The 144179-nt window shown below is 36.9% G+C and overlaps 1 protein-coding gene across 2 annotated transcripts; it reads right to left on the bottom strand.

Annotated features, from left to right (window-relative positions):
• Window positions 1-46643: 46643 nt before the first annotated feature.
• Window positions 46644-124212, bottom strand: RTKN2 (rhotekin 2). 2 transcript variants are annotated; one of them, XM_046654477.1, is made up of 12 exons: window positions 123953-124212; window positions 117362-117558; window positions 106448-106506; window positions 100986-101039; window positions 99538-99655; window positions 96668-96862; window positions 76814-76908; window positions 67670-67776; window positions 66600-66731; window positions 54984-55149; window positions 50808-50915; window positions 46644-49542 (listed from the first exon to the last, which is right to left on the bottom strand). In XM_046654477.1, exons 1-12 carry the CDS (start codon window positions 124010-124012, stop codon window positions 49007-49009), a joined length of 1827 nt encoding a protein of 608 aa, XP_046510433.1. In that variant the 5' UTR covers window positions 124013-124212; the 3' UTR covers window positions 46644-49006. The 2 variants fall into 2 exon arrangements, with proteins under 2 accessions (XP_046510433.1, XP_046510434.1); XM_046654478.1 differs by lacking the exon at window positions 117362-117558.
• Window positions 124213-144179: the final 19967 nt, after the last annotated feature.

Raw genomic sequence — 144179 nt, 5'->3', positions numbered from 1 at the left:
GGTTCATCAAGCTGTGCTGTGGCGGTGTCCCACATACAAAATAAAGGAAGATTGTCACAGATGTTGACTCAGGGACAATCTTCCTCACCAAACAAAAAAAACGAAAGAAAATTCCAAGATATTTTTAAAGAGTATATAATGTCCTATAGCAAGGATATATCATAGTTTATTTAATGCTTCACTCATTGACATTTGACTTTATAAGTGGTATGATCAGCTTCACTAGCTTGGGCACAAATACACTCAGGTCTAATTTTTTTTCTTCTTTGTTAAAATTGAGGTAGAACTTAAATGCAGTACAGTGTACAAATCATAAGTGTACAAATTGATAAATTTTTGCATGTGTGTATGCACTTGAAATGCAACCCAAATATAGATACAGAACATTTTTATCACCTGAAATTTCCCTTGAATTCCTTTCCCAGTCATCTTCCCCCACCCAGAGGTAATCACTATTCTGACTTTTATTGATTAGTTTTGCCTGCTGTCAAATTTCATATAAGAAATCAAAGTGTATGTACCATTTTGTGTCTTACTTCTTTCATTCACACAATCTTTTGATATTCATCCATGTTGTCGTGTGTATCCATAGTTTGTTCTTTTCTTATTGCTGAAAATTCCATTGTGGGAATATACCACACTAGATTTATTCATTCTCCTTCAGATGGACAGTTAGTGGTTTCTAGGTTTGGGCTATGACGAATAAAGGTGCGCCAAACATTCTTGTCTACAACTATTTGTGGACATATTTACTCAGTTCTTTTTGAACTGAATTCCATCTAAGAGTGGAATTTCTAGGTCATATAGTAGATGTATATTTACCTTTAGTGGCTACTATTAAATTGTTTTACGAAGTGTTTAAATTAATTTACATTCCCATAAGCACTGTATAAAAGTTCCAGTTGCTTCATATCTTCAATAACACTTGATATTTCCAGTTTTTACAATTTTAGTCATTCTAATGAATATAGATTACTATTTTACTGTGGTTTTAATTTTCGTTTCCCTGATGAATAGTACTGTTTAGCACTTTTTCACGTGATTACTAATCACTTGGATATCCTCTTTTATGAATTGCTTGTTGAAGTCTTTTGCTAATTTTTATTTGTGAATTTTTTGTCTTTTTTATATTTACTTGTTGGAGTTCATTACATATGCTGGATTCAAATCCTTGCCTGTTTGCATTCTTGATGAAGACCTTTGATGAACAGAAGTTTTTAATTTTAATCAACTCCAATTTATTAATTTTTTACGATTAGTGCTTTTTGTGTCCTGTTTAAAAAATCTTTACCTGTTCCAAGATCATTAACATGGATACACATCACACATATTTTGTCTTCTAGAAAATTTCATCTTTGGGTCTATATCCATTTTGCATTAATTTTTGTACATGGTGTGAATAATGATTAAGGTTCTTTTTTAAAAAATGAATATGTGTTCCAGCATCATCTATTGAAAAGGCTATTCTCCACTGAATTAAAGAAAGAACTTTTCCAAAAATCAAATGACTGTATATGTGTGGGTCTATTTACAGCCTCTCTATTCTGCTCAGCAATTCATTTGTCTATCCTTGTGCCACTACGACATTATCTTAATTACTGTAACTTTATAGTAATATTCCAGGAAGTGAGGGGGCTAGAGATTGAGTTCAGTTGTGTGAATAATCATTCAACCATTCATGCCTTCTTAATGAAACCCAGATTAAAACTCTGGACACCAAGGCTTGGATGAGCTTCCCTGGCTGGCAATCACACGTCAACGTGCTGGGGGATGCGTCCTGAGGACGGGATGCTTCATCTTTGGGACTCTCCCAGACCTCACCATATGTATCTCTTCATCTGGCTGGTCCTGATTTGTATCATTTATAGTAAAAGGACAGCACTTCTCTGAGTTCTGTGTCATTCTAGCAAATTATCAAACCTAAGGGGATAGTGAATTTGTGGCCAGTTGGTCAGAAGTGTGGGCGGCCTGGGAACCCTGGAGCTTGCAGCTGGCGTCTGAAGTGAGGGGAGATTTGTGGAGAACAGAGCCCTTAATCTATGAAATCTGTACTAACTCCGGGTAGTCAACACCAGAACTGTGTTATAGGCACATGCACATTAAGGATCATTATGCCTTTTTAGAGAATTGACCCCTTTGTCATTATGCAATGCTCCTTTTCACCCCTGATAATTTTCCTTGTTCGGAAGTTGCTTTGTCTGAAATTGAGACAGCTACTCCACGCTTCTTTTGATCAACGTTAGCACGCTCTACCTTTCTCCCTTTACTTTTAATCTATCTGTGTCTGTGGGGTTTTCACTGACAAGATACAATTGTGGGTTGTTTTTCTGTTAAATCTCTCTGAGAATCTCTGTCTTTTTCATTGGTGTATTAGACCACTGACATTTAAACTGAGTATTGATGTAGCTGGATTGATATCTACCACATTTGTAACTGTTTTCTATCCATTGCTCTTTCTGTTTCGTTTGTTCATTTGTTTGTCTTCCACTCTTTTTCTGCCTTCTCTGGTTTTAATTGAGTTCTTCTTCTTTTTTTTTTTTTTTTGGTGAGGAAGATCAGCCCTGAGCTAACATTCATGCCAATCTTCCTCTATTTTGTATGTGAGTCACTGCCAGAGAATGGCTTGATGAGTGGCACCTGGGATCCAAACCTGTGAACCCGGGCTGCCAAAGCAGAGTGTGCCAGACTCAACTACCACGCCATAGGGCCAGCCCTTTAATTGAGCATTTTATACGAGTCTGCTTTCTCTCCTGTTTTAGCATATCAATTATGCTTCTTTTTAACATTTTTTTAGTGGTTGCACTAAAGTTTCTAATATACATTTCTAACTAAAGCAAGTCAACATGCAAATAACACTATACCACTTCATGGGTAGAATAAGTACCTTGAAACAGCTCTATTCCCAATTGCTTCCTCCTGTCACCTTTAATATTGCTGTCATTCATTCCACTTATCCATAAGCTATAATCACCCAATGTAGTGTTGCTATTACTATTTTGAGCAAACTGTTATCTGTTAGAACAATTAAGAATAAGAAAAATTGAAGATTTCATTTTACCTTCAGTTGTTCCTTCTCAAATGCTCTTCTTTTCTTTATGTAGATCTGATTTTCTGACTGAATCATTTTTCTTCTCTCTGCAGAACTTCTTTAACATTTCTTGTAGTGCAGGTCTACTGGCACGAAATTCTCTCAATTTTGGTTTGTCTGAGAAAGTCTTTATTTCTTCTTCACTTTTTTTTTTTTTTTAAAGAATAGCTAGTTTCTTTTTGCTGGGAAAGATTTGCCCTAAGCTAACATCTGTTGTCAATCTTCCTCTCTCTCTTTTTTTTTTTCCCTCCCCAAAGCCTTAGTACATAGTTGTATATTCTAGCTGTAGGTCCTTCTAGTTCTTCTATGTGAGCTGCCGCCACAGCATGGCTACCGACAGATGGGTGGTGTGGTTCTGCACCCAGGAACAGAACCCAGGCCACCAAAATGGAGCACACAAAACTTTAACCACTAGGCCATCAGGGCTGGCTCTCTTCTTCACTTTTGAAGGATAATTTCACTGGTTACAGAATTCTATGTTGGTGGGGGTTTTTTTCAACACTTTAAATATTTCACTCCACTCTCTTCTTGCTTGTAGGGTTTCTGAAGAGAAGTCTGATGTAATTTTTATCCTTATCCCTCTGTTGGTAAGTTGCTTTTTCTTCTCTGGCTTCTTTCAAGGTTTTCTCTTTGTCTTTGATTTCCTGCATTTTGAATATAATATGTTTGGGTATAGTGTTTTTGGATTTATCCTGCTTGGTATTATCTGAACTTCCTAGATCTGTGGTTCGGTGTCTGTCATTAATTTGGAAAATTATCAGCCACTATTACTTCAAATACTTCTGTCCTTTTCTCTCTTTTTTCTCCTTCTAGTATTCCCATTACGCATATGTTATACCTTTTGTGAAAGTTCCATAGTTCTTAGATTCTGTTCAATCTTTTTAATTCTTTTTTCTCCTTGCATTTCAGTTTTTGAAGTTTTTATTGACGTATCTTCAAACTCACTGATTCTTTCCTTGGCTGTGTCCAGTTTGCTGATGAGCCTGCCTTCATTTATTTTACAGAGTTCTTGATTCTCAGCATTTCCTTTTGATTCTTAGGGATTCCATATCTCTGCTTATATTACCCATCTGTTCTTAAATGTTGTCCCCTCTTCCACTAAAGCTCTTAGCATATTAATCATAGTTGTATTAATTCCAAAATCTCTGTCATGTCTGTGTCTGGTTCTGATGCTTGCTTTATCTCTTCAGACTGTGGGGTTTTTTCTTTTGCCTTTTAGCTGCCTTGTAATATGTTTGTTGAAAGCCAGACATGATGTATTGGGTAAAAGGAGCTGAGTTAGCTAGGTCTTTAGTGTGAAGTTTTGTGTTTATCTGACTAGGACTTAGGTGGTGGTTACTGTTTGCTATAGCTGTGGTGTCAGAGACTAAAATTTCCTCTAGTCTTCTTGTTTTGTCTCCCCTGTTGTTTTGGGTTTTCCTAGAAACTTCTTGAATAGAGTCTGAGGCCTGAAGTTCTTTTAGCTGTAGTCCTCTATTATTACACAGGAACTGGATTGATGTGGTAGTAAGGTGGGGGAGAAGGGAAATTTTCTACAGTCCTATAATTAGATTTCAGTCTTTCAGTGAACATGAGTTGGGTATTTCCCTTTCCCCAGGGTGGTTAGGCTTTGGTAAAACCTCAGTAGATTTGACTCTTGTAAATTAGTTTCCCTTGAGGGTTGGCCTTGTTGAGGAGAACAGAGAACTCTGGGTAGATTTGAAAATGGTTACTTTCCCCCTCCCTCTGCTGGAAGCAAGAGGGCATTTTTCTCCAATCTTCACAGTGACAAACTGGAAATAAAACTCACAAATATGTGGGGTCCCCCCAAAAACTGGAGCCCCATGAGAGTTTCCAACTCTCATGCTCGTCCACACTGAGCATCCAGCAATTTGTTAATTACAATTTAAAATATTTCTACCAATACTGGCTGCAGTAAAGGGTTTCTGTTCCTGAGTTTCTGCCCCATGTAAGCTGTGGTTCTCCATATTGGCTTGTCTGTCTCCCCAGTTTTCAGGGCTGCAGTTTGCCCTGGGACCCCAGTTCTCTGATGGATCTAAGAAGAGTTGCTGATTTCAGTTCTTTTCATGAGGACGGGAGTGGCGACTTCCAGGCTCTTTACGTGTTAGACCAGAATCCAGAATTTCACCAGATCTGTTTTTAAAACTTGAGTTAAGACAGTGAGCCAGAATATGTCCATGTTGGCAGGAAGTAGTATGTCTTTATCTTGGAACCCCTCGGCTGTATTGTCCTAGCATCCTAGCACTTACTCTAGTTAGTTGAGCTTTCAGATATCCCACAGGGAGGAACTGCAGAATCTGATCAGTGTACTAACAGATGTCTCTTTTTAACCCTTGTTTCTATCACTGCAATGACCATACTAGACTATGTCACAACTGGAAAGACGTGGCTCTCCCAGACCAATGCATCCCTACCTACTACTGCCACATTGTCACTCTGCCTTCAGTCTGTAGTATATTTTTGAGGGGGGAATGATCCTATTACTTCAGTGTCACACTTGTCTATGTGAGTGCTGCCCTCGGTCTCCTGAGGTTATAACTACCTCACTCACACATTCACCAATGTCCCATAGTGAACCCACTAGGCCAAGGTCGATAAGTTAATAGGGGCACCTACAAACCCATATTCCCTTGGGTTAATGGTGAATTCCCTCTCACTTGAGCTTCCTTTCCTATAAGTAGGCCTCACTCAGGACCACTTCAGTTCATCAGATCTTCAAAAGGGAAGGATTCTAGGTCTATGTCCATTTGATTCACCCACTTGCTATCCAGAGACTAGTTTTGTATTCTAAGAAGAATATAGAGAAGCAGCATAGTTTAGGCACCTGTGAATCTTCAGAGGACCACCCTGAGCCTGGGGCCACGTGGCTTGCATTTGAATACAGCTAGAAGTGTCTGGGAGTCTACGTCCAGCTTCCTGCATCGAGTGGCCCTTTACCGTATATAAAACTCAATTCCCTTGCCTCAAATTGGATTACAACTGTGAGGTGCAATTAATATTCCAAAGTTCCTCTGGGGGATCAGGGTGAAGCTGCGTGGACTCCTTGATTGGTTTCCTTCCTTCCATTGCCCTGCTTCCTCTCCATCCTTGCCCATCCTCCCTGGAAGTGCCTCCCTAATCAACCACTTCCTCAGGGCTCTCATCGCAGAGTCTGCTCCTGGGGAACTCAACTTAAGACACCATCCAAAGGGTTCAAGGTGGTAAATGCCTTCTGGGCTTACATTTTCATAGCTAAAAGGATCCCCTTAATCTATTTCAAAGTGATCTGCTTCCTCCAAGTGAAGTGGCTGAGACCATTTAAATGGCAGCTTCTCACACAAATAAACTTTTCTATTCCTGCCCAACCAAACTCTTGGTATTGGTTGTTTCCAATCTTTTTACTTAATATTTTTCTTGTGACTAGCCCTTAGAGGCCTGAAAAGTTCAGTACCCACAGTAGCTAAATAATTCGCTTGATTGATCACTGTATTCAAGGAAGTTGGCTTGAATATTTGCTCTGAAATCAGTTAAGTCTTTCTGACTCCTCTTTTCCCAGCCTATCTTTTTCTCTCTCAGTGCCTTCATTCAGGCAAAAATGCCACCCATATTTCTCCCTACTTTCCCAGTCAAAACCTGTTCATAAGAAATGATTAAACCAGACTGTGGCTGAAATGTACAGATTCTACTTTTCTCTCTCAGTCAGGGATGGAGAGGAGAAAGTGAGGGTATTTAAAATATTCTCTTTCCTTAAGTAATGAAAAGCTCTGGATGTTCTTCAAGATATTTCAGGGATCAGGGGGCCAGCCCCATGGCCGAGTGGTTAAGTTCACGCGCTCCACTTAGGTGGCCCAGGGTTTCGGCGGTTCGAATCCTGGGTGAGGACATGGCACCGCTCATCGGGCCATGCTGAGGTAGCATCCCACGTACCACAACTAGAAGGACCCACAACTAAAATATACAACTATGTACTGGGGGGCTTTGAGGAGAAAAAGGAAAAATAAAATCTTAAAAAAAAAGATATTTCAGGGATTGGACAATAGGTGTGAGGAGAAATTTGGAGGACACAGGTCCTGGAAGATACTGCCTGGCATCTGTCTCTAGTAAGTGAAAGCTGGTTGTAGGCAATTCCTTACTCACAGAGTTTGTAGATTAATCAAGTGGAAAGGGAAGTAGCTCTCTCTAGATGGACCTCCCTCTGCCCCATCTCTGTACCTCACCTGGTGCTGCTAAGAGGTTAGGAACAGCTCACTTTGGCATCAGCTCAGCACACTGGTGGCCAGGGGAAGTCCACATGGCATGGTGGACAAGGCTTTGGGTTCAGCAGAAGACAGCCTTGACTCAAATCCTGGCCTTGCATTTGCTAGCTGTGTGAACTTAAGAAAGTCACTTAAGCTTTCTGTGGCTCCATTTCTCTGGATATAAAAGAAGATAATGATACTGATCTCCGTGAATTGTTATGTACCATAGAAATGAGATCAAACATGTACAAAGTAAACTCCTGAGAAGTACCCATGCCTCCACTCTGCCTAGATTGGTTCAGTAACTCATGCTTGGCTTATCTGACTCATCGTTCTGCTTCCCTGGTTTAGAAACTGACCCACAATTAACTCCCAAAAATAACATTCCGGAACATCAAAATTAGAAGGCATTTTTCTATCGTCTTATTCAACCCATCCATTTTGCAGATGATGAAACTGAGGCCTAGAGGGTTCGGGGTCTTGTTCAAAAGCCTGCTGTTCTCTTTTGTTGCTCTTTGCTCTACATCTCATTAATTATCACCTTTTTGAAGTCTGTGTTCCAAATCTGGGCTAATGTTTAGCTGTTTGCATTTCCGCAATTATTTTGTGAGCTATTGCTGCATGGGGTTATTTCAGGTCTGTTGCACTGGTCTCCCAAAGGGGCAATGCTGTGGATCTTCACAGCTCTCCAGAGGTGCTGAGCTGGTGCATGGCCACTGGCCGCAGGTCCCAGATACTTACTTCCTGAGACAGGGCTGTTCTTTCCGGGCACATCTGTCCTCGGGTAGAAACGCATTCTTCCACGGCCACAGCAGTGAAGCTGGAGGAGAGAGTCTCACAGAGGCTGGAACAGTTCAGTCAGCTTCCTGGCCTTTAATGTGTGGCTTTGCCAGACAGCTGCGCTCTGGGGAGGCAGCCCTCCCTCTGTCCCAACCCCGGCGTCTGTCAGAGATCCAGAGGAGCATCGTCAAGGCCAGAGGCCTCAAGCAGCCTCAAGAGCTTCCTCGCCAGCCAGCTTGCTCATTTTTGCAAAGTAGCCCCACCAGTGCTCGAGGGCCCACAGGTGCCTCCTCAAGGATTAAAATTATGAAAAGAACCTGATCAGGACACAGTCAGGAGGCTCCAGCATCTTCTGAAAGAGTTGTCCTCACGGTGTCGAATGCAGTAGGTTCCACCAGAAAGAGAGGTCACTGAAACCCCCTTGAACCCTTGTCAAACCATAGCACCCCATGCTGCACGGCATCCCCATAATGCCACCCTTACCCCCCAGCTTCTGGGACAACTTGGGATTTCAAATCCCAAGGAAACCTTTCAGATTTCAAATTCTGAACGTTGGCAGTTGGTAGGCAGACACATGGGAATCTGGTTGTGGGTGGCGGACAGAGGACAAATTTGCAAAAGCTCCCCAGATGATTCTGCTGTGCTGCCCCCACCCTCCAGGGCTGCCAGAGTTAGCAAATAAAAACACAGGACACCCAGTTAAATTTGACTTTCAGATCAACAATGAGTACTTTTTAGTGTAAGTATGTCCTATGTGATATTGGGGACACACTTACACTAAAAAAATTTGTTGTTTATCTGAAATTCAAATCTAACCGGGCATCACGGATTGTATCTGGCAACTCTCCCACCCTCTCCACCCTCAACCAGGAAAGTGACATTTCCAAATGCCATTCTAAAATAACACACACTCACTGTCACAAATGCAGAAAAATATGAAAATAAAATTAAAACCAGTTGTAATTTTACTACCCTGAGTGTTCTTAATCAGTGTTAATATTTTGGCCTATTTCTTGTGTATATATTATATATACATATGTTATATATATACACACACACATCTTTGTATGTGATTTATTTTCAGTCATATATTTATAAAATTGGATTATACCAAATATCCAAATATTCTGTTTTATATGATGCTTTTTCTCTGTAACATTATGTGTAAGTATGTATATGTATTATATATAATGTTTTATTTCACATATCATTCTATATATTTACTATTATATATTTTCCTATGTCTTTAAATATCCTTCATTAGCAGGTCTTTTTTTCCTTAAGATTGGCACCTGAGCTAACATCTGTTGCCAATCTTTTTTTTTCCCTTCTTCTCCCCAAAGCCCCCCGGTATATAGTTGTATACTCTAGTTGTGAGTGTCTCTCGTTGTGCTATGTGGGATGCCACCTCAGCATGGCCTGATGAGTGGTGCCATGTCTGCACCCAGGATCCTAACCGTTGAAATCCTGGGCCGCATAAGCGGAGCGTGGGAACTTAACCACTCCGCCACAGGCTGTCCCCTAGCAGGTCTTTCAATGGCTGAAAAATGCTCACTCTAATTCCTTGCTCGGGCATGTAGAAGAGTGAAAGGAACCGATCTTCTCAGACCTCTCTATTTTTGCAGACAGCAATTAGCCATCAGATGCTTATGGCAAATACCCAGGAGCACGCCAGACCCTTAGGAGGGATTCCAGAAATGCTTGTTGATTGAATGAATAAATAAATGAATGAACTCCTTTAGACCCTGGGAGCACCTTAACCCAAACACAGTGCCCACATCTCCACTGGACGTACAGGTTCTGCTGAACAGAAGGGGAGCTGCTAAGACTCGAGCAAGGCGTTGATGACACCAAACTCAGCATTCTGGCCTCTGGTGTTGAACTCAGGCAAAGTCCTGCTTTTTCTTTACATTTCATAAAATAGTCAGCATCCATTTGTTGCCAGGCCCCATTGCAAGTACTATAGACGCAGAAGTGAGCAGGACAGAAGAATCACATTCATGGGGAGCTATATTTCTGTCTGTGGTGGTGGTGGGGAGACAGATACTAGAAGAGTACGTAAACATAACAATTCCATATAGTGATCAATGAGAACTGAAACCATTATAGCCATACAGCTTACTGTCCACGCTAACACGATGCGACTATTTGACTCTCAACATTAATAGGACTGCATTATTGCCGAAAAACAGCCCAAAAAGCTGAAGTTTCAAATAATGTTACTATTTGTTTCGGGAACTTCCTGAAAATCCATTTATCTGAACAACAGACGCTTCAACTAGCCTTCATCGAGGTAGTCGTCCCCTTCTCAGAACAACCCGACTCATCTACGTACTCTTCAAGGCCCCCTGCAAAGCCCTCACCTCACTGTATTCATCAGTCCTAAACTATTATCTCACAATCTTTGCACAATTCCAATCAGGGCTCCACACCGAAAGACCCGCCTTAAACTAGACCCTCAAAATCTTATCACTGTTCTACTCTTGACCTCCCCTTCCAAGAACCTTCTGTGATTCCATCAAAGTAATGGTATTCCTTACTGCACTAAGCAATAAATTTGGCTTTGTGCAATCAGCAGGCTGTTTCAGTAATCTATGTAGGAACCGGCAGTCCACGTGAGTGGTCTGAAATGAAAGAAGCAGGGCCATTCAATCCAAAGTGCTGGAGGTGGGGCTGTCAGCAGTGGTACTTTCATTTGGATGAAAGTCTTGCAAAGGTAGTAACATTTGAGCTGAGACCTGAAGGAAGAGAAGGATCTGGACTTGCCATATCCTGGGAGCAAGACCTGCCAGGTACTGGGAATAGTGAAAGAAGGAAGGTTGATAGTAGAGTAAAGGAGGTCAGAGAGGTGGGGGGTAGATGGATGCAGATAATGTAGCTCATTACAGGCCAGTGTAAGGAGCTGGGTTTTATGCTAAGTGTGACTTGAAGAACTGGAAGATTTTTTGTAAGCAAGAAAGCTATATTCCCTCATCATCCATCAGGTCAGTGAACACTACTTGTGACTCTTCTCTTGCCTGGCATTTGTGGGTATGAGCTATGCTGCAGATTTAGCATTCTAGAGGAAAGACAGACACAAATAGCCAGCGCGCAGGATACCAATTCCTATACATTGCAGGAAGTATGGGAGGGAAACGATGACCCATAAGCCACAGAACCAGAAGAGGCGGCTCTTCCTTGTTACGGTTCTGGCTCCCACATCCCCAGAGTTCAATGTAAGTGCAGTTTGCCTGGTGGCAGCTTCCAGGCTCCAGGTCCACAGGGGACTACACCAAGCCCGGGCTGTGGACTCCCCAGGAGCTGCTGGCTGTGTTTTTTGTATCTATGTGACTCAGGAACTAGCACAGTACATAGTATAGAGTAGGTGTTCAATAAATATTGGAATAGATGGTCTGCTTTTTAAGTATTTATACTCCATCCTATTCCAAAAAGTTTTGAAATTGTGTACAGAGCTACATACATTATTAAAAATAAATGAGGAAATCTGAGGAAGAGAACGTGAAGCTGGGAAAATAAGATAAAATCAGGGTTAAAGTGAATGGTTAAAAATCCTTAAAGGGTGGTTTTGAATAGAGGTGAATTACAAAGTCTTTCAGCAGCCAGTGAATAGAGAGCAAAGGTCAGTTGCTAGATTCACAGAAACAAAATTAAAAATAATAAAAAGAGGCCAGCAGCTCAGGAAAAGCCTAGCTCTTTCAGTATTGAGTCAAAGAAAAGTTTTTATAGGTCTTCAGAAAGTGATTTTCCCTGAGATAGTCTATAACAATATCCCTAAAACAATATAGTTCTGAGTTTCAAAGGGCTATTTCTCGAATACCCTCTGGGAGCATATTTAGGCAACACTGAGCATAATTCCATCAAGGTGACTTCGGCCAGGGAGGAGAAGGCAGAGTGTGCAATTCTGATCCGCTGCTTGCTGATGACTACAATGTGGAATAGTAGAGAGACCGGATGGAGGTTGGGGAGCAGTGGAGGATCACGCTGCCCGGGACCCCGTGGTGTTTGAGTTGGTGGAGCCAGGTGCATGCATACATCTTGCACACCTTTGGAAAGGAGCAACTGGGAATGCAGGAGATACCTTCCCCTCACACCCTGGGTGGAGCAATTTTCTGCCCTCCTGGAACAAAGTAAGGAGGAGGGAGCCTCCATAGCGGAGGGATTTCTGGAGGGGGTCTTCATGAAGTGCTATAGTAAACACCTCATATTTCAGCTCTGTGAGGAAAGCATCTCCTGGCAGACAAGCTCACAAATGTGCACAGTTAGTGGTGGGGTCATCCAGGGCCTGCCTGTGGCTCCATCAGGGTCTCCCATTTCCTGGGCCATAAAAATGTGCTCCTGACTGATGGCTGACATACGAGGTGACAGGCAAGGAGACAGTTTCCTTTGGCTGTGTGTAAGTGTCCCAATTTACAGCTCCCCTGGAATTCACCAGGGCAGATGCCTCCACTGCTATTGCATCAGTATAGACTCCCAATGGCTACTCCATGGAAGAGAACACTAGTTTGGGAAAGAAAATCATGGTGAATCCAGAACAGAAAAGTAACGTCTCTTTTTAAAATATTATTTTTGAATGATTGTAAGCACAGTTTAAATTCACTGGATTTTCTACCCAGATCTGTGTGTGCAGACATAACCTGTGCTGTGCTCTGATGATGTCAAGCACTTCAGAAGAAAGAGCTTCATCTTTTGCCAAGTGCACTGTCTTGTTGGATCCTGACGTTGCTCGTAGATAGGATAATGGAGGATTGGCGAAGGTTAAGTGATTTCGCCACAAAAAGTGGCTCCTAAATTCCCAGTTTCTTAACTCCTAGTTGAGCACTCTTTAAATGAGATGACGTTGATGGAGCTCCCAGCCCTATGCCTGGCACTAGCAGCAAGAGCCCAGGGATTATTCATTTCCCCGACTCGTACCTCCCTCTCCTCCAGTTCTCTCCTAAAGGGATACTTTCAGATTGAGGGTTAAAAGAGCAGCTGCTTTCCTGGTCCTACCCGCTATTTCCACTTTGCCAAGATACCTGCTTTTCCAGGAGTCCCAAGTGGAAATGCTCTAAACACGTGTGCTTCATAAAACGCCTCAGAAACCAATGAGGGTTGAGCCAGAAATCAACAAGGTAGGCATCAGAATCCCCTTCTAGCCTTCTGAGCCAGGCTTGTCACTGACTCTGTGACCCCAGACCTGTCACTGTGTCTCTCTTTTCCATACAGCATTACCAACACCACAAGAGCTTGGTGAGTGCTCACATCTAAACGGAGAAGCTGGGAGAAATATCAGTGCCACAGGCTGCCCATTCTGGTGAGGAATATGAGGCAAGAGAGACATCCGTAAATTCTTAGACAATTAGGTCGAGAAAATTAGTTTTTTGGATGACAATGAGGGGAGGGGGAGTGGAATTTATTAGCACGATTATAGTATTGGATTTGTACCGTTTTCAGCTTTGACTGGAAAGTCAACAACCATGCGATGTTTGGGGCACTCTGGGATCAAGCTCCCTCCATTAGGCATGTATTTTAGTGATTATTTCAGGCTTAGGAATGCATCCTGATTTCATATTAGGTACATACTGGTTTTCGGTCCCATTGCAGGGGAGGGAGGAGAGGGGATAGAGGGGGGAAGGGCAAAGACACAGTGTCAACCAGTGCTGACCCTAAAGAGGTTATTATCTAAGCAATTGTCCCCTGATGGTCCATCTGTTGCAAAAACAGACCTAGCTCATGAGGGTTGCCTGGTGATACAAAGGACTATGGAAGAAATATGTTTATGTCATTTTTTTAATAGCAGAAGAAGAACACAAATATCCATAGAGGACTCCAGATGAAGAGGAAGGGGACACATATGCAAATCGACCAGTGTCCCAAGTATAGGGAAAGAGACTAAGGTCCTTTCAAAGGATTTCAGCATCAAGAGTTGGAACAAAGGAGGTTTTGCCTTCTAGTCACCAGAACACTCTATTGACTAGATCGGGCCATTCCCTGACACTTGTCTCTTTGTAGACTCTGATCACTAAGTCTCTTTCAGCAAGCAAATTCTCCAACTATGATTACCTCCAAGATGTGAGCTCATTTCTCTGCACTCACTCCCAAACGGTCGACTTCAATTTGCAACGTTAATGAAGTAAGTACCCAGCTATCCTCGTTCATGAGCTATTACCTTGGTATTGATTGTAGCCTTAATTGACAATTACTTGAATGGGCTGGGCTACACTGAGCTTTTATTAATTTTCCATTGTGATGCTTATTACTAAACTTCATTGAAATTGTGTAACAATGTAAACTCCCCACTGTGGCTAACTGAACTGGAAAATTCCACTGGCCATTTCCCAAATTTGTTTATCCTGGAAAATAAAGAATTTGGTATTGTTAAATTTGATATCAGGATTCCAGGCCTCAATCCTGCGGGAAGAGGATTGTGACTTTGGCTGTGAAAATAAATAGCATTTGATAAATTATTTTTTCTTCACTGTTATTTCAGAGAACATGTGGTATCCAGAGATTGATTCTCTCCCTCGCTGCCTAGAGAAACAGTGAACTCCATGCTACTGTAAAATTATATTCATTCTTCTAGCTCCCTTTTTTTAAAAAAAATTAGGGGTGGGGAAGGGGCAGCGAGGTAGAGGAGATTATGCGGCTTTAAGAATTTTCATTTCCTTCAGCTGAGCCCTGTAAATAGATTTTGTTTTTTCTTTTGCCACTCTCTCAAACAAAATCTCTGATTTCAAACCTTCTTGAAATAATAAGCAAAATATATTAGAACTATCAGGACCCTGTAGGAAATGAAAGTCAGAGCTTTGAGGAGCTGTTAGGAAAAGGCAGGGCTTGCTCACCACTACACATTTAGATATCACTTCTCCCAAAGACGCATTTGGGTATCGCGTCCCTCTCAGAGCCAGACTCAGAAGTCAGAAACGACTCTGGCCTTTGCCTCTGAGAGTGCCTCACACTAGCCTCCTTTCATCACCCTGATATGCCCTTGACCCTCTCTAACCATGTTGGGATTATAAACGTGCATGTTAGGCTGAATTACAACCACATCTGGAAAATGGAAAAATGCAATTGTAGGGGCCACTCTTTCTAGTCCATGGCTGGGACCAGCGAGTTTGGGGCATATGATGGGAAAAGATGCAGGGGAGGAAAACCACTTTTCCTTCACCCTTTTAGGTTCAGTCCCTGAGGCCTGTGAATTAAGCTAACAAATGACAAATTAACAGCAGAAAATTCATACATATTTAATTTTAATTTGATGTGTATGAAGACCTCACAGAAAAGAAGCGAATATCTAAAGAAGCGGTTAGACTTGGAAGCTTATATACTGGTTTTTGGGAGGTTTTTCTTGAGGAGGATTAGCCTTGAGCTAACTACTGCCAATCCTCCTCTTTTTGCTGAGGAATGCTGGCCCTGAGCTAACATCCACACCCATCTTCCTCTACTTTATACATGGGACACCTGCCACTGCATGGCTTTTGCCCAGCGCTGCCCTGTCCGCACCCGGGATCAGAACCGGTGAACCCCGGGCCGCCGAGAAGTGGAACGTGTGAACTTAACTGCTGTGCCACCAGGCAGGCCCCAATATATACCGTTTTAACAAAGGGCAATAGACTGTGGAGAAGTGACTAGACAAAGGAAAGAGGAGTTTGGGCTTCTAGGGGTGGTAAATTGTGGGAAGGCAAATATCTGCAGAAAACTAACAGTAGATAAGGATTATTTAGTAAGGTTTGTTTATGCAGACCCGTGTCAATGCTGTCTGTTTCCAGAGATAAGGGCTGTTGTCCCCTTCCGGGTATGGGAGAGCAGAGGAGAACATCTTTACAAAGGAAAATTTATGCCCTGTTCTTAGGCAGATCGGGAGAGGAGAGAACTCCTCCTGTGCCCACCATTTCTCAATTGCCTTCAGCTCAAGGTAATCTTTATATCAAAGTGTCGTATTTTAGGGTGAAATAGTCTGATCTCCTTCAAAGGTGATTCAGAAATGTGACAGATGACGTCTGATTGAGCCAGAATAATGGATGTAACGTGATATAAAATGGACTAGAGTTGGAATTCACACTGTTACAAGATAATAAAACGGAGCCACTGCTGTGGTCTTTTGGGAGAATAACTAATATAGCAGAAAGGGAGGGGATTCAAAGGTTTATCCATAAAGAAACGATCTTGCTGCTCTAGAAATATGACCAGTGAATATCCACAAAAATTTCAGGAAGAATATTGATGGCATCCAATAAATTCAACTTTCAATGAGTCAGACTGGTGCAGTTTCTGTTCATTTTGTTTTGTTGACCATTACACACTCATGGGAAGTCAACGATAAGAAAACTAGCTCCTATTAGAGTGGATGTTTTGAAAGAAAAAAATTAACAGAGATGAGTTTGCTTTGAGTACAATCCTCTCTACCTTGTATGAAAGGCTGTGCAGTGTGGTGGAAAATGCCCTTCACTGGGAATGAAAATTCTTATGGCTTACTGTCTCTAGACCTCATGATGAAATGAAGAGTTTGGCCCACATAACCTCTGAGGGACTTTCTGTGCTCTTAAACGCCACGATTTTGGTCTTAAGACATTGAGCTGCATGAAGGTAAAATAGTGGGAAGAGCACTGTGCTGGGAGGCCAGAGCATGGCTTTGAGTTTTCGTTCCCCAGCCACCTGTGTGACCTTGGGCAAGTCACTTCACTTTCCGGGACCTCACTTTCCTCCTCTGTACCACGAGGAGCTATTGAGCCAGGTAGCCTGTATGATCCCTTCCACTTCTCAGGTTCTTCAATTCAACGTGGTAAGTAATGACTCCTCTTACGGTTACTTCTATGCGTGGACTTGGCGAGGCTATAGTACTCAGTTATTTAATTAAATACTAATCAGATGTCACTGTGAAGGTTCTTTTGCAGATGTGGTCAACATCTACAATCAGTTGACTTTAAGTCAAAGAGTAAAGGAGTAAAGAAGATTGCCCTCAGTAATGTGGGCAGGTCTTATCCAATCCATTAGAGGTTCTTAAAAGCAAAAACGGAGGTTTCCTGGAGAAGAAAAACTTCTGCCTCAGGCCTGCACCATTCATTCCTGCCTGATCTTCCAGCTTCCCACACTGCCCTATGGATTTCAGAATTCACAATCACATGAGCCAATTTCTTAAAATAAATCTCTTTATATATATGTGTATATAAAATTTCCTTACATATGTACATTGGTTCTGTTTCTCTGGAGAACCCTGACTGACACAGCTCTCCAGGTGAGATGGTAAATTCGTGGCCATCAAAGGAAGATGCACCAATACTTCTACTTATTATGGGATAGAATCATGAGCACAAGTTATTTCAGTGGCTATATTCAGCCCACAGACATTTTTTTCTTGGGCCTGCAGAATTTGTTTGTTTGTTTTGAATTGGTTGAATACATTTAAAAATGAAGAGATATTACTTAAAAGTATGTATTTCTCATTCTCTTAAATAATTGGAGATCTAGCAACCTAGGAAATAATCAGCTTGAACTAAACTCTCAAACTGGGTTTCTTGTCACCCTAGGGGCGCACGAAGGCTTTCCAAGGACCATCAATTTCCAGACACTCAACTTCCATACGTTCTCATTTCTAAAGCTGATCTACTTGGCAACCTGCTTGCCTTCTGAGCCTCACATCTGTCCTCTTTCTCTCAGTTCCACTTACTTCACAATCACCCTTCTCCCACTTGACACAATGTGGTAGAAACGGAGATATGCTGCTCAGCTACCCCTTCAGCAAAGGGCTTCCTGCCTGGACTGGGTTGAATGGTGACCTCCAAAAGGTATGTCCATGTGGAACCTCAGAATGTTACCTTATATGGAATAAAGGTCTTCGTAGATAAAATTAAGGTAAAGATCTTGAGATGGGATCATCCTGGATTACAAGTGGGCCCTAAATCCAGTCGTGAGTGTCCTTATAAGAGACTGAACAGTAGACAAGAGACACAGAAAGGAAGGCCATGTGAAGACAGAGGCAGAGATTTGAGTGAGGCATCCATGAGCCAAAGAACGCCAAGGAGCGCCAGGAGCCAGCAGAAGCTGGGAGGAGGCGTGGCACAGATTCTTCCTCGGAGCCTCCAGGAGGAACCAAGCCTATCGACACCTTGATTTCAGACTTCCGGCCTCCAGAACTGTGAGACAATAAATTTCTATTACTTTACGCCGCCAAGTTTGTGGTAATTGGTTACAGCAGCCCTAGGAACTAATACACTGTCCCTCTGTGGAGAACACCACCAGCTGACAGCCTCCAACGCTTAGCGTCTTCAGGGCCTGCCTCGGCTGCAGAGGGCCACCCTGCCTGAGGTCACACCCTTCCCAGGGTAGCCCCACATCTGGTGACTGAATGCGTAGGGGTATAAAGACCTGCCATCTCAGCTTGTCACCTAAACAACTCTAACGGGCGGCGTTCACTTCAGAGCTGCCTGCTGGGTTGGCCAAGGCTGCACCAATTTCTTTTGTCCAGGCTTCCTTCCTCCTCCTTCTCTTCACAGGTGTTGCTCTAAAACAAACATCTTGCCCCCACATTCTGTATCAGCATCTGCTTCCAGAGAACCCAACCTGCCATGCAAAATAAATGCATACCTTCTACCCATCTCAAATCTTACTATGGTGCATTTCCTCAGGTGTTACCAGTTTCTGGGTGACAATAAGACAATTCAAAATATCCATGCTGATGTCGCTATAACCAAAAGGTTCCTATTCCCATTTTCTTATTTTATAAACCAGGTTTCTCAGCCTTTGTATCTATAAACACCAAACATAGGAACTGATTTCGTGCTAAACCCTATCTCATTCTAGCATTAAGCAATATTCATCCATGCACACATAAACTAATTGGAAAAAATAAAACCCCATCCATCTCATATAGGTATGCATTTTACATAAAATTTTAATTTTATGTTTAATAATTATTCATAAAAAATTTACAAGTATATTTAGGTTGTTTTAATCGGTTTTTCCAGGAGAAAAAAATTTAACACCTATGGCCTTATGGTCACAGGAAATAAACTTTCAATTTGTAACTTTATTTATGTTGTAGAGAAAACAAAGTGTGATGAATAAAACACTTTAAACATTATATTCGAATAAAATTTTGTGGCAGAAGAGGAATTAAAATATTGGTTCCGGGATAAAAAGGAAGCAAAATTTCTGTTTTTCAAATAAGAACTTGTTTGTGTATTTTTTTATGGTTGATAGTGGTTATCAAACTGCTACGGAGCTGAAATTCTATTTGAGTGATGTAAATTTTTTATTTTAAAATGTCACCATTTACGGTACACTGCTAATTACCTTTTAAAAAATAACCATTAAGCTTATAATTAAAAATTGTAGATATTAACCTAAAAATCTGATAAGGAGTCCATGTTTTTCCAAAAAGTTTTTGGGGGGTTAATGAGCAAAAAGTTTGACTACCACTGATTTGCGTTGCCTGCTGGCACCTGCAGGCATTCCAGTCTATGGCTCCTGCTTTAGCTAAACAACGAAAGCCCGTGTTAATCCCCAAGTGCCGTTTCTGGAGTGTTATCTCCCCAGATCCCCGAGGATCCAACATAGCTGCTGGGGAGGAAGGGGCTGAAATACAGCGTTGGGCTAGCTTTTTCTAATTCCCACAAAAGTTGGTTAAAGGCAAGGGCCACAGAAGGATGCTCTGAGGGACAAGAGAGACTGACTTACAGATTCCCCCAAAGGAATTTCAGAGAAGCTGCTCCTTCAGCATCCTCCCCGGACCCGCGTGCCCCTCAGCTTCCTCTCTTTCCTTCTGTACATCAATTCCATTCCAGGTGGAGGAGAATGAGACTTCTGAGAGGAATGTACTAAGTTTTCACCATAGCTGTTCCTTCCAGAATAATAAGTATAACCATGATAATGGCTGTCACTTGTTAAGTGCTTACTAAGTGCCAAGGGGAAAAACAAATTGTCTTAACAGCTGGCATCAGAACTCCTCATAAGAAGGGAACTGTCTTTTGATCATCTCTTTTTTTTTTTTTTTTTTTTTTAGATTTTATTGTTTTCCTTTTTCTCCCCAAAGCCCCCCAGTACATAGTTGTATATTCTTCGTTGTGGGTCCTTCTAGTTGTGGCATGTGGGATGCTACCTCAGCGTGGTTTGATGAGCAGTGCCATGTCCGCGCCCAGGATTCGAACCAACGAAACACTGGGCCGCCTGCAGCGGAGCGTGCAAACTTAACCACTCGGCCACGGGGCCAGCCCTTGATCATCTCTTGATAAGCCCTCTTAGGGACTGGTTCTAAAAAATCTTCCAGAGGATGCATAAAGGCAGCAAGAAAATTTGGGGAAAAAGTTATGAGAAATAATAACAGCCAATGCCTTTATAAATGCTTACTATGGACCAGGTATTGTTTTAAGTACTTTAAATACAGAAATTCACAAAATCCTCACAATCACCCTGTTATCCTTGTTTTAAAGACGAGGAACTGAGGTACAGAGAGATTAAGCAACTTGTCTCAGTGCTAGTAAGCGGTAAAGTGTGCCCTGGCTCCGGAGTCTGCGCTCTGTTCTACTCTGCTCTTAACCACTGTGCTATGCTGTATCCGGACTTTCATAAAATGATAGTAACTAAACCAATATAGTGCCACTTCATCATAGAGTAAGGAAATAGAATAGAGATCAGAAACAGACCCATATATGGAAAATTAACACATGATAATTAGGCATTTCAAATCAGGGGAAAAATGAAAATAAATTTCTACTTCACACCTAGACCAAATTTTATTCCAGATGGATCAAATGTACAGAAATGTAAATGTATCAAAAATTTTAAGTTCTAGGGGAAAATATTGGAATATTTTTATAATGTTGGCATTTCCTTCTAGGCATTTGAAATCCAGTATCTATATTAAAAAAAATTGTACGTTTAGCTACATAAATAGTAAAAACTTCTATATGCAAAAAAATACACTATAATCCAATTTAGAAGAAAACAATATTCAGAAAATATATGATAAACAGAGAGAGAAACCATAATATATAAAGAGCTTCTATAAATCAACAACAAAAAACCAAACTACCCGTTAGGATAAAAAAAGAAATACAAACATGAATTCACAGAAAAATAAATGCAAATGGCCAGTAAATATATAAATAGATGGACAATCACATCAAAAGTCAAGGGTGCAAAATTTAAAAATATGGGAAATCATTTTTAAGAAAAAAATAGCAAATGTTAAAAGGTTTGAAAATATGGCAGATGGAAAACTCTAAGATCTATTGGCATATTGGCGGTAGTATAAATGGCAAGCCTTTCAGAGGGAACATTGGCAGTAATTGTTTTCACAGGAAATGCATATTCCGTTTGTCTCAGTAAATACAGGGAGAAATTATCATGTCTCCTATGTTCAAGAACATAGAATGAGTCCTCATTTTCCTCTTGGGTCAAGTTTCTGCATCTCTCCCTGGTTTGCAAGGCTCCCCATAATCTGGGTCCACCTACCCATTCAGTGCTACTCCCCCACACCAACCTGCACCCTGGGCCGGATAGGTCCCAAATAGCACCCCCTCCCCCATGCCTTTGCTCATGCTGTTTCATCTTCTCGAAGGACCCTCCCTCCTTGCTTCCACCTCTCCCCACTTGTTTCAAGGCCAAGCCCAAGCTCCAAATCCTTCATGAAGTCAGGTCCATAGTACAGCCCCTGACACCACGTAAGTGCTCAATAAATGCAAGCTTTTGTTACTTTAATATCATTAACACTTAAACATTTACTCTCTCAGGTGACAAAGGTAATTCTTTTGGGTGTGTTTTCTTACAATGAGTCTGAAAGTTTCTTGAAGACAAGACATACTTGGGCTTCCCATGTAAACACAGTATAGTTTACAGAGTTTTAACATCAGACAGACCTGATTTGGACCTTAATCAACCCTTTTCTATCTGTTTGAAGTTATTTCACTTGTATGCACTGGCCCATAATACAGGCTAAATCAATGGTTACTTTAATGATCGAGGTTGCTTACCTGCTCTCTGCATCATCCTTGCCCCATCCCATCAATGCCAAAATAGAATCAAACCCATGGAAAGTGGTCAGCAAACTCTTCTTGCTAGTTGATTAGCTAGAGTACCAAATTGTCATATGTCCTATCGAATACACTCTAAGGGACACTTTGTGTGTGTGTGTTTTCGTTCATTCATTCATGTATCTAATGAGAACTCTTAGTTTCAAGTGGCTTAGTAACTGTTCTCATTTTAGAACTAGCCAAAGAATCAATCTTGACCCGGTTGCTAGGAAACTGTCTTTGGAGCAGAAATTAAGAATCAATTTTCCCATGCTTTAAAGAACATATATTTAAGTAAATGACTTCCTCAGAAATATTGATTCATTCCAAAAGCATTTAAATAATATAGAAAACAAGAGGATTTTTACGAGGAAGCTGCATCTTGACAGTGAAGTAGACATGCTTAAGAAAAACATTTACACACATAATCTACATCTTGTTCAGAGAGAAAATAGACTTTAATGTAGTAATAGGACTATTTGTGTAATGAACTCTCATGGGCTGTTGCATAAATAATGATTCCTGAACTGTATGAATGTTTTTATGTGAAAACTGCCTGCCTTTGTGAACTTTCATAAGAATTCAGTTTTGTGATTACATCAAAGGCTGGATTTATATTAGCAAATGAAGCTTTGTGAAGACATGAAGACATTTTCTAACAAAAACATCATAATTAGAAGCACATTTTCTCAAAAGATGCATTTTGCAAATGTTTGCTCCTCTTCAGGGCCTCAAAGTCTTGCAAAGGATTCTCTTGGTCAGTAACTGGCTCCACAAATGTTCTCGGACCTCAGCAAGCCCTGCTCCAGGGAGGGATGCCAGCCAGCCTGTGAAATTTTTCTGCAAGAACTTTTGGCCGCCTTAACCGCCTAAAGCAAATGTTTGTTTGCTGCAGTACGTGAATCAAATGCTTTTGTGTGAAAACACTTGCTAGAGAAACAAATGTTTGTTTTGGTAATCGACATTTGGACTGTTGGAACATTACCACTTAAGATATTGGTTTGAGAAATATACATTTAATTTGGAAAGCACCAGTTAGGATCAAGCATGTGACACAAATCCAGGCTGTAAGGAAATGAGGTTGAAATTGGACCCAAATTTTTCACTTCCCCTTGTCAGATCTGAGTAGGAAAATGGTGCCTTGTTTCACATGTTACTGTATAATGTTACTGAGCAACAGCATAAAAGAAAAAAGTGATTTACTTCTTTCTAGAAGTGTATGACTTATAAATTATCCAAGATAGCAGCAAGAGTATATTTATCTAGTATTAATATTTAAATGCCATTTTCCTATTGAATGTATCACGTGCTCCATATTAATCTTTTAGATTGGTCTTAGTACAAATGGATGTTTCCTAAATGGAAGATTTCTCCTTACAATTCACTTTGATTATCGATGCTCACTGTTGGGAGGAAAGGTACAGATACTCCAAAACAGTAGGCGATACTGAAGTAAGCTTTGGCTTCACAGAGTGTTAAATTTTTTAGTAGCAGAAAGAAACTAATTACATTTTAAGAGCGAAAGATGTTCAGAAGGGACAAGACGGTCATTTTATTTTAAGTATATCATATTTGGTCATAGATAATCCATAAATAGAAAGCTGAACTATAGTAAACTGCAGTTGAGGCTGAATACTTTTTTAATTAAGTATTTGATTTCTTTTCTGTACATTTTAAAGCATATTTTTAGTTCGGATGAAAGCCAGGAATATATGTAAATGCATTTGATGTTTTTACCACTATGTTTGAGTTTTTCTCTTTTGTGAAAATAAACTGCAAGATCCAGGTTCATCTGAAAATTTATGAGCTGAAACCTATAATCAAATTGCTATGTACTTAATAATAAAATAAAATTATAGCCCAAATTCTTTGCTGCTGGCCTTAGTCCTATTTCATCTTTAGCTGAAAAGAAATATCATATTTTGAAGTAGAAAAGGAAGCCGGTATCAGTTCAGCATAGCCAAATAGAAGGATTATTCATCAGAACATCAAGAAACATGACTTTGTATCCTGAATCCACCCATTGCTGTTTCCATTTGTAAATTTCAATCTACTGTTGAGAAAGATAAGTGATATAATTCATGTATATTTGAAGTACTTTGAGCTCCCCAGAACTTAATAATTCAAAGTGTTACAGTAAATTCCCATTTATTCTCAATCCAAACTACCAGAAAGCTGAAATAATGAGAATTTCTTGTGCAATTTATAAAATGGTAATGTCCCTGGAGCATTAAAAGATTCCAAATTCTTTTGAATAGCCACAGAAAGATTAAATTTTGTTCAGCATAATTTTGTGGTAAGAATGTTTGATAGAGTTCTAAATCTTTGAAGACAGCAATTAATCTATGTGTAGCCTATGGTAATTCTTCTTTCTAACTTCAATACAGAAACAGTATCTTTGCATTTCCAGGAAACTTTGGCTTTGTGTTTCTAGCCTAATCATACTCTAAAATGTGTAGCACATCATAAACTTCACAAAGTTTGATAACGGATCACAAGTGTCCTACTTTATTAGCTATAAATGATTCATGTGGTTTCAAGTAAGAGATGCCCACTCAAGCTAGCTAAAGGAAAAGGTATTATTTATTACTATGATACAGAGCTTTTTCACAGAACCCAAGCCTGTACTCGGGCATAAACTGGAACCGAGGACTGGATATCAGTGGGAAACCCTGGGAAATTAATTTTCTTTCCGCCTCTCATCTCTACTTCTCTTTGCACATCTGCTTCATTCTCTTCTTGGTCTCTTATTCCCTCCACGAGGTGGAAAGTTGGGCTCATCTGGTAACTGACATCATGTATTATGGCATCAGGCACTGGAGGGACATCAACATGCTTTTGGCCCCACTTGAATTATAAAAGGAGAATAAGATAGGCCTGCTGGAGTCAGGCATCCACTCAGCCTCTCCACCTCCCTACTCTTCTGTCCCCAGGACACTGATGAGGAGGAGGGGAAGGAGCATAGCCTGGGTGAATGATAAAACCCCGAGGACAGAGGAAGGGGCAATTATCAGCGTGAGCTGGAAGGTCTACACCAACAGTTCTCAAACTTTTAGGTCTCAGAATCCCATTATAACCTTCAAAATTATTGAGGACCCCAAAGAGTGCTTGTATATGTGCGTTAGAGCTAGCAATACTTACCATGTTAGAAATTAAAACTGAGAAAATTTAAAATATTTAATTTTTAATTTATTTAAAAATGATAAACCCATTATATGTTAATATCAAGAACATTTTTGTTAAAAATAAAATAGTATCTTCCAAAATAAAAAGAAATCAGTGAGAAAAGCAGCATTTTTTTACATTTTGCCAATCTCTTTAATATCTGCCTTGATAAGAAACAGCCTAATTCTCATGTCTGTTTTTGCATTTAATCTGTTATGATATGTTATTTTGGCTGAAGTGTTTGTAGAAAATTGGCCTCAAAAAAAAAAAAAAAAAGAAAAGGAAATTGGCCTCCCACAGATATATATTCAGGAAAGGGAGGAGAGTTTTAGCAGCCTTTTCGTATAGTCATAGATAATCTTTTTTGATAATACACCAAAACCTGACAAGAGATATTTGCAATCTAGAATTGGAAATTGTATCAATGAATATTTTGTACTCTGTTACAAAATTATCTATTGGTTTATCCTGCACTTTTGCCCACGCAGGATTCTGTAACATCATGCATTGGGCATTTGGAAAATGTTGGTTGACTGAGTTATGCAGATTTTCCAAATGTTGAGGCATTTCATCATACAATACACAAAAATCACATTTCTTAATATCACTACAAATCTCATCAGAAAAGTTCTTAAGTATTGGGAAGCTGTCATACTCATGATGACAGACACAAGTTTTCAAAAATTCTAATTTTCACTTGAAAGCTTCAATTTTAGCATTGGCAACAAATACTGTCAATTGTATGACAGGCTGACTTCATTCATTTTAAAGAATATGTCTGCCAAATAATCAAATCTAAATAGCCATAATTTGTCTGTCAGTTGTTCTTTTAAGTAAAAATGTTACATTAAAAGAAGAAAATAAGAGGCTAGTCAAGCTCACAACTCAAGCAACCACAGAAGTGCTTTTCCTGGAGACAGCCGTCCACTTTGGTATGCAGTGATTTATACACACTTCCTAGTTCATCGACAGAATATTAAAAACACATGTAATCAAGAGTCAGTATTTAAGAAAATTAATAATTTTTAACTGACCCGTCAAGGACATTAAATGAAACTGTCTCTTTTTCCTCTACACGGCAGTTAAGAATATAACGACTACTGGTGTAGCCTGGTGTGTCTGCTAAGATGCCAGCAGTTTTATCCAGTATTGCTTTTTTACTATCAGTGCAAATGTCAACATAGTAAAGAAGGCAAATTATCTTTTTAGTGTTATTATGAAAATAGTTTTGCTTTCTCATTTTGCTGAAAGGGTCTTGGAGGTCCTCCCACTACCACCACTGCCAGGGATCTGTGGACCACACTTAGAGAACCACTGTTGTACACCTTCCTGCTAAACATACACTCGTATTAGCTGAAATCATTGAACAAACGAATCTTATTCTTTTGGTATAATATCTTCTTGTCAACAAGAAAATGTACATCCGTATTACATGGGAAAACATCACGTTTAAAAAATTATAAACAAATTATAACTTTTTAGTAATCAGTTCTGGAAAGAATTTTAAAACTCAGACTGGTTAAATTGGTAAAGAACTGCAGAAGTGATGGAATAACAACATAACATCCAGCAGAATAATATTTAAAACAATAAATGCTGTGGTTTCTGTTTGATGGATTACTTTGTAGGAACTGAGAGAGCCATGCATGGAGCCATGTGGTATGGCAATTTTCCAAATCACATAAAATTAAAAATGCAAGGAAATCCTTAATGCTTAAGCTACCACAAACGGGCTTGTGAGTTAAAATAATAAAAATAAAAACAATAACACAAAGCTTAATTTTAAAGGAGGCAGTTACCACATATAGTATTGATTTGAGATCACTACTGTGAATTTACTGAGACCCAGAGATACAAGGCTAAGGGAAGAGTGATTCAATCCGGGCTCAACAATCTACCAGCTGTGCGACCTTGAGTAAGTGTCACTGAACTTCTCAGGTCTGTTTTCACCTGTGTAAATGGGAGCAATAGTCCTTACCTCACAGTCTTGTTGTATTACATGAACTAATATCTTTAACATGCTGACCAGTGCTTGGCACATAGTAGAGATTGAAACATGTTATTTCTGTAAAAGTTTTAAGAGGCAGGCAGCGATATAGCAGAGAAATCTCATTGCTTATCTAATAAGATGGCCTTTATTATATGCTCTAAAAGAACCACTAAAACAACAGAAGTTATAGCTAATAAGCCAACAAAGTTGATAAAATAATAATAACAATATTCAGTTATTCTAAAAGAAGGCAAAAAAAAAAAAGGAAGAGGGGAACAATGAACTGATGAAGCAAATAGAAAACAAATAGCAAGATTATACGTTTAAAATTTATCACAACAATAATCACATTAAACATAAATGATCTAAATAAACAGCCCAAATAAAAAGCAGAGATTGTCAGATTTGATTAAAAAGCAAGATCTTAACCATATAATGCCTATGAGAAACTTGCTTTACAAATAAAGAAAAAAATGGGGTTAAATGTAAAAGGCTGTAAAAGACTGAAAAGAGATGTACCCTGCTAACGCTAATGAAAGGAAAGCTGCAGTGGCTATGTTAATATCAGATGAATTAGATTTCAGAGGAAAGACAGTGACAGGGAGACAGAAGGCCATTTCAGAAAGATAAACAGATCACTTCATCAGGAGGACATGAAAATTCTAAACTTTTATGAACCTAATAGCAGATTTTCAAAATACCTGAGCGAAAACTGATAAAACAGCAAGGAGAAATAAATAAATCCACAATTAGAGATTTCAACATCCCTCTCTCAATAATTGACTAAACAGGTCAATACCAGGTATATGGAAGACTTGAACAACACAATCAACCAACTGGACTCCACTGACATTTATAGAATACTCTACCCAATAAGAGCAGAGTGGACATTCTTTCCAAGTGCGCATACATGAAACACTTATCAAGAGAGACCACATTCTGGGCCATAAAACAAATCTCAATACGGAATTCAAGCTATACAGAGTATGTTCTCTGAAACAGTGGTATAAAATTAGAAATCAACACCAGAAAGATGTGTAGAAAATCTGCAAATGTTTAGAAATTAAATAACACTCTTCTAAATAACCATGATCAAAGAAGAAATCAAAAAGGAAGTTTAAAAGTATTTTGAACTGAATGAATGAAAACACAACATGTGAAAATTTTTAGGATGCTGCTAAAGCTGTACTTAGAGAGGAATTTGTGCACTAAATGCCCATAGTAGAAAAGAAGAGCAGTCTCAAATTAGTGACCTCAGTTTTCACCTTAAAAAACTAGAAAATAAAAAGCAAATGAAACTCAAATTAAGGAGCAAAAGAAAATAATATAGAAGTAAGTGATTTTGAAAACAAAGAAGCAATAAATAAAATCAATAAAATAAAAACTAATTTTTTTGAGATCAATAAATTTAATAAATTTCTAGCCAGACTGATCAGGAAAAAATAAGAGAAGAAACAAATTATCAATATCAAGAATGAGAGGAGACTCCACTATAGAGTCTGCAGCTATTAAAAAGATAATAAAGGATAAAGCTTCTAAACTCATTTTTGAGGCCCCAAATTAATCTATAGATTAAATTTAATCCCAATCAAAATGCCAGCATGAATTTTTTAGTTATCGACAACTTTTGTAGAAATTGACAAGCTGATTTTAAAATTCATATGGAAATGCAAAGGATCTCAAATAGCTAAAACAACTTTGAAAAAGAATTAAGTTGTAGGATTGACAACCTGATTTCAAGACTTATTATAAAACTGAAGTAATCAAGACAATGTGGTTTTGATAGAAAGACAGAAAAATAGATCAATGGAAAAAATAGAGAGTGTCCGAGTCCAAAAATGACTTACAACATTGAAATCACTGTACAGAGAATGGACAGCCCACAGATTGGGAGAAAATACTTGAAAATCGTACATTTGGTAAAGCTCTTGTATCCAAAATACGTAAAGAACTTTCAAAACACAAGAAGAAAACAAACAATCCAATTTTTTAAAGAAGCAAAAGATTTGAACAGATACATCACCAAAGAAGATATACTGATGGCAAATAAGCTCATGAAAGGATGTTCAACATCTTTAACCACTAGATGGAAATGGAAATTAAAACCTCCATGAGATACTACTAACTATCCATTAAAATGACGACAATGAAAAAGACTGGCCACTACTATACATGTACACTGGAACTGAAAAATTAAGTAGTTGGGTGGTGGAAGATGGGAGGCAGTTTCTATCTGAGTTAGAGGGTACAGATAGTCAAGGGGAGGAAACTAGACTGATCTATGTGGTAATGGTTTAGAGTTGGAGTTAAACTCACGTTTAGCTTAATATAAATACATGATTACCGACAGAAATATTTACAGATGTGGATACATATAAATATTAGCATATACACATATATTTTCGCATATATTATTTCTCATATATTTTCAGAGCTAGAAGCAAGGATGCCTCAGTAACAATGAGCACGATGAGCTACCAGATCTTCGTTTCTAATACCATTCCCCCATAAAAGGACCCAGGGCTCTTTGGAGAAATGGCTGATTCTAGGATTAGGGTAAGAAATACACAGATACGTCTGGAGAATTTTGTAGTACCAGAAAGTAAGGAAGCGCTTAAACAAAAACACAATGATTGAGGTATGTATGTCAAAGGAACACAGGGGCCAACCGAAGGAGCTCACTCGGCTGAGGTAGTGTTTGTCAGGTCTCACCACTCTGAAGTTACTCTTCTGTCCCCCCTTTGCATACTGGACTCTTTGGAAGGAAGTCACTATGTGTAGCCCCAGCTTAAGGAGCAGGGAGTTATACTTCACCTCCTTGAGAGGAGTATCGACATAAATTATATATGTATATATATTGTATGTATAACATATATATAAAGACATTGGAATTCTCTTCTCAGTTATTTATTCAATCATTTATTTATATCAGCATGGATTCATGAATAGTTATTTTCTACTTTTTCTTATAATCCCATATGACTTTATTCTTTCGCTCAAATGGTCCCAGCTTTGGCTATCGGGAGCCTTACTTTCTGATGCAACAAGATGTTCCAGACTCATCTTGCACTGCCCCTATCGCAGCAAATAGAATCAGTCATTTCTACAAGGCGCTCTGGTTCCTTTCAGTGGGGAATAGCATCGAGAACCAAGATCTGGGCACTAGGTACTCTCATTGCTAGTGGTATGTCATTATATCCAGGCCTTCTCCTGGATGGAGACAGGGTATAGATATATACGTAATAAAAGGAGTTCACGGTGACACTTCCAATTCCAATCCAACACGGCAGGGTATGTTCTACTCTTCCTGTTTCCATGCTTGTAACTCCCTCCCCCAACAGTGAGAAACCTGGCTCCCATTACCCTCAATGTGTTCACTCATTTGCTCAAGCCTAAAATGCGCAGAAAATAGTTTCAGAATTGCTAGCCTGGTTACTGTGCTGCAACGCAACCATGCAGCACTTACAGACAATGAGCGGGATCTCTGCGACAGAGGCAGCAGAGTTAAGCGTAGCTCTGGAGTCAGAGTCTGACTCTATCATTCCCGAAGTGTTTAACTGGGGACAAGTCATGTCACTTATTCAAGCCTCAATTTCCTCATCTATAAAATGGGAATAATGACGATATCTACCTCACTGGGCTGAGGTGAGGATCAAATGGGCTATTGTATGGTGGCTATAGTAAGTATTCAGTAAATGGAGGCTAAATGTTGTTTTAGATACATTTAGGGAACTCTAACGCACTATTTAGAGTGAAAAAAGTGAGGAACAGAATAGGATGAATCTTAAGGGCCTATTTGTGCCTAGACATTCTCTAGACTACTGCCAAAGGAACTGTTAACAGAGGGATGAAGATGAGACTTGCTTTTCATCATACAACTTCTGTGCTGTTTAGAAATTTTATTATGTGTCTGTGTTACTTTGATATTTAGAAAGACAAACTTCATCTTAAAAGATTATTTGGGGAGCCAGCCCCATGGCCTAGTGGTTAAGTTTGGCACACTTCACCTTGGTGGCCTGAGTTTGGTTCCCGGGTGTGGACCTACACCACTCGTTGGCAGCCATGCTGTGGTGGTGACCCACATACAACATAGAGGAGGATGGGCACAGATGTTAGCTCAGGGCGAATCTCCCTCAGCAAAAGAAAAGAAGAAAAGAAAAAAAAAAGATTATTTGGTTTACTAAAAGATTGATTTAATATTTCAAATAAAAGTTTGAAGACAGTGTCTGTGAAACTGGTTTTTCTGAGATGCAGTGCCAACCATCCTCTGAGCCCTGGCCAGCCTGGGAAGTTGGCCCTGCAGGCAGTACCACAGCCACTGATTTCTATTCTCGCTGCCATAGTTAGGATCCATGTCCCATTCTTTCACAGCATTAGAAAGAAACATGGAGCCACCAGCAATGTTCTCGTTATTATGTTCTCTCTCTCTCTCATTTATTTATCCGTTCACTCAGCAGACGTTTACCTTGTTCCAAGCACTACTGTAGGCACTGGGACATAGCAGTCAACAAAAACAACCCCAATCCTTGTCCTCATGGAGCTTACATTCTAGGATGGAATGTTTCGTGTATCTCTTGCTGTTTAATATACTACCTTAAACGTAGTGTCTTCAAACAACAACTTTTTATTTCCTCACAATTCTATGAGTCAGGAATTCAGGGCCTGGCTTAAGAGTTCTGTTCCATATACTGTCAGCTGGCTCATTCACTTGACTTTACTCGGCTGATGGCTATGATGGGCTAGAAAGTTCAAGAAGGCTTTACTCACATGTCTGGAGCCTTGGTACTTATCCACATGTGGCCTCTCTCCAATTTTTCTGGCTTGAGCTTCCTTGGAGCTTGGTGGTCTCAGGGTAGTTGGTTTTTTTTGAGGAAGATTAGCCCTGAGCTAACATCTGCTGCCAATCCTCCTCTTTTTGCTGAGGAAGACTGGCCCTGAGCTCACATCCATGCCCATCTTCCTCTACTTTTTTTTTTTTTATATGTGGGACGCCTACCACAGCATGGCTTGACAAGCGGTGCCATGTCTGCACCTGGGATCTGAATCAGCAAACCCCGGGCTGGGCCACCAAAGCAGAACGTGCACACTTAACCACTGCACCACCAGGCCGGCCCCAGGGTAGTTGGTTTTCTTACGTGGCTGTTGGCTTACAAGAGGAAACATTCCAAACATGGAAGGCAGAAGCCTAGATTCAAGTGGAGGGTAAACAGACTCTATTTCTTGATGGGGGAGTGGCAATGTCACAATAGAAAAGAACATACGAGATGGAAGCTAATGTAGTCACCTTTGGAAACTACCTCAGAGAAATATATAACTAAGACAAATAAGTAAAAATGATTTCTAAGGAGGAAATTAAATCAGGGAAGGGTGTAGAAAGTATGAGTTTGGGGATAGAGTTGCAATTTTAAGTAGGGTGTCTAGGGAAGGATTCCTTGAGAAAGTTATGTTTAAATTAAGACTAGAAGGAAGTGAGGATAAGTGAGGCAAGAAACATTCCAGGCAGAGGAAACAGTAAGTGCAAAGGCCCTGAGGCAGGAACATGCCTGGCACATTCAAGACAGCAAAAAGTTCAGTCTATCTGAAGCCAAGTGAGTGATGCGGTCTCAAGAATAGTGTGAGATAAAGTCAAAGAGGTAAGGGGTCAGCAGATCATGTAGTCTTGTGGGTCATTGTAAGAACTTTGGCTTTTAGTCTGAATTAAATGGGGAGCATTTTGGATGATCTTTGAGTATGGAGGAGATACAGTCTGACTTGTGTTTTCACAGGATACTTCTGTCTGCTCTGCTGAGTGTAGACAATAGGAAGCTAAATAGACGGAGGGAGACCAGTTGGAAGACTACTGTAATACTGCAGGCAAGAGATGATGCTGGCTTGGATTAGGGTGGAAACATCAGAGATGGTGAGAGGTAGTTGATTCTGGATATATTTTGAACATATATCCAACAAGATTTGCTGATGAATTGGACATAAAGTGCAGAGGAAGGAGAGAAGCCAAAGATGATTTCAAGATTTTTGAGCCGAGCAACTGGAATGACGGTGTTGGCACCCACCAGATGAAGAAACCTGAGAAGATTAGGATTGGGACAGAATAGTGGAAAGTCATGTTATGTTTGGAATGACTATTAGACTTCCAAGTGTAGCTATTGAATATGAAGTGGAACACATAACTGCACGTGTACGTGTGTGTATATGTATACATGCACACACTTTTAAATGCTTAGAAAATTTTTGGAAATACGCATTAAAAACTGTTAACAGTGGCTACCTTGGGATAATAGGAATCTTTGGAAGTGGCATTGGGATGTGAGAGGAGGGAGTAATACGTATCTTTTGTTTGCTTTTTAAATTTAATACTGTTCTATACCACGTATTATACATATATGTAAGTATTACCATGTCCTGAATTACTTCTATGACTGAAAAATTACATAAAATTCGTATGGTTGGTAAACTGAATCAAGTCACCACAAATAAGTTGTAACAGGAAAACCCACGTCGGACCAGGGTATCGACAATGTCCTTTCAAGCCCTGACGCTGATTTCTACCACTGGGAGAGAACTGCCCGCTCTTACTCTCACTTCCTCCTCAGGCTTCTGTGAAATTTGGAGTGCGTGAACAGCCTCTCTAATTCACCTGCCTCATCTCGAAAACAGTACCAAGAGCTCTCAGCGCTTACCTACCTCACAGGAAATTTGAGGTTGGATGCGATAAGGTGTTCAAATACTTTGAGTTACCACAAAGACAGGTGCTCGTGTAGGCAGGATATTATGAGTCCTGGAATATTAAAAGACACAGTAAAAAGAAGCTTTTCCTGCCTTTTGATCACACAGGCATGTTTATACTCTTGAACTATTACTCTTCATTTAGTCTGCCGTAGAATGAGTGTTTCTCCCCAAACAGTATTCATTTTAGCATTTTTGTTCATGCCTTCTGTCAAACAAGATTTCCTTAGCCTTTGATTTTTATCAAGATTTACTTGACTTTATTCTTCAAAGCATTTAATTCAAAGTTCACTCTATCAGTGGGTGGATTAGTTGAGTAACTGAAATACCAGTGTTGAATGCCATAACAGTTTGTTATAATATTTCTCTTCACAGGAGAAATACTTACCAAAGTCACGTACTAATGAACAATGAAGTGACTGTCTAAAGAGCAGACATTTTTAAAATAAAGTTACTGGTAAACGCTGAATGGAAAATAATAATGACAGCTCTACAGAACGTTCATTCAATGCCTCTGAAGTATGCTCCTAAGGCCATCATTATGTGTTGGGTACTGTATTCGGTGCTAAGAATACAAGAAGAAAACACATATCTTTTCCCTCATGAAGATTATATTCTTCCAGAGAAATGCCACACTGTATTTTAAATTCTGCATAACTGTTCTAATGAAGTACCAGAGATGCCATGGGAAGAGGAATTTGGAGGTGGCTGGAAGTATCCATTTCTGGAGATTATGAAATTTGCTATTATTACTTGGAAAAAAAATTACCTTTAGTTCGACAAAGGTGAGGAGAGAACCAGAAAGTCATCACCATTCAGAATCACAAAGGGCAGGCAATGGAAAAAGTTGCAAGTTTCAGAAAAGATGAGCCGTCTCAATGTGTAAGAAGATCTTTCTTAGAAATGGAACTTACGAGAAATCAGACTGAATGTTCTCAAAACAAACAGCCTTAAAAAAAAACAAAACAGCCAGATAAAAATTATGTCAAATAGAGGCTGGGTATTGATGGATATTATGGGTTGGGGAAGTGGGTCCTACCTCTGGAAGAAGGTTGAAGGAGATTTCCTTAGAGGTTCTTTTCTAGTCTAGGGAACTTAAAATAAGAACAGTAATTGTGAAGTTATATTTTCTCTAGAGAAAGATTTCTCAACAACCAAATGCACCCAAGATGCTAATATTCTATTTATATTTTATAATTATTTAAACAATGATCTCAAACCCGAGAGGAGTAAAGAAAACAAACAGGCCTTGTTAATTACTGAAGCGAGAATTAAAGTACAGCCTTTACCAGATATTCTTTTGTCTGCAGCTCAGTAGAAATCTTCCATTCACTGGTCAAATGTCTGTCAAATTTTGCAGGTAAGCCACTAAGTGATCAATGGTCAGGCCGGGGCCCCCGGTGCCACCACCATCCCCCTGTCCCCAGAAATCTTGCTAAAATCTTTCCCTTTGCTTTTGCCTCCCTGTTCTAATTAATTTGTCACCCACACTTCTGATTTCAGTGCCAACTTCAGATGACTCTTCCTTCATCTTATGATAATTTAACTTGCCACTCTTTGCTTCTATAATTTATCATAAATAAGACCTCCACAGTAAAAATAAAAACTTACATTTTTGATTGGCAGCCTCTCCAAGTTGACAGGCACTTAAGCACTGAGTCCTAAGCTAACGAGCGTTTGATTGCATCAGTTCCTCCAGCTCCGATTCAAAAAATGCTTCTGGCAAAGACATTGCCTCACCTTCAAATTGTGGTGAGACATCAAAGGAAGAGCTCTTGGTCTGGTTCCCTTCGGAAGAGTCCAGGTTAACCTAACATCAGAATTGGTGGTACAGTTACATGTGACCATGGCTTCTCACCTTACAGCCAGCCTAAGTTGGGTGGTTTCCTAAATAATGCAGGAGCACAATAGATGCCTCTTGCACTTAGAACAACTTCAGGGATTGGGATGATGATAACAGCCTTAGTAGCTAACATTTATTGGACACTGTTTTCTTGGAATTTTACACAGAGCTTTATATACAGTTCCTCATGAATCCTTGCAATGACTCTCTGAAGAAGGTCTTATTATTACCATTTTACAGGATCTGGGGCTTAGCAGAATTAGGTTGACTGGCCTAAGGCCAGTCTATAAGGGCAGCACCCCTGGGACTCGAACCCAGGGTGTGTGCTGTCAGCACTGCAATGGAGGGAGACTGTAAGATGTGACCGACCATGGGTGGGAGCTGGGCCATCACACCTTTGCTTTTCTCTACTCCATGCCGGACTCCCTTGCCTAAGGGATCTCACTCTCACCTATTCTTAGCATAGAAGCATTTATTTCGTGCTTGTTTTGTTTTACGTTAGGGAAATATTCTATACTTCAGCTAAAGTTTCTACTTAATGCATCCAGATATTGTGAAGTTCCGAAAAAAGTTCCCCTCCAAATATTTATACAAAGTTTTGATAAGGAAGGATGAGTTTAAATGAGCAATTTACTAGAAACAGGGTTGATGAGGGAATCTTCTCTTGGTTTGAAGGGCACCAATATGGAGACTTTGCAACCGAGGAAGAAGATAGAACACGGTGAACATCTTTGCATTCTTCTGTTTCTTAACCTGAATGGGTACTGGCATAATAGAGAATGTGGCTCTCAGCCCCATGAGAGAAGATGTGGGGTTTAAGGAGATACATTCTCTCCCAGATTCACGGTCCCAGGGATCAGTTGAGGGCTAACTATTGGGAAATTAAGCCTTTGGGAGACTCTAGCACTGAAGATTTTGGTGCCCTCTTCCCTCCACTCTATATAATTCAAAAGCAATACAATCCCAACTCATAAAATATAAATCTTATATATGAACTGGAATTAATACAGTTTTTTTTTCTTATTGAAAAATCTGGTCTCTTTCCAGTGTATAATGTGTGTGTTTTATTGGACCGAGCATTGCTTAATTTTGTTTAGTGAGTAATCCCGTACTGAGCAGGCAAAATGTAAAGTTCTAAGAGGCCAAAGGAAGAAGGAAAACAAGGAGTTAGTCTAAAGCTCATCAGCTTCTAAACTGAAGTCTAGCAGGACTTCACTAAGATTCAAGCAATGCAGTAGACCAGCGGTTGTCAAACTGTTCTGAGAACCTTCTGGGACTGCTAGCGAGTGGGATGCGGAAGGAAAAAGGATAGGGAGACCAAGAAGTCTTCACTCCCTTCCCACTCCAGAATAGGTCCACTTTGATCTGTTGTATGTATTAAAAGGTGTACATAAGATTTTGTTTGGAAATGGGTTTTGCTGCTAAAACAAAACAAAAGCACAGCATTGTACAATTGTCATTTTAATGCTGGTTACTGATCAGAAAAATATTTGTTTTTTTTCTGACACTGGAACTAAATCCCATGAATCAATCAAACTAATCTATAATCTCCATGAGGACAGAGACTTGCCTTCATCCTCATCTTCAAATGCCCAGGCAGCTAGCAGAATCCTACATATGATGGGGACTAGCAAAGTGTTCACTGAATATGTTTTTCCCCCCCAAACATTATATTAATAGTACAAGTTATTGACTGCTTCCCAGGAAGTTCATGGCAGAAAGTTAAACAACAGATTATTTTCACTGGTGTTGATAAGGCTTACACTACATTTAGTCCAACACTTTCTGGGTTCTCCACTCTAAGCATTTTATTTTAGTAATTGATTTAGGTTGAAATCAATCTAAAGTGGAACCATATCTCCAAATTTTTGTGGAATTTAATGACTTGGGATGCCTGGCTGCATAATATAGCAAAGGGGTTGAAGTGTACTGGGCATATTATTCTAATTTTCCAGAGAAATCTTGAGTGACTGATTTGGGGATGATGGAAGCTTTCCTCTCATAATTGACTACTTAAAAAACACTTTTGGTATCACAAATTACAAAAAAAAAAAAGCCAAAAAAAATGTACAGTTAAATTTCCCACATTGGAATCCTGGACTCCATTTAAAGACCTTGGTGAGGATGCATGTAAATGAGGTTTGCCCTGGGCCCCTGAATGCCTCCTCCCTTCAATCTGTTCGCCCCTCTGTGTCACTCCTCACAACCCTCAGGCCTCTCCTTTCCTCTGGCCCACTGAAAAGAGGATTTGATAAACTCAGTCACGTTAAGATGTCACAGGTGGAAGCAATTTAACGTGACACCCTCTCCTTGCAAAAAGGCTGGCAGTAAGAAAAATCAAGTCAATGGTGTCATATTGGTGACCTGAATACAAGTGAGAAGATTTTTCTCTTCTTAAAAAATTTGTATGAAGCCAGGGGAGGCTTGATCCTGTCAGCACCTTTATACTGACAAAGCATGGCTGAAATAATGGCCCCCGCCCTCCACGAACTTAATAGGTACTGGTTACTTTTCTTCCTTCTTCTAGAGACAATTGAACAATGAGCATGTTCCCCAATACTAATTATAGCTACTTCTGCCCTTACTACTCTAACAGAGAATAAGTCAGATGTGACCTGGACATACTGAGCCCATGTGGCAGATTCGTCAGCTACCAAATAAAAGGTAAACACTCTAGCTTGACATTCAAGGCCTTCCGTGATCTGACTCTGCCTGCCTAGTCAACCTCATTTCTCACTAATCCCCAACCACAGGCAATTAAACCACTTCAAGCCCTTGGCATCTCCTATATTTTCATGCTTTTTAAAGTTATCTATTGCTATGGAAACAAATTACCCCAAAACTTACTGGTTAAAACAATAAACATTTATTATCTTATTATCCGTTTCTATAGGTCAAGAATTTAGGAGGCGCTTGGCTGGTGGTTCTGGCTTGGAATTTCTCAGCACGTTGCAGTCATGCCTGGGCTTGAGGATCTGCTTCCGAAGTGGTTCCCTCAAAAGCCGGTGCTGGCTGGTGGGTGGTCTCAGCTCCTCTCCACATGTGCCTCTTCCAGGACTGTTTGAGTGTAGTTGCTGGCTTCCCTCAAAGTGAGTGATCCGAGAGAGTGCTTAGGGATAAGCTATCCTTTTTATGACCTAGCCTCACGAGTCATACAGCATCACTTCCACCATATTCTATTCATTAGGAGAGAATCACTAAGTCCATATTCAAGGGGAGGGGAAGTAGGCTCCACCTTTGAAGAGAAATGTCAAAGAATTTGTGAACATACTTTAAACCACCATAATGCTCCGGCCCCATTGTTCATTCTGTTTCCTCTGCTCAGAATGCTCTTTCCCATATCTTTATAGCCCAGTTCTGACTTTATATTTAGCAGCATGCCTAGTCTTTTCCCACCAGATTTGAGCAGCACCCAAAAACCCCAGTAATGGCAATCAAAAATGTCTCCAGACATTGTCAAATGTTCCACGGTGGACACAAATCACTCCTGATTTAGAACCACAATCCTAGATCTTAAGTTCTGTGATTCAATTCGTAACCCCGATATTAAATCGTTTTAATATGTTGATGTAGTCACTACTCTAAAAGACTATACTAACAAGCCAGGAGAGGAACAAGACGTTATTCTTTCAGTCTTTGTGTTGCTGAAGACCTAGACTTGTCCTGTCCAACCCTTCCTAGTCTTCCTTCACTCCTTGGGTGATTCCCATAGCCTTTCAATAAATACCGCACCCCCCTTTTTTTTTTTTGACTTATGTTAGCTTTTGTTGATTTCTACCCAAAGAAATGTAATTAATGAAAAGCAACTCATACTTCAAGTCCTGGCTCAAACAGCACTTCTTCCAGTTCTCCCAGATGTGTTCGGATGGAATTTATCTTTTCTTCTCCTTCATATTTCTATTACAATGCTTTCCACAGCCTGGAAGTAAAGTCAGGTTGACATATATTCAAAGTTCCCCTCCCAAACGCCTCTCAGGGCCAGACATCATGCCCAGAATAGTTTAGGTGGATATAATTGTAAATGAAATGGATTTCATTTGGGGCCTTATTACAAAGGGATACAGCAAGTGACCACATCAACTTGGGAAAACGAGTTTGGAGGCTAGTGTGGCAAAACTTACTCTCAGTGAGTCTTTTTATTAGAGACTATCAGTACAATGAAGAGGGTGGGCACTTACTTCAGACCATGACGGATTAGGTTCAAATCCTGTCTCACTCACCATGAGACCTTGGGCAAGTTACTTAATGGTTCTGTGCCTCAAACTGCTCATCTGTAAAATGATGATTGTTATACTACTACCTTATGGGTAGTATATATAAGGGTGAGAATATAAGGGGTGAAAACATAGAACAGATCAATCTGGAGCTGCTCTAAATGAATTAGGAGAACCAGAGGCTCACTCACTTGGCATCACTCTCACTGGTTGCCACCTCTAAAGGCAGTAACTCAGAAGCCTAGGGCTCTCTGGATTACCTTGCGACAAACACCAACAGCCATTCCAGTGGTTTTATGGAAAAGCAAGTTGAACAGATGAATAAATAGCTTGTCCAAGGCAACATGGCTAGTTAATGGTAAACCAAGGACTAGAATCCAATTCCCTCAACTCATAAGGTGAGTGCTCTTCCCATTAACTCTGCCAACTCTAGTCCTGATGCCAACTACTCCTTCTTAGTTTAACTCATCTTATTTTCTTGAACTGGCATTCAAGGTCCTGCACGTGGTCCAGCATATCCTACCTTTCTCCTATTGCCCATGTTTACTTCAGTCACGTCACCTGTTCATTTTACAACATGTTTTGTTGATTTTTACCTCAACAATAGGCTCACTGCCCTATCCAATCCATTCCTTTCCACAGCTTCCATGACTACTAATCTCTCTTAGATTTGGATGCTGTAAAATTAAACTCATCCAGGAAACTACTGGATAAGTTGACTTCTATTTTACTTATTTCTTCTGGATTTGAAAAATCTTCCTATTATGACTCCTTCTGAAGTCAATCCAAGATATTCATAGCATATAATTTTGCACTGTTTAGATCATTATTTTAGTAGTACAAAGATACAAGGCCTTTTGCACTTGTTGAAAAATTGCTTTGTAAAAGTTCTCACACTCCTCACTGCTCTGTCATAGCACTTAAAGTCAGATGCTTAATTGTGTTACACTGACTACACTTGTTTACTGCCCACTGTTGTTTCATGTATTATTTTATCTTTCAACTAATTTCTTAAGTTCGCTGATGATAGATAGGGATTGTTTTAAATGTCTCTATACAGATATACTTAGGTATATGGGAGACAAGTTGAAGCAGTAATTCATCTCAGCATTCTCCAGTATGGGTGATCCCACCAACCAGAATGTGAACTTCTCAAGAATAAGTATTCTTTCTAATTTTATAAACCCCAATAGTGTTTAATATAGGATTCTAATATATGGACAATAAGTATTTGGACACATTTTTAGGTATCAAATTCACTGTTAAGTCTAAAATGTTTACATCAAGCAAAAAATGAAAACAGGCCAGTGGCTATAAGTTCTTTTAAGATACATGTATGTATGTCTGTATATCTACACGTCATGTGTATATATATATATATCTCAGCTATATCTTCTCCTTCTCTTTCTACATTTCTTACATACTATATGCCACACTAGAGAAACAATGTAAGAACTTACATGCCAGGCTCTGGGCTACTTGTTACATGTGTCATCTTATTTAATAATCACAACTATCCTATGAGGTAAGTACTATTTTTATCTTAAAGATTAAAAAAAAAAACACCCCAAAAACTTAGATGAGGTTTAGAAAAACAATCAGTCCAAATCACACAACTAGGTCATGGCAGAGCTAGAATTTCATCCAGGTCTAATTCCAGAATTCATACTCTTAACTACATGCAGTGTGACCCAGGGCAGGTCTTCTACAGTTTAGTGGGGTTAGTAGGAGGGCTATGTAAGGATTAAATGAGTTAATTCATGTACTTAGCACAACAACTTACACATAATAAATAACCAATAATCAGTCCTCATTATCATTACATCCTGACAGGGTTAAAAGGTCAAATAAGACATGCTCCCTACTCCTGCTCTTGAACAATTTGTCTAACTTGTGGTAGGTGGAATTCTAAAACAGTACCCCAAGACTTCCTGCCCTATGATATGATGTTATGCCCATGGGTATGTTATATGTAAAAGGGATTTTTCCAGATGTAGGTAAGGTTACTAATCAGTGGACCTTGAATTAATCAAAAGGAAAACTATCTTGCTGGGCTATATCTAATCACACGAGCCCTGAAAAACAGTTTTCTCCAGTTGGTAGTGGATGGAAAAGTCAGCCAGATTCAAATCCTCCACATGGAAAATTCGATGTGCCAGATTTAATGAGCTGTTGCTGTCTCTGAAGACTGAGGGAGCCATGTGCAAGGACTGGAGAGCAGCCTCTAGGAGCTGAGAGTGACCCCTGGCCAAAACACAAGCTTGAGGAACTGAATTCTGCCCACAACCTGAATAGGCCTGGAAGCGGATTTTTACCAGAGCCTCCAGATTAGAGCCCAGCCTGGCGGACACCTTGATTTCAGCCTTGTGGGATCCTAAGCAGAGAATCCACTGGAGCTCATCCAGACTTCTGAGCTAAAGAAACATGAGATGAGGAATGGTGTCGTTTTCAGTTCATAAGTTTATGGTAATTTGTTATACAGGGGACAAATGCACAAAACTAATACACAGAGGAAGACAAAAATATGAACAAAGGCTTAGGCTATAAATAGAGGGATCTATGAGGCACAAAGGAAGGCATATAACTCTACCTAGGTGGAGAGGCTGAGGAGGGCACAAAGTGTGGGCCCATTTAGAGGTGCTACCATCCTGAAGAATGAAGAAAATTTGCTGACTGTGGGTTGAGGGGACATTGTATGAAGAAGAGAGGGAGGAAGGAATATTCTAGGCAAAGAAAGGATAGCATAAGAAAATGATGAGCAAGCAGAAACCACACAGATTGTTGAGGCAATGTCCAAAAGATGAGAGCCACGAGAGTGAAGGGCCGTGAAGGGTGTGGCAGGTCGGAGGCGGCTGTGACGCTTCCTGTGAGCTGTGGAAGGGGCCTGGACTTTTCAAGCATTGGCAGCACATTTTAAAGGAATCCTTTAAAACTAACTGAAAATATATGGATTGAAGACTTAAAAGTACATATATGTATATGTATGTATATATCCGTAGTTTTATATATAAAACATGTTTTAATACTTGAGGTACGTAGATGACTAACTCTTCTTAAAACTTTTTCTCATCTTTAATACAAAGTTAAAATAGCTACAACCAATTAAGTTAAAATATATGTTTATTAAGATGGCTAAATTCAACAAAAATGTATCCATTCGCAAAAACAAAAACAAAACTTTTCTTTTGAGTAAACAAACATAAAAAATAACTTGATACCACACTCAGAAAAGTATCCATTTGCAACAAAACAATCTATTTTGCTATCTTGAAATGTGTTTATGACACAGCATAATTATATATTTACAAGATCTTATCACTCTTTCTCTCCTTCAGTAGTTACATTAAGAGATTTACCATATTTCTCAAACTGTTGCAATTGAAAACACAATTTTCAGTAAGAGTTAGAATAATTTTGCCTAGCTTTCTAATTATCAAACATGCTGGGATTGGTATTTTTTCCTATATTTAAACAAATAAAAATGTTTGTTAACATTTCTGTAGTAGTTTATTTTTTGTTAATTGAACCTTAAGGTGCTTTGTTTATTTGCGCACATTGATTAGTAGGCTTCTCTCCTTAGACAAAGGCAAGTGTTTTTGAAAAGAAATGTGAAATATTTCTGGTCACACTCCAGATTTAGGAATAAAATGTTGAAATAATATAATTGAGCGAGGGTTCCTCTTTCTCTCCTCCTCCCCTGAGGTGCTCCATGGGAAAAAATTAAGTAGTGAGGGAGGTGCATTAAAATAAACAGTCTTCTTGTAGCTAACAGCAACAGAGTATCCTAGGGCCCTAATTTGTTATTAGAGCCACTTAAGCTCTGGAGAAATTCTGTATCAAACGTAAAACTAAGTTTACATGAATGGATTTTTAAAAGAGTACACTGTAATAAGGATTACATGCAAACATTTTAATAAATGTTAGTTATACCAAGGCTATCAAATATTAGTCTTATAATGACTGACACCAGTTCTTGGTTATGTCTTTCTTTCCCTGATTAAACTGATTTCACAACACTGTTTACTTCTATCAGAATGCCCAGAGGGGGTACCTAAGGAAAAAAGCTAAAAAATGTTCTTCATGAACTAGTTCTTTTAATGTGCAGAAGTTTTATCAAATGACCTTGGCTCCTTTACCAATCTTTGGTACTTTAAAAAATACATACATAATACTTTTCAATCTAGAGGCTTGACTCACATTTAATTAAAAAATAAAAATTACAAACAATGCCAATTATACAAGCATAGAAAGTAACACACCCTATTTTCAAACGAAATCTTGTGTTTTAAAAATTCAAAAGTGGGTCAGCCTGGTGGTGTAGTGGTTAAGTTCACACACTTCCTTTTGGCAGCCCGGGGTTTGGATCCCAGGTGAGGACCTACACAATGCTCATGAAGCCATACTGTGGCGGTGTCCCACAGACAAAATAGAGGAAGCTTGGCACAGATGGTTAGCTCAGGGCCATTCTTCTTCACAAAAAAATAAAAAATAAAAAAATAAATTCAAAAGTAACATCTTTTCTAGTGTTAACTAAGAATACGCATGATCCAGAATAAACCATTTTCACATAACTATTATTAAGAATGAAGCAGTTACAGGTAAACGTTTAAAAATAGTAATGTTTTTGAAAAGTAAGTGCAAAAATGTCAACTCTATCTATATTATAGATTAAGACTAATAGAACACTGAAGAAAACTACTAGAATATGAGTGGTCATCAGTTAAAGTCTACTTAGCATTCAATAATTCACTTTTTAAAAAGACAATGAGTTTTGATAAATTCTGACCACAGGGACAGATATTCTTCCTGCCAAAGCACTTCTCTTCTTGTTCCTGTGCAGCATTCCACCTCTGTCTAATACAGTTGTTCCTCATTCATGGTAACACAGGTGATTATATTCCAATGGCAGTTAACACAAACAGCACTAAACTGCCCTATAATTTCATTTTGGACTGAATTAATTAACTTCTCAGTAGGTGGCTGAGGTGCTGAACATAATCCTCAAGAAATATTTGACTGCTTAACCTACCTTACATGAATTGTCTCTAAATCAAGACAGCTTCCATCTTTAATAAACAGTACCAGGTAAAACACATTTAGTAGGATCCTAAAGGGTAAAGATGAGGCATGTATAATAAATGGATTGTTTTCCACATCCATGCACATCCATTTGAAAGAAGTCGGGGGCACGGCAGACAGTTAAGGAGGTTTAACAAAACTCACTAAGACTTGGCATGCCTGTTATTTTGAAAGACTATTTACTTTGGGAAGTGTGTGTTTATAATAACAAAATGCCTTCTTTCTCCTTGCTGGATGTTTAAATAAAAAGCTTACCACTTTGTAGCAATTAAAAATAATACTATCTTAATGTTATTGTAAGTAATTGACATCCAAGAGCCTGAAATGTAAATGTAACTTGCCAAGACATTATCTTCAGATCATCAGAATTATCACAATATCATAAAGTATCTATTTTTTCTATTATGTTTCTCCAATTATAATATTATTATCAAGATCTGATAGCTAACTCTTTGTTTCAAGTTTATAGTCTTCATATATCAAGAAACAAATTAAAAGGACAAACAAGGAATGTGAAAAGCCAGCTCATAAAAAGCTGAAATGTCTTTTACTACACGGCATATTTTTCTCTGTCATAAACTTCCGCTTTAGGAAATGAGAAAACAAGCACTTCTTTGACAAAGTGTTTAACTCAGTATTTTTAGATTTTTTGGACATAATTCCAAATATAGAAAACTCTACAGAATCCAGGAAAAAACTATTAGAAATAATTAATGAATACAGTATAGTTGCAGGGTACAAAATCCACATACAAACATCAGTTGCATTTCTAAACACTAATAACAAACTAGCAGAAAGAGAACTCAAGAATACAATTCCATTTAGGATCACAACAAATAGAATAAAATACCTAGAAATAAATTTAACCAAGGAAGTGAAAGACCTATCAATGAAAACTATAAGATATTATTGAAAGAAATTTAAGAAGACATAAAGAAAATGGAAAGATATTTTATGCTCATGAATTGGAAGAATAAACATAGTTAAAAATACCCGTATTACCTAAAGCAATCTACAGATTCAATGCAATCCCAATCAGAATCTCAATGACATATTTCACAGAAAGAGAAAAAAGAATCCTAAAATGTATATGGAACAACAAAAGACCCCAAATAGCCAGAGCAATCCTGAGAAAAAAGAACAAAGCTGGAGGCATCACACTTCCTGATTTCGAAAAATACTACGAAGCTATAGTAATCAAAACAGCATGGTACGGGCACAAAAACAGACACTCGGATCAATAGAACAGAGCTGAGAACCCAGAAATAAAACCACACATCTATAGACAGCTAATCTTGGACAAAGGAGCCAAGAACATCCAATGGAGAAGGGAGAGTCTCTTCAATAAGTGGTGCAGGGAAAACTGGACAGCCACATGCAAAAGAATGAAAGCAGACTATTATCTTACACCATACACAAAAATTAACTCAAAATGGATTAAAGACTTGAATGTAAGACCTGAAACCGTGAAACTTCTAGAAGAGAACATAAGCAGTATGCTCTTTGACATGTCTCAGCAGTATCTTTTTGAATATCATGGTTCCTCAGGCAAGGGAAACAAAGGAAAGATTTTTTTTAACTGTGGAAGGAAGGAAGGATGGAAGAAAGGAAGGAAGGATGGAAGAAAGGAAGGAAGGATGGAAGAAAGGAAGGAAGGAAGGAAGGGGAGCCCCAGCTTTGTATTATACCTTTTCGGGGGAAGTGAACTAACATTTAATGAGTGCAATGTCAAAGGAAATGCAGCTAAAGACTTGAGCTCGATTTCAAAGTAACATACAGTAAGAAGGGCCCCAGAAACAGCCTGAATAATTGGGGGGTGAGGGGAAGGTGGTCTTTGGTCAGGCTTCACCTAAATGGCTCTAGGAACAAGGGCGTCAGCCTTGTTTCAAAGTGTCCCATTCAAGGCACAACTGCTAAGTAATTTCTCTATGAATAAATTCTCTTTCTTGCTCAACTTAAATCCTTATTGATATAATATGCATGAGGAGAAATGACAAGAATATAATTTGGAAGTTTTAACACTGGTTTGTTATAAGGGAGGCTTCAACTAAAAAAAAAAGAAGAGAGAGAATGCTTAGATGACAGTTTCAGAAACAATTTGCCTGCAGCATCTTCAAGGTCAATAATTTACCGGCAATAACAGTCACAAATGCTGTCAAAAACAGCAGTAAGGTTTAAAAAATAAACAAAAATTCAAAGAATATCCATTAGATTTTTAAAATGTCATTTACTGAACTGGCAATCACAACAGAAATTTATGAGAGCCTTCTAGTTAGAAGAAAGAAATTAATTCTCTTTCTTTTAGGTTTTCATACACATGACTGTCTCTAAATTCTATCAGACAAGCATCTAGGGTTTCCTTCTCGTCAAACACTATGTCTATCCTGTTGTCGCCAGCCACAGGAGAGCTTTTATATCATTACTCCCTCGAGTCCCAATTCTTACTAGGAGTCCTGGGCAAACACAAAAGTAGCCTGGCAGTTACATCATGCTACACAAATGAAAAAAGACTCTGGTATCTAAAAATAATGAAAGGCTCCATTAAATTAATGTTATTTTTTGTCAAGTGTTCATTTTACTTTGTAATAATGTAGTTCTGATCCAAATTGAGTTCTTATGAGCTTTAAAAAGATCTCCAGAGATTACATGCAGGGCAGTAATTTAATCCTTATATTTTTATCGCATGCAATGACATTTAGGGTTCACTGTGATTTGAGATTTTTAGTGCTATTGCTGACACCTTATGGAAACTGTTTTATTTGGAAATTCTGAATAGATTTCTCAAATTGTTCAGCTCTTGTTTACAAGAAGCACTATTATAAAAAAATGGGTTTTTTGTTCCTTTAAGGTATTCATCTTGCTATTTATTCCTCACTTGATTTCATAATCCTGTTTGGGTCACTGTGATCAGTTGCTATGGAAATTACCTCCTATGGAAATGCTTCTGATGTCATTATTGTAAAAATAGGACTTTTGATGAATAATATCAATAGCAGACATCAACCCTGACTAGAAAAGGGAAATCTAATTAAAATTTTTAAAAGGATTAATTCTGAAAATTATCACCATGGCCAACTTTTCTGATATTTTTGAATTGGCCATCTGCTTTTTAAATAAGTACTAAATGAATTTTAAGGTGTTAATCAGCTATTCATTTCCCCAAATTCCAATATCACAATGGAAATTAGCACCATGCATAGGAAAATGGAAGTAAAGAACATTTCATCTACCCTTTCTCTAAACTAATAAATGCTATGCCTCCCTTATGAGAATTAATGTCAACAGGATTTCAGGGCTCATCAAGGAAACAACTTTGAATAGCACATTACAAATTCCCTCTAAAGATGAGGAATTTAATACTCCAAAATTTATCCAGGAATTTGAAAGGTCAGTGAGTTAAACAATAGATGAGAGCCAGTGAGCCATTAGATGAGAATTCCAGAATGCTAAGGAGACATTTTCTTGGGTGGATTCTATAATTTGTGGTTTGAATAAAACTTTTGAAACATTCCGTTAGTATTAAAATTCTCATAATGAGAATATGGCTCATATTTAACACATTTTAAATTACTAGACAGTCTCTCCCCAAAGAAATTTTAATGCTTTCTTCTGCCTAGTGCTTGTTCACAGCCTGGTACTAATTTAGGAATAAATTAACCCTTCCAACAATTAGGATATTGTCTAGAAACTGTCTTTTGCACTGCGCTAGGGAAATCACTTATATGATGAAAATCAGAAGTAAAAGAGAAATCCATTTCTTCATTATAAAATATTTTTTATACCTAACAGCTTATTACTGATGTAAATCACTATCATATTTACCTACATAATTACATATTACTATATCTATAGTGTTTCTGAATTAAGCTTCACAGTTAGGACTTTGTTAAATGTTTTGTACATATACTTTAAGGGTTTTCTATACTTGTGCCTGCAACCATGATCTAGGGTCCAAAAGATTTTTGATAGATTTCTGCCTTGGAGCTGGCACTGGCTTGACTTCAAAATTGGTTTTCGTATCTGTGTGTCCACCATCAGTTAAACTATTTTTCCTGGCGGGAAGAAGTTTCCGAGGAGCAGCTATTGGTTTCTGTAAGTGATGCATTAGGGTTGATAATTTGGTATCCAACGGCGAGGTCTGAGATACAGTTGTTTTTTCCCAGCCGTCTTTAACCAATTGATCTGTGTTGCTTTGTGTTTTTAAGCTGAATGGAGCTTTACCAGAAGGAGGAAGAGGAGCTCGCCTCTTTTTCCCTTTCCCATCATGTAACCGCTTGCTTACAGGAGATAACACCTCTTTCTGAATGACCACTTGATGACCACCATCAAAGAGTGTGGCCCAATGTGGTGGTGAGGATTCTTCATGCTGACCAATAAGGAACTGTCCGTTTGTCTCTTCAATTTTTTTTTGGATTATATCAGTTAAACTTTCAAGTTTTATAGGTGAATCAATGCCTGTAAAAATTTTAAGAAAAAATACATGGGAAAAAAATTCAAAAGCAGGGCACACTTTACCTAAGTTATTATTTTCCAAACCAATATGCTATCTATAATCGTCATCAAAAGCAGACTAGAATAAGCAAGTAGATTTTTCTTTTTACTGGCATTTACTTGTAAAAATAACCATACCAATAGAACCAAAAAATAAGGAAATTATGTGTGCGCACTGCACACAATGTATATATGCATAAATATAATCCTAAATAAAAATCTAGCTTTCAAAGGAGTGGAGTTACATCAGAACGTTTTTCAATTCAATTCTATAGATTAAATATTTATTAATTAACTTTTCTTGGATTTAAAATCTATCTGACATCTAGGTAAGAGTCGATTCCCTTTTTATAAAAGCATAATATATAGACTGGGACAAATGTAACTAGATTAGTATTCTTTTCTGTAGACCAGCAAAGTCTCTGTTAATAGGGAAAAAGTCCAAAACCAAAAACCCAGGGAAGCAGAGTGAAGCCCTGATAGCACTTTGGTGATAAGGCTGCTGGATGAAACATTCCTTGGGAAAAATAAGACAACAGAGATAAATGTCTATTTAATGAATCACTGGTATTTTCAAGTGTGTAAACCCAAATGTATCATTTTTAATCTAACATTTTAAAGCATATGTAAGTGCAGGGACATTGTGGCAAAATGGACTAGAATTTAACATTGACTTGTGCTTGTTCACAACACTGTTCACTGAGGCAATCCTACAAAGATAAATATACTTCCTTCAAAGTGTGGAAAAATGGAATATTAATGAGTCGAGAAATTTTAAATTTTCCCAAGTATGAAACCAATTTTTTGGCCTGAAATTAAAGTTTCGATTTATTAATATTCATTTTCAACATTACTTTAAAACAAATTTAAGAAAACACACAAAAAAATTACTAAACATGATTATATTTTAGAATCTGCAAGTTTACATTTTCAGAATTTTCATCAGCTACTCAGCTAATATTTATTTTCAGTGCACTCTTATTCATTTGGAAGCCTTAACATTTTTGTTTGATCTTAAGCATTCAAACTATGAAAAATATGTATTCATTAATTTTGTATTAATTCATCTATTAAACATGAGTTCCTTAGTCTATAATCATCGTCTTTTTTCATTCATTTGACTGTGCCCTGAAAATTTTAGCATTTTAATGTCAATAGAATAAGCTGCTTGAGTATGGACAATGTTATTTTTGTTATCCTGCAGCTTAGAAAAGACAAACCCCACTTACTCATATCATGGTAGACTGAGGTCGCCTCTTTTGTCAAGAACAAAGGTGGTTTCCGTGGTGACATAATCTCAATTTTCATAAGTTCTTCACAACAATGCTTCCACTGGCCTAAGAAAGACAGAGAAAGGCAGGCTAGTTTAAAACATAAATGTGAAGATGTATATTTCATTTTCAATAGATATCAACACATTTTTTGCTTTGAAAAGTAACAGTGAATTTATAAAGCATTGCCTAAAAGAAGCCACAAAAACACAGCACTACCTAGAATTTCAAAGTCCAAGTCTGGGCATAAAGTTAATCTTTTAAAAATAAAGTTTTATGCACAGATATTAAGCTGAGAGCTCTAAGCTATTAAATAGTGTACTATTTCACTAAATGGTCAATAACAAATTTTTATTCATGGTCAAAGTTTCTTTTAAATATTAAATAAAATATCAAATAAAATTTAAATATTAAATAAAATCATCGAGTATTTAAGATAGTTGAAAGGTAAAAATCAACTGAAATGTAGTTCCCTAGGAGGAAGTAGAAAAAAATGCAAGGAGTAGTGGTTCTCAAAAATGGTTTTAAGTTGGAAAATTTTAATTAAGAAATAAGAACTGCTTATTTAACAATTATCTCTTCAAGATGATTATCATGCTTTTAAAAAATCATATAACTAGAAAATGCTGTATTTTCATATAAGTAAAAGGTATAAAAAAGCTTATTACTATCAAGACATATCACTCAAAATTCTAGCTGGATCTAATTATTTTGGGAAGAGTACTTTAAATAAAGCCAGTAGGCATTCAGAATAAATAAAAAAAAAACTCTTGAATAAGTTGTTTCAATTATTAAGTTAAAATTTTAAAGTACGGATAACATTAATTTTTCTTTTATAATTATGTTTTACTAGTTTCATCTTAAAATAAAATTCTCAGATTTTATTTCCGCTGAGTGGATATAAAAAAAATGTAACCTTTCCATCTTTATTGTGCACTTGCAAGCTGGATAAGAACTATGCTAGAAACTATGTCTCTATATTCACATCATAACAGTAAGTTATTGGGCTTCACCATTCTTCTATTCTACCTTACATTAGTAGAAAAGTAAAAGTAATATACATATGTGCCATTTTAGACTGATTATGATCTATATTTCTCTTCCTTTTATTATAGTCTCAATCTCCATATTCAATATCTAACTTAGTTATTCTCCATGGCTTAAAAATTAAAGATATTTCGTGTTTAGTCAAATTATCTATTCATTTTTCTTGTTTTAAGTCTAATATACTGTGATGGTAATATATGAGTAAATCTTAAATCCATCACCTTAAACAGTTAAGAAACATAAAAAACCTTTTAGTATGTTTTATTACAATGCTAAATATAGAATATGGTAAAAATTTCAAAATAACCCACATAGCAACATAGCAACTCATAAAAGGAATAAAATCTTGAGTTTGAAGCTTCAAAGGTTGCTCTGCAGAATGTAAATCTAGTAGGATCTGAGATCTGATAACTTATTCCTCCCCTCTACTTCCTTTTTTAGATAAATATATAAAAGACAGCTTTTCCTTCTTGGGGGCAGGAAAAAAGGCCTTATCTAATGGAAAAATAATGAAACATTTTAAACTAGCAAACATTTCTCTGTCAAATCTAGACAAATTATAATGTGCAGTATTTTTCTATATTGATAGATGAAAGCTTTTCATTGTTAAACTGGTAGCAGAATACTAATCAGGTTGAAAAATGGAATATAAAGCCACATTATCCCACGTGTTACTGAAGTCAGAGGCACAAATGTGGTACGTTCACTGGTCAAGACTTTACAACTAAAACATTTATTTTACCAGTGAATAAATCAGAATGCACAGTTATACATGATACCAGTATGCTAACATAAAAATAAAGGCCCAATATGAAATATTAAGTGGGTATGTGTTGTTCACGCGATATCTGTATATTGAAGATGTTTCCCACAATAATATTTATTGTTATAGTGTTGTCAAAATGATCTGTTATGCTAAGCTACTTCTATAACTCAATATTTATACTATTAAATATTTGGAAAAAATTTATCTTTGACTCACCATTCCTGGCTCTACCCTTTTTGATCATCCAGAACAAGCGGCATTTCTCTTTCACAGATTTGTTAGTTCTCAAATATTAAAAATTAGCTCTTACATTCCCCTTGCCTCCTAACGTCCACTCCTCAGGCTGTTCTTCTACAGGCTAAACAGATCTAGTTCCATTAATGTCTCCTCATGATTTCTAATTATCTCGCTCTCCTGATTTTCTACTCTTAAGAGGGGTCAAAACTTCTCTAAATATTAAATTGATTTTACTTTATTCTGCCCTGGAAATCTATCCTCTACTTTGTTCTACACGTCATACTTCACCTAAGACCACAAGAGGCTACACTATCTCCAGGAAAGTAAAAATTTTTAAACTACAAGTCAGCCTTGAGGATAGTATAAACACTTCCATCTTTGCTTCATCTCTTTATAAACAATGAATTCTAAAGTGCAAATCTAACTGAATTTGTACTTTAAAAATTAGACTGGCAGATTTTATCCCAAAAGCATTAAATATTAAAGAAGTAGCCAGACCTGAGAACCGTTGTCATCACTTTCTTATTACTTTGACAGTATAAAAATGTCATGAGATTCTTATCCTTGCAACTCCCCATCTTAGCATGATAAATTATTTTGCATAATCTGGAGAACGGAAACATGAGATCATCTGGCAGTAGCTGATATTCAGACTATAATATTCCAACATTTTTACCTCCTTTTACTTCTCCTTCCTTTTTTATGTATGTAAAAATTACAAAATATCAGAATCATTTCTAAAAATAATATAGTCTTTTGTAAAACAGACTGTCTAACTCAGAGCATTTAGGAAAGCAGTTAAAATTTTAGCTGTGATCAGCAAACAAAAGGAAGTTGTTGTCTTTTAAGTTACACACCTAAGATCAGCTGAAATTTTAAAGAAATGTAGTGCATGCTGATAAGCATGAACAAGTATTTAAACATCCACTGAATGCCTAGGGATAGTACTTAAGGGAAACAAGTCCTAAAGAATCCAAGAAGGACATGGAGGGAGTCCTCTGGTTCCCTGCAGTAATCTAGAAACCTCTTCCGGCCTCAATTTTCTCATCTTTAGAATAGAGGGACACAATTTCTATCTCACTGGGTTGTTATGAGAAATAAATTAAGCCACATGGTATGTAGAAAGTAATCAATAAATTTAGTTCCCATTTTTGCCCCCTCCCCAACCATCACTGTAATACTTGATCAGGCCATGGATCAGAGTAGGCTTATAAAAATTAACCTGGGAACTGCAGGTATTACCTCTTTTATAAAGTTCCCAAAAACAGCTCATAAAAAGTCCTAAAATGTCTCTAAGACTATTTCTAGGAGTTTCAGAACTAACTTTCTATTGTTTGGAAATGGCTCTACTTGGTAATTTTATAGTAGAGCATTTTAAAGACATAAAATACTGGTTGAATCTAACAGTAGGCTTAGTTTGATTAGAAAGAGCCATTATCACTAGTCCGCATTTTCAATATACAATTTCAATATTTTCCTGTTGATAAAATTCCTTCTTAAATTGAGAATATTAGAACCTTACATCTTCTACATTCTAGAACTCTATTATATTACTATCACATTGTTTTTATAATCCATGCCGTTGGACTGTATTATTGAAACTGAAAAACCATATGTATGGTTTAAAAAAAAATCTCTGGATGATGCCCAAGATTATATTATGAGTCTGGAGTTTGCAGAAGGTGACATAAAAATGAGGCTCCTCCTGAACATTTTAGGATCATCACTATCCTAGAGAAGTTTTTTACTCCTCAAATGACTTCTTATCCCTTTATCAAACACTCTGCCTTAAGTAGTTAAATACTAATATTTTGAAAAAATGTGGTCTAGTTGTTTTAGAGACAAGAGGAACTTAAAAGTAAGAGGTAGGGATACTAGGAATTCAAAGGTATACTATAGTCAGTCAGGCACTGGGGGAAGGAGGAGAGAAAAAAGCATGATGATACACTACCTTTTGATTCAAGAGCATAAAAAATTCCTGATACAAACTATAAGGTAATAATATAATTTTAATATTTAGATTGCTGTGTGCATCCTTTCACGCTATATGAATATACTACTAGGAAATCCAGACACTGACTTACTAAGATCAAAGAAATGCTGCCAGAAGGCTTCCATCCATTTTTGAAGATCCTCTCTATTGTCAGCTGTAAAAATATGAGTTACAGCCTGTCCAGCAACAGGGTTGATGACAGAGAAATTATGAATTCTTTTCTTGGCATCCTTATCCATTGCCCGAATTCTGGTTTCCTAAAAATTAGGACAAAATTGGTGTTTTACAAGAAAATATTTCTGTAATGATCAAATAAATGTTTTATTGCTTAGCTACCATGCTTATACCTAATGTAATTATAAGTTTATTGCTGATCATTTGAAATTTAAAATAGTAATTTTGAGAATTTTCAATATTCAAATTCAAATACAGAAGGTTTTTTAGGTTTTAAAAAAATGCTTCATATTAAAAATAATTTTTTAAAATATGCTACATATGGCATTTATGTTAAATTACATGAGATAAAAATATAACTTGTTTTGATCTCTCAGTTTAAGTAGGAGTTTGTTGTCTTTTATACACATCTTAAAACTTGCAATAAAACAAGTACAGTGTTGTCATAACTGTAACGTGAATTGCGTTAACTATATTTCCAACAATAATAAAACAGAAGAATCAGTAAAGTATGATTCTTATTATAATATTCATTCATAATATACAGTGTTATCAGTTAAAGCAGTAAAACCATAACTTAGTGTTTACTGCAGCAAACAGGTTTTCCTCATTAACATTTATTTCATATGTAACATTCATTTACAAAGCTCATAGCTAAAGATCCATAAAGTAATATAACCCTCATAATGGTAAAAATTATTTTTAAAGTGCTGAATATGACACTCTACAACAAAGGCAAAGGTTTCCTTCATGTTGATAGTCCAAAGCTTTTTTCTGAGTGGTACCAGGTATGGTATCGTGGTGATGCCTATCGTGTACATGTGTAGAAGAGAAAAGTATTCCCAAGTCACACATGTGACAAGCCATGTCACAGATAAGCTAGCAACTACATGTAAAAAAAAAAGGGGAAAAAAGCCTGGAATAGTACTATTTATTATGCAAAGACAGACATTTGGCTGCCTGGATAATGACTGATATTACATTATTCTAGAGCAGCGCTATCCATTAGAAATATAATGAGAGACACACATGTAAACTAAGACTTTCTAGGAACCACATTAAAAAAGGTAAAATGAAACTGGCGAAAATAATCATGTAATAATTAATTATTACATTTTAAAATAATGTATTTTATGTAACCCAACATATCTAAAATATTAACATGTAATCAATAAAAAAATTGAGATATTTTACATTCTTTCTTCATACTAAGTCTCCAAAATTCAGTCTATATTTTATAATTATAGCACATCTCAATTTGGACCAGCCACATGTTAAGTCCCTAACAGCTGCTAGTGGCTACTGTACTGGGTAGAGCAGTTCTAGAGGAAAATGGTTAAGCCCAGTGTAATGTATGCAGAAGAGTACTTGGCTGGCAGTTACAAAAGCTGATTAAGAGTGGGAAGAAATTCTTCACTTCATTGAGTATGGAGTGAAGAGAGACTGTATGTACAGTCACACACCAAAACCAACATTCACATATGGACATTATGGAAGTAGCAAAGAGTCAGGAAGAAAAGCTATCCATTCCCTGAAAAATGGGTAAATATGAGCAGGTGAACACCACATATACTACATAAGAAGTTCTTTGCTGAAAGGAGAAATTCTTATTCAAAATTCACATGAGAAAAAAATGTATGCTATATAAAGTAGCAACATAACTTTGAAACTTTGGAGTATCACAAAATATAAAGACTGGTAACCATCTTTTTCCTTTTTTTTTTTATGTAGGTAATTTTTCTTTTCTTCCTACTTTGTATGTGGGACACCACGACAGCATGGCTGATGAGCAAACCCCGGGCTGTTGAAGCGGAGCACGCAAATTTAACCGCTAAGACAGGGCTGGCCCCCAGATTGGTAACCATCTTAAAGTCAATCTATCCTGTCCTTTTTAAAATGTAGGAATGTGACTTCAGAGGACTTACGGCCAGCACTATAATTTTATCATAATAGGGTCTTTTTACACTCCAGTGCCTTGGTAATAAACTTTGTGAATTAATTCTTTTAAGTAATTATTTATACAATATAAAAAAATGCTGCCCTAAGTGGCATCCTTGGAGCCCAAGAATGCATGTAATCAACCTCTTTAAATATAAAGCTTATTATCACTACAGAGAATGACTTAAGCTCTAGGAAGGATCTTTGATGTACTTCTCTATCAGACTACTTGAATGCTGATTCAGTGCAGGGTTGGGAGGGGGTACCCTCTATTTCTGTTAGCATTAAAAAAAAATCCAAACAATAACATATGAAGTATTCTTGCTGCTGAAACTGTGCTTCCCTCCACCCAAATTCATTTTAATACAAATTTCCGACTACCTATTGTATATAGGATTAAAATGGATTCAACTTTCAAATAAGGCAAGTGTGATTTTTATAGATGAATATGTAGTTTAAATAATACCAAGATATCATTTCCAATGAAAATAGCCCTGTAGAAAATCTGATGAACTGGATCATTTATATCCTTCTTAGAAAATATACTGCAATAATATATAAATACTATACATTTCATTAACTCTGGTAACCACAAAAACTGCTAAATTTTTAAAACACGAGAGGTTTTTAAAAGGTGCAAATGAAATGCAGAATAGATCATTTGAATTAACTTTTATATTTTATCACCCCAAATAATTTAACTCAAGGGAAATTTCTTCAACCACAAACTGCATGTCAAAGAAAAAGTGATTAAACAAAGTTTCTAATACTGTCAAAAAGTTCATGCAAGCTATTTCTCAGTGTGGGCGAAGTGTCAATAACAGTGCTCAGGACTTCACTTCTCAAACAAGGAGTGGATTAGAGAAAACAGGTGAGTTTCAGGACTGTTGCCATCGTGGGCTCAGAATGTACAGATGAGGAAGGTATATCTTCTTAGTTGGGTATGAAAGCAAGAAGCTTGAGTACTTTAGCTCTCATTTCTACCGCCTAAAGTATTGCCTGGTATCCACTAAGTAACTGAAAAATATTGGATGAATAAATGAATGAGACAGGAAAAGAACAACTCAGATAATGACAAAAAGTTTTACATTGATAGACTCAGATTCAAGAGGCAATCTCTAATGCAACTCTTTAATTTATAGATGAGGAAACTTATGTTCTGAGATAAGTATTCTACCCAAGGCAAGAGTTTTCTGTTTTACTTTTGCTAATCTCAACCCTTTTAGTTGCTTTGGGAGGCTTTACGGTCAACTTTCACTGATTTGTAGATAGATTTAAGACTACCTGCTATGAAATTTTAATCCTTGGCTGGCTATACTCTTATCAATCAGCACATATTGAACTGCAACCTTCCACTACATGAGATGGTGGGCACCCACAGAAGGCCAAGTGAAATCAATGACAATATGAACTCTAAGGTCAAAGGAAAGTTTCTTGTAGTTTGTTCATTATTTTGATTTAAAACTGTACTTCAACCTCTCCATTTCTGTGGTAATGGAAAATTATTAGATCAGGACTAGATCCATGAACTGTTTCTTACCTTACTTTACTTTTGACTATATAACCTTAAAAAAGTCTATTACGTACCCAGATTACGGTTTCCAAATGCTCTTTCTTACTAAAAGGAATCAGAGCTCTTTAGAGAAATGGCTGATTCCCAGCCTGGGTCAGGAAATGTATTGGATGATCCTGGAACATCTTACGCTAACAAATCAAAGATTACCAGGGTTGATCAAAAAGACTCAAGAGCCAACCTGAAGAGGCTTCCAGTAGCCAAAGATGGGACAATCTGAACATCTATAAGAATAACAATGGTAATGGATTGATGCATAAAATGTTTTTAAATTGCTAATGATATTTAAAAACTAACTCGTTGGTCACCTTTAAAGGATAGCACCTCATTGTTTTTGTAACTAATAAATAAATCAAGCTCTTATCCTTTCCTGTAAGAATTGTACCTCAACCAAATAGCTGATGAAGTTGAAGTATTCCGGGTAATAAATGAAGAAAGAACGTTAAAATATCACCAGTTTGCAATCCCTAATTAAATAAAAGATCTAAGCAATGCTTATCACTGGATGTTAATATGAGTGGAAGACTCAGACTTACTATATGCCTCTTGATAAAAGTGCACACTATTTCCTAAGACATATTCTTACTAACCAACCAACCAACAAACCTAAATCTGATCCAAAAATAGAAGAAAAAAGACAACTCAAAGATGCAATCACCAAAGTCCAGACTATGGACTATGGAAAACCATAGGATAAATGACCCAATTTCTTTAATAATATGTGATTACCTATGTTTGTGTGTGTGTGTGTGTGTGTGAGAGAGAGAGAGAGAGACAGACAGACAGAGAGAATGAAAGCCAAGAGATTAAGAGATTTGAGACCTAACCAATCAACTGCAATGTATGGCCCTTATTTGGATCCTGATTCAAAAAACCATTGAAAAATTACCACACCGGGAAAGTTGAATGCTTTCTGGACTTTTGATGATATATTGACTATATATATGGCTACAAATTTTCTCAACTATGACAACTGTAATACAAGTAAAATGATACAGTATCTAGAATTTGCTTCAAAATAATTCTATGGTGGGGGTAACATGTGAGGGTATAGATGGGTTCATTTGTATTATTCTCTTTGTAGATTATCTTGAAATTTTCCAAAAAGACAATTAAAAGAATAAAATACGAGTAGAAGGGGCCGGCCCAGTGGCACAGCAGTTAAGTGCGCACGTTCTGCTTCGGTGGCCCAGGGTTCGCCGGTTTGGATCCCGGGTGCAGACACGGCACCGCTTGGCAAGCCATGCTGTGGTAAGGATCTCATATATAACGTAGAGCAAGATGGGCACGGATGTTAGCTCAGGGCCAGTCTTCCTCAGCAAAAAGAGGAGGATTGGCAGCAGATGTTAGCTCAAGGCTAATCTTCCTCAAAGAAAAAAATAACAATAAAATAAAATACAAGTAGAAAAAAATAAGTGCCTGCTTTCTTATCTATAATGGAGAGATATTATTATTTCAGTCACATCTTCTTCACAAACATGTTGTAAGGATAAATGAGTTCTTTGAAAGGTGTTTGGTCTAAAGTCTTGTTAATTAGAGATGAAGACAAAATGTTGCTGGCTAAAAACAAGCTTTAGACCTTATATAGACTATAATGACAAAGAAATTATATCTTCACAATACATGGCAAGGAAGGTTTTGAAATGTGTAAAGCATAACCATAAACTAAGCCAAGCATTAGGTATGATTAGTATTAGTGTGATATAATTATTTGCAATTTACGTCAATGAAATTAGATGTAAACTCCTACGGGAAAAGGCTGTTTAAAAAATTATTTTTACCGCATTTAATAAAGGACAATCTGAAAAGTTGATAGGGTTCAGACATTACGAGGACCAATATAATCAGAAGAAAATCCCATATGCTTCATAAGAATTTTGCTTGCTAGGGTCCATGATAAACATAATGGTTAAAAGCAATTTCAAGACAATTTAACAAAGGTATATCACACCAAGGAGTTATTGACTTGTTTACGACAGATTTTATTATTCATTAAAATGAAGTGATGCATAGTATTTAAATCAAGAAAAGACTATTGATCTCAAAGACCCACACTTCTTTTCCATTCCACTCCCCACCCCATTGGCAATGGATAAAACTCTGGCTAATCAAATGCTTTCTACAATGTATAAGAGAGTCAGTGGCTCCAGTTAAGTACCCCTTATTGAGAATGTCTTGCTCAACAACATTCATAGGGAAGTTTTTTGAAGTTGAAGCAATCACTTTGAAGTAAATCATCCTTTCAAATTTGGATTGAAAAGGGGAGGGGAATAGCTTTTAGGCTTTTCTTTGCCTAATGTGACTATTTCCACAGATGGCTCCCTATGAAAATTAATGAACTGACTTAGCCTTACAGGAAATGCCATTTAGAAGGACAAGAATTATAGTTAGAGAACAGATTCTGTGATCAAAATAACAGAACTATTATTTATATACCTTAGCAACTGCACAATTTATGCTTTCACATAATTTTTAAAGTAGCATTAAGAAAATTATTATTTTCTAAATCATGAGAGAGGAAAGACAATCAAAAGAAAGGAACTCTGATTTTTATTTATTATTTAACTTTATTAAGCATAAAAAGACCTTAAAGGCCTAGCATTCGAAATATACTAAAAACTGAAATAAAAACACTATTCTTAAAAGTTTTATTTGATGCTTACTCTACATATCAAAAAATACAAAGTTGGCATTTATCAAAGATACTGTTTATGTAAGAATACACTAATAGCATGTGTCCCTTAGAAATTTTCAAAGTAAGCAAAACAATTAAAACATCTACCTTATATTTATTTATTTATTTATTTTTGGTGAGGAAGATTCACCCTGAGCTAACAGCTGTTGCTAATCCTCCTCTATTTTTCGCTTGAGGAAGATTAGCCCTAAGCTAACATCTCTGCCAATCTTTCTCTATTTTTTGTGGGTGGGATGCCTCCACAGCACAGTTGATGAGCAGACCAGGTCCGCATCTGGGATTCGAACCTGTGGAACCAGGCCACTGAAGTCGAGCATGCTGAACTTTAACCACTCGGCAATGGGGCCAGCCCCCATTTTATATTTAAAAGCCAAGCAATTTAAAACACTGAATAGATAAAAATTTATGAGTTTATCATAATATGGCGGGGGTGGGGGGGACAACAGACATGGCATTCATTTGCTACCTCTGCAGGGGATAATAATACTCCAATACATATTGCTAATATCAATACAACACCAATATGTAATACCAACTCCTTACTCTGAAAATAGGTAATTAAAATATTAAACATCTATCCTGTCTTTTCAGAAAGGACAGTAATTCATTCCCAGTTGATGAGAGAAAGTCCTTCTTTACAAAGGAATGCCAGCTAATGTATGTAGAAGGAAGGACAGTATGAGAAGAACATATGCAATCTCCAATGCAATAACCAATTCAGGCAAGGGCAATCTGGTCACTAAAACCTTTATGTGAAAGACTGTTGGATGACAAAGATATTCACACAGTGCCAAGTATCACCTCACTGACTACTTGCTAAGTGTGAAGAAGAAAGCCTACCTTTATACTGGAGAGAGCTAGTGGTCACCACCTCAACCAAGTCATTAAACTTGGCATTGCCAATACTGAGACAAGCTGATATCATGTGCCTCTGAACAGGATGCTCTATAAACTATCTGTCTTTATCCATGAAATATTCTTGTAAGAAATGTTTAAAATGAATATAATCAAGCCTCTAGAACTAATTTACAGTTTAGAAGAAGTACAAAGGATGCACAATCCTTGAATAGTCCTAGATTGAAAGCAAAAGCTAAAAGGACATTTTGGGAACGAAGGAAAAATTTGAATACAAACTGGATATTAGATGATATAAGGGAATTATTGTTAATTTGCTTAGTTGTGATAATGGTATTGCGAATTTACATGTATATATACATATACACATGTCTGTGTGTAAATATATAATATATATATATTTAAAGGCCCGTATTTTTAAGAGTTACATGTTGAAGTATTCAGAGATGAAGTGTCAGTGTTGGAGAGTTATGTTCAAATGGGTCAGCAAAAAATATAGATCAGTAAAGAGATTTTACAAACTTTCAACTATAAGATGAATAAGGTCTGAGGATCTCATGTAAAACACGGTGACTATAGTTGATAACACTATTGTATAACAAACTTTCTGAGAGTAGAATTTAAACGTACTCACAAAAAAGATAAAAAACACAAAAAACCTATAATCCAATAATAATTGCAGTAATGATTACACAACTGTGTATTATTTGTCAAAATTATCAAATTGTATACTTAAAACTGGTGAATTTTATTTTATGTAAACTATACCACCACCCAGCTGATTAAAAATTAAATAGATGGGCCAGCCAGGTGGCATAATGGTTAAGTTTGTGGGCTTGGCTTTGGTGGCCTGGGGTTTGCACATTCGGATCCCGAGTGTGGACCTAGCACCACCCATCAAGACACACTTTGGCGGCCTCCTACATAAAACAGAGGAAGATTGGCATAGATGTTAGCTCAGCGACAATATCCCTCAAGCAAAAGGAGGAAGATTGGCAACAGATGTTAGATCAGGGCCAATCTTCCTCACCAAAAAAAATAAATAAATTAAATACGTAAATATAATATAAAGTGTTTAAACTACCCCACCCCCGCAAAAAAAGATAAAGCAAAGATGAGAAAATGTTAACTGGTGAATCTAGCTAGTATACAAGTGATCATTATAGTATTTTTTTTCAACTTTTCCGTAAACTTGAATAATTTTATAAGTTGAGAAAAAAATGAGTAAAAATTACATTAATAGGAGACATAATTATATAACACTTGTGTTTTCAGAAGTAACAAATAGATTTCTCGACTGAGATAGCGTTTGACATATTTAAATAAGGAGACCAGTGGCAATCACCGTTAAGAATGAAGTTTTCAGGTGAATGGAAGGGCTCAAAGGAAATCTGAGGTAGAAGCAGGAACTGCAAGGAGAAAAGTTTCTACAGAGAAAGGGCAGGAATCAGTGCTGCAGAAAATTAGATGGTAGTATCACAAAGCTAGAGAATGGAAGATTTTGTCATGAGTGTAATTTCTGATGAGATCAGCAACTAAATTACATTAATTTTCCCAACCTTAATTCTTACCTCACGGTTTAACCTTAAAATTCTCTTTTGTATGTTAGGCAAAAGTTATGTACAATGGAAGAGATATTTATGCCAATAGTTCTCAGGGTCAAATATAGTTCATTTTGTCCCCAAGTCTACGGCTGAGACTATACAAATTACTGGATTAATCATTTTCCTGTAAATTTGTAATGATCAACTGTGAAACCACCCTGGGATTGCTAAATATGTTGATTTCACTCATCTTAATAATGGAGCAGATTGACTACAGAATCCCATCAGTCTCCAGGCCAACAGCCTTTATTACCACAAGGAAAAATGAGTCAACTGAAAAAAAAAATCAATTCACTCAGGCTATGTAAACACTGTTAACCACTTTTCTGGAATTTGATCCTTGTCATTGGACAAGAAAATAGAGATGCACTGGCTACAATAACAGAGGAGTTCCATTATAACTGTTCTCTTAAATTTCAATGGTGAAGATTCAGTATATGCCCAGGCCATTGCCTATACGTAGATCACGGCTTCAGGCTCAGAATCTTATTTCAGGGCTATTTCTTACTTTCAAAGCTGATTCAATGGGTATGGAGATAGGAAAAAGTCTAATTTTGCCTTCCAAATCTAGTCTAGCCGTATATCTATAAGGAAATAGAAAAACAGTCCATGAATTTCTAAATTTTCCCTAGTCATTAGGAAAAGAGTGAGCTATATAATTTTACTTATTAGCTGATCTCTGAGTCTGTTTCTTCACTTGTAAATCACAAATAATATACTTGTAAAACAGGTCTGACATACCTGTTCTGCCTACCTTAAAGGGCTGAGATAAGGTACAATGAATCCCTTGAAGACTGTTTTCAAACAAAACAAATGACTTTAAAAATGTCATTTGTTTAGACTACATTTTAATTTGGTTTATGATTATCTATATTTCATTGTACAACATGTAAGAAAAAAAATTAGTAGGATTCCATTTTTACTATCTAGCTACCTAGTGTAAAACAGATTAGACAAAATCATCCATGTAGAACTCTTGCCAAAAATATTTAACCTGAATGTAGTGAAACAATTAGTCAAATACAGATTTGGAAACTGGCCCGCACTTTTCAAAAATCTCAATGTAATGAAACACACACACACACACACACAAGGCAGCGAGAGAAGGGCACAATTTACATGAAAAGGAAACAAACAAAAGAATGGTGACCAGATGGAATTTGTGATCCCAGATGGGGTCTTGGATCAAACAATAAATAAAAATTAGAAAGAACATTTTGGGGACAACTGGGGCAATTTGCTCTATATTTAGATAATATTGTTTCATCAACAATAAGTTTCTTGAGTGTGATAACAATGTTATGGTTATAAAGGAAACATCCTTGTTTTTAGGAGAAACATGCTAAAATATCCTAGGGAAGAAATCTTGTGCTGTTTGCTACTTACTTTCAAATAGTTCAGAAAAAAGTTTTTAAACTATCTAGAGAGAAAGCAAATGTGGCAAAATGTTAACAACAGCTGAAGAATCTAGGCGAAGGGTATACGGGTGTTCATTATTCTGTTATTTCAACTTTTCTGTATATTTGAAATTTTCAAAAGACTAAGGTGGGGAAAAGTAAATGGTGTATAAACAAAACAAAACAAAATGTTGGCAAGTAATGAAAAAATTACATTGATTTTCCAATAATAAAATTATATTTGCTTAAACAATTTTCTAAACCAAAATAAACTATGTTATAGTATTGAGGTATATTATTTAAGAGCAGTATTAATCTTTCTAATACACAAAATGGATAAATTAAGTGGACTTAATTACATCATAAAAGGTCTCACTGAAGGATTCCTTTAAGTAAAAAGCAGTGTAATTTCTAAAAGCAGGATATAAAAAGATCAAATGTTATTATTGGAAAAGATGACAGAAATTAACTCAAGTCTTTACAGGTTAGCAGACCAATATCCACATGTTGTTCAGGACATAGAACTTTACAGTTTTCTTCAAAAGAAAATTTAAACACAAGGTAGAATATGTACAGTTAAAAGATGTGATGGGTCACATTTTATCATATCCTTTAATTCAACCACTCCAAAGGCAAGCAAAGTACAACAACGAGAAACAATGAAGAGCACTGCACAGGCAGAAAACATGACGTTCTGCTCTAGAAATGCCGTTGAAGTATTTTAGAGCAGGAATGCCGTAGAAAGGGGGAAAAAACTCTCTAATAAACACTAGACTTGGATGACAGATGAAGATAAATTTAAGATCATGGGATAAAAGGAAATACGTCTGCCTTATATTGAAAAGTTTTCCTACAGATTTTTGGGTGAAAAATTTGTAACGAAACTTTAATAATCTCCTTTGTATCAAACCAGTACGTGTGTGTGTGTGTGCACACTCATTGGATAGACTCTCTAGGTGTGTAGTACTACTTGTGAAATGCAGGGTAAGCACTCAAATATTCTGAACCGACTGTCAGGCTTTCCTATTCTGACAGAAGGTTGGACAACTGCCCATCAATCCTGTAAGAAATCAGAAAGCATACTCAGGAATGTCTTTTTATGGGTTCATTTGAATATTAACTAGAAAGAGCATCACTGTAACAGAAGCTAACAATTTATAAAATCTCTTACTTAAATAAATTCATGAAAAATGTAAATATCCTGTTAATGTGGAGTTACATTCTCTGCTTTAAAACCTATTTACTGATACAGATTTCCAATTTACTACTGTGTGTTCTTAGGAAATATACTATTTCCTTTACTGGATAAGCTCTATAATGGACGAAAAATAGGACTAAATTATCTTTATGAACTAACCTATTTTTAGCAGTCCTTCTCTTTTCTTTATAAGATGGCAACAATGTGAGTTATGGACAAAAACAAACTTGATAAAACGTTTTATCTTTATTTTCAAAATAGCATTTTATTTACCTTATTAATGGACACTACCAAAACTGGTTCCACTTTAGCTTCGATTTCCTCAGGAGTATAAAAACAATAGAGTTTACCCCCTCTTAAAACACAATACAACCTTCTCCAACTAATCAGACCTTCCACCATTTGCTGAAAAAAAAAAAAACCAAGAAACTATCAACCTTAAATCAGTATTTATCATCTTAATTCTAAATTCAACAAAATATTTATCAAAATTAAATTAGTTTTTTGAAATTTTTAAATGTGATAGAGTTACCCGCTAATTTACTGCACGAGTCAATTAGCCCAAAATCAAGAAGTACGTTAATATCAGAGAAGAAAGGTTTGGAATTCTCAAAAGCATTAAGCAAAATGGAGGTAATAATTACCACATAACTTTTATACACATAAAATCATAAATCAACCGAGTTTTAGAGAAGATACTCTATTAAAAATTAGTGCTTAGAATTCCACAGCAATTCACCTAATGACTCAGGAAAGTTATAAAAATAATTCAATATTCAAAATATAATTTTCCCTTACTGTTCTCAGAACACTGGGAAATGATGACTACCCTGTAAAGAATGCAAATTTTCTTTCCTCTTAATGGAATCTTTTAGAAAAAGATATTGATTCATTGAAGCCCATAATTAATTATTTACTGAATATAAATAACTATAGTTATAAATAAGTCAGGAGTAGGTGGCACAGAGGCAGCTTTGGAAGCCCAGAGGCCTAAACTGTGGCAAAAGCTGTCTGCCAGAAAGGCCTTTATGTGAAAGGTGTGGCGCAGTCTTCAGTTTCCACAAGGAGCCCTCTGGTGCTGATTATCTCGTTACTGCTTTAATGAGGCAGAGGAACCTGGAGAGGCAGCTCCTTAACCATCGGAATTGCATTAGACCCCTCTCCTTCCCACCTTCTCACCCCAGACCGCCCCCCACTACATTCTAGGTCCAACAGTGAGAAAACTGTCATTTAAAAGAAGACTTTAAAAAATACTTCTCAATACCAGAAGTCCAAACAACTGCCAGTATATTAAAATCTAAATTGGAGCTATAATTGTTGTAGGATATTTAAAGTCCTCTAACCTGCTGATTAAGAAATCCTGCAAATGCATCCTCAGCCATACAAGCTGGCTGGGCGACTAACCGGCAGCACATGTTGCCATATAAGGGAAGCCAAAATGAAGACTCCTCTATTTAAACGAGAGAGAAAAATCAAGTTACAAATATGTGTTTATTTAAGGTCATTAGACATTGTGATTTTTTCTTTTTATAATTTTTTTTTGCTTTATATAAGAACATAGTAAATGTGCATCTTACTCAAATACTGGTACCATATTCAATGACAAAAATCACATAAGAGAAAGTAGACAGGAAAGGATCTTAAACCAATAGTTTATAGCATGCTATCACCTGAAATAAACATGGAACTTTTAATCTCTTGTACTCACTCTATCTTAAAGTTATTAATCAATGGAGGTAGTTCAGGGCATATAAGTAAACTCATTTAATATAAAAAACATTCCAATAAAGTGATTTTTGTATGTCAAATTCTACTTCTTGCTCTGATTTTCACATAATAATTAGCAAAGTGATCCACTGAACAAAGCATTTCAGAGCACAACTTTAAGATAATAATAAACCTTTTGGCCCTTCCTCTTCCCTTACTGAAAAATTCAGTTGTAAGCCATTAGGTAGAGCCCGACCAAGATGGGCATCTGTGCTAGGGAACTGGGGGAGGAGCTGTGGTTTGCACAGCAGGGAGCTGAAGCCAGGCAGGATGAGCAGGGTGAGTAGGAGCACTGCCCAGCACCAGATGTCAAAGCCTGAATGGACTGAGGAGGACGAATCACATGGGGCACAGCCTAGAGCCCAAAGGGGATCTCTGCTGAGGGGATGGCCTGGCCTGAGGAGTCAGGGCACAAGCAGAGTGAGGAGGGTGTTTATGTGGGTGGCTACCCAATTTGAGGCATCAAAACCCAAGCAGAGTAAGGAGAGTGTGCACATTTAGGGGTGGCCCAGCCATAGGAGTCAGAGTCTCAGAGCAGCAAGGAAGCCATCCACACATTCAGTGACCCAGAACAGTAAGTCAGAGCTCAGTGAGAAGGGCATCCAAGCAGACAGGCAGCTGGGCACGGGGTGTCAGAGCACAGGCAGGCTGAAGTGGGTATCCACATGAGGTGAGGGTGAGGGCAGCCAGGCTCAGGGAGTTAAAGCCTGAGCAGGGTGAGGAGGGCAGCCCTGTGTGGATTGTATGAGTCTGAGCAAAGTAAAGAGTGTCCACATTGCGCAAGGGGGCACATACAATGGAGAGTCAGAGTCCCAGAAAGAAGGAAGCATCCACGTCGAGGAGGTGGGAGAATGGTTGCTTTCAGGGAGACTGATCAAAAAAGAAAAAGCATTAAAGACAACAGAAGACAGGTTTCCTACTGTCAGAGAAAGGAGTTAAAAATGTGTAGAACGAAATCTGTGGTGTTGGATTAGAACTAGATGTATTGGTGTGAACTTATGGTTTTCAACATAGAGAGATTAAGAAATACATGACAAAATATATATGCGTATATTTTGAGGGCCGAGGAACAGCAGGACCATAACAGTGACACTTTAATAGCAATGGATATACCTAGAGCCCAGATCATGTCTTCTGAATATTATTTCCACTAAAAAGAACCAGCATTCCTGGAGAAATGGCTGATTCCAGGGCTGGAGCAGGGAAAGTACATGATGAGACTAAAATATCTTGTTATGCCATAAATCAAGGAAGTCCTCAGTGAAGGATGAATATATGTCAAAAAGACACAGAAGCCATCTTGAATGTGCTCCCATTGGCCAAACTGGAGACAATTTGAACCTCAAAAATCTGATATTAACAGATTATGATGCACTGAATAGGACAACATGAGTCCATATTGATAAAATCAATGAATAAATTGAAAGTCTAATAAGAAATATTATACTTAACATAATTTCAAGGTACTCCCCTCTCACACACAAAATACGTATTAATTACAAAGGGGGCAACAAAAGAGTAACTTTTCAGGAGAGAAGCTTGGCAGGCACCACCCTAATCAAGTGATCAAAGTGAACATCATCAGTAATGGGATGAATCAAAATTACATGGCACCTGATAGGACGCAATGAGAGCACAGCATCACTTCTGTGATATTTCTGCCAAAGACACATATCCTGAATCTTATCCCAAGAAAACATCAAACAAACCCAAATTGAGGAACCTTCTGCAAAATAATTGATGTATGATGTTTAAAAATGTCAAGATTATGAAAGCCAAGGAGAGACTGAAGAACTGGTCCAGACTGAAAGAAACTAAAGAGCATGATACTTAAACGCAATGCATGATTCTGCACTAGATCTTTTTGTCGTAAGGTACATTATTGGGACAATGGGCAACATTTTTAATGGAGTCTGAGGATTAGATGGCAACAATGTCTTAATATTCATTTCCTGACTTGGATAGTTGTAGTGATGCAGCCGGACGTCCTGTTAGTAGGAAATAAGTATTAACATATTTTGGAAGTTCTTTCAAAAAATATTAATATAATCCTTTAATGCAGTGTGTAGGTAGGTATATAGCCTTCATATCTGAATGAAAGGAAAGCATTGCATAATTTATTCTGTGTATCAGGGCATAAATAAAAACCCAAAATATGGCCCTTTGTTCACACTGGACCACACAAAATGATTTTTAAAGTTTTCACTGCACCCCCGTTGGTGGTGCCTCCAAAATAGCTAGCCATCAGCTGTTACTATTATTGACCAGAAATCTCAGTAACTCTGGAAAACAGAACATTTTCTGTAAAACACAATTATTTAATATACAGATGCAATGTAGCCAAGGTTTGGTACATCAATTAAATGAAAAAGACCAGCCAAGTGAAGAGTACAAAGTAAAACAAAAAGTTTTTATCAACTTACCTGTTCAACATTCTACTACAGAAGAACATGCAATGAATTGTCTGGGACTATTCAAATCTTTTATATTAACACCTTGTTAAAGCTGCTATCTTTTAGAAATAAAGGGTTTGACCTGAGAGAAATAAATGTATAAATACAACACAGGCAATGATTGCAAAATGCAGACATAAATAAATAAGAATCTCCTTTCCTAAAATAGGCAGGAAATGAAATAAAAATTCTATAAAAGCATGGATCTGAGTAATACATCTGAAATCAGCTTTGTGATTTATGAATTTAAAGTTTGAAAGCAAATTTCTTTATATAGCAACCCCAGATTTATGAATGGCTTATGTTCTAAATATCTGTAAGCTGGTTGTTTTTAAGTTAGGATGCACTTCCTAAAGAAATAGGATCATAAATGATTAGTTTTTCAGACCAGTTCATAAACTTTGTTCAATCAATACTGTATCTGGAACCTAAATACCAGATGTAACCGTGCGTTTCTCTGGTAAAATAAGTTCAGATTTCATGGGACACCAAGAAAAATAATTCCTTCCTGATTGCAGTCCTTGGAAAGGGATATCGGACGTAGAATTCCCTGCTCTCCAGACTCCTTGCCACACACCCTGCAATCACCTGCTACTTCTAATCTAGGTTCCCTTCCAGCTCAGGGCCACTACGGAACAAATGTGGAACCACAGCTTCTCTCTAATTCTGATAAGAAATAAGGCAACTAGGCTAGTCACTTAACCTATCTATCAATTTCTCATTTTTAAAAATAGTACCTTCACTTAAGTAAGAGGGTTGTTGTGAAAATCAAACAAGACGATGTGTATATGACATCTAAGATAGCGAGGCACATGATCCACGCTTCACGTCCAGGGCAGTCTCACCACTTTACCACACCCTTTCCATTTCTCTTGCTGTCTCTCAAGTCCTTGTGCAACACATTTACTCAAAATACTTAATTCTTCTTTTCTAACCAAGGGAGGTGGTAGGACAAGATGAAATGAAACAGGAAGTGAAAGAGCAGTTTGACTTTTCATTGCTTAAAGGTTTTATCTAATTCATTTTCTTTTCAAACGGGGAACAAAATGGAGTTTAAAAACGACAGGAACAACAAAAACAAAACACAGGCAAAAGAAAGAAGCCAGATAACATCTCACTTCCGTGTGAGTCAATCTTCACAATGTGGTTTCATTGTTTTATAAAAAGCATAAAAATTTCTTGATGACAAATATAAACCTTAAGATACCATTTTGGCTTTTCTCTTCAACTAGCAAGAATAATAAAGTTGAGTTCCAAATTTCCAAAATCTTGTATTTCCTCTTGATTTTACAGTATTTGGTAGACACTGACATAACCTTATTTAGGAAAACCCATTATATTAACATAGATTTATATTAAAGAATAAATTAGAGGGTGTTTTTTTTTACAAAAAATTTTCTTTTTAATTACAAGCTTTCTTCTTTTTCAAAATATAATTGATTTACAAGATTTTAATTTATACATACTTCTAGGAATATACCTATTATATACAAAGAATTAGGCATATAGTTAGTGTTTATTAAAATTTTTTCTGTGGAATCTACAAGTTCCAATGTCAGGAGTTTTAGGTCTTTTCATAGTCTTTAATATGTGAGTCTGTATTGTGTTTCTCTAAGAAAGAGGCATACCACACAGTCCCCAAGCTTATTTGCCCGTGAGCATTTTATTAAAGGGGAATCTAGCACCGTCTAATAGAACACGGAAGACAGCTGAGGACTCGCTGCTAAATCGGTGCTTCCTTTGTGAATGCTATTCCTTTCCACAACTTTTCAGGTGAACTGGTTCAAAGAATAGAGCCTTTCATCATAATTCCATTGTCCACTCTTCAGTAGTATTTTGAGTCTTTAGGTGCTCTAACGGGAATCCTGCCTGACCAGGAAGCATAGCAGAAACAGTGCAGCCTGTCCTGGATCATTCGTCCTGGATTATAACTGGCTTAACCACTTGCTAGCATGTTACGCTTTCTAAGCTGTATTTTACTCAACTGTAAAATGTAAATGATAGTAAAATGAGGAACTTGGGAAGGTCACAAAGCTGGCCAGTGGTAGGGCTAGCACATGAATCCAGGGCTGATGGCTCTACAGTGCCTACTATTAACCACTTTATTGCAATGCTCCCTTAAAACTATAGCTCAGAGACTAAGAATAAAAACTGCTTTAAAAGTGATTATTTATTTATATGTTATTGTGGTAAGAACATGTAACAGGAGATCTACCCTCAACAGATTTTTAAGTGTACAGTAGAGTATTGTTAACAAGAGGCACTATGTTGTACAGCAGATACAGAACTTATTCATCTTGCATAACTGAAACTTCACGCCGTTGATTAGCAGCTCCCCACCCCCCACTTCCCCCAGACCCTGGTAACTGCCATTTTACTCTCTGCTTCTATGAGTTTGACTATTTTAGATACCTCAGATAAGTGAAATCACACAGTATTTGTCCTTCTGTGTGTGACTAGCTATTTCAATCAGCTTAATGTCCTCAAGGTTCATTTATGTTGTCACATATTGCAGAATTTCCTTCTTTTTAAAGGCTGAATAATATTCTATAGAACAGTGTCTGACACATAGTAGGCACTCAACACATGGTGGTAATATTGATAATTCTAGAGAACTGACACAAATGGGATGACAACAAACTTCATTTGCCAGATTTTCAGATAAAATTGATAATGCTAATAGTATTGCAGACTTCAAGTTTTGTGTGATGGAAGCCTAAATTGTTCAGACCAATCCTCCCACTGAAAACTACTGAAAATGCTGAATCAAATATATTTAAATTTTTTTTCCAGGAGCAACAAAGAGGTAACAAGACTGTAAGAAATTACCAGTACAAACCTGATAAATGAGAACCAGTGAGTTAAGTGAGCACAGAAGCTGTTTTTGTTCTGAGAGCATTTGTTAATCCCAGCAAATCTGAATGTATGATTTAACGATCCTGCACAATGAGGGAAGCAGAACAGAGAACAAATTCTAGGGCTTGAACAATGTAAGCAGTTTATGGGAGATTCTCCTCACACTAAGCTGATATCTAAAAGAGATCACCAACAGGGGAGTGTTGAACCAGAAGTAAACTAACCTCGCCGCCTAGGATGCCCATTGCCTGGAGGTGGGGATAGGAGGGGTCCAGAGAAACTCAGGCATGGTCTTTGGATAAAGTGGCCTAAACTGATAGTTCCTGCCAGAAGCAAATAGAAATAGTAAGCATCAATTTATTCCTATATGTAAACTTTCAGTTACAATGACAAGTGCATGAGATAACCAGACATGCAAGGAATTGAGACATTATGAGTGAGAATCAATGGAAAAAGACAACAGACACTGACCCAGGAAGACTTTATATATCTGAATTATTGGCCGTAGACTATAAAACGGCTATACTTACTCTTTTAATGAAGACCTAAAATATAACGTTAACAGTGTCTGCTGGGAATACAAAGTGGCATAGGAGATTTGAAAAAGTCAAGCAGAACTTCTAGAGCTGAGAGATACAATAACTGAAATGAAGAACTTGGCATCCAGGTCTAACAGCAAATCAGAGCTGTAGAGATAATAAAGGAAATGGAAGATAGTTTATTTAAAAAATCCAAAAAAGAAGTAAAGACAGACAAAAAGATGAAAAATACACTGTAAAGGGTAATAAGCAGAGTGAGAAAAACTAACAGAGGTTTAACAGGGATGCTAGAAGGAGAAAAGGAAGAGAATGGAGCAGAGGCTGTCAAGTGAGATTTTGTCCAGAACTAATGAAAGACACCATCAACAATTTAAAGAAATTCAAAGAGTTCCAAAAGCAGGATAAATAAAATCAAATTCTAAACCTATATCATAGTGAAACTTCAGAAAACCAAAGACAAAGAGAAAATAAAAAGTTACCCTTCAAAGAAGTGACAACTGGCAAATGATTTTCAACAGCCAGTAAAAGAAGCCAGAAGATAGTGGAATTATCTCTTTAATATTCAGAAAGAAAAAAAAATTAACTGCCAAAGTTCTATACTTTGTGATAAATCTCTCTCAAGAATGAAGCAAAATAAAGTCATCTTCGGACAAACACAAAGAACCAAGAAGTATGACACCGGCAGAACATACTAAAGAACTTGCAAGGATTATACTTCAAGCAAAAGGAAAACAGTCCCAGACAGAAAGGAGTGCACAGAAACAATGCAGGCAAATCTACATAAATACTAAATGTATAAAACATCTTGTGAAATTTAAAAATCCAATAGAATTATAATACACAACAGTGACACATGGGTCAGAGAAGTGGAGTTCCACTGTTCTAAAGTCCTTGCATTGCCTGAGAAATGGGTAAAACTATCTACTAATTTTAGACTTTAATAAGTATGATTAATGAAATTTCTAGAGGTAATTTCTAAAAGATGAGAAAAAGAATTATAACTTTAATTAGAACAAGGAAAAACTAAAATGATAAAACTATCAATGCTTAACAAGGCAAGAAAGAACAAAAAAACTACCATGGAAGAGGCAAACAGATAGAGAACACAGAATACGATGGTAGATTTAAATCCAAATATTTAATATCATATAATATGGGTTATAAACAATTTGATATTAAATGCAAAATGACCAAATGCTCTAATAAAAAAAACACAAAGATTATCAAATTGGATAAAAATTAAAATTCAATATATAATCCTATTTGAAGAGGCACATCTAAAATGTAAAAGTAGCACAGTTTGAAGTAATAATAGTATTTAATAATTAGTAAGAAAATACACAATTTAAAAATTGTGTGTATCAAATATTTGTAAAGGCTCAACTTATATAAAACAAAAATAGACATAACTATGAGATCTAGAAAAATCCACTATCATAGCAGATTTTATCATACTTCTCACAGTAATATAGAATATGTAGACTACAACAATTATTTCTAACAAATAATTAGCATATACAGAACATGCCACTGAAACAGGAAATGGACAAACCTACTGGAAGACTGATAATAAAAAACAGAGATGGTACAGAAAACAGTATGAGGAACGGAAAGGCGGGACATCACTACAGGTGCTGCGGAAATTCAATAAAGTGTCACGAAGAAGTGAATGTTTATAAAACCCGAAGTTTAGATTAAAAAATACAAATGCATAAAACTATAACTTACTGAAACTGACTCAAGAAACAGTAAACCTGAAGAACCCTATATCTGTTAAAAATAATTGAATAAGAAATAAATATATAGTGATATAATCATACAATGAAATACTAAAAGCAATGAAATGCATACATATTGAATGATGAAAGCAAGTCACTGAGAAGACATAATGTGATTCTATCTATATAAAGTGCAAACAAGGAAAAACTAAATTATATTATTTAAGAATACATAGGAGATAAAACCATAAAGAAACATACTAAGCGAATACCATAAAAATTGGGACATATTTACACCTAGGGTAACTGAGGGGAAGTAGCGTTGACAATGTTCCATTTCTTGACACGGTCGTCTCATAATTATTTGTTAAACTGTAAATTTACATTTTATGAACTTTTCTCTGTTTTTAATGTAATTTTTTTAGTGTAAAACAAAAAATATTGTTGTAAAATCATCCATCTCATCAATACAGAGCCACCCATCTTTACAGCAATAAGGTAGTACATAATTTTATACATTGTTTCAGAATATGAACAAGAATAACCCAAATTATATTTCCAAACTACTTTACCAACACCACTGTATATTTTTCATCATAGATAAAATAATCTGGGAGAATGGAGTGTGCTCGTGCCAAGTTTTACAAACCTTCCTAATCACTTAACTCCCTTATTCTCTTTGCTATATATTTCTTTTGGATAAATTACAATTACCAATATCTTCCAGAGTGAAAAGGGTTAAGATTAATTTAGCCCTACCTTTTCTTATATCCTCTGTTTCCTACCAACAGAAGGGCTGGCTTCCTCAATTTCAAATTTAAAAATAAGACAGGTCTTTGACTGCCAACTAGAAGGATGGTGAAGTCATTAATTTCAAGCCAAAGGCAAGGACTCAGAATATGCAAAACCCTTCTGTTCTCACTAAGCTAGCCTCACAAACAAATCTCTGGTAAATAGCATGAAGGAAAACAAAGTTTTCTCTTTTGGGGAAAAGGGATGGACATATTTGAAAGAATCCAGAGAATTACTCATGCCTACATTATTTAAGCCAATATCCACTTCAGGGTAACATATTAAAATTAGAAATTATTACCATCATCATATATATATATCAACATAACATATATAACAAGTAAAATATAGACTGTACTTACCATTTCCATTAATGGACAAATTATGGGTCTTGAAGCTATCCTCAGCACTTTCCAAGGTAAGGGTAGTATGAGCTAGCAAATTATACTTTGCACCACTAATAGTGAGAAAGAAGACATGTTTTACTTATTTTAGTATATTTTCTATTCCATAAAATATTTAGATGTTCAACAATGAAAAAATAAATAACCTTATTGCAAAATGGGCAAAGGTCTTGAATAGACATTTCACCAAAGAAGACATACAAATGACCAATAAAAACAGGAAAAGATGCTCAAAATGACTAACCATTAGGAAAACCCAGTCAAAATCACAAGGAAATACAATTCACACTCATTAGAATGGCCATTACTGAAAAAAAAAAAAACAAAAACCAGAAAATAACAAGTGTTGGCCAGAATGTGAATAAACTGGAATCTCTGTGCATTGCTGATGGGAATGTAAAATGGTTTAACCGTTATAGAAAACAGTATGAGGTGTTTCCTCAAAAAATTACAAATAGAATTACCATATGATTCAGCAATTCCACTTCTCAGTATATACCCAAAAGAACTGAAAGTAGGAACTCAAATAGATATATGTACACCCATGTTAATAGCAGCATTATTCAGAATAGCCAAATAGTGGAAGAAGCCCAAGTGTCCATTCAAGGATGAAAGGATAAACAAAACATGGATACATACAATGGAACATTATTCAGCCTTAAAAAGGAAGGAAATTCTGACACATGATACAGCATGAATGTACCTTAAAGATATTATGCCAAGTAAAATAAGCCAGTCACAAAAGGACAAATATTTTTTTTTCTATTTTATTTTTCATTGAGGTTATGATAGTTCACAACCTTGTGAAATTTCAGTTGTACATTATTATTTGTCAGTCATATTATAGGTGCACCACTTCACCCATTGTGCCCACCCCCTTGCCCCTGGTAACCACTAATCTGTTCTATTTGTCTGTGTTTGTTTATCTTCCACATATGAGGTGAGTCATACAGAGACTGTCTTTCTACATCTGGCTTATTTCACTTAACATAATACCCTTAAGGTCCATCCATGCTGTTGTGAATGGGACGATTTTATCCTTTTTTATGGCTGAGTAGTATTCCATTGTGTATACATACACCATATCTTCTTTACCCAGTCATCAGTTGATGGGCAGTTAGGTTGCTTCCACGTCTTGGCTATTGTAAATAATGCTGCAATGAACATAGGGGTGCATGGGACTTTCAGAATTGCTGATTTGAAGTTCTTTGAATGGATACCAAGTAGTGGGATGGCTGGGTCATGATATTTCTATTTTCAATTTTTTGAGAAATCTCCATACTGTTTTCCATAGTGGCTGCACCAGTTTGCATTCCCACCAGCAGTGTGTGAGGGTTCCTTTTTCTCCACAACCTCTCCAAGATTTGCTACTTTTTGTTTTGGTTATTTTAGCCATTCTAATGGGTATAAGGTGATATCTCAGTGTAGTTTTGATTTGCATTTCCCTAATGATCAGTGATGATGAGCATCTTTTCATGTGCCTATTGGCCATCCATATATCTTCTTTGGAGAAATGTCTGTTCATATCCCCTGCCCATTTTTTGATCAGGTTGTTTGATTTTTTGTTGTTGAGTTGTGTGAGTTCTTTATATATTATGGAGATTAACCCTTTGAAGGACAAATACTTTTGACTCCACTTATATGAGGTACCTAGAGTAGTCAAATTCATAGAAATAGAAAGCAGAATTAGAGGTTGCCAGTGGCTAGGTGTAACAAGGTGTTACTGTTTAATACAGAGTTTCAGTTTGCAAGATAAAAAAAGTTCTGGAGATAGATGGTGGTGATGGTTGCACAACACTGTGAATATACTTAAATGCCATCAAACTACACATGTTAAAATGGTAAATTTCCAGAGTGAAAAGGGTTAGGAGTAATTTAGCCCTACCTAAATATTATGTATATTTACCACAATAAAAAAATGAAAAAGAAAATTTAGATGTTATAGATGACAAGTTATAGTCAACATAAATTATTAATCAACTTAGCGTATTTATCTCTTTATGCTATTTTATCTCAAGAAAACCTGTAAGTTACTTGGGTTAACTCACAAATGTTTCTGTAAAGGATCTCCATTCATTCAAAAATATTAACTGAACACCTAATATGTGCCAAGTCCTATGCAAGGTGATGGGCATTAATGGTAAACAAGACTCAGTATTATATCCTATTGCAGCAGGGAGGAAAAAGAGAGTAAGTAGAGGAGTAAATCAAATATTGGCATTTGTAAGTTATAATGCAACTATTTCTACGAAAGGAACAAAAGAAGATGAGAAAAGTGAGGATCTGTGTTAGGTAGGGGAATTGGGAAGGGACTCTGAGGAGGTAACAGATATGAAGTCATAAAAGATCAAGCCAAGCAAAGAACACAGGAAAACATTCCAAGCAGAGAGAACAGCATGGTCAAAGAGAGGGCTGAAAGAGGACCAGTGAGGCTGGAGCACAGAGTGCAAGTGGGAAGCATGGTACAACACAAGGCTGGGAATACAGGCAGGGAGTAGATCACTTAAGACTCTGCAAGTCCTGGAAGAATGGATTTAATTCCAGGTGTAATGGGAAGTCATTGGAGAGGTTAATAGGAAGGGGAGTGAAGGGATCCGATTCATATTTATTTACCAGGGAGTAAGAATGAATCTCCTTCTGGTTTACCAACTTCAAAGATTTGAGGTTTCTATCTACAGTATGGGAAAATGGAGGGCTTCATTACTAATTCCATTTTTTTTCATTATAATTATAGTTCCCTTTATACTACTTAGTTTAAAATAGCACTCTTGCAAAGTATCTAAAAATTCTGAGGATAAATTTCATATCCTGGCACTTCATGGTGATAAAAAGTGAACTTGTATTCAATAATAATTGTATTTTCTGTGCTACTTTTATTTTGTTTCAAGACTTTTTCTTGACTTTATTATTTATTTTACAAAATAGTAAAATTTCAACATTCAAAATATCAAAGAGCATGTTAAAAAAGGAGAGAGACAGACAGACAGAAAGAGACAAACTTTGGAGAAGAGAAGTCTGCTGGGAATTTTTATTAATTGTGCCAGATGATATGTTTCATAAACATTCTTTGTCTCTTACTAAATCTTTAATAAAATCTCTATTACAAAGAAAAACTAGGTATACGTGTAGCAAGTATGAAATGCATGCATGCACGTCACTAGTGAACACTGGCATACCCCATAGAATGCGACTCCCTTGGAGAACACCTCTTGGGTTTTTCCCCCAGAAGTTTTATCGAGAAATAATTTACATACATTATTATATAAGTTTAAAGTGTACAGTATGGTTTGATTTACCTTGACGTTTTTTTGGGGGGGTGAAGAAGGCTGGCCCTGAGCTAACATCTGTTGCCAGTCTCCCTCTTTTTTTCTTTCTTTTGCCTCCCCAAAGCCCCAGTACATGGTTATATATGCTAGCTGTAAGTTGTTCCAGTTCTTCACTGTGAGCCTCTGCCCAGCATGGCAACTGACAGACAGGTGGTGTGATTCCACAACCGGAAAATGAACCTGGGACGCCAAAGCAGAGTGCACTGAACTTTAACCACTAGGCCATCAGGGCTGGTTCCTGATTAGCTTTATTTTGTTTTTTGGTGCTAAGATTCGCCCTGAGCTGACATCTGTTGCCAATCTTCCTCTTTTTGCTTGAGGAAGATCTGCCCTGAGCTAACGTCTGTGCCAGTCTTCCTCTATTTTGTATGTGGGTTGCCACCACAGCATGGCTGCTGACAAGTGGTGCAGGTCTGTGCCCAGGAACTGAACCTGGGCCGCTGAAGTGGAGCATGCCAAACTAAACCACTAGGCCAGGGGCCAGTCCCCTGACTTGTATCTTTAAATGATCTCTCTGGTTGCTGTGTGGAGAGTAGATCACAGAGGCCAAAGTGAAAATGGAGACACCAACTAGACAGCTATTGCAAGTAACCAGTCAAGAGCTGACATAGGATTGGAATAGAGTGGTTGTTGGTGGGGTGGTGAGAAGTGGTAAGATTCTTGATCTATTCTTAAAGTTCACCCAATGTGGATATGGGATTTGGAAAAAAGAAAAGAATCAAAGACAATTCCAAGGCTTTCAGCCTGAGCAACTAGAAAAATGGAATTGTTACTAACCACAATGAGGCTGAGTGAGAGAAGAACAGATATGGAAAGTAAGAATTTAGTTTTGGACAAGTTAAGTTTGAGACTGTTTTAGATATCTAGATGGGTTGTAGGGTAGGCAGCTGTGTATACGAATCTGGAGTTAGGAGAGGAACAAGTATTGGAGAATAAAATTTGGGAGTTACCAGTATATAGATTAAATTGAATGAAAGCTAAATGAAGTCCAAGGACTGAATACTGGGCACAAGCATTCTATCATTTCAGATTAAGCTGAAGAGCAATGAACAAGAGGACAGGTGGGAGCAGTCACTAAGGTCGAAGAAAGACCAGGAAAGTAGTGTCCTAGAAGGCAAGTTAATAAAGTGATTCAAGGTGATGTCAGTAGCATGGCAGAGTAAGCTTGCCCTCCAACATACAAAAAAAAGGAGCAACCATATTCCAACAGAAAATATCCTAATAGCACAGGAATCCTCAGAGAGTCACGGCAGCCAAATGATGGAGGACAGAGAGACTGGAGCCCCCCTCAGAGGAGCTGGAATGGGGGAAGAAAGAACTTCGCTCCCTCCCCTAAACACTGAGATCACTGCTGTGGGAAGCTCTGTGAGGGAAGGAGTCGGGGAGAGCTCATGCATCCACAGGATCACCCAGGACTCCCTAGCGCCCTTGCAGCCTCGAGAGAAGCCCTCTAACAGTGTGAAACTTTCATGTGGGGTGACCTCATCAAGCCAAGACCCAGGAGACCAGATAGCGAGAGCTAATCAGGAAACCGGGGACTGCGCACAAGAGAAAGCGGCGTCCCCCCACCACCTGTGCTGTATCACCCCATCTCAGCTGAAGGCAGAGGGCTCAGAATATGCAGCTCTCGACCCCCATCCAGTGAGGATAGGCTGTAACAGCAACCAAATAATGTCACAATGGGAAAAACCTGTGCTTCCAGCATCAAGAAGTTCATCAAAACAGAGAGAAAACAAATACCCAGAATTCTGTCCTGAGGACTCAGAAATGAGTAAACTAAACGACAATGAATTCAGAATACCTGTCGTCAAAAAACTCAATGAGGTAAAAGAGAATATAGAGAAACAAGTCAACAAGTTCAGGAGCTACTTTGCAAAAGAGGTTGAAACTATAAAGAAAAATCAATCAGAAATACTAGAGATAAAAGACACAATGGAAGAGATAAAACAAAATATGGATTCTCTGAATGCACATGTGGACACCATAGAGGAGCGAATCAGCATAATCGAAGATAGACATGTTGAATTGCTCCACAAAGAGGAGGAGAGAGAACTGAGACTAAAATGAAATGAAGAAAGTCTCTGAGAAATATCCAACTCAATGAGGAAATGCAACATAAGAATTATAGGTATTCCAAAAGGTGAAGAGAAGAAGAACGGAGCAGAAAGTGTGCTGAAAGAAATAACAGCAGAGAACTTCCCAAATCTAGGGAATGAGAAGGAAATGTGTATGGAGGAAGCTTTCAGATCTCCTAGATTTGTCAATGTAAAAAGACCTACTGCAAGACATATAGTAGTAAAACTGGCAAAAATGAATCACAAAGAAAGAATACTCAGGGCAGCAAGACAGAAGAAAATAATCTATAAAGGAACCCCCATCAGACTTTTAGTAGATTTCTCTGAGAAACCTTACAAGCTAGGAGAGAATGGAATGACACATTCAAAACTTTAAAAGATAAAAATCTTCAGCCAAGAATACTCTATCTAGTGAAAATATACATCAGATATGAGGGAGAAATTAAATCTTTCCCAGACAAACCAAAGCTAAGGGACTTCGCAGCCACAAGACCCCCGCCCCCCCCCCTCCCCCGCAACAAGAAATCCCCAAGAAGGCCCTCACACCTGAAAAAAGAAAAAAGGGAGAAATGGGTCACAAAACACAGAGTAAGGGGACAAATAGATAGAATCAGAATAAGATAGCAAATATTCAACTATAGCATTAGGATAAAGGGAAGGAAAACACCAAAAACAAAGACAATCTTGTCACTTTAACCACAAACTCACAACACACCTTGGAATAAGATATGAGAATAATAACTTAGGAGGGGAGGAGGAAAGGGACTGAATCAGTTTAGACTAAGGCAAGAAGAGGCCATCAGAAAATGGACTATGTTATGCACGAGATTCTGAATATAAACTTCAGGGTAGCCACTAAACTAAAAAGCAGAACAGAGACACAAAAAATAAATAAGGAAAAAATTAACAAACACAGCATAAGAAACTGCAGAAGTCAATGGGTAGATGAAAACACACAGAACGAGAAACAAAGGAAATGTAGGAAAACCAGAAAATGAGTGACAGAATGACAGCATTAAGCCCTCATACATCAATAATCACCCTCAATGTAAACGGACTGAACTCTCCAATAAAAAGACACAGAGTGGCAAGATGGATTAAAGAACAAGATCCAACAATCTGCTGCCTCCAGGAAACACATCCCAGCTCCAATGACAAATACAGGCTCAGAGTGAAGGGGTGGAAGACGATACTCCAAGCTAATGGCAAATAAAAGAAAGCAGGTGTCACAATACTTATATCAGACAAAGCAGATTTCAAGATAAGGCAGGTAAAGAGAGACAAAGAGGGGCAATATATAATGATCAAAGGAGAAGAAGAAATAATGTTTATAAATATTATGCATCCAACACAGGAACAGCAAAGTTCATAAAGCAACTATTAACAAACCTAAAAGAAGATATCAAAAATAACACAAAAACAATAGACGACCTCAACACCCCACTCACATCATTGGACAGATCATCCAGACAGAAAATCAACAAGGAAACAGTGGAATTAAATGAAAAGCTAAAATAGTTGGACTTAATAGACAGATATAGAACACTCCATCCAAAAACAGCAGAATACACATTCTTCTCAAGTGCTCATGGAACATTCTCAAGGATAGACCACATGTTGGGAAACAAGTACAGTCTCTATAAATTTAAAAGAATTGAAATAACAACAAGCATCTTCTCTGGTCATAATGCTATAAAGCTAGAAATTAATTACAAGGAAAAAGCTGAGAAAGCGACAAAGATGTGGACACTAAATAATATGCTATTGAACAAGCAATGGATCATTGAAGAAATTAAAGAAGAAATCAAAAAATATCTGGAGACAAATGAAAATGATAACATGCCATAACAACTTATATGGGATACAGCAAAAGCTATATTAAGAGGGAAATTCATAGCAATACACACACACCTTAACAAACAAGAAAAATCCCAAATAAGCAATCTTAAACTACACCTAACTGAATTAGAGAAAGAAGAACAAACAAAGCCCAAAGTCAGCAGAAGGAGAGAAATAATAAAAATCAGAGCAGAAATAAATGCTATAGAAACAAAAAAGGCAGTAGAAAGGATCAATGAAACAAAGAGCTGGTTCTTTGAGAAGATAAATAAAACTGACAAACCCCTAGCCAGACTTACAAAGAAAAAAACAGAGAAAGCTCAAATAAACAAACTCAGAAATGAAAGAGCAGAAATAACAATAGACTCCACAGAAATACAGCAGATTATAAGAGAATACTAAGAAAAACTATATGCCAACAAAATGGGTAATCTAGAGGAAATGGATCCATTCTTAGACTCTTACAACCTCCCAAAGCTGAGTCAAGAAGAAACAGACAATCTGAACAGACCAATCACAAGGAAACAGCTTGAAACAGCAATCAAAAGCATCCCAAAGAAGAAAACCCCAGGACCAGATGGCTTTCCAATTCTACCAAACTTTCAGAAAAGATTAAATACCTACACTTTTCAAGCTATTCCAAAAATTAGGGAGGATGGAACACTTCCTAACACATTCTATGAGGCCAACATCACTCTGATACCAAAGCCTGACAAGGATAACACAATAAAGGAGAACTACAGGCCAATATTACTGATGAACGTAGATGCAAAAATTCTAAACAAAATTTTGGCAACCCGAATTCAGCAATACATCAAAAGGATCATACATCACAATCAAGTGGGATTCATACCAGGGACACAGAGATGGTTCAACATCAGCAAATCAATCAACGTGATACACCACATCAACAAATTGAGGAATAAAAACCACATGATCATCTCAATAGATGCACAGAAAGCATTTGACAAGATCCAACAGCCATTTATGATAAAAACTCTGAACAAAATGGGGATAGAAGGAAATTACCTCAACATAACAAAGGCTATATGTGAAAAACCCACAGCCAACATCATACTCAATGGGCAAAAACTGAGTGCCATCCCCATGAGAACAGGAACAAGACAAGGATGCCCTCTACCACCACTCTTATTCAACATAGTACTGGAGGATTTGGCCAGAGCAATTAGGAAAGAGAAAGGAATAAAAGGAATCCAAATAGGGAGTGAAGAAGTGAAACTCTCACTGTTTGCAGCCAACATGATCTTATTTATAGAAAACCCCAAAGAATCCATTGGAAAACTATTAGAAATAATCAACAACTACAGCAAAGTTGCAAGGTATAAAATCAACTTACATAAATCAGTAGGGTTTCTATACTATAATAACAAACTAACAGAAAAAGAACTCAAAAACACAATATCATTCACAATCACAACAAAAGAATAAAATACCTCGGGGTGAATTTAACTAAGGAAGTGAAAGACTTAGACAATGAAAATTACAAGGCTTTTCTGAAAGAAATGGATGACGACATAAAGAGATGGAAAGACATTCCATGTGCATGGATTGGAAGAACAAACATAGTTAAAACGTCCACTCTACCTACAGCAATCTACAGATTCAATGCCATCACAATCAGAATCCCAATGACATTCTTTACAGAATTAGAACAAAGAATCCTAAAATTCATATGGGGCAACAAAAGACCCCAAATTGCTAAAGCAATCCTGAGAAAAAAGAACACAGCTGGAGGCATCACAATCCCTGACTTCAAAACATACTACAAAGCTACAGTAATCAAAACAGCATGGTACTGGTACAAAAACAGGTGCACAGATCAATGGAACAGAATTGAAAGCCCAGAAATAAAACCACACATCTATGGACAGCTAATCTTCAACAAAGGAGCTGAGGGCATACAATGGAGAAAAGAAAGTCTCTTCAACAAATGGTGCTGGGAAAACTGGACAGCCACAGTATAAGAATGAAAATTGACCATTCTTTTTCACCAGTCACAAAAATAAACTCAAAATGGATCAAAGACCTAAAGGTAAAACCTGAAACCATAAGGCTTCTAGAAGAAAATATGGGCAGTACACTTTTTGACATCAGTATTAAAAAGATCTTTTCGGACACCATGTCTTCTCAGACAAGGGAAACAATAGAAAGAATAAACAAATGGGACTTCATCAGACTAAAGAGCTTCTTCAAGGCAAGGGAAAACAGGATCAAAACAAAAAAATAACCCACCAATTGGAAAAAATATTGCAAGTTATATATCTGACAAAGCGTTAATCTCCATAATATATAAAAACTCACACAACTCAACAACAAAAAATCAAACAACCCAATCAAAAAATGGGCAGGAGACGTGAACAGACATTTCTCCAAAGAAGATATACAGATGGCCAATAGGCACATGAAAAGATGTTCATCATCACTGATCATCAGGGAAACACAAATCAAAACTACACTAAGATATCACCTTACACCCACTAGCATGGCAAAAATAACCAAAACAAAAAGTAACAAATGTTGGAGAGGTTGTGGACAAAAAGGAACCCTCACACACTGCTGGTGGGAATGCAAACTGGTGCAGCTACTATGGAAAAGAGCATGGAGGTTTCTCAAAAAACTAAAAACAGAAATACCATATGACCCAGTCATCCCACTACTGGGTATCTATCCAAAGAACTTGAAATCAGCAATTCCAAAAGTCCCATGCAGCCCTATGTTCATTGCAGCATTATTTACACCAGCTAAGATGTGGAAGCAACCTAAGTACCCATCAACTGATAATTAGATAAAGAAAATATGATATATATAGATACAATGGAATACTACTCAGCCTTAAAAAAGGATAAAATCATCCCATTCACAACAACATGGATGGACCTTGAGGGTATTATGTTAAGTGAAATAAGCCAGATGTAGAAAGGCAATCTCTGTATGACTCCACTCATATGTGGAAGTTAAACATGTAGATGAGGAGAACAGATTAGTGGCTACCAGGGGAAAGGAGGTTCGGGGGGTGGGCACAAAGGGTGAAGTGGTGCACCTACAACATGACTGACAAACAATAATGTACAACTGAAATTTCACCAGGTAGTAAACTGTCATAACCTCAATAAAAATTTTTTTAAAAATTAAAAAAAAAAGAAGTGTTCCAAGAAGAGTGATAAATTGTTTTAAATAATGTTGAAAGGTTCAGGAGGAGGAATTCTGATAACCGACCATAGGCTTTGACAACACGTAGATCCCTGTTGACCTCAACAAGAGCACTTTCTGTAGGGTGGGATGGAGGTAACATGATGAAAGCTGATTGAAATGGTCCAAGTGAGAACATGAGGAGAGGGAGTGAAGATAGGGAGTATAAAAAACTGTTCTGTAAAGGATAGCTGTGAAAGGAGGCAGTAGAAGTGAGAGGAATTTCAGCACGTTTATATGTTTGTGGAAATGACAATGGAAGAAACTGATGGTGTAGCAGAGGAGGGGACATGTACAGCAGGAGTCTACTTGGATCTAGTGCACAAGTAGGTGGCCTTAGATGAGGCAAAGGCAGTTCACAAGGAAGGAAAGCAGCAGATAAAGATACAGACACAGCTAGGCTGGTAGATTTGGCAGACGGAGGATATGCAAGCTCTCTTCTGATTGCGTCAGTAGTGTCAATGATACATGACCACAAAGTCATCAGCTTTGAATAAGGAGTGGAGAAGAGAGGGTATGCGGTTTCAGAAGAGAAAGTAACATGATGTGAAATACTCTGAAGCGATGTGAAGTGGAAGGCTATGGAAACTCAGTAGGATTTTTGCTCAGTCATATTGAAAATTCACTGAAGGGTGGTGATCATGTGTGTAAAGTGAGAGCAGTCACTATGACTTTTTTTCTCCAGCTTCCTCATCTATTCCTCATGAGTGCAGGTGCAGAAGAGCTAAAAGTAGGATTTAACCGAAGTTGGAGTTTTTCCAAGGTAAGTATGACAAAAGGAGAGAAATGCTAGGAAATAATAAAATGGTAAATCATGGAGTCTGAGCTAACGTGGCATCAAAGCAGGGACGGGAGCAAGCTGGAAATGCAGGAGGTGGTGGGTAGATTGGGATACCTACTACAAAAATTTTAGCTTTGCAATTATTAGTAATGACAAGATCCAGGGTATAATCACCAGGGGGACGGCTGAAACAGGTGAGAGGACAAGATCGCTGGAGGCAAGGAGGTTATATGAAACTGAGAGGTCAAGGTATTAGATGAATAGTCACATGTATTTCAAGTCCATCAAGAAAAATATCTGAAATGATGGGAGGCAGGGAGAGGGACAGCAAGGGAATGAAGAAATTTTTGGTTTTATTTTTAGAAGTGACACTGTAATTTATTCTCACTGACCACTAAAAACATTTGAGTATTCTTCACTTCAGGAAAAGCATCATTTCGATACACAGTGGAATATAAAATGCTGCTATTGGTGTGCACAGGAGGCAGCTATGTTATAGGCTGTGCCTTTGCACTGAGTGCAGTGGAGAGGCAGCATGTTTAGAAAGCAACTTATGGGGTAGAATAGGCTAAAATTATGTGATGACCAAGGTCTATGTTTAAATTTTTTTCTCAGGCCTTAAGAAATAATTGTGACTAAGACAGCTTTTCCTCAACTACTTGAAGGTAAAGATGTAAGACATTTGCCTCTATTTCCAATGAATGACACATACGAAAATAGCAATACAAAAAAAAGTTAGTGACAACCTTCTCTAAGAATGATTAAATAAACTATGATATAATAGGGCCAATTGATAAACAATGTGGTCATTCAAATATTTATGTGAAGACTCTGTAACAACTTCAGAAAAATGTTGAATGTATAACATAATTATGAATATCTAAATATCTCCCAAAGCTAGGTATTTAAAAACCTGGAAGAGGGACCAGGCTGGTGGCATGGTGGTTAAGTTTGCGTGTTCCACTTTGGCAATCCAGGGTTCGCAAATTTAGATCCCAGGTGTGGACCTACACACTGCTCATTAAGCCATGCTGTGGCAGTGTCCCACATACAAAACAGAGGAAGACTGGCACAGATGTTAGCTCAGCAACAATCTTCCTCAAGCAAAAAGAGGATAACTGGCAACAGATTTAGTGGAGGGCCAATCTGCTTCACCAAAAAAAAAAAAGGGGGGGGGGAGAAAAATATCAGTTCAAAATTAATAAAGAGTATTTGACTATTTGACTTAGGGTGGTTGAACTTTGAATAACTTTTTTTCTCTTCTAAATTCTATTTTTCAAGTTTATATTACTGAAATAATATATAACGATGAATGAAACGATAAATGTGGTAAAGTCATGCCAGGATGAAAACCTCCTCTAAAAAACAGAGACACACAAAGCATTATAACGTTACTACATCTACCTATGTGTAATTTAAGGCAGTTTGACAAGCAATATCTTTTTAAAGGTTCACAAATAATAACTACTGGAGGTAGACAGGGCAGATATTTTGCTCTACATAATCAGATGAAGAAACCAAAGTTCAGAGCACGTAATTGACTTGCCCATGGCTAGCAAGTGGTCTACTGGACAGAGAACCCCACTATACTATACTAATTACCTTTATACTTCATTAAAAAATAGTTTAAAATTAAGGTAGTTTTTGTGCTAAAACAGATACATAATGACCATATTTTACTACTCCAAGAATTTTGAGTGCAAGAAACATGACCTGTAAACCTTTGAGTCCAATGTATCACATGATATTACTGCTGAATAATCACTTCTAAGATGATTAAATGAATGAATAAATTATACTCAATAGCTGAGTAATTCGTTAGTTATGTTCGAACACTGCATCATCTTTCACACTACCAAACCGTTAACACCACTGTTCCTCAAAACATAAACGATCCATTTATTCTGGACAAGTGTTAGGACACTTGCTTTGTTAACTCCAATCTAATTTTAAATGTGCTATAGTGGCTTTTTTTAAAAAAGTTAATACACCTTTCTGTCGAGTAAATAATCATTCTCAATTTTACCAGTTTTCACAATGATGCATATTTATACAATGAAGAATAATGTACTAAATAGTTCTCGAGAAGCATAAAATAGTTAATTCAGCTATCAGAGGCACTGGGAAAATCTAGCTAAAGGAATTTCAGTAAGCTAAATTCCACAAATACAGTGAATACATGAATCACATCAGGGAGCATGCTAAAGATTACCAAAAATGTTCACTGTCTTCTTTCAGATCCAATAATACTTTATGATGATATGTCAAGTTACTTCATTTTTAAACCATGACTAATTAAAATGCCAATGCTTCCAAAACCAACAGTGATCTCACTTTTAAAGCATTCTTGTCAGGATAACATTTTCTTACTAAAACATTACACTCATTCCTTCTAGCCAACCCTAATATTGAGTTCCCAAAAGTTTAATCAGCTACATTTTTTTAATCAAATAGGCCAATTGTTATAACATTTTTGGGGGGGGAGGGGTGTCCAAAAATGTTATGAAAAAATAAATGACTACTTTAAATGGAAGTCTGAAAAAATGTACTCTTTTGTCAGAAACAACAGCTATATTTGGTCACATGCCATATTACTAGAGAAGATATATATTGCCCAAATTTGATGATTTATGCCATTTTGGTTAAAAATTAAAAGCTGCATTAGGAATCTTCTCATTGAACTAGATCACAATTGAAGAAACAAAACTGATCCCCTTATGCTTTCTGATTTCTAACGCTGTTCTCAAACTCCTATCACGATGCTGAAGTGGTCAGTTAATGAAGTTATCAGGTAAGAGTGGTCCTGGGCTATGAGTTTAACTCAGGACTCACACCAGATGCTCATCAGAGTGCTAGTACTAGGAGAACAGGATTTGGTGAAACGTTGTAAAAGGTTTTACTCTTTTAGCCAACTTTAATAGTATAAATAAGCAAAACGGCAGGCAAATTTCATGGTAAATGTTCATAAAGAAAATTAGTGCTTGGATTCAGGTATAAACCAAGTAGAATGACAAATGTGAATAAGAAAACAAACACTTCAAGACAAAAGTCAGTCCCTATTAAAAAAAACTTAATACCAATAATGTTATTCTTAAAAATTCCTCTAGGCTTTGAAGAGGAATGCAGGTTACATACAAGTTCTAACATCACTTAGATTATCTTCTATGAAATTATAAACAATGGTTTTAAATTTAAAAATATCTGTCTACATTTTATAATCCCATGTCAAGTTTCTAAACTGCAATGCTTCAGCAGGAGTTTGGGAAAAAAGTTCAGAAAAATCACTGGTCCTAGAACAGTAAAAATAGTGCTACATTTACTAAATGCTTATTATACACCAAGTTCATGAATTATCTTTTTGAATCTCATAATGATGCTATGGGTTATAGATTATCACATTATTGTTATCCCATTTTACAGAAGGAAAAACAAAAACCCAGAGATTTAAATTAAGCTGCCCTGGGTCAGACAAATAATAAATGACAGGATAAAAATTTAAGTATTTGCTGCCAAACAATGAAGTTTTAATCTGTTTGAGAGCCCCACTCATTGTTTTCACATGCTTTAAAGGTGTATGAAACCCTAGAATTATCTGTAAGGAGCCTTCTAAAAAGAAATGATTGTGTGTAAGCATCCTTACCTTCATATGATAAAAGTGAGGTCCAGGGAATAAAGCAATTTGTCCAGGACACTACCAGTCCTGTCATTTTTTAAATATGGAAATTTTTCTGCTTAAAAATGTTTTAGAACTACGGGACTTGGGGATTTATCTCAAAGGTCTCTTTCAGCTCTAAAGTCTATGTTTCAACCTTGAAATAAAATTGTTCATTTAATCATCAAAAAGAAATAGCTCCACTACCTTATGGTTGAGTTAAAGTATCTTTAATTTAATTAAAGTACCTTTAAGCCATAATCTTAATCTAGAAGAGGTTTAAGATGGCCTTAATTCTAAAGGAAGAAAATTAAAGGGTCCCCTTCCTCTTTTTTAATGACATTTATATTAGGAGAAACTTATGTCTTCTATGACTGTTTTTCAATGGATGATATCCATTCATGAATCATGAAATCAATTTAATGATTCATAAACAGCATTTTCAAAAAATTAAAAAGAATTAGAATTAAAAGAAAGTCTGATACCTACAAGCATACCTCATTTTTTTGTGCTTTGCTTATTGCACTTCACAGATATTGCATTTTTTACAAATTGAAGGTTTGTGGCAACCCTGCATCAAGCAAGTCTATTGGCACCATTTTTCCAACAGCATTTGCTCACTTTGGGTCTCTGTGTCACATTTTGTAATTCTCACAATACTTCAAATGTTTTCACTATTATTATACTTGCTATGGTGACCTGTAGTAGTGATCTTAAATGTTAGTATTGTAATTTGTTTTGGGGCGCCACAAACTGTACCCATATAAGATGGCAAACTTAATCAATAAATGTTGTGTGTGTTCTGACTGCTCCACTGGCCAGCTGTTTTCCTGTCTCTCTCCCTCTCCTCGGGCCTCTCTATTCCCTGAGACAAAAAATATTGAAATGAGGCCCATTAATAACCCTACAATGGCCTCTGAGCGTTCAAATGAAAGGCAGAGTCACACATCTCTCACTTTAAATCAAAAGCTAGAAATGATTAAGCTCAGTGAGGAAGGCATGTCAAAAGCCAAGACAGGCTGAAAGCTAGGCCTCTTGCACGAAACAGTCAGCCAAGGTGTGAATACAAAGGAAAAGTTCTTAAAGGAAATTAAAAGTGCTGCTCCACAGAACACACAAATGATAAGAGAAACAGCCTTATTGCTGATATGGAGAAAATTTTAGTGGTCTGGATAGAAGATCAAACCAGGCACAGCATTCCCTTAAGCCAAAACCTAATCCAGAGCAAGGCCCTAATCTTCAATTCTACGAAGGCTGAGAGAGGTGAGGAAGCTGTAGAAGAAAAGTTTGAAGTAAGCAGAGGTTGGTTCATGAGGTTTAAGGAAAGAAGCTATCTCCATAACATGAAAGTGCAGAGTAAAGCAGCAAGTGCTGATGGAGAAGCTGCAGCAAGTTATCCAGAAGATCTAGCTAAGAGAATTCGTGAAGGGGTTGCACTGAACAACAGATTTTCAATGTAGATGAAACAGCCTTCTATTGGAAGAATTGGAAGAAGATGCCATCTAGGACTTTCATAGCTAGAGAGGAGAAGTCAGTGCCTGGCTTCAAACTTCAAAGGACAGGCTGACTCTCTTGCTAGAGGCTAATGCAGCTGGCAACTTTAAGTTGAAGCCAATGCTCATTTACTATTCTGAAAATTCAGGGGCCCTTAAGAACTATACTAAATCTACAGTGCCTGTGCTCTATAAATGCAACAACAAAGCCTGGATGACAGCACATCTGTTTACAACATGGCTTACTGAACATTTTAAGCCCACTGTTGAGACCTACTGCTCAGAAAAAAGATTTCTTTCAAAACATTACTGCTCATTGACAATGCACCTGGTCACCCAAGAGTTCTGATGGAGATGTACAACAAGATTAACATTGTTGTCACACCTAACACAACATCCATTCTGCAGCCCATGGATCAAGAAGTAATTTCAACTTTCAAGTCTTATTATTGAAGAAATACATTTTGTAAGGCTATAGCTGACAAAGGTAGTGATTCCTCTGATGGATCTAGTCAAAGTAAATTAAAACCTGAAAAAGATTCACCATTCTAGATGCCATTAAGAACATTCACGATTCAAGGGAAGAGGTCAAAATATCAACATTAACAGGAGTTTGGAAGAAGTCGATTCCAGCCCTCATGGATGACGTTGAGGAGTTCAAGACTTCAGTGGAGGAAGTAATTGCAAACGTGGTAGAAATAGCAAGAGAACTAGAATTAGAAGTAGAGCCTGAAGATGTCACTGAATTCTGCAATCTTATGATAAAATTTTAATGGACGAGGAGTTGCTTCTTATGGATGAGTAAAGAAAGTGTTTCTTGAGATGGAATCTACTCCTGGTGAAGATGCTGTGAAGATTGTTGAAATGACAACAAAGGATCTAGAATATTACATAAACATAGTTGGTAAAGCAGTGGCAGGTTTTGAGAGGACCGATTCCAATTTTGAAAGAAGTTTACTGTGGGTAAAATGCTGTCAAACAGCATCACATGCTACAGAGAAATCGTTCATGAAAGGGACAGTCAATTGATGCAGCAAACTTCATCGCCGTCTCATTTAATGAAATTGTCACAACCACCCCAACCTTCAGTAACCACCACCTTGATCAGTCAGCAGCCATCAACATGGAGGCAAGACCCTCCACCAGCAAAAAATTTATGACTCACTGAAGGCTCTGATGATTATCATTTTTTGGCAATAAAGTTTTTTTTGTTTATTTTTGCAGGGGAAGATTTGCCCTAAGCTAACATCTATTGCTAATCTTCTTCCTTTTTTCCTTCCTTTTCCCCCTCCAAAGCCCCAGTACATAGCTGTGTATAGTTTTAAGTTCTTCTGGTTCTTCTATGTGAGCCGCTGCCACAGCACGGCTACTGACAGATGAATGGTGTGGCCCTGTACCTGGGAACCAAACCTGGGCCGCCAAGACAGAGTGTGCGGAACTTTAACCACTAGGCCATCAGGGCTGGCTCAGCAATAAAGTATTTTATAAGTGAGGTATGTGCATTGTTTTTTTAGACATAATGCCACTGCACACTTAATAGACTACAGTATAGTGTAAACATAACTTTTATATGCACTGGGAAACCAAAACTTGTATGTGACTTGTTTTATTGCAGTAGTCTGGAACTAAAGCCACAACATCTCTGACATATGCCTATATAATGTAATTAGCAAGGGCTAAGTATTACTTCATGAAATCTATCTGCTTATGTAGCTGTGTACTCAGTCATGATGTCAAATGTGTTTCTTAGTGTGAGTCTCAATCAAAATAGACTGAAAGCCACAATACTAGAGTTCCAAGGCAGTTTTCACACGTAATATATCTGATATGAAAGGAGTTATTTATATTTTGATGATTGACATTTCCAGGATCTATACCTAAAATATTTTGCTTTTTGTAATTATAGTAAAATTACTGACATGCTAAAGAGCCAACTCTACTAAGACATGCAAAGAAATACTAGGAATGTAGCCTGATGAACAGTTTTCCCAAGAAACATAAACATAAAACTATTTGTAAAGAAACAAACACAATGTTTAAAGAAAGTATCTGAAAGAAACCAGGGTTCTTTGAAGAAATGGTGAGCAGAAAAATACAAAATGACTGTGCAACATCTTGTGTCAGAAAGCAAAGAAGCTACCAGAGATTAGATTGTGTCAAAAGGATGCAGGAATCAGCTTAAAGCTTCCCACTGATCAAAGATGGGACATTTGGCTTCAAAGAGAATAATAACTATAATAGACTAAAACACAAATATATAAAAATTCAAGAATTCAAATAAAACAAAATATTGATCACCTCCATGGTTGCTAGGATATCAACTTATTATTCTAAAATTGGGCAAATAAAAGAATCAAGTATTTTTTCCTCCATCAATTTTTTGCATTTATAACAGAGAGTTCATGAAAGGAAGTTCTTCTTTGAGAGAATCTCAGGTTTAAAAAAAAAATGCAGAACAAATTTAGAAAGGTCACCGAATTATAAACCCTAATGGAATAATGAATGATCAATAATGGCTGCTAAAACCATTAGATAAAAGACTGATAGGGAACTTTATAATGGATGGATCAGGCTGGCAACACCTGAACCCACTGACCAATTTTAATATGACTAAAAGTGGGACAAGGCCTCCTAATGGGAGATAGTAGGAAGTACATATAACCAATATGAAGCATTATTGCCCTAAAAGAGAACCTGAATCCAATTGGTCCTCTAGATCTAACTACCAGCCATAGGAAATACAGGGGATAGAAAAAGATGTTTAAAAAGACCATAAATATGCAATCAGCTAAATTCAAAATATTGGAAATTCTACAAGATCTGCTATCCTCAATAAATAATGGCAACAAAAAAAGTAAATGGGAAACCATTAAAGATTAAAAGAAACTTAAAGACTCACTTAAATGCAAGACTGTAGCCCTCGTTTGGATCCTGATTTGCCCAAAGAAATCACAAGAGGACTTTTTCAGAAGTGGGGCAATCTGAATATAGACTAGATATCAGATGACATTAAGGACTTATTTTTTATTTTGTTAGGTGTGATCACGGTAACGTGGATTTATTATAAAGGAGATAAAATATTTTTAAAAATCTATCAGAATAAAGCATGGCACACATATTAGAAATCCAATTAGTGGAGTGATCGGTAGCAAACACTTTGACATACAGATAGTCCCTTTCCAAGAAAAACATTTCCTCTTTCTGGTAGATAGTGGAATTCCAAATCACTAAAAACACTGTCACCCAATTTCCTACTTTCAAAAGAAGGTATTAAGGATACCTCAGTTGGGTAAATGTCAAAACAACCAAATTTTGTTTCTGCTTCAGGATGTTCTTTCCATTTAAAATGTAAACATATACTCACACAGAATACTTAAAAATGTCATAAATACATAATTATACTATGTCACTATAAATACTGTATTAGAAAACTTACAAAGTAGCAGAACTGAAGGACAAGCATGTTTCATGATCTTCTTGAAGCACTGAATTTATTTTCTTCCCCGTAGCTTTACTTATAGATGTCTTCAGTTTTTTAGCTAGTTTTTTTGGTGTGTTGGTTATAGAAGATTCTTCTGTACAGCAACTATATACCTCCACCTTTATCTGAAAGTCAGGCCCTGCTTCATTACTGAAAAAAGGAGCATTGATAATGTTAGAAATTTAACTCAGAAGAAAAAAAAGTTACAACATCCTTTGATGTTTTCAGAACATTCAAAATCAGCATTTAAAACAGGTTTATGTTAATATATGTTAATGAGACAGAATCTCCCTGTGTTTATTTATTATCTAAATGACCTGAGAAAGTCACTGCAATTTCCAGAGCTACTAGCTTCTAAAGTAGGACAGTCTTAACTCAATTTAACTAATATATACAGGCATATTACTTAAAGAAAAGAATAAAATGCCCTGGTCATTTTGTTGCCAAAACTATTTCTCTTTGTCATTCCTTTAATATAGCTACTCTCAAGGTATTGACATTATACATACGACTTCCTGAAATGACTATTCCTTCAAAAGAAAAAGGTTTGAAAACAAAAAACGAAAAAACAAAAAGAAACAAAAGACTGAATTCTTTAGTTTTCAGAGAGTTACTCACAGAGTCCACTCATCACCATGCCCTCCCCCAACCTTTGTACCTAATAACTCTAAAATAACATTTCACTATTTGGTTACATACGGGAAAACAAACAAAAAACAGTATAAAGAGACATACTTCAAGGCAGGAACTCCTTGAGGGCAAGTGCTGTTTGGATAATCTTTGTATTTTTAACCTAGCATAAAAGGTACTCAATATATATTTATTAAACCAATATGTAGAAATTCTGCAATTTTAGCGAGAACGCTAAAATAGGCTTTGCCCTTTTTCAGATACAATAAACTACCTTTACCATAAAAGATTGTGTTGGTGTTACTAACAACGAAATACACTTCAAACCGCAAAAGAGGTCTATCAGTAGCAGGTGTTGCCTATAGAGGGAAGCACCATCAGCCTCAGAGATTTTAAAAATACTGCATAGACCTTTAAAGATTTAAATAGCCAATCTATAGTTTGGATAAATCCAAGGAATAACTTCCAGATATTTTTGTAGTTTATTGTTTGGCAACTTCTAAACATACAGTATTCCTGGTAATGACTAACAAATGTCAATATTTAGAGAAAAACCAGAGATTCATAAATATTGAATACTTATTAAAAACAATCATAACAAAAAGCACATTTTTAAGCATTTAGAACATTTGTCAGTAGTTATTTTTAGAACAATTTAAAATATTTACAGAATTTCTAAAAAATTATAAATCATGTGTTGTCTTCCCAAGTAACTTGCATTGTTCTTTCCCTGAAGAAAAATTATGACTTTTGTCTTTGTGGTAAAAACAAACAATAGCAAAGTGACATGAAGAAAAGAGCCCATTAACAGGATGATTTTGGCAGGAAAAAAAAAATTCACTAGCAATAGTTGATAATGGAAATAAATGTTTTAGATAACTAAAGGAAATGATTTTAGTCTCAATTACGTAAGCATTTGGTGATATTTTTGGGATCCTAAATAAATCCCTTTGGTTCAACAGAGCTTGTAGGGAGGCCTGCACTACTGCTAACAACTCAGAATGATGCATTTTATTTTTCTAAGCAACACAATTACTTATGCGACACTGGACAGAGGCCACAAAACACGGTTTGCAATTGTTTTTTCAATGTTATGTGAGGCACAAAACTAGTACTCTCCAATCTCAACTGTACAGCTCCATAGCGGAAAATTGCAAAACACGTATACTGATTTTATTTCAATAGTTAAGTAGGTATTACTATTTAGATATGAAGATAGTATCTTTGAAACCCTGAAAGAAATACAACACATACTGATTTAGGCCAATAGAACCTTTGAAAGAAGCCAGGAAAAGCTTACGTTAGTTAAAAATGATTTCTATGGCTACCTGAAGAGTTCTTTCTGGTTCTGTATTATGACCACTATAAAACGAGCTTGTAAAAGAGCAGGGGCAATAAAAACAGCCCTGAGGATCACCCAATTTTTTATTGTTTTGGAGAACATGAAAGAAGTACACTGTAAGAAAAAGGACATCTCAAAATTTTACTAAAGTGCTTTTCCTATGGTACATATTTCAGGACTATCTTACAAAGTATTTTAGTATTTCTGTAACTAAATCTCCTATGTGAGATATAAGAACCTGTGTTATGCCCAAATTCACTCTATATAATGTTATAATGAAATTCCACTGTATTCATAGCTTAGTTAATAATGAAATTACACATATTTATAAAAATTAATAAAAATTTATCATATCAAATGAGCCAAATATTTACTACTAATATTACATGATTTTTCATTTTATTTTATTTTCGGAAAATTGAAAATGCAGAAATAGGCTTCTTTTGAGTAAAGTAATTTTCAAAATCAATTTAAACATTTAAAGATCTTCATGCTTCAAAAATAATCCAAAGACCCAGGGGCCGGCCGCATGGTCGAGTGGTTAAGTTTGCGTGCTCCACTTCGGTGGCCCAGGGTTTCGCTGATTCGGATCCTGGGCGCAGACATGGCACCACTCGTCAGGACATGTTGAGGTGGCGTCCCACATGCCACGACTAGAAGGACCCACAACAAAATATACAGCTATGTACTGGAGGGATTTGGGGAGAAAAAGCAGGAAAAAAAAAAAAAGATTGGCAACAGTTGTTAGCTCAGGTGCCAATCTTTAAAAAAAAAGACCCAGTAATTTTGCCTTCTTTTAAAAAAGGTAGAATTTTAGATTATTTTCATTCTTTGAAGATTAAAAAACACTTACAATATAGTTACATTTTCAAAACATATATCTGTGATTTTTTTATCCACAATCACCATGTCAGTATCAAAAACTTCAGCTCCCATTTTGAATAAACAAAAAATGGCATAGCGCTGTGATCCTAGAGAAGAAAAACAACATTTTAAGCAATGATCCATGCGATAAATCACGCTTATGTTAAAAACTACTTGAAAATGAAGAAAAGTAGCAATAGATTCTTATTTTCATACATTGTAATCCTTAACTGTTTATAGCGACTGTTTGGTCAGTATATATCAATACCCTACCCAACTAGAACATAATAATTAAACCAGGGAGCATCAAAAAGTAAAGTTAAAAATATAGGCCTCTTAGCAGCCTAAAGTAACCACCAAACTCAGAAATTTTATTCCTAGAAAACTTCTTAAGCTTTAATTAATAGCAAATGTATTATTATATATATACTAATACTTCTGTCATTTTGGTTTCCAAGTCTATTTAAGAAAAAGAAGTTTTCTATTATAAGAGGTTAAGCGCAGGCACATTAACAACAGCAAAACATTTTCCACCAAACTAACAGCAAGGGAGGAAACCACAAAAATAATAAAAAGTAGACATGTGAATACCAAAAACATAGCTGCTGAGCCTTTTAATTTGGTGATATTTTAAAAAAGTATTAGGTGATTAAAGGACTAAATCCTCATTATTGAGAAAATGTAGCTCTTTGGAAAAACTTATTCTCTATAGTAATCAGAAAGATGTACTTAATTCCCACATCTATTCCTTTGTAAAGTAAATTAAATTTCCTAATTGAATAACAAATACACTAACCTGATTTTGGAGTCTTCATATAAAACTAATTATGCTCAATATGATTCAGTTTTTACAGTATGAGGAACAAAGCTATCACAATAGACAAGAAAGATAAAGGATTATCATATCTTTTCGGCTTTGCCTCTAACAGCTAGAAACCATTTGAGGTTAATTTTCATGACCTAAGCAATACATGGATTTGTGAAGACTATACAAAGCCATAAAATGCTGATGGAGAAAGAAAAATCAGATCAAGCTAAAAATCTTTCCCTCTTCCATTCTGTTAAATAATCTAAAATAACAAAACAAGGCAGAAAAAGATATACCAGATTCTGGTCAAATAGAAGAAATGTTGTCTTCATCTTTACTCCTTAAACATTTTCTTTTGTTCCACATGTCCTTTCCCCACAACCCGTTACTTACTGTCCTTGCACAGGTTCCTATCAATGACTAAAAGTACATGAGATATGCATTATCTTAATTAGTATCAAGCAATTACAACATAGTTATACTAAAAATCAGAAAAACAGTTCAGCAAGATTCTGCTTATTCTGTCAAATGACATCAGTTTATTTCAGTATGGAAGCAGCTTTTTCTCCCAATAATCACAAATTTACTATACGGTAAACATTTCAATTATCAATTAAAATCATACATACGTTCTTTATTGCTGAAATGATCAGAGTCTTTCCACATTAATGGTATTCGAATATCTATAAGGGAGGGGGAAAAATGACAAGTAATTAATTTTGGTAAATTAATTTCTTAGAATGAAATGAACCTCTGGATTCTATAATAGATTCTGACCATTAAAGCAAACATACAATTTATTATTTAAATATTCTAACACAGGTGATATTTTCTCTTAAAAATAGCTTAGACTAGGAATATAAAATCTGTTACACTTATTTAAATAATTTGCTAAAAAACCACCAACTATAATTCAAGAACTTAATTTATTAAGTAAGGTCTGTAATAAGCTTATGCCATACCACTTCCATTTTGACCTATGTTTTTGAAATAGGTGAATTATGGGATACCCAATGTTAAATTTCTATTTTGGGTAAGCAGTAGCAGCAAATGTAATCAAATACATTTCAAAATCATAGAATAGTAGAAGGAGAAAGGACTTTAGAACTTTTATTCAATATGCAAACTTTAAAGATGAAGAAAATTAAATGACTCGTGTAAGATCATTGGTTTTTGGGAGACCGAGGTCTTGAAAAACAGATCCAAGCTCTTTCCAGTAAGAAGATGGAACTTGTCTACAAAAGAATCTGCAGATCTTTGTATATTCAAGTTACAAACTGTGGCATTTCCCTTAAGAAAGAAAACTAAAAAGAGAAATGCATTACTTCTTTCAGGCCAAGAAAAGGGCATATGTTCTAAAAGTGATCTAAACACATTTTCTCTCATTCACACATTCTTCAACCTCTAAAGTAATTGTTAATGATCCTTATTCCAGAAGTTAATCTAGAGGCTTTGACATAAAGTTTTTCCTTCCTAGTTTCCTTCATTCTTCCCTTGACTTTTAATACTAGTTTAACAGTAATAACGATTTTCCTCTGACATTCCTACGCTATCTACACATTTTCAAAGTTAGAGGATCAAGGTTCTTGCAAATAGATTAATATGCGTGAATTACAGTGTAACTCAGCAGAGTAGAGATCTCAAAGGTAAGTGAAGTTGTTTTTAATTCCTGAGACAGTACAAAAACTCCTCAAACCTTTGTGGAAAATTTCTCTGTTGAAGACACTTCCCTGTTACACTTAGGAAGTTTAGGTGCATGTTTTTCATACCTATTAATTATGCCACTTTCAAATAATTACAAATCTTTTTGAACATAAGCCACATTTATGTTGTGCTTCCTTTTCAGGACCCCAGGATCCTTGTCTGCATTTTTGTTTAGAATTCTATTTTTAAGGTTCTTAATGCCTATTTCCAATTTCCTTTCTAGAAAAGCCTTATATCACTCCTTCATCCTACCCTGCCCAACCAGGTAGGTGTGAATGAGTGCCCTTCCCATTGCTGCCTTAGCAGTTTTGATTAAAAATTATTACTTATTGAGTTCTCCTCATGTGCCACTTTACATATATCTCGTCCAACAATAATTTTTAAAATATATTTACCAATTTAATAGTCAAAAGACAGGATTTAATTGTTTAGATTTGCATTTTCTCGATTAATGTTAAGAAAAACGCTAATACATTTATTGGCCAGTTCAGTGAATCTGTTTGTATCCATGGCCTATTTTTCAACTTTTTTTATGATTTGTACTTTTAAGAGTTAATTGTTTAGGGGGCCAGCCCCATGACCTGAGTGCTTAAGTTCACGCACTTCATTTCGGCGGCCCAGGGTTTTGCTGGTTCCTATCCCAGGCGTGGACATGGCACTGCTCATCTAGCCGTGCTGAGGTGATGTCCCACATAGCACAACCAGAGGCACTCACAACTAGAATATACAACTATGTATTGGGGGGCTTTGGGGAGAAGAAGGGGAAAAAAAAAGGATTGGCAACAGATGTTAGCTCAGGTGCCAATCTTTAAAAAAGAAAAAAGTTATTTAATCTATGTGAGAATTTTGGGTATGTGAGGTAAAAATATAAATATTCTTCTTATAAAAATAATTGTCCCAGCTCAATTTATATATTTAGGAGGCTTTCTCCTCCCCACTGATTTAATGATGCCATCTTTATTATATATGCCACTCTGAGTGTCTGTTCCCTGGTTATATGCTTTATGGATATAATTGAGTCATTTATCAATTACTGTCTATTCTAATACCAACACCATACTACTATAACCATTGAACCTTTATACTGTACTATGTTAGAAATATATTCTTCCAAAAATATTTTATTCTCACTTGCAAATTTCTTAATGTGAATTTTAGAAATATTTTGTCAAAATTCCCCTTCCAAAATGTTTTATTAGAATTCTATTATCAAAATTAATTTGGGAACTGATAATTTGGTAACATTCTGTCTCTACACAGAGTAGCATGATGCAATTATCTGTACATTTTTATTAAGGTTATTCTTGGAGGTATTTAATGTTTTTGCTTTTGCTGTCTTTATTGTAAAGGAGATCTTTTTTGCTACCATATTCTCTAACAAGTTACCACTGGTTTTGAGAGCAGCTACCACTTTTTGTATATTTATCTTGAATCTAGCCACTTTTACTGAATTCTTTCTTAATTCAAATAGTATTTGAGTAAATTTCCTTGGATTTTCTAGGTCTGCAATCTATTACCTTCAAACAGTATTCAATTTATTTCTTTTCAATAGTTTCATCTTTTATTCTTACTCTTTTAGCTAGAATTTCTAAAATGTGTTAAATTATATTGATATAATAAACATTATTATTTTGCTCTTGATTTTAAATGGGATTGCCTTATTGTCTTATAATTACGACTTGGCTGATATCTTGTCAAAGAGCCTGCTTCTTGCTTGACCGCAGTTGCTGACTCATTTCATTTCACAACTGTCCTTGTTCACAGCTGTTCTTCTTCTATTAGGGTTGTATTAACTATTTACACTACCTTGGAGGAGCATGGGCCCTGACTTTCTTTGCTGGGCATCCACAGCCTGTGGGTCAGTCTTGCCCTTTCCCACGCAGAGCTATGTCAGATCCTCCAGAGGAGAAGGTGGACATTTCTCATCTTTTTCCCAAGTGGTCATGTACTGTTCAGATGGCAAAGGATGTGTAACCCACTGGCTATGTTTCTTAATTCAGTTTCAAATAGTACAAATTCCTTCCAGATTCTAGTAAATGCTTGACTCAGTTTTAGTTTACAGCACTCTTACCTTTGTCTTGTTTTTTTTTGGTCTTCACTGACATTTTAATGGTAAACTGAAATAGCCATAATAGGATGGCGAACTTGATGATATTAGGTCCTAGAAGTCTATCATTTTCAAAAGGGAGAACTGAGGCACTTTTGTGAACTGATTTGGCTTTGGTCATTGAATTAACAGTCAATGAATAAGCTGAGACAATTATCACGATGCAATCATTTGGTGTTTAGCAGAAATAATCAGGATAAATCTCAATTATTCTTTTTACTTTTATAAAGATCTGATCCTTGAGTGGTGAAGCTGGAAATGGAAAACCAGGTATCTCCTGGCGATCAATGTACTCTCAGAAACATTATGAAATTTTTTTCAACATTATGAAATTTTGTTGCAAATATTCATTTTGATCAAAACAAGTCACATTTTCATCCCATCATCAAAAGAAAATGGACTTATAAAGGTGAATTCGTTTTTAATTTCCTTTGTGTTTTTATTTTTTACAAATACACAGACAAGATATAATTAAGTCTAAGCAAAGATGAAACAAAATTACATATGTATCCCATTTTCTGAGACTTTCAGTTCCTTAATTTAAAATTATCTTTTGGAAAGAAAGAACACATGCAGAAATAAGCTTAATTTCTACACTTGAGTATTTTGTGGTCAGGAAAATTGTTTTCTCTTACTTTAAATGCTTTTACTTAAGGACTCTTCTAAATGTACAGTTAATGCTAATTTCATGAATTGCTGCAGTCAATAAACTGTTAAGAAATGACAATAGATGTTATTAACTCTATCACGTCATTTGAGTCTTCAACAGCAAGTTAACATATTCCATTTGTGTACTGAGTGGTACTACCTCAGAAGAAAGAAACGAAGGATTATGTTTAAGTATTTTTAGAAAATCTCCTTTAAAGATCTATAATTTCTTCACATTAAAATCTATTGAACACAGTGAACAACTACTATGTAAAAGTACTATGTGTGGCATCAAAAGGATATAAGATAAAAAACATTTTTTAATTTTTATTTCAGTCTTATAACTGGGAAGATAAAAACATGAATATAAATAACTACAAAACAAGCAACAGAGTTTTATATAGTCCAGTTATTTTTCTGAAGAATCTTTTTGCTGAGGGCAATTCCTCTGATTTAGGACAATATGTCCTATGTAAAATTCAGGTCTAGCCTTCCTGTATGAGAATTTTTGTTTATCCATAGAGACATTTTTAAAAACAGTTCCTTGGGTGAGAGGGCCTGAAATGCAGCAGCAGGCTCCCTGGAGCTAAGAGAACAGGGCTTTTGGTCAACGAAACAACCTAGCTATTACTTAAGGACTGATGGAGGTCTGTTGTTTCCAAAATGTACTTATGAGATAAGATTTGTAAAAGGTGCATTCTCTAACTAGTGTATACCCGAGTCAGCCACGTATTCACTTCAATCAGTGGCATCTCCAAGCCATTGTCTTTAGCTTCCTTAACACTTTGGAGAAACTGAGACAACACAGCAAAAGTGCCATCTAGTGGTAAAGGGTCTTCTAACTGCATCAGGAATTCAGAGAAGGGAAATCTCATTTCTAGCTGGAATGATAACAGAGAAGGCTTTATAGACCCTGAAAGTAATATTGTTATTTCAAAAGCTAATTGGGTGTAAGAAGCATGGGGTGTGTTGACAGAACAGGGAGAGAAATGTCTTGCTAAAGCAGACAGTTTATGTATAGGAGTAGTGGAAGATAATGGCTGGAAAAATAGCTGGGTCAGAATGGAAAACTCTGGGGGGAACAGTTTGGTCTTTCTCCTACAGGCAATGAAGAACAGTCATCCATCCAATCAACTTTCGCTGAGCAATTACTATGTGCACGCACTGTGTTGGCTTCTGGGTATATAGTGATGAACAAAATAAACATAGTTCCAACCCTCATGGAACTTCTAGCCTAGACATTAAAAACATTATTGAAACTTCTCAGCAGGAAAGGAATGGAGAGTCAAAAGACTTGAGTTTGCAGCCCAGCTCAACCACTTACAGGAAGTCCTTTAACCTCTGAGTTTGTAGAAAAGAGAACTACCCTGCTTATTTCACAAAGCTGCACTGAGAAGAAAACTGCATATCATATGTAATGTATATGAAACAGTTCTCCCAAACTGTAAAATTCTATACAAATGAAGAGCATAATGATGAAAAAAGTGTTTTAGAATAAATATTCTGATAGAGGTACACAAAACAAAAGGAAGGAAGAGAATGGACACAGGGAATTAAGAAAACCCACCAACTCTAGAAACTTGCCTTATAGACTTTATTCAGCAATATAAAAACGATCCATCTATAACATACCTGATATGGCAATCTTTCCTTTACATGCTGTTCGTTCCTCACTTTCAAAATTCGCATCACTGTCAAAAGGAAAAAACCTAATGAAAAAAAGATCTTTTCTAATAAGCAATTATTTTAAGAATCTTTCACAAATGCCTAAATATTAAAAACAAACATATATCCATGAATAATAATGATTTCCAATTAATATAAATTGCTTGACTCAAACTTTAAGATGTTTCGTCAACAACTAGTCAAACTTGAAGATGTTTAGTCAATAGTTAACTGGCTCTAAGAGAAATATAATTAGCCATTCTCTTTGATTTTTCATATAAGCTTTACATTCCCTGATGATTATATACTGGTTTACTCTACAATGAAATTTCATGGTCACCTACATTTATAAACAAGATGTACAATACTTGTCCAGGTCCCAGGATCTATTAACATCCTGGATCACCATTTCATAAATTACATTGCTAGTTTCCCAGATTATAGTTGCCTGAAAGAGCTAATGAACTTTCCAATCATGAACTTCCTGCCTAGGAGTACCTTGTCCTCATAAAATCTAAAAAATGTCAAAAGTTACTCTCTGCTACATATTTATATGCGGTAATATCATGTTTCATTTCTTTCAAATTCCAAAAAGCTAAGCATAAACTAAAACAATAAATTACCTAAGGTGGGAAAGGAAGGGAGTGGCTCTGTAGAGAGAATAAAATGTGGAGAGGAAAATATTATCATGACAATAGAAAAAATCTCAAAGGAAATTCTTGGGATATAAGACACTTCCAGATTTGACTTTAGAATATACTATTACCATAAAAAAAATCTTCCAAAACAGTTATCTCCTCCTAGACCAAATCAATCCCATCCTTCAGTATTTCTCCAATATCCTATTTCCTAATAAGCTGCATTTAGACATTAGCATTCCATTTCTAGCGTAATATTTCCAAGAGTATTCTTCTTTAAACCTTTTTTGGTCTTTATTTAATCTGGTTAGCTAATTTACTGTTGGTTAATTTAATTAGGTACTTCAAATATGTGATAAGATAGAAACTTTTCATTTGAATACTGTTTGATTCTAAGAGGGCTTTGGAGAAAGACTGGGTGGGAGTTTGAAGTTTATCTATCTAATTTTCAGAAGAGTATGACACCACCTCATTGCATTTCAGTAGGTTTGTTAAAAAGATCTCATACGTATTCAATATCATGTGTCCAAATTTGAAAACAAACTATATCAGCCTACTTTTTTGTACTCCCTTACTGGGTTAAACACACAAGTATTATAGGCGAAATATACCCCAAATTAGCTAAAGTAATTTACTTACATACTTAAGTTGATAACGTTATATGGGACATTAATATGGTATTTACAGAATCGCACACGAGTTATAATTAAAGTAATGTAGTAAACTTAAAGCCATAAATTCTCAGAATCCTATCTAATTAGTTTATGGTCATAGTGGTATTTAAGTTAAAATAGGGAATTTACTCAGTGAAAAATAAAAGTACTCATTGATTATTTCAAAATAATGTTACATTCAATCATAAATTCAAAAAAGAGTCAAGTACAATATTTTATACTCAAGTTTAGTTTGTCATGTTGGAGAACAGTAGCTTGCTTATTAGTTCATCAGAGTAAAAAGTTCAGTTGAATAGTCTACTATATTTTGGTGAAAATAATACACTTAAAAGACTCACTAGAAATCAAACACAAATTTGAATTTCCTCAAATTGGCACAAGAAATACAATATAAACACAGTTGGTTGGCATTTGTAAGTAATATTTCTAAAAACACCTTCTATATGAGTAATGCATAATACAAATTCTTAAAATACTTACTTCACTGAAAAAATACAAGGAAGTTCTAATATGGTGAGTAATTTGAGTATTATGGAATAGGTCATAGATTATGCTAAAGTTGAGATTCATTAGGTATTATTAAATTGGATTAAACTTGAGACTTTGGCAGGCAAGTGAAATTCTGAAATATTAGAACCACCAAAAGCAAACTTGCTGAATATTTACCAAAAAAAAAAAATTTCCCCTCCAAACTATGCAACTACCTGGCAGAGTACAGTTTCCTTCTCTGTAATTATAAATTATTTGCAAAGGATTTCCAGGACCAGTCAAGAAACTTATTATATACAAATATTATCAAACTATAATATAAATCCAATTAAACATATAATCATACAGAATTAAGTCTGTCTTTGAAAAAATGAGAGATGAACTGAAGTAATTCAGCCTGATTTTTCTGAAGCTTGAATTATTTTCAATTCAAATAACTCCTCAAACTGTTATTTAGGGTGCTAAAATGTGATGTTTTTCTAATTAACCCAAATTGACAATAAAATTGTTAAACATTATCTGTTTAATAACGTGCTACTGTAGCTAATAGTTTGCTACAGTTAAATAAATACTTGTTTGAAAATCTGCAATGTTAATGCCAATTCTAAACGCTACAATTAGTGAGCCAGCCTGAGGAAAAAGAAATAACCACAAAATTATCCAAACAAAAGCATAGCTAAATAACAGTGTATCTTATTCTCATGAACCCAGCTTAGAGTACTATTTTGGTGAGATTTATAAATGCTAATTTAAAAGAAAACATAAAAGTATAAAAGACAAACTTTTAACTTTGTTTTATTAATTTTATTTCTTCCTGTAGGTAAATAAAATGACCAACAGAGGGTGCCAATCAGCCACTTTGTTGCTCAAAAATCTGTATTAAAATTGACTGAGTAAATATAGATTATCTAATTCAATATTGTTCCATATGAGAATTTAAAATAGCATTTCTTTGCCAAAATTAACAAGCTATAATGAGAAACAGCATAACAATGAAAGTATTTTATATTTTCTTAATGAAGTACTAAAAGCATTCTAAATGAGATTCTGTTATTTGAAAGCAGGTTATAACATCCTTCACCTTTTATGCAAATAAGTGAGAACTAAAACACTCAGAAATGCTTAACATGGAATTTTAAACCATCCTAAAACTATGTGGTACAAAATTAATACCGTCATAAGTATCTTATATTGGGAAGATGAGCTTTCTCTTTCAAACCTTGACCTAACAAACTCTTTTCAACAGACAACAAACAACATAAAGTTTTAAAAATAAAATCAATAATGCCTTTACCATACCATGTTTTATTGTAGAAATACCTGGAGTATACAATTTTCACTTGTAACCTATATTTTTTCTTTTCTTTTTTTAAAGTTATAGTATATAAGCAATAAACTAGGCAACTGGAGAATAAGAAACTATATTGTTATTATGGCATTATTAAAAATCATAATTCTGTTGAATAATAGACATAATTAGGTCCTATAAATGACTTTGACTAGTATTATCTTTACAAAGCCAAATAAAGTATCTCAGAAGTTAAGACAAGAGAGAGATTGACAGGCTGGGGCAGGGGAGAATATCATTGTTAAAATGTAAGTTCTAAGCATAGGGATTTTTTTTTGGTCTATTTTGTTCACTGTTGAATCACCAGTGCCTGGTATACAGCTCAGTGCGTTCTAAGGCACTCAATAAATACTTAGTGAATACTGAATGAAGTGAAATAGGAGATGGTCATTTTGATGGAGCAGGCAGTAGATTTAGTAGATTTAGGCTAAAGTTTTAGGTTTGACTCTTACCCATCAATAACTATTTATGTTAAAGAGTTGCTCTTAACCTCTTAGCCTCAGTATTCTCATCTGTAAAAGGGGGGAAATATCTTCCTACCTTAGCTTCTAAATGAAACAATATTTTATATGTATTCTATACCATTCTTAAAATGTTACACAAATACAAAGATTACTTTGTGAGTACACTCGTCCCTAGGTAGCCACTAAGGATTGGTTCCAGGATCCCCCAAGGATACTAAAATGCAAGGATGCTCAAGTATCTTATATAAAATGGCATAGTATTCACATATAATCCATGCACATCCTCCTATATACTTTAAATAATCTCTAAATTACTTATAATAGCTAACACAATGTAAATGCTATGTAAATACTTGTTATGCTGTGTTGTTTAGGGAATAATGACAGGGAAAAAAGTCGGTACATGTTCAGTACCAAGGCAACCATCACAGACCTTTCAATTTATGGGTTACTGAATCCACAGATGCAGAATCTGCGGATAGGAAAGGCTGACTATATTTATATTTTTGTCCTCAGTATTTAACTTGGAGCTTATGTGGAAGACACACATTTGCACCTTTAAAGCATTTGTTAAACTGATCAGAGTATGACTTCCCAGTTCCTGCAAAATAATGGTAACTACCCAAATCAGAATCTCTTCAGGCATCCTACAAAAGCTTTCAGGTCAACAAGGAAAGCGAATAAAATCATCTATATCCCACACTTACAGGATAACTGGAAAACAGAGACTTCAATTTACATGTAAGTGGGGAAATTAACTATTGAAACCATCAAAGCCAGCTCCTGAAGGCCTTACCCAAGTAAAGAGTCAGGTATGCATTGCAAAACACAAATAATATCAGCTTGTGTTCTCCTCCAGGAGAAAAGAGAATGGATATAAGACTTGGTGGATACCATAGCATTGGTTCCTGGGGAGTAGACAGGAAGGGGCTCCAAAAGAATTCTGGTTCAGAATAAGTTAGTCTTGTGGAAAAGAGACACACACAATGTGGGAGGTAAACTCTGAAAGCTTGGCCATGGAAAAACAAAAAGAAGAAAGCAATTGAAACTAAAAATCCCAAGAAACAGAATAGTATCAAACAATCATAAAACCAACCTACTAACATCCCAAAAGGCACCATTTATTAAAGAAGCAGCTGTTCACAGTTCCAATAATAGAAAACACTCTTGAACTAAGAAATCAAGAAGCTCTTCTACCTACTTCCTCATCACTTGGCCCAGGAAAATCCTACATCCTATATATTTCACTAGGGACAAAAAAAGGACCCAGACATCCATAGAAAGGTACTATAAAATGAAAGTAGAAAGAATCAAAATGCTTTAGCTGATAAAAATACTCTACCAACCACTCTCTGAAAAATATAAAATAACAAAATTGTAACACGATACTCCAAAATGAATTAACTGCAGTTAAATAAGCTATTGCAAATATGAAGGAAACCAGAGATCTGAAATCTAAACTTTCAGACTAGTAAAGGACAAACAACAGGTAAATAGACAAAAAGAAGAAAAAATGAGAGGAAAGAACAAGGAAAGAAATCAGAAAAAACAAAATCATTTCTGAAATGAAGAGTAAAATACAAGGTGCCCAAGGATGAAGAGATAAAACTGAGAGTACACTAAGAGACATAGTGGATGAGGATGAAAAGAAGCAAAAGAACAAAAATGAAATAAAGGGTTTAAAAACATCAAAGAGAAAGTGATAGACATTGAAGATAGGCAAAGAAGATCCAATTTAAGTGCAACTGGAGTCCTTAAATAAGAGAAACAAAATAGTGAGATAAAATCAATGTTTTATTGGGGCCATCCAGTGGCGTAGTGGTTAAGTCTGCAGACTTGGCTTCAGTGGCCCAGGGTTCGTGGGTTTGGATCTCTGGTGTGGACCTACACACCGTTCATCAAGCCACACTGTGGTGGTGTCCCACATACAAAGTAGAGGAAGACTGGCACAGATGTTAGCTCAGTGACAATCTTCCTCAAGCAAAAAGAGGAAGATCAGTAACAGATGTAGCTCAGGGTCAATCTTCCTCAGGAAAAAAAATACCACATAAATGCTTTATTTTGGGGGCTTTAACTCTGGGAAAACTTTCTGAAAGTAGAAGAACTGAATCTACATATTGAAAGGGTCTTATGCAAGCAAAAATGCTCAGTCTTAGACATATCCCAGTAATATTATTGGACTTTAAGATACAGAAAAGTATTTTCAGCCTCCAGACAAAAAGACTAAGTCATTTACAAAGGAATACAATCAGTCGTTTAAAAAGAAAAAAAATTAGACATTAGATTTGTTGATAACAAGACAAGAATGGAGCAAGGTTTTCAAGAAACTCAAAGAAATAAAGTGCTGGCCAATGATTTTGTATCCAGCCAAGATGCCCTTTAAGTACCAAAACTGAAGAAAAGCACTTTAAACATGCAAGAATGTGAAGAAAACTGTACTCATGTTGAGGACTCTACTAGTTCATGAGCTCCCTCCAAGCAAGAGATGATTTTGAAAAGTACAACAAAAGGATAGGTAGTGAATCCATACTTAATTGCCGATCAAAGACTAAAACAAAGGTGGAGACACAAGTACAAGATTAGTATGTGAATACTATCCACTCCACCAAAGGAGAAATAATACAACCTAGAAAAAAAGGTAGAGCCAGCCCTGATGGCTTAGTGGTTAAAGTTCAGTGTGCTCCTCTTCAACGGCCTAGACCTGGCTCCAGGGTGCAGAACCACACCATTCACGTGTCAGTGGCCATGCTGTGGGGAGAGCTCACACAGAAGGACTAGGAGGACTGACAGCTACGCGCTGGGACTTTGGGGAGGGTAAAAAAAAAAGAAAAAGGTAGCAAAGTAGAGAAGGAAGAAATGGGAAAGTAGGATAAGTTCATTGATCTCCACACAGATAACAAGTGGGAACAAAACAAAACATTTAAAGCAGAAAAACAAAAGAGTAAAAGCCTAAGTAAGGAAAAAAAGAGCTAAGGTCATTATAAAGTTATTAGTACATAGTTTTAAAATATAAAGTTCTAGAAAGTACTATGACCAATAAAACTCTACTTAAAAAAAAAATTTAAAAAGAGCAAAGAAAATAGACCACATGGTAAAAGACAAACCATAATTATAATATAATACACATAACTTAATATAAAAGAATATGACAAAGCTGAAACCAACCATATCAGTAATATAAAAGTAAATAGGCTTAACTCCTCTAGTAAAAGGATTTTCAGATAGGCTCATAATGTAAAACCCAATTTGGGGATGAATACAAGAAACACATCTTCTGGAGCTGGCCCCGTGGCCAAATAGTTAAGTTTATGTGCTCTGCTTCGGCAGCCCAGGGTTTCACCAGTTTGAATCCTAGGCGTGGACCTAGCACCGCTCATCAAGCCATGGTGACACAGCATCCCACACAGCAGAGCCAGAAGGACCCACAACTAGAATATACAACTATGTACTGGGGGGCTTTAGGGAGAAGAAGAAAAAAAAAGAGGATGATGATGACTGGCAACAGATGTTAGCTCAGGTACCAATCTTTCAAAAAAAAAAAAAGAAACACACCTTCAACAAAGTGATTCAGACAGGCTAAAATAAAGAGATGGACAAAGATATACCAAACAAATGCAAACAATAAGAAAGCAGAGGATAGGATCTTGTTATCAGGCAACTGTAGAACTCAGGTCCAAAAGCATTATGAGACAACAACAACAAAAGGAAACTGTACAATGCTAAAGGCTGCAGATGACGATGAAAATATAACAAGTACTAAAGTACCAAATGTTTCATAAAAGAAAAAGTACAGGATATACAAGGATAAGACAGCAGAGCCTTAATAACAAAAATCCTTTTTTTTTTTTTTTTGAGGAAGATTAGCCCTGAGCTAACATCTGCCGCCAATCCTCCTCTTTTTGCTGAGGAAGACTGGCCCTGAGCTCACATCTGTGTCCATCTTCCTCTACTTTATATACAGGACGCCTACCACAGCATGGCTTGCCAAGCGGTGCCATGTCCGCACCCGGGATCTAAACCAGCAAACCCCAGGCCACCAAAGTGGAATGTGCGCACTTAACCGCTGTGCCACTGGGACGGCCCCACAAAAATCTTAACTTAGTTCTTTCAGTCCAAGATAGTTCAAGTGGTCAAAAAATAAGCAAGGCTACAGAAAACCTTAAAAACAATCAATAACAGATCTTCTGAACATATATATCAAATTTGGTACTGTGGGAAAAAGAATATTTGACTTCAAAAGCTCATGAAAATTGACAATATGACGTCAGAAAGAAAATATCAAAATATTCCGTAAAGTAGAAAAAATAAAAATTTATTTGATCAAAATGCAACAAAATGAATTCATCTTTTGGTAAAGTTAGAGAAGCTCATATCAGAGAAGCTCTCCCACAGAAAAAAATATAAAATCTGGAAAAACTATTCAAAAAAGAACTGCCTGAAGGGACCGGCAAGCAACTAAAAGCAGGAAGAAAGTGGAGAAGAGTCAACAGCAGAAGAAGGGAATAGATGCATTCATACAATGGAATACTACTTATCGATCAGGAGGAACAAATCAATGACACATGCAAGTTACATGATGAGTCTCAAAAGTATGCTGAAGGAAAGAACAGAGCACAAATGGACAATTCCATTTCTACTAAGTTCTAGAACAGGCAAAACCTATGGCAGAAAAAATTCAGAACAGTGGTTGTCTCTTGGAGTAGGGGTAGAGACAAGTACTCCTAGTTGGGAATTGGGAAAAAAGAAACACAACATATCCAAAAAGTATAATTTATTCAGAAGTAAAAAAAAGGCAAACCCGAACTGAAACAAGTAACAAATGATTCAGTTTATGAAACTGATAACATGACCATACAGAGAGAAAAAGATTACATCAAGTAACTTTTAACGTAGTCTCCTGATTCACTAACTACAGGAACGTATATATATATTTATATGTATACACACACACACAGACACACACAAAAAGAACTTTCCTTGAAATGCATCACAAAACATAAGATGAACTGATGGATGAATAAAGGAAAGATACAGGATAGAGCAAATACAGTAAAATATTAATTGTAGAATCTAGGTGGTGGGTACATGGTCTTCACTGTACAATTCTTTCAACTTTTCTATATACTGGAAAACTTTCATAATTTCTGTATGTTGGAAAGGAACTGCAAAGAAATCTTGAACTTACCTAGGTGCATTTACTGTCAGTAATTACACTAGTACTAAAATGATGAAACTATTTTACATAATCATAGTATAAAACAAATAAGGAAACATATTACTATTATTTAGAAATTAAGATTTTCAGCATAAGAGATATAAATATAAAATAAAATAATTCAAGAAAACAAAAACCTATAAAGATCATTATAAACTCATGATTGTTTTAAAAGTCTCTCCCAAAGCTACATCCACCAAAAAGGCATAAAAGCAGTGATCCCCAGTAACAATGAGTACACCTAATGCCCAGATCTTGGTTTCAAAACACCACTCACCATTAAAGGGAACCTGGACTCATTAGAGAAATAACTGATTCTAGGTCTGAAGGCACAGAAAATACCAGGTAAGCCTGTGTTATCTTTATGTGCCAGAAAGTAAGGAAGTTCTTAAAGACTATAAAGGCAAGTCAAAATAACAAAGAAGCCAGTTTGAAAGAACTTCCATTGAACAATTCACAATGCATTATAAATACGGAGGGCAGATATGATTCCCAGAGGAATTCCATATAACTGAGAGATGATATAATACTGAGTGTTTAGTCCCACACTGTACTTAAACCAGTACTTCTCGAACTTGTCCACTGAAACAGCCCCTCCTTGACAAAATATCCTTATAAATGCTGGTGAGAAGGAACATATATCCCCATGAGAACATAACCATAACCATGCCACAATTCCAAATTTATCATGCTTTATCTTAAAAATTCATGCCATATTTATTCTATGGCTTTGCATATCTCCTGACACATAATCATGTACTCTCAGTGATACATGTGACTCAGTTTCAGAAGCACTGACTTAAAAGAATGTATGTCTATCTGAAAAATATTTTTCTAGATTATGACACTGGAATAATTTCATTTTATAATGCCAGGGATAAATAATAATGAAAATTACTCAACATTTGTTGAGTACTAATTATGTAGAAGTTACTACGTTAGGTTTTTAATTATATAATCAATTTTCAAAATGTAAATATTATCATGCCAACTGTAATGAAAGAATTGAGGCGGAAAGAGATTAAATAGCTATCCCAAGGCAATACAGCTAATAAATATTAGGTACTTTGTACACAAGTCTTTATTATATCATGATCTCATCATTATTTTATTTTTACAGAAATCTCTTTCTCTGACCTGTGTTTTCAAGAATTTAATGGAAATGCACCATGAACAGCCCAACGGCCACTAATGTCTAAAAAGGAACTTTTCACTAGTGCTAGAGCTTTATGATTGATCAACAATGGGTGATGCAGGACCATTTATATTAAAAAAGAAACCAAATCTCACCACTAAATTGAATCAATTCTTAGGTCCAAATAAGATTTGGCATTATAAACAGGATAGCATGTAAATTTCACACACAAATCCTAGACCTGATCCAACAGGGCAGCATGCAGTGACAGAACACAGGATATAAATTTCATTAACAAATCCTAGACCTGATCCAAAAGGGCAGCAGGGAGTGACAGAGAGAACAAAGATCAGAAGTCACTTGGAAAATCCTAAGTAACCTCTCATTAGCTTCTGTCACTAGCTAGTTACATGTCCTTGAATAAGTCACTTGCCTCTCTGGGACTTATGTTCACTATATGAAGGGGATAAGCTGGCAGATTTTTAAGTTCCCTTTCATTCATAAGGTTTTGTATCTTTTTAATTTTGCTGCCCATTCATTTCGATCTCTACATCTAAGTTTCCATTACCCTCAGACAGTATCTTCTTTATTGGACCATTTTCAAGCAATTAGGTTTTTTTTTTACTTTAATTTCTATATACTCAATTATCAGTTTTAGTCCCTCTTCTTAAAATATTCCCTCAATCCTTGCTTCCTAACCACTTCACTTAACAACGAAGCTGCCCGGTGAAAAGTGCCGCCTTAATAGTAAGTTTACTCTGAGCTCTGCTGTCAAAATGTTTACGATATCAGAGGCTACTTCAGGGACTTTTTAAAAGCTTTGGTGATTTGATATTTGACCTCAAGCTTAAATTATATCGTGTTTTTAATTCAAATATTTAAGTACATTAGAAGCCACTGGTAAACTATGCTACTAACCATCTTCCAGTTTGATTTGCAATCTGCTCTTCTAATTTCCGTAGCTCCAGTGTGTAAGCCATTATTCGAGCATTGCACACCATAAGATTCTTAACTGCATGCAAAATCTGGTCTTTCTGAGTGCTCAGAGAAAGGAGTTTCCATATTCCTTCCCGCATTCGAATTTCTAAATCTATTTTTTCTTGAATGCAGCAGTCCTTAAAAAAGAGAGAGAGAAAAGCATTTTAAAAGATAGCAAAAATCCAAAATTACATTTTTTTTACTCCTAATAGATGGAAAATATACCAGATATCACTACAATTTTATACCATATTGGGAAAGTAACAAAGTTTTAATGTATGATAGTATATTAAAAATATAGCTATTTCAAAATGGTCTTTGCAAAACGTTAATCTTTTTTTTTTTGCAAAACGTTAATTTCTTGCTTTATTAGAAAGTCTTTATAATCTACCGAATAAACAGAACAAAGATGAGAAATATACATATTCTTATCATAATTGTACGAGATTGAATAGTGTCTCCCAAATATTCCTGTCCTCCCAGAACCTCAGAATGTGGTCTTATTTGGATATAAGGTTTTGCAGATGTAATTAGTTAAGATGAGGTCATACTGGATTAGTGTGGACCCTAAATGCAATGACTGCTCCTTATGGGAAAGCCATGTGAAGACAGAGACACAGAGAGAACTCCACATGAAGACGCAGGCAGACATTGGAGTAATGAGTCTACAAGCCAAGAAGCACCAAGGACCAGAGGCATGAAAAGGTGAGGAAGGATTCTTCCCCAGGGCCTTCAGTGGGAGAACACCTTGATTTCAGACTTCTGGTCTCCAGAACTATGAGAGAATAATTTCTGTTGTTTGAAGCGACCCAGTTTTGGTAATTTGTTATGGCAGCCTCAAGAAACTAATATGATCATATACTAATTAATGTAAACAATACAGCACACGTACATATTATATAAGTTCCATTGTGAAATACCAAGAGGTGGTGATGACGCTGAATTAACCAAGGACAAACGTCCTAAAAGAGCAGATGCTGAATAAAGGAACTAAGCTTTAGCAGCAGGGAGGTAATAGGCTATTTGTCATGGTAACAAACATAAAAAAAATCTCAGAAGCAACAGAGTGAAAGCACTGGGCTTAGAAAATGCCAGAAGCTTTAGCTACCTGGAACAGACATTTAGAATATAGTTGAATATATTTATTTTAAAGAGTCACCATCAAACTACCAAATCATTTTAGTTCTGAAAGTCTTTTATTCCATACAATGATCTTGTAATGGCCTAATCCTATAAACTAATTTCATGTGTAATATTAAAATTCTATAAACTGAAACATACTATTCTGATTTAACTCACAGTGGCTTTTTAAAAACTATAAATCATCAGATACTCTTTACTATACTACAAACATGTAATAATGCTCCAGTACATCTATTTCTAAAAATAAAATGGTCATCCTGGCTTCTGTGGGAAAAAAATGAATGCTATCATTTACTTTGTAATTGGATTAAAATCTATATCAAAAAATGTAAAGGGAATCTAATAACAAAACTTCCAGATATTAAAAAGACAATCTCTTCAAAAAGGAAAGCTGTAACTTAGGAGAGCAATAGTGTATGAAGATTACCCAAAAAGAGCAACTGCAGTAGATGATTTAACTTGACTATCTAAATCAATCAAATGTACTATTCACATGCAGAAAACAGATCTGTTTAATTACCTTGTGTAATTACATCATGTAATCACCACATAAAAACCTTCTTTTTGTAGTCTAACTCAAAACTGGCGTACTACATAAATGTAGTCATTTGCTGGTTTTCCTTCTTTAAACATGACTGAACTTCAACCACTCCATTTTATCTTTTTATGACTTGTCAGACCCAAAGTAAATTCTTCTTTAATGTAATTAGTAATTAATTACAAGAATTATCTATGTGATCCATATGTCTATAGAAATAAACTCTGGCAGGCTGGTTAGCATTGGAGAGTGCACACAGGGAGCAACTTGAAGCTGGGATGAATAGCTTTACCCCACAACTCAAATATAAACAAATACCATCTGGAGCCATTAAATTCAATTTTGCTTTTTAAATGCTACAGTGAGGCAGCAGTTGAACCAGCGCAGTGGTTCTGAAAGCCAGCTGCACATTAGAATCACCTCGGGCAGAGACAAAGGGCTTTATAAAAGTAACTAAGCTTATGACCTACCCCAAAACAACTGGATCTTTGGAGGTGGAGCCTGAGCACTTTTTTTTTTTTTTTTTTTTTTTTTACAGTTCCTCTGGTGATTCAAAGTGCAACCAGGGCAGAGAAGCACTGCTGGACTACTTGAAATATTCCACAGCAATCTGGAACACTGCAGCAACCTTAAGGAACCAGTAGGTGGCCACAGCCACATTAAAAGGAATTGGTTTGGGCTTCTGGGATTTTCATCTTGTAAATGAAGACTGTCTTCTCATCATCACTTTTTTTTTTTTTGAGGAAGATTAGCCCTGAGCTAACATCTGCTGCCAATCCTCCTCTTTTTGCTGAGGAAGATCAGTCCTGAGCCGACATCTGTGCCCATCTTCCCCGACTTTATATGTGGGACACCTGCCAAAGCATGGCTTGCGAAGTGGTGCGTAGGTCCACGCCCAGGATCTGAACCAGTGAACCCCAGGCTGCCTAAGTTGTGCGGAGCGCACAAACTTAACCGCTGTGCCACCAGGCCAGCCCCTCTTCATCACTTTTTGATACAGACTTCATAAAATTATAGAGGCTTGGGAAATAGTAGAGAAAGGAAATGTAAAGTCAGTGTTTAAAAAAAAAACTTTGTAAGGTTAAATATTCATTAAAGAAATGAGAAATATCTAGCAGACGTTAATATTAGCATTCCATCCGTGAGAGCAGGGTCCAGCAGACTACACCCCGGCCAGTGCCTTCTTTTGTAAATAAAGCTGTACTGGAGCACAGTCACACCCATTCATACTGTCTACGGCTATTTTCAAGCTACAACGGCAGAGCTGACTAATTTCAACAGTGACCGTGTGGCCATCAAAGCTGAAAAATATTTACTATCTGTCCTTTTACAGTAGTTTGCTGATCCCTAACCGAGTCAGATTAACATACATAGGGAAGTATGACCCCTCCTCCCCTGCTCTAAGGTGAATGGATGTGGATCTGGGAGGGCTGACACAAGTAGGATGAATTGTTGAGTGTATGGATGCTTTTAAACGTATTGGGGTCTTTTAAAAAAAAGGGCTATTGTGCTAATAGTTTTGTGTTCTCCATGCAACTTCCTTTAGTACACGCCTGTACTTTACACACAGAGAAAACCTCTCTGGTCAGACGCTACTACTCTAGCCAACAAAGGCTTTATGGAGTCAAAAGACTTGTCTTTAGTTAATAAGGAGTGCAAAGCGCACCTGCGGCAGTAGTTGATGTCTAGTGCTTTACACAGTGAGAACAATGATCATGTAATGAGGGCACCCATTGAGCATTCAACGGTGATGCTTACTGACCTCAAAGAGGAAGGTAGGGAGCTAAAGTCTTCACTGCTGCAGGCTCAGCCATAGAGGCAGAGCCAAGACTGATTAGGACCCATGACAAAGGCGTGTTTCTCCGTACCCACCCCTCCTAGAAGTGTCTGAATGCAAGTCTCCAGGAAGAGCAGAGAATGCAAGGAGAGCCATCTTCTAGCTATTTCTTCCACAATTTTCTGAATAAGGCCTGGCTAGCAATCAAGTTAAACAGAAGCCTACAGCACTGTTCTGATCTGGAAGGTACTTAAAGCCAGGCTAATAAAAATAAATGGACAGGGCAAGCCTAAAAATGAAACAGGGAGATGCCTTAAAAGTGAAAATCTAGATTATGTAGAAAACAGATACATACTACTAGGTTTTAAAGCTAGAATGGCACAAAGGAAGTGTAAAGAAAATGGCCTTAGTGTGGATATGGTTAAACCATGTTAGCTAGGAGACCAAGGTGAAAAAGAAGATTGCAGAAGAGTCTGTACAGTATACACTCTTTTAAAAGAAATTGTGTGTATTCTAAGAATTGTTTAGGTACAGAAAAAAGTCTAGAGATTGTTAACAGTGATCATTCCAGGGGATGGAATTGGAGAAAGAATTCTTAAATTCATGTTTCTGTATAGATTCACTTTTCTGCAATGAGATAGTATTACTTCTAGAGTTTTCTTTTTATTAAGACTTCAAAAGCTTACACATTTGTAAAAAAAGGCAGGTGGGCACCCCAATTGCTCAGAAGGATGAGACAAAAGATAATAACAAAAATAGCCATCTCTCAAGCATGTTCTGAGTGTCAGTTACTGTACTAAGTACTTTCAAGAGGCTCTCAAATTCCAACAACTTTCCGGGATAGGCATTTTACCCATTCTACAGGTGTGGAAACTGAGACTTAGAAAAGACAGGTAACTTATTCAAGGTTACACAACAAGCAGAGTTGCATTTGACCTTAATCTGACTCCAAAACCAATATTCTACGCTGTGCGTAGTCACAGATGACTCCAAGTTTGACTAGAGGTGTTTCACTAGTGTACGACCACCTCAAACTCTTTGCTCCTATCCCTATGAGATGGCAGATTCATTAATCTCAAAGGAAGTACACCAAATAAAAATTCAGCATTAGTCAAGTGTAAAATTCTCTTACTTACCCTCAATACTCCTGTTAGGTTGCAACCTATTACTATTTTGCTATTTTTCTCCAAGATCCAAACCAAAGGAATTCCACAACTCAATCTTTTGAATTTCTTGCTGCCTAAGAAATCATTAAGATTACCATACGACCCAGCTATCCCACTACTGGGTATTTATCCAAAGAACTTGAAATCAACAATACATAGAGACTTATGCACCCCTATGTTCAGGGCAGCATTATTCACAATAGCCAAGACACGGAAGCAACCCAAGTACCCAACGACTGATGATCAGATAAAGATGTGGTACATATATATAATGGAATACTACTCATCCATAAAAAAAGACACAATTCTCCCATTCTCAACCATATGGATGTACCCTGAGGGCATCATGGTAAGCGAAATAAGCCAGACAAAGACAAACACCATATGATTTCACTCATATGTGGAATATAAACAAACACTGACAAAGAGAACAATTTAGTGGTTATCAGGAGGAAGTGGGGGGAGGGTGGGCACAAGGGGTGCAGAGGAACATTTATTTGATGTTTGACAAATATTATTGTACAACTGAAATTTCACAATGTTATAAACTATTTAGACCACAATAAAAAATGTTTTTAAATCATTAAGCATTGTACCTTCCCACATGTAAATAATCCAGCCCTTAAGTATATTTAAATATTTATTCTCATTCCATGTAGCCAAACTTCTTTCACGACCTATCTTCTCGCCTCTTTTGTACCATTCCTAAATATTACTGCTGCACAGAGCTCAATAAATATTCTCGAACAGCTACACCAACACCTATATGATACGCACAAGAACCTCAAGAGATCGCCAACTCACTAGAAATTTTTTGTTAATTGTGTTAACAATCAGGACAGCCAAAGTACACAACAGGATAGGACAGAAAAGAAATACTGTACACCAAAATGTTTGAAAGTTTTGAAAATGCTGGCATAAAACAGCATAAATTACCAATAAAAGTATTGGACATTTTTGCATAATGATTCTTAACGTCTCGCTTTTATTTTTCCCAGTATCATTGAAGACTTCCTAACAATTTTGTATCTGTTGAAGTTCCTAAGGCTTCTAGAAAAGATGATAGGTTTCCAAGCAAAGGTTTTGCCAAGTTTCTAAGCAAAGATAATAGGTTGGACCACACGAAATAACTAACACTCCCAATTCTGACCTACAAAACTGGCAATTTCATGTGGTTGAACCTATTTCAGAAGTAGATAAAAGAAGGTGGAGAATAAAATGGAAATGAAGATCCAGCCTAAAGACATCAGTTTTAAGACCCTAAAGTTATGGTTAAGAGTGGAAAGTATAACATTTTAATAACTGATTTTGCCAAGAAATAATGCACATCTATATTAAGTAAAAAGGTTTCTAACACATTTTACATGGCTAAACAGCAAACATCAAACTTCTCTCCTAGCCAATTCAAAAAGAATCCACTATCAAACCAACTTCTAAAGTTCAGAGTTTGCAGTTTGTTCATCCACCCCGCCCCCTCAAGGTATGCTGGGTGGAGACATCGCTCCGGTAACCGTGCTTTCCATAAAATCCAGTAGTAAGCAAACTGTCCTGCACTGGCCTCGGGGAGATTCTTAGAAATCCCGGGCATGCCCCTGCCTCACCTACACTCGCAAAGTATCAGTGTCCAAACCGTGGGGCGCAGAGGAGTGGACAGGTGCGCTCGGAAACGCGCGGCGGGACGCTGGTATCGCTTCCCCATTGCGGCCTGTTTCCTCCCTAAGAAATCGGGCTTCGGCGGAGGGGGCCGAGAAGGGGGCTTCCCAGCTCCGTTAGCCCCTCAAAAGTGCAGTCTCCTACTCCTTCCCTTTGTTTCTGGCCGCGGCTGAAGACGAAACGCGGAGCGAGGCCTTTCCCGACAAGACCAAACAACGGCGGGAGGACTGGAAGCTGGGCCCCCTCTCACTCACCTGCTGGGCGGGAAGCCCCGCAAGGCCGAGCTCGGGACCCCTCAGGGTCTGCCCCTCCATCTCCAGCGCCGCAGCCCGGCCGCCGCCACTCCTCCAAAGGTATGATTTGAAAAGCCCGCCGCAGGCTGGAGCCGCGGAGGACGCCAACCGCCCGGCCGTACCAAGTCGGGCGCAGGGAGAGGGGGCCCGGCGCCGGGAGCTGGCGCGCGCACGCGCAGTGGGCGCCCCGTGCCCCGCGCCTCCCGCGCCGGTTTGCGGAGCCCGAGTTCTCACTGCGGGCTGGGAAGTGGGGAGCGGCGGGCCGACTTAAGGCAGTTTGGGACGTGGGCGGAGCTGCACCACAGTGGGCGGGGCTGTAGTGAAAGTGTCAATCGCTGAGCTCGCCTGACCTAGCTTAGGGTTTAGGCTGGTGGTTTTTGAGGCACGCCCTCTGCGCGGGGTGCCTTCTGCCTGCATCCCTCCCAAGGCGGCCCAAAGCGTTTGGGGGCTGGCTGAGTCAAAGGGGCAGTCCCTGGGCTCCTGGAGGCAGCTCACTCACACAGTGTCACTGCGAGCCCATGGCCTCGCTCCCAGAGAACCAAGTGACCCTCTTCTCAGCGCTCACTCTCTCACACAGCACAACATTGTCACCCGGGGTCACTCAGATCACGGACTTACTGATCAGGCTCGTGAGACACCGTGACACATTTCACAAGGTCTTTGCTTTTGCCCCCAATGTTTCTTTATAATTCCAGATGCTCTCACCCACGTAGTCTGTTCTTTCTTGCAAAAAACTTCTTTCATTACTTTGGCCACCAACAGCCAAGGTGACAGCACGATGGGGTATTATTTCTCCAGAGACCCATTTCTCATTGTCCCTAAAGACAAACACAAAGACTCTTTTTCGTTAAGGAGTTTTGTTATTAATCGTAGTGGGAAAGTATACAATCTTTAAAAATCAAAATTCTGGTGCCAAAGATTTCAGGCCCTTGAAAGGTGCTTAAAATCCATTCTCCCTGGCCTAGCCTGACTTCTCCTTGAAAAGGCAACAGGAAGCCTCTGGCTTCTGATATTTTTTCTTCTGAGGGAGGAGTCCAGCAAATCAGCCGGTCCACCCTCACCTCATAGAAGGCCTTGGACACTTTTCCTTCTATAAACAGGGCGACGGTTTTTTATTTGCTTGAAGCAGTCCCTGTTTGCATCTGTCTCAGTGTCTCACTGGTCTTGCACTTGTCCCAAAGTGGATATTAAATTATATGGTCACGTTATCCACAAGACCCTTTTTAAAGCAGTTGGTTTGAAGATGTACTTCTAAAAATATAGTGAGTGCCCTTACTCTCAAATGGATAATTTGCGTCTTTGAGGCCCTTTGAACTACATGATACTAGAAGCTGCCCAGCTAGGAATGACGGTACATTAGGAATGTATGGGTCATTAGGAATGACCCATATCCTTACACACAATTAGAAAATATGTCCAGCTCAAAATTACCAACACGGAGTTCACCTCATTCTCTCCAAAGACAGATCTGAATTCCAGAGTCATTAGGTACCCTTCCCCCAGTGCACACTCCTCTTTTGTGCTTACCACTTTGTGGTATAATTATCCTGTACTCAAACTGAGCTGCATGAGCCTAGTATAGTACCTGACTCATAAAATAAATACACACAGGGAGCTCATCATCAGACATGTATCATTTCCATATAACACACACAGCTCTCAGACTCAGATCAAAATACTTATAGAAGGCATTGTTTCATGAAAATTGACCAGCCGACCAATTTTAAATTGGACACCAATGAAGAATATCTGATGAGTAATTATTGGCTATATAAATGGAGATGCACTTATTTATAATACTTGAAGAAAGAGATCTAGGAAAGATCATATTTAGTAATTATCTGTAGTTTGGACAGTTGCTATTAAAGACCTTTCTCTTTGGAGAGGAAGATATGATGTGGCCCTATCTCTTTATTATTCATCAAAGGATGTGGCCAGGAAGTGCTTAAGATAAAACTATTATGCGATGATTAAAATACCTCAGAGTAGGAATGCTGTTTCCTTATATATTCCCAGGCCTTTTCTTATTACTGCTAGCTTCATCAAACATAGTCTTCTCTGGTGTATGTGATGTACATAAAAATAGAATAATCCATGGAAAGTACCAAAACGTTAAAGATTTCGTATGCAATAGTTTGATTAGCTTGAGAATGAGTGAATGAATGAATAAATGAATTTAATGACGCCCAGAAAGTAAGAAGTACTACCTTTCACCATCTCAAATGTTTGAGAGATAACATTTGGTCATCTCCCATTTTCGATATAATATCCCACCCTCCTTGGGCTCCCTCAATAGGTGGATGTCCACCCAACCATCCCTGTGTAGGAGATATAGCTGGAGGCTAAGTGATGGAATTACCGTCCTACCAATATTACTTCCATTATACATTTAATGCTAATTATAAATATTAGCATATATAACAAATATATACTATTTAATAATTAAATAGAAAATCAGTATTTGATGTGGATAGAACAGCCAATTTAGAAAGTAATACTAATAAATCTTAAAGTATATTTGTCTACTCTTTATTCCCTACATTCCTCTTTTTAACTCTCTAAAAGACCAAAAGAAAGGAAAATACTGAACTTGAAATCAGCTCTCTTACATAATAGACCCGTTATTTTAAAAAATGCAGTTTGCCCCAGGACAGGTAACTGTTGTGGTTTCTAATATCCCCTAGACTCTCTTTTTTTCTTTTTAGGAAGATTAGCCCTGAGCTAACATCTGCTACCAATTCTCCTCTTTGTGCTGAGGAAGACTGGCCCTGAGCTCACATCCGTGCCCATCTTCCTCCACTTTATATGTGGGACGCCTACCACAGCATGGCTCGCCAAGCAGTGCCATGTCTGCACCCAGGATCCGAACCAGCGAACCCCAGGCCACCAAGGCACAACATGTGCACTTAACCACTGTGCCACTGGGCCGGCCCCCTAGACTCTAAGATAAAAAAATGTATATCCTATTAAACAATTCTCTTGGTGCTTCCTTTACTTATCTGTTATCTTCTAGGTAATGAGTTTAGAATGAACTTCACAGGCTGGAGCTGTATTTTGAATTATATGTAAAGAAAAGAAGAAACTGAAGTAAAGATGCTAAGCAGAGGTACAGCATTTGCTCAAATGAATAGGCCATCATCTACAAACAGCTGAAGCATCATGTAATCATACAGAGGATATGGAATGCAGAGTCTGGGGACTTATTAGCCCTATGACCTTGGGCAAGACACTCAGTATCCTTATCTGTAAAACGAGTATAATAATACCTAGCTTGTCTTTTACAATTTGTTAGGAGACTCAAATGAGATAAGATTTGTGAGAGTGCTTTGTAAACTGGTTATGCCACACAAACGTGAGGCATTGCTGCTGCAGGAAGAAAACATCACTACCTTTGGCAAATGTACAGGACTGCAGAACCCTGAGAACTGGGTAAGAAAAGCCAAGTGAATAGGGTTGGATATATTCAAGATATAACGCCTACCAGTGAAAAGTAATTAATACCTAGATTATACATAAAGAACTCCTACGAATCAGTAAAAACCCAACTGGAAAGTGATCAAAAGTTACTGTAGGCATATTGTGGGAGAGTAAACCTAAACGGCAAATAAAATGTGAACAGTTGCTCAACTTTATTGTTAGTTTAATCTGTAAATTTGAAAATTTGCAATTTACAGATTAAGACCCCAAAGAGAATATTTTATAGTCACTAGATTGGTAAATATTAAGAAATTTGATGATACCAAATGTTGGTGAAGATGCAAGTCAAAAGGATATTATACACTGGTAGTGGGGATATAAATTTGTTCAATCATTTTGGAGAAAAGTTCAGAACTATCTTATAAAGTGAAAATATGCATACCCAGCAAGTCCACTCTTCAGGATATATATCCTTAGGGAAATTCTTGTAAATGTGTACCAGCAACATTGCCTGTAATAGCAAAAGTATTTAAAAAATCCAAATGTTCATTTCCGGAGAATTGATAAAAAAAATTCTGGCAATTTACTGAGTGGAACATTATATATCAGGAAAAATGGATAAATCATAGGTACATGTACCATCATGGCTGATTCAGAAATATTAAACGAAAAAAGCAAGTTGCAGAGGAGTAAAACAGAATATATAATTTTTACAAAGCTGAATAATGAGACAATCTAAGTACATCGTTTAGGAATACATACCTGTGATAAAAGTTTATATTTAAAAACAAAGAGAGTGCTAAAAACAAAATTCAGGATAGTGACTATGTCTCAGAGAAAGGCAGGGGGATGGGATGGAGACAGAGCATACAGATATAAAGCTACTCGTAATGTTTTATTTCTTAAATTGAGTAATGGCTTCTCGGGTATTCACTTTAGTGTTTACCTGATAACTTACATATACAGCACATATATTCTTTTGGATGCCTCAAACATTTCATAACCAGAAATAATTCTAAAATATTCTCGTACAAGTTGGGCAATGGTGATAATATGTGGTATTTTAAAAGAAGCTTATTTGACAAAATAGTAATACATTTTTTGGCTTACAAAATGGAACTTACCTTTGATCAAATGAATCATCAAAATTTGATTCATTTCCAGTGCATTTCATTGTGTGAAAGTGTGGAAGCGCAGCCTTAATGCCTTGGTGCCTATGCCCAGTGAGAAACGAGAATTGGCCATGTGGCCAAGTGTTCAATCTATGAGCACTTAAGAGCCATTGCTTAGGGGCTTGGGGGGTGGGCGAGGAATTTGCGAAGGATGAGAGGTTTTGTTATTAGCTGGGGACGAAATTAAGTGCAATTTGAGTTATTACTGTTAATGCGACCTGTATATTACACACAGCCCTAAGGACACTCAAATGACATTAAAATCAAAGGGTTCCTAATTGAGCAAGCAAATCAGCCAGAGGAATTAGTTACATGACTTGAATCAGTGGTCCTCAAACTGCATCACATGATGACTTTCCAAGGTTTATATGGGCTTGGGCAGTTTTAAAGGAATCGTCAAGACCTTCAGCTTATGTTCCCCACCCCAAAATTGATCCACCTAACAACTTGCCACTTCTAGACCTCACATTGGTCCCTCTTTCACAATCACTTTTTCCCACTTGACAAAAGAAAGGCATCACTTTTACCTATCCCTACTGCCTTGCCCCAGAGTAAAGCATCTGGGGGCCAAAGGGACAATTAAATTTATTGGTGTTGATATTGGCTGTAAGCAATGAACCGGGAACTCAGTGCTTACATTTATAAAAATGAAAACCAGGGGCTGGTCTGGTGGCATAGTGGTTGAGTTTGTGTGCTCCACTTCTGCTGCCCATGGTCCACAGGTTCAGATCCTGGGCGCAGACCTAGCACACTCATCAGGCCATGCTGTGGCAGCACCCCACATAAAACAGAGGAGGATTGGCACAGATGTTAGCTCCGCGATGCTCTTCCTCACCAAAAAAAAGGAAAACCAGATGTGAACTTGATGTTGGAACCTGTCTCATTCTAGCATTATTTAATATTCACCCATAAATACATAAACTAGTTGAAGGGAAAAAAGGGCTCATCCATCGCACTTCAAGATTCATTTCCAGGGAAATTTTACTTTTGATGTTTAATATTGATCCATTATGATTTGTAATACACTTATTTTGTTTTTATCAACTGTGTACTACTAATGATTTTAATAATGCAATCCAAAGGAAAACTCATGACAATTAAATCTTATCACATGAAATGTAAAACCGTATAAAATTCCAATTTACATGCATGTGTTTATTGCAGAGAAACATGATAAGATAAGCAATAGACCTCTCAAGCACAAAAATATTTTATAGTAGCATAAAATTCTGTGGAGGAAGTGGAATAAAAATACAAGTTTAAGTAGGAAAAAGAACAATGTAAAATTTCCACCTTAGAGATAAAGTGGTTCGTATATGTTTTAAGTGGATGATGGTGGCCGGGTGCCAAATCTTTAACATTTTGGATTCCACTGTATACACTTAATACAATGGTTTAAATTTTAGATCGTAATTATTTTCAATACACCAGCAATTACATCGTTTGTAACTATTTAAACGCAGACTAAAACAGTACAGATACCACCCTAAAAATATATAAGGAGTAAAAAGTTTTTTAAAATTGTTTTTAGTGTTGTGCACAAAAATTTTTGAAAATTGCTGATTTAGATAACCAATAACAACTCTAGAGGCATCTATGTCTAACAGAAGGGCACACTTGTGGACTCACTTCCTCAAATTTTTCTCTAATTCTGCTCCCTCCGCTTCCACCACCTCTCACGGTCTCTTATATGCACCTCCAGTTTCCTGGACAGACTCAGCTCCTTCTCTAGGTAAGCTTTTTCTTGACGTGCACTTCTACCATCAATTAGGGTAAGGACAAATTCTTCTCTTCCTGCTTTGGTTCTGGAAATGTTCTCTTCATAGATATTCGCCATCATTTTCTCCTTCTCAAGAGTGTCTTGGCTATTATTGGGCCTTTCCTCTCTCATGTAAAATTTTGAATCAGCTTCTCAAGTTCTGAAGAAACAAAAAAGAAGCCTGTTGGGATTTTTATCAGAATTGCATTGAATTTAGAAGGGAATTATATATTTAGGATACTGGGCATTCCTATCCATGAACATCACATGTGTTGCAAATTTAAATCTTCTTTGATGTCTTTCAGTAAAGTTTTACAGTTTTTTCCACGTAGACTTTGCATATTTTTTGTTCCATATATTTTTGAATTCCTTATATCTCTTCTTGCTATTGCAAATAATGCTTTAAAAATATGTCTTCTGTTTTGTGGCTAATGTATAGAAATAAAACTAATTTTTGTCTATGTTTTTATATCCAAATAGCTTGCTAAACTCTTATTATTTCTAATAAATTGTCTGTGGGTTTTCGGGAGTATTCTATGTAGACAACTAAGTGTGAATAATAACAACTGTGTTTCTTTTCTTTCTAATAGTTGTTATTCTTTTTACCTGACACTCCAGTGGTTAGGGCAGGCAGCCAATACAGTGTTAAATGGAAGTAGTGGTAGTGGGCATTCTTATTTTCTTCTTGCTTTTAAAGGAAATGTTTCTAATGTGTAACCATTTCTTTAGCTCACTAAGAATACATTGTTCACCTTGTAACTTTGGATTTATATCCTTCATTCTTAAGCATTAAGTCTTCAAAAATTGCCTCTCCTCTATCCTTTTGGTCATTCAGGGACCACAATTGGACATAGCTTAAATCTTATTCTATTGTCTTTATCTCCTAACATTTCTTTTATATTCTCCATTTTCTTGCCTCTTTGTGCTGAATTCCAAGTTGAAGTAAGTAAAGTGTAAAATAGTATATAGTATCAAGAAACTTTTTGTCACTTGTAACCCAAATAATGTGGCTCTGACTTCTTGAAAGGACATTTGTGCATGCTAGAGAACATTGGCATCAGATATACATCTCTATTTTTTATGTCCTAACCATACCTTCATCTTTTGGAATTTCATGTCTTTGCCTTGTGGATGTTGCTATAACAATGTCACTTTCCCTAGCATAGTATAAATAAAACGTGAGGGGCTGGCCTGGTGGCTGAGTGGTTAAGTTTGTGCGCTCTGCTTCGGCAGCCCAGGGTTCCACTGGTTCAGATCCTGGGCATGGACATGGCACCACTCATCAAGCCATGCTGAGGCAGCATCCCACATGTCATAACTAGAAGGACCCACAAGTAAAAAAAGTATACATCTATGTACCAGGGGGCTTTGGGGAGAAAAAGGAAAAATAAAATCTTTATAAAATAAATAAAATGTGAGATTTTACCTGCAGGTGATGCTTCCACTGACATTTACTCATGGTGACTTGTTCCCTTGTGTTTTTTAGCCTTTGATTCAGTGTTCATATTTAGCTAACGTCAACTTTCTTCCAGAGAAGATTTGCGCATGCTTCTGCTAGGAACCATAAGGGTCTAGATACCTGAGACCTGTTATCCCAGATTCCTAGGTTTGATATAAGAATTTCAGGTGGAGTTCTTCTACTTGCCACTGGAAGAGCAAAATCATTTGTGCATGTGCATTTGCACTCATGCACGTATAGCTCACAGCTCTGGTTTCAACTCAAGATTTTTTCATTTGGTTAGTTGTTTTTGTTGTTGTGTTCTATTTTTAGTCTCTTAGAGATTTTTCTTCTTTCTTGAGATCCCAGAAATGCTACAGAAGTTATATTTTATGCATAATTTATATTTTATGTAAACTTATTCAATAGTGAGAGGAACCATTATTCGTGAAGACCACCATACAGCCGATACAGAAGTCCATGAGAAAGGGTATTTTAACACCAAAAATATAAGAAGTACATAACTGCAGAATAAAGAGCAGTCTCAAATTGCACACATTTGGTTTTAAGGGAAACTCACCATATTGTCTTTGTTTTTCTCCTTCTGCAAATATAGTCACCAGAAAAAGCTGCTCAGTGTCCCAACAAGGTCCTATTCCCCGATGTTCACTTCGAATGTGTCCAAGGAGGAAAATGGAACAGACGAAATTTTTCAGAGGGTAGAACAAAGAGCCATGGAGACTAAATGGACTGGAAAGCCCCTTCCAGGTCTAATCAAAGAACATTTCTCTCCCCTTGAGATAGAGGATCTTTACAATATCTGCCCACTGGGATTTCACACCTGTTACAGACCAGCAACTGCTGTGTCTCCCATTCTTCTCCTTTCTAAAGGGGAATAGTTATTGAGGTTACCTGAACATGTTTCGCCAATGTATATTGGATGTTTGGAGAGCAGATTATTTGCGTTTTTAGTTCATAGATCTTTTGGTTCAAGAGGAGCCACACACAGACTTCAAGGTTTCTCCCTGATGGGGATTACAATGTATTACCCATAGATCCTGCTCTTTGAGCTTGATGTCCTTATTATATGACATTTTTGGGTTTACTTCTTCAGAGAAGGCTGAGTACATATTGCCTATAGGAAGGTGAATTAGTTGAATATTTACTACGTAGAAGGACTTACTGTTGTAATCAATGACATTCAAAAATATTTCTGGTTTGGTTCACTGCATCATAGGTTCGCATGTTTGCAATTAGCCATGGCTACGAGGCATTTTTTGGCTGATGAATCATGAGCAGAAGTGTCTGTGCAGCAGCTTTAAGAGCAAGTGTGTGATATGCTGTAATTTTCTTTCCCTCTGTCCCAGTGACAGGCAACTTTCCAGATAATGAATGGTACAATATCCTGGGTTTCAGAGTGAAAGAACTGGAGAGAGTTCCAAGACATCTTGTGATAGACATGGATTAAGAGCAAGAAATATATCTTTGTTGTTTTGAGCCTTTGGATCTGTGGACTGTTTGTTGCTACAGCATTACTTAGCCCATCCTGACTGATACAAGTACCAAACTGAGAGACAGGATTTAAAGTATTGTCATAGCCCTGCCACCTAATATCTATGTGCCATGTCACTTGACATCTCTAAACCTAAGTTTCTTCACCTGTGATGTAGGACTAAGTATTCTTCCCCTGTCTGCTTCATGGGCTTGTTGTTGGTATCCACTACTTGTGAAAGTGTTTGAAAAATGCAAAGCATGTGCAAATGCATGCCAGTAGTATGATTCACAACATTGAATTGGTTTATTCATATCTATACAAGGTCAAACCCAAGAAGAAAACATTAGAGAAGTTATGAAAACTCAAGATTCAAGTTAGATAACAGTGGAATGAGTGACTTGATAATTTCAGCATGAAGTAGTGATATTTGCATCTAAAATATCTAAGTAACTACACACACCCTGTCTTATAATCATAAACCTCTTTGAAGAGCCTTTAATGCTTTGGAAGTTTTATTGTAAGATAAAGAGTTGTGACTAGCAAAAATAAAATCAAGGGTAATTTTAGAAAAAGAGTTTATTTTGGCCTTAGAAAGTATTATATTTTTATTTTGTGTGATATCAGGGTGAGCATTGAATTGGCTTGCTTACCACAAATTCCAGAGTCAAGCTTATTACCCTACTTTGTTTTCAAGCTCCATCTGCCTTTCCTTCATCCTCAAATACTGAGTTCCCAGGGGTTAACCCTTGTCTTGCACTGAGATCACCACATTAGAAAGAATAAATCATAGAGTCTTGTAAAAATGCCTTATTATTTGCTGAAAACCTAAAGGCAGGAGAACATCCTGTGACCACTGTCCACAGAGCGTGGGCCTGTTCAGCAGTTCTGCATTGGTTAACAAAGACCGTAAACGATCACTAAAGCTGTCCCTGAGAAGGAACTCTGGGTCTCGTGGGACTGTTGTTTTTGGCTTGCCATTTGCTGTGTTGTGAATGGCCAGGCAGGTAGGGCGGGGCTCCATGCTGATTCTATAAAGTGCTGTGTTGACTGGTGCTATCACAGTAATGATGATGATGTGTGATGGATAATTATACATGAAACACTGAACTTCTTCTCTTACGTAGAAGACGCCTGCAATGGATTACTTATCTCTGTCCTTTCTAGTTTTGCATTGAGAAATCTAAAACATTCAGGATTCATTTTCAGCTGTATAAGCTTTACTTATTAGTTATGCTTAAATTAGATGTTAAATAATAGTTGCTGCTAAAGGAAAGCTTGCTTTGCTGATCACTCTTCTAATTTCTTTCTATTGACTCTGCCATGAATATAATTTCATTGCTTCAAACTATTTCTCTGCTACTTACAGATGGTCATTCATTTATAAAACATGAACTAAATTCTTGAGTTGAAATAAGTAAATAAAGTGTAAAATAGTACACAGTATGAGTAAGAAAATTTTTGTCACTTGTAACTCAAATATTGTGGCTCTGACTTCTTGAAAGGGCATTTGTGCATGCTAAAGAACATTGGCATCAGATATACATCTCTATTTTTTATGTGCTAACAATATCTTCATCTTTCGGAACTTCATTTCTTTATTTTGTGGATGTTAGTATCAAAATGTCACTCTTTCTTCCTAGCATAGTATAAATGAAATGTGAGATTTTTACCTGCAGGTTTAATGCGTCACTCTAAATACTTTGAAGAACTCCATATAATTCTAATCATGCACGTGATTCATATTTGAAAAATGTCTAACCAAAATATTCTTTTAAAATGTTACTGTGCGCAGAAAAATGTACTCATATTAAATAGAAAAGACCAGGTAATCCCCCTGCTGAAAGAATTTTCTTCCGTGCCCAAGAACTTACTTTTCTGCATAGTTTTTATTTTTTTTTTTTATTTATTTTTTTTTCTCCCCAAAAGCCCCCCGGTACATAGTTGTGTATTCTTCGTTGTGGGTTCCTCTAGTTGTGGCATGTGGGACGCTGCCTCAGCGTGGTCTGACGAGCAGTGCCATGTCCGCGCCCAGGATTCGAACCGACGAAACACTGGGCCGCCTGCAGCGGAGCGCGCGAACTTAACCACTCGGCCACGGGGCCAGCCCCTGCATAGTTTTTATTTAACTGAATTCTTCTCTGCATTTTTGCTTAATGGTTTCTTATGTTCAAGCTAATTATAGAAATTACATGCAAAGTGATATGTATTTTATTATCTAAGATGAACTCAGGTTCTGCTTTTGGACATTGCTTATTTCTAAAACTAAATTTACCTTTATTAACTGTGCTTAAAATTAATAAAATAAAAATAGTGGTTAAAGAAATGAGGATTATCATAAATTACTCTTTAACATAATGCAGTTTTAACAAAAATGAGTTTTATATGTTGAAAATGTCTGTAGAAAGGAATAAAAAAATTCTTAAAAGCCCTTAGTATATCTTACTAATTTTTTCTATATCTAATTCATTTATAGGGGAAACAAGCTAATTATTGATTAAGCATGTTAATCACCTTTTATTATTCAAGCTAAGCATTTCCCCTGCAAAAATTTACATTGTCCCAGAAAATTCATTTTAATAGAATGACTGGTTAGATATGTTAAATAAATAGAAGGTTTTACCATGTGTATTTTGAATATGAGAATGATTTAGTAATTATCACCAAATGTACAAGGTAGGTGCTATACTATGTTTTTCTTAGGGTACAGAATAAAATCTATTGTGTAACAATGTTAGCAAAGAAAGATCTAGGTTGATGTCAATTCTTTATGGCTTAATCAGGTCAGAATTTTTGTGACTATTGGCAAAATGTATAACAGGACTCTCAGAGCAAAAAAGATTCAATCACAGAATTTTAGAAATTAGAACAAACCTTACAGAATCTGTCTAGTTCTACTCTACAATTTTATAGAAGAGGGTAGAAACAATGTAATCATTATAAAATGTTATAAAAATAACTGAAGAATTTACTACTTATTAAGTACCTTTGATGTGCTTCTGGAGCGTATTGGCAATCTCTTCCTAAAGATCTTTAGTAATATGATAAATTGCTGGCTTTAATTTATTATGTATTTGTATAAACATTAATATATACTACATGGCATCTTGAGGTCCAATTCCTACATCTGATAAGTGATTTTCTGATGTGGCCTTTTCGATGACAACATTTACTAAAGGACATGAATTGGTTCTTATTCGTGGGCTCCCACAATATTTCTCCATCATTTAAAAATCACTGCTTACAGTATCGGCAAAGGTTTCACCCAGGTGGCAATACATGATTTCCCCAAGGGCCATCTCCTTATGTTTATCAACAGAAATATGTGAACGGGTTTGGCTATGGTTTGTCTTTCCAGCTGTGAGCCTAAAAGTTATAGTGCTGTTGGACATGTAGACAGTTAAATGGAAAAGAAAGTGGGAGCAAGAAAGAAGAGGTGCCCACTACCGAAGATCCTACTGTGCAATTTGTTTGTCTGCCCTCCGTATCCAATTGCCAGGGTTTATATAAGATTCATTAATCAACCAGGAGCTCAGTGGCTGTGACCGTTGCAACGTCTTTTAAATAAAATGCTTCCTTGACTGCACTGTGGTATAGCTGCACCCGCCACAGAATAAATGCATTCATTCGTCCGCTGAGAAAGTCATTTTTTCCTTCCTTGCAGTAGCAGCAATTTTCCTCTTCAAAAATAAAGCAAAATACAGCTTTTAAGATTGGGCTCTTGAACGATAGTCACATCTCTCTATCGAAAGCCAGGAGTTAGCCTCAATGTTGTTGAATTCATTCTCAGGTTTCATTAGAGAAAGGTTACTGTTAGAAGGATAACCAAACACAGGATTTCAGTTGCTGAATTTTGTCTTTAATTTTTCAGATGAAAAGTAGAACAGAAAGCCTTGCCACTTCCAGCTCCGCCTCAATACTCCCATATACTTTGTAAAATTCTGTATGTTGAATTAAATAATTTTTCAGGATCATTATTATTTATTTCTGTTGCTACATTTCAAACCTCAAATTAACAAGATTAATATCAAAACATTATACAACACTAGGTAAAATGTCAGACTGATGCCATAGTAATCAATTTTAAAAATGAGACTACAAATCGGAATCTATTATTATGATCGTCATATTTATGATTGTATGAATAAAGTTATTCATTCCAGAACGTTAACAAGATGTCTTTCATGTATCATTAAAATAACATGTCAAATACTTGGCTAAATTATTGAGGTACTTTCAATATTAATAATTTCATACAAATGTCTGGCAAGAATAACCAATAAAAATTAATTGATGATCAATTAGGATAGATTATTTCTCTCAGCTCTCATTTGCTTTCCTAATAACCAACTTGCTTCCTTCTAAAATAGGTCAATAAGAAATAAGTCCTAGTCACTTATGCTCCTATTTTTTAATAAACCAGCACTGTTTAAAGAAATGAGTAATTCTCTTGTAAGTTATTAATCCTTACGGATATTATAAATCATGTTTTCATCCTTTCAATTTGATATGCTCATTTTAGCTTTAATTATTGTGTACTAATATGATAATACTGCAGTAATTTTATTAGTTCTACTTCTAATACATTTTGTAAAAATTGATTTATTCTAAAATTAATCATATTTGACTTCACAGTACAAACATCTCTCTCATTAGTACAGTATCGATTAGAGAAAACTTATTTTCAAGATGATTAGCTAAAAGTATGAAAGGGGACATTAACATCTTTAATTTTTTAATTATTTTGTACTCTGGTTTAGATTTTTGGTACACAAATCTCCCATTAGTTTGGGCTAGAATCCAAGAGATTCAGAATCAAACTCCTTGATTTTTCTTCTAGAGGAGGATATAATATTAGCAAAGTCATATTATGCAGCAAGCCCTAGTAAAGAACACAGATCTGAAATGTCAAGTGAGAATTAAACCTTTGAGTCTCAGGCATGTGGAAGAGATGCTGGGTTTCTGACAAAGGGTTAAGCTCTTCCATGGTTACTATATTTGAGAAAGGTCATTTCCTTTATGTATTTGTAGAATTTACTACTTCAGTTAGCAATTACGAAGTTACAGATGAATATTAAAATAGAAAAAAATGTGAAAATGACTGCAGAATAAAGCTAAGTGGAATCATTATGCTGAAAACACAATTATTTTTTTGAAAATTCTACCAACCAATTATTCTTAATGTTGAGTTTAACTTAGTTAGGGTCAATTTTTTTCTCACCTACATTATTGAAAAGTAACATGTGTATATTTTCCTAATAGCTTTGATTTCATAGCTTGTGTTCCTACTCAAATTATTTCTATGGACCTTAGTAAGTTAAATAAATGGTAAGCTTAGAAAAGCATGCCATTTTTTAAAAGCATTTTCTACATCTAAATATTCTCCCCATTTAAAAATGGAATTGGAGGGGCGGCCTTTGGCCAAGTGGTTAAGTTTGTGCACTCTGCTTTCGAGGTCCGGAGTTTCGCTGGTTGGGATCCTGGGAGCGGACATGGCACCGCTCGCCAGGCCATGCTGAGGCAGCATCCCACATGCCACAACTAGAAGGACCCACAACTAAAATATACAACTATGTACTGGGGGGATTTGGGGAGAAAAAGCAGAAAAAAAAAGAAGATTGGCAACAGTTGTTAGCTCAGGTGCCAATCTTTAAGAAAAAAATGGAATTGGAGTCTATTTGCTTAGATAATAACTATCTTTTCAGTAGCCCTGTGTATAAAGTATGAATTAGAGACTTTGCATAAGATAATGACAGCAGCAGCAGCCGCTAATATATATGTGGTATTCTTGTTCTGCAGTTATGATGCTTAGTGCTTTATATGTTCTATCTTATTAATCCTCACACCCCTGAGGAAGATAAATACAGTAGAGGAAAGAAGGAAGACTCACAGGGTAAGAAACTTGCTTAATTCACACAGCTAATAAGTGGCCAACCTGGTTGGGACTTACACCAGATCTGTTCATTTCTAGAGCTTACTACACTACCTTTCCAATTGGGATAGGATAGAATAGAATAGAATACAACACAATACAATACAATAAGAGAGCCTGTGTCTGATAGAGTTTAGAACCATACTTATATTGCTATAAAGAAGAAATGTCAAAACTCTGGTCTCTACCAGAAACAAAAGATTTGAAGAGATGTATTGTAAACTCTGAAAGGCTTCCCCATAACCACTCCCTAATTTGATCAGATTCAACCAGTTAGGAGAGGTGAAAAGTGCAAGAAAGAGCTAAGAGAGCTTAGAGAATGTGTGTCCCTGGGAAGGGGATATTGACAAAACCAAAGACAGGTTGGGGATCCAGGATCAAGAGGACCTGAGCCTCATGCCTAGATAGAGACTGGAGAAGCAGTAAGACCCCAGGGAAGAACTAGCTGTGAGGTGGCAAAGTAAATAGATTCAGTGGAGAAGGGTTCAACAGTTTCCCTTGCCTCTCTGCATGAATGGAGAAGGATGCCCAGAGGGAGAAGTCCTTGACAGCCCTCCCAGAGCCCAGCAACTTGGGAGCAGCACGCTGATGCCAGGGCACCTTGAAAGAAGCACTGAAATTGTAGAGAGCACCGTGGACCTAAAGGAACCTTGCAGATGGGCCCAAAGGGACACTCCTTGCAACTGTGTGGCCCTGCAACTAAGGAGCAGGCAAGACAGTAGCCATCTTAGCAGATGTCACTGGAGGTAGAAATTGCTGGAGCCTGGGACCCCTCCCAGAGGCAGTGACACTATATGAGACTGCCACTCAAGGGAAGAGGACAAACCTGAATTGTCTGATCACCACACAATGAAATTTTAAAACTTACTAGAAATATGTAGACCCTGTTCACATAAATGGAATCTTTAAGTAGAAGCTATAATGAAGATTGTTTTTTTCTTCCTACTGGTAACCTAAGTGTCCCAACCCCAGATTAAAGAGCTTACTTGATTTCATTCTTTTATTATTTAACTGGTGACAATATCAGCCTGAGGATTTTAAATATTCTGTCAACTGAGGAAAGATTACTACAATTTAAACAGCAGATATTTATTTGGGAAATTAGAATTGCAATTTGGGAGACAAAGATTCAGGTAGAAACCCAAACGTGTTCCACTAGGGAGTAAAAATCAGAGACTTTTAAAGGTAAAGAAGGGAGGTCGTTTGACAGAGAATTTTAATTGGAGTTGGCGGCATAGGGTTAGTCTTGGCTTAACATTGATTGACTATTGATTCTATCTTCACAAAGTCCACAATCATCAGACTTTGTGATCAGGATGTCATTCTCCTGCTGACTTCTCAAACAATTGCTTGTAAAACAATTGCCATTTTGGCCCAGTCCAAGTTTCAAGACAGCAAGGCAGTTTCTCTGGAAGGGCAGCTTTGACTCCATTTTAAAATGGCTCCACTAAAGTCAATTTTGACAATTCATTTTGCCAATTTTGTGGCGCAGGGAGAAGGTTTCTGATTATTCTCCATTTGCCCACCTCCATCAGCCATTCACTGTCTTTGCCCTGCTCTGTGCTGTGGAGGCTGACCTCTGTGACAGGCATCTCCCAGGCTCCTTTGCTGCTGGCTTCTGGCTGGTTCAACCAATGGGAGGCACTGGCAGTAGCTGGAGGATGGGGGCACAGAGGGACTGGTGTTTCTTCCTAATTCCCTCCTGTTTTGAGTAGAGGTTGTACCCTTTCCAGGCTCAGCCTCTTTTCCAAGTTTCCAACTGCCACTGGGCTTCAGTAGCATCATTTCCTCTCTTTGCCCTGTTAACCTAAAAAGGAAGAACTAAAATGAGAGGCAGAGAGGCATTTAATTTAGGATCAAAGAAAGGTAATTAGGGGTATACAGATTCAAGTAGCAGCTCAAATAGTGTCCCACTAGGGAGTAAGGGGCAGGGACTTTTAAAGGCAAAAGGCAGAGGTTTGCATTACAAAGAATGTTTATTGGAGTTGGGGCAGAAGGCTAATCTTGGCTAAACATAATTGATCGCTAAGACTAGCTAGAGGAAGGCAAAAGTTCATCCCTGTGACGAGTAGCAGGTTTCTTGTAGCATTCTCTACAAGAGTATTCGTGTCTTGACTCCGTTCGAAAGTTCATGCTCCGCCCATGAGTACGTGCATAAGATCCATTTCCTTAATGGCTTCCCGGCTTCATTTTAAAGCCCTTTGACACAAGCGACCCTGTTTAATTTCACGTTTCACAGCCCCCTTGTGTGTAAGGGCACCAGTGGCTTCCCCCTGTTGTTGGACACTGGGTACTTCATCATACCTTGTTGTTGCCCTTCTCTCTGCTCACATCCCAGGGAAGAGGCCCTTCGTTAGAGACTCTTGAATCTTCTGAGTTGGATTCTCTTTTCTGTGGGTATCCTGACTGATTAAAAACAGGTGTTATTATTTTTTTAATCTCCAATTTAGAGTGACTTGGTGGGACCTAATAGAGATTCGGGTGGGAACTAAAGCTCCTGTAAACCACTCCTCGGAATGGTCTGGGCATATAGTTGTGAACAAACCAGACATGATTCCTGACCTGACAGGACTTCTATCTAGAGTGAAATTTCTAACGTTTCCTCGTTTCTCGAAATGTGATCCTGCCCCAGATGTGCCTGGTGTGTTTGTTCAAAGCTGATGCCAGGCCTCACCTGACCTCCTGATTTCCTTTCCACATGGACATTGATATTGAAACTTCTTGTTGTAGCACAACCATTTTTTCAAATGTATAAAGTAAATAATTCAGCATTTGATAAGTGTAAAATTATTTTAGGACATTTAAAAACATTTTCATAGTATTATGTTGATTAAAGATAACAAAAAATTAATATTTGGATATTATGATTACAAGCTGTGGTCATAAAGTACTTTAAATATTTACATTTGGGGGGATTACAAAATGTTGAGAAAATTTGGATTCACACAAACTAGTACATAATGGAAATTGTACTATTTTTCAACCATACAATCTCAGGGTGCTCTTTATTTAATTAAACAGTGACAGCAGAAGTAACTTCACTCTGTGACATCTTAGGAAAATCTAGATAACTTGCATACATGGTAACAGGTAGGTAAGTCGCCAAGTTGGGTTTTTTAAATGGTAGTGTTAAAAAATAATTGGAAAAAATGTGTTTTTTTCCTCAAAATGTCACATCTTCCTTTTAATTCTTTTTTCTTTTTAAAGATTGGCACCTGGGTTAACAATTGTTGCCAATCTTCCTTTTTTTTTTAAGGATTGGCACCTGGGCTAACAACTGTTGCCAATCTTTTTTTTCCTGCTTTATCTCCCCAACTCCCCCCTGTACATAGTTGTATATCTTAGTTGCAGGTCCTTCTAGTTGTGGGATGTGGGACGCCGCCTCAACGTGGCCTGACGAGCGGTGCCATGTCAGCACCCAGGAACCCAACCCTGGGCCGCCACAGCGCAGTGCGCGAACTTAACCACTCGGCCACGGAGCCGGGCCCGAAAAATGTTTAAAAGGTGAAATTTGAATCAAATATTTCTGAAAGTACTTCTGTGGAACCCCAGAGTCAGTGAGGGGCACTACTTGAAAGCTACCATACTGGGCATTGTGTCAGACTTTGCTCTGTCTACTTAATATAAAATAGTGATTTAGCGATACTTTTGTTAAGTGGCTTAATAGAGCCAGCAGATTTAGATTAAAGCAAATGCATTGTGTTTTTCTCTGGGCAATTAACTTAGTAATCAATAACTTAAATCACTCAGTAAAAAAATTAAGCTCTTAATACAGGGATAGTGTATGAGGCTAAAACTAATAGAAAAGACTTGTCTAAATATTTTAAGTTCTTATTACGGCAAATATTAAACCTAATTCAAAGTAAAGAGAATAATTTAATGAATTCTCATGAACTCATCACCTAGCTTCAAAACTATCAAATCATAAGCAGTCTTTGTTCACCTGAGTTGTCCCCCTCCTTCCAGCCCCAGCCCTGGATCAATTTGAAGCAAATCCCAAACAGCACATCATTTCTCCTGAAAGTATTTCAGTAGGCTCTCTAACAGATGAAATCTTTTTCTGGGAACATAACCACAATCCCACAATTCCAGTAATTCCTCACTATCATCAAATATCCAGTTAGTGTGTTCATAGTTCTCTTATTGTTGCATACTATGTTAATATTTTGTTTGTATGAATCAGGGTTAGATATGTTCCATACATTGCAATTGGTTGATATGCCTCTTGAGACTCTTTTAATCTCTTTTTCTCTATTTCTTGCAATTTATTTGTAGAAAAAACCAGGTCATTTGATCTGTAGAATTTCCCACCTTGTAGATTTTGTTGATTGCACCTCCTCCTCTTCTACCCTCTAATTTCTTGTAAGTTGGTAGTTGAATCTAGAACAGTGGTTCTCAGTGGGGGGCAATTTTGTCCCCCAGGGGAACTTTGTCAATGCCTGGAGACATTTTTAGTAGTCACAATGGAAGGAGATGCTACTGGAAACCAGCAGGAAGAGACCAGGGATACTACTAAACATCCTACAATACATGGGACAGATCCTTCCCCCAACAAAGAGTTATCTAGCTGAAGAGTTGATAGTGCCAAGGTTGAGAAAATGTAGAGGCATGGTCAAATTCAATTTTTATTTTTTCCCCAACTTTTCCCAGTGGGTCTAAATATTTTTATATCTTCACGTTTTAGGCACTAATTGTTTGCATTACTTCAATTTGAAATATTTTTAACATATTATTTGAAATATACCATAGATTAAAAAAAGGTTTGAATAACATTAGAAAGGGTTCAAAAGTGCAGCTAAGATTAGCATTCACCTTGGTTCCTAGTTCAGATTATGTTTTTATTCACTCAAATATAATTATTCTCAGAAGAGTTTGATGTCTCAATATAACTGTGATTGGGGTACAAGGCTCATTTTTTTATACTAATCATTCCAAATTAGTCCAGCTAGCCTGCTGATATCTATTTTCTGACCTATTA

The sequence above is a fragment of the Equus quagga genome, chromosome 2 (genome assembly GCF_021613505.1).
Source record: "Equus quagga isolate Etosha38 chromosome 2, UCLA_HA_Equagga_1.0, whole genome shotgun sequence".
NCBI classification, from domain to species: domain Eukaryota; kingdom Metazoa; phylum Chordata; class Mammalia; order Perissodactyla; family Equidae; genus Equus; species Equus quagga.
Note: the sequence above shows the minus strand (reverse complement) of the source record. Positions and strands in the feature narration are given on the sequence as shown.

Excerpts from the sequence above, each read along its gene's own strand:
- RTKN2 (XM_046654477.1), bottom strand. The coding sequence starts at position 124,012 with ATGGAGGGGCAGACCCTGAGGGGTCCCGAGCTCGGCCTTGCGGGGCTT. Across the intron at positions 106,507-117,361 it reads GCAAATCAAACTGGAAGATG|TGATGCGAATTTTGAAAGTG; the intron begins GTTAGTAGCATA and ends TCCTTTTGACAG. Across the intron at positions 99,656-100,985 it reads TCATTTCAGCAATAAAGAAC|GATCACAGCGCTATGCCATT; the intron begins GTATGTATGATT and ends TTTCTTCTCTAG.